This window comes from Carettochelys insculpta, chromosome 1 (genome assembly GCF_033958435.1).
Source record: "Carettochelys insculpta isolate YL-2023 chromosome 1, ASM3395843v1, whole genome shotgun sequence".
NCBI classification, from domain to species: domain Eukaryota; kingdom Metazoa; phylum Chordata; order Testudines; family Carettochelyidae; genus Carettochelys; species Carettochelys insculpta.
In genome coordinates this window covers 95990094-96134272 of record NC_134137.1, presented here as the reverse complement: position 1 = coordinate 96134272, position 144179 = coordinate 95990094, and positions in this window count along the sequence as shown.

Below are 144179 nucleotides of genomic sequence, written 5' to 3'. Positions count from 1 at the left end.
AGAGATGACATGTATACTCGTCCCAGTAGAGTTTTCTAAAAGTAACAGCTTGCAGCTGTATAAAGGGCAATTACATATTAAAACATATGGGGTAGATTCAGGTCCTTTTAACACTTTATGAGGAAAATGACACCATTGACTCAGTGTTTAACGGCTAAATTGTTGAGATCTGAAAGCCAACTACTGTTTTTACTTATTTAAAAAGAATGTGCTGCTTTTCTCATTATTATATAAAAAGATTTATTAACTGGTGAATGAAATGCTGAATTTACCTACTTAACTACACACAAGTATTGCAAAGATTAATAGGTTATTGTTCGTACAGCCCTGTGAATCTAAAATGCTGTGTAAGTGCTAAGTTCTGTTAAAGAGCTAGGACGATTTCAATCTATAGATAGACCTAAAATGTTGCTTTAAATTGAACAGAAAAGATATACAAATAGGGAATTTATGCCACCTCCTTTGTAAGGATTTTTTTTTTAGTTCAATTTAAGATCCCAGTCAATGCCGCAAATGAGGAGTCCAGCTCTACTTATTAGCACAAAAAGTAGATTTTATATCTCCAAATACAGGGTGGATATGTTAAGCTGTAATGGCCCTTAAGATCTCCCAAAGCCTATCATACTTTCCCTACATAATGTTTAATTGAATGAAGTATTGTAACATTTGGTAAGGGTAAGCCCCAATGACTTGATTGCACTTCTGTCTTATCTGAAGTTTATCCAAACTGACTAAAATTTGAGATTTCCCATAACTGCCTGTCTGCAAGCCAAGATCACAGTCCCTCATCAAGCCTATCACATTGTATTTGTTCATATATATGAATAAGGCCGTACCCCCAGGATTGCAGAATCACAACAAATGGATGGGGCAGCAATGTGTGACAGCTCTGGCTGCTAAACTTTTGTAATCAACTGGAGGGTTACAGTAACACACCACATTAGAGTGTTCAGTTGGACATCAATAAGTCAAGTGTGTCTACTTCTGGTGCATCAAGGCACAGGACTCATCTATGGAGTATACAAGGACCATAAATGATATTGATACTCTACATATTATGCTTAACAGTTTTTGGACCAGGTTGACTCTTGTCTGTTTCTTTGGCTGTCTGTTTGTTTGTCTTGTGTCAGGTGGTCATGGAAGGTCAGTTTGTGATCCAGCTTCATTCCAAGGAACTCTGGAGTGAATTCATTCTGCATGGTGTTGAAGCAAATCATTTTCAGGGTGTGATTAGTGTTCCTATGGTCAAAGTGGAATGCAGAGACTTATTATTGAGGTTTGCTTGAATCTCCATTTCCAGAAATATTCCTTCATTGTGTTTAGGTCCCTATTCAAGGTAACCTTTATGTCATAGAGGATAGCTGTTTGCATTGCCTTGGCAAGGTCACCCACCTATGCAAATTTGGAGTCTTCATTGGTGGCGTGTTGCTCAGATGGCCATTGAAGAGATTTGGCATAGGTATTGATACTTGTGGTAATTTGTTGTGGAGGAACTGGGCCATCCTGACTGTATAGCTCAAGTGAAACCCCACCAGAAATTCTAGCTCAGGGGTGGTGAACCTCCAGCTTGAAGGCCACACATGGTTCAATGGGGCTAGTCACTGCTGGGCTGCCACACAAATTATTTATTTGAGCATCCACTAGCACAACCTCCCATTCATAGTTTCCGGAGTGTGTAGTGTACTATTCCCAACCAATGGGAGCTAAGGGAAGGGGGTGTGGACTGGGCAACCATTTAATGAAGCTCCTATTGGCTGGTAACAGTGAAACACAACTTATGGGACCTCCATAGCTGCAGATACTTAGGTAAACAACCCCTCTGGTGGCCCACCAGCAGCTAACCCTGACAAAATGTGTGGCTGATGTTGAGGTTCTCCATCCCTGGTTTAGTAAACAGAAGATAGCAAACATCTCCCCATCTACCATATCCTTAACAACACCCCACATCACAGCTTCTAGTCTAGTAAGCCTGGACCTATACTACTGCAACTTCAAGCCTGATGAAGCTTGGAAATTTAAATGGATTTCAAAAATTCAAATACACTTCATGAAACACTCTGTGCAGAAGATCGCTGTCTGTGATTTACTGCCAAGCTTATGGGCAATCTTAAACTGCATCCATACACACCATGATGTCTGGGTCTACATGGAGCCACACTCCCAGAAGCTTCATGCTAATAAGCATGCTCTAAATTGCAAATGGCTGCTCATTAGCATGCTCCCACAACTCAATAGCATATCTGCATGAGATCTTGCTCTCGGCAGAGGGGGGCTGCTGAAAGAAAAGAGGCTGTGTGGACATGCCCCTGCCAGCAAAAAGCCCCTCTGTTAGCAGCCCCTTATGCTATCAGGTTGCTCATTAGCATGGAGCTGCCATGAGAGTGGTTCCATCTAGCCCCAGATGACAGGTGCAGATACTTGCTGGACAAACTGAAAAGTAAATTCTCTTCTGTGCGTGACTTTGGTAAATCACAATAGATCATGGAACATATAATAACTCAATACCTAATTCAAAAATATGAAGGCAGCTTTACAGAAATATAGTCCTCTACTCCTGACACAATTATAGGGCTTTACCATTTGAAGGCAAAACTATAGTTATTTCTATAAATTTATATATGCGATACAAAGAAGAAGAAGAATTACCCAAGTGTTGCCAATGATTCATGTTAGACATATCAAATATAGTACAGTGTATTCAAATCACATTACTTCTGCACAGGGGTTGTGATAGGACACGGAACTCACCCAGCTTCCAGTCTTCCATATATCCAGGAGTTAAACACTGTGGGTATACTTAGTTGTCTCTCAGAGTCTACAGAATTTTATCCCCTTCAACAGCTGTTAAAGTTGAAAAGGACTCTTAAACCCAAATGAAATCACTTGAGGTTGTATCTCTAAAGGGTCACATTCAGGGTTCACAGGCAACTTTCCATTATTGATGTCTAATGACAGTTGGCCTTGGGACTCTCCTTGACCTCAGAAGGGCCGTGTCTACACTAGCCCCAAACTTTGAAATGGCCATGTAAATAGCCATTTCGAAGTTTACTAATGAAGCACTGAAATACATATTCAGTGCCTCATTAGCATGCGGGTGGCCGCGGCACTTCAAAATTGACGTGGCTCGCTGCCATGCAGCTCATCCCGACAGGGTTCCTTTTCGAAAGGACCCTGCCTACTTCAAAGTCCCCTTATTCCCATCTGCTCACAGGAATAAGGGGACTTTGAAGTAGGCTGGGTCCTTTTGAAAAGGAGCCCTGTCGGGACGAGCTGCACGGTGGCAAGCTGTGTCAATTTCAAAGCGCCGCGGCCACCCACATGCTAATGAAGCGCTGAATATGCATTTCAGCGCTTTATTAGTAAACTTTGAAATGGCCGTTTATGTGGCCATTTCGAAGTTTGGGGCTAGTGTAGACATAGCCTGAAGGTCTGCTTCCTCCTCGCCACCTTAACAGGGTTGCTGCCTTTCACGGCCTCCCTCCAGTCTTGATGTGCCCTGTGGATGTGGCAGAAGTGGCTGCAAACCGAAGCAGATCTTGTCTGAGCAGTATGAGGTTTGTACACTCCATCTCATGCATATTGAGTATCCTTGTAGCTAGGCCACAAAGAAATTGATTCATTTTTTCATGAGTGGAAACCTGAAGGAAGATAGCCAAAGGACTCCAATATGAAGGGTCAGGAGCCTCAGCCAGTCTTTTTGAGGTGTGTACAAAGTTAACAAGCCAACTCTTCCTGTTAATACTTCAGCTTATATGGCTCAACAGGACTTGACACCTTTAAAATATTTATGACTTAAACAGTATTTTATTTTACTTCTTTTTTACAGGGAAGTGAGTTAATATAGACATTGAGACTTAGGTTTATGACTCTTTTTATTTTTTTTCGTAGTACTGAGTATAGTTCAACCAGGTAGAGTGTTATTGAAATCCCTTGTGACCACCTCAGACCTGTGGCAGGTTGCTATGGGGACTGGCTGTGGGTGAAGAGGCTGTACAAAGGATTCTTCTCACCACAGTGATCTGCAGGAAAGGTCTCTTCTTTACCCCCAACTACACCCCTGCAGGGTGACCATTTGGAGACAGCCCAGGGGAAGGCCTATGGATAATGAACATGGAGGGTCTGTGGCGCATCCTTGCAAGATACACATTGGTTGTGTGTATGTTAATTTCATGTAGAACTCTGCAGAACTCGTACTGAGACACAAGGTAAATGAGATTTGTGCAAAGAAGAATGATTTAAACTCCAATAATCCTAGATAACACGTATGTCCTTGTCCTATGCCATGGGCTTCGGAACAGTGCAAGAACTTGTATATCATACTGTATGTGCCAACAACATCACTGGACTGGTCACATGGTTTGGATGTCTGATCAGCACCTCCCAAAACAAATCCTGGTTTTGGAGTTAAACGGAGGACGGAGGAGCACTGGGGACCAGAGGAAGTGTTATAAGGACATGCTGAAGACACATATGAAAAAGTGTAGTATTAGTGTCAACACTTGGGAGAACCTTGCCTAGGACTGTCCCCAGTGGAGAGCGGTAATCCATGAGAGGTAGGCCCAATTTGAGAGGTCCCACTGTAGTGCAAACAAGGAGAGGCTGAGAAGAAGAAAAGAGCAGCAAAAACTGCCCCACGCCCCTCCAACAACTACAAATACCTGCTGCTTCTGTGGTAAGATCAGTGGTTTCAGAGTCAGGCTGATCAGCCATCAATGGATTCACAAACAGGAGCATGACATGAAGATGTTCTACTCATTACCAAATGACCACCAAGACTGCAGTGCATTCGAACAGTAGAAAGAATAGATGATGGAATTCAATTCTGATTTCTGGGTTTACTAGCTTTAGTCAATTTAAGACAGATGTTCCTTAAATTTACCTGACATAGAAAATAAGATTATTCCCAGCTCCATCATAAAACTGTGTTTAAGTAGATTTCCATTTCTGTTTCAAAGACAGTGGTGAAATTGTTCATGCTGAGTTCTGGTGCTGCCTCAGAAACATGTGCTAGTCCTCAAGGCACAGTTAAGTGAACAAAAGTATTCCTGTCACTGCTGGGGGAATATACAAAAACACTGCTGAAAGAGAATAAGGATGTAAGGTTGTTAGCTGATGGTCTGGTGAGATACCACGTGTGCCCTTACTTCATCCGAGTCTTTAACTGCTAGGACAGACAGTCCCTTTGCAGCGGGCAGCCACGGGTGGCTGATGGATGCCCCAAGAATTTACCACTTGAGTCTTTAACTGCTAGGACGGAAAGTCCCTTCACAGTGGGCAGCTGGGGAGGCTGACAGGTGCCCCAGAGGTTGTACTGACAGCCTCCTTCACCTGAGTCTTTGACTGCTAAGACAGACAGTCCCTTCACGGTGGGCAGCCAGGCAGGCTGACGGGTGCCCCAAGAGTCTGCCCCGTGGAGGTGGCACGACTCAGAGCTCAGCTCTCAGTACTCCTCAGCAGTGACTATGCTAATACAACCGAAAACCAGCTGGGGTTCTTTATTTGTGTTCGGTTTGCACAGTAACAGGAGGAGTCAAGCTAAAACTTAAACAGTTACGATTTATTTGATAAGAAAGCTTAACTCTTATGGGTACAAGGCTTATATTTCACTACTTAGTTACAAGCAGCTAGCATATAACAAAGTACTTTAATTCATAGATCTATTATTAAATGCACACAAAAGCAAAACACATAGCAGGTCTTACTCTCACCCCTGTATTACCCGGGTTGGCGTGGCCAGCGTCTGTCACTCAATCCCTTGGGAAGAAGAGTACTAGAAGGGTGTCCCCTGGGACTTCAGGAGGCAAGGACCTTTCTGACCGGCAGGTATAGGTAATTGGAACTCAATTAGAGGGGGCTGCCGGACCCTTCTTTATACCCCTTGGATCACATACACTCTTCTGTATCTTAAAGATGCCAATTGTGTTAGATCGTCTCATGATGCTAGTTCTAACAGGGAATTTCAGGGACTTAAGTCACACCTGTGAGGTGGAGATAATTTAGACATTCTTTTCTTATGGGCGTGAGATTCCTCTCCTGGGACGATATGTAGGCGTGTCAATCACCGGCACTAGCCAAGGCAGCCTGAGGCCCTGGTTGTCTGCTAGCCCATTTGTCTTTTGTTGTCTGGTTTCAGCCCGTTCATGGTCATGATGAGGCAGTCCATCTGCGCTCTGAGGCATCAAAGACTGTGCTTGAGATTAGTGCATCTGTGCTCTCAGGCATTCCAAGACTGGGCTGTTTCTTTTGGTCCTTTGTGCTCTGAAGCACCTAAGAGGGACAAGATGGAGTAGAGCAGGGGGATCCTGTCTGGCTACAAAGGTTATTAAAGCACAGGTAGGGATATATTAATCCGTAACCATACACCTGTTTATTACTATATTCTCCATAAGTAAAAGTAACCTTATAGTTTAATGAACTAAAATGACCCAATAGACTGAAATGCATTCTACCACTTTTATCACACTGAACAGAACATTACCTCACAAATAGATTAAGATCAATGAGTGTACTCAGAGAATAATATGCTACAGAGTGGAGTTTCTCATGCTATACGCAAATGAGAAGAGAATCAGATCCATTGCACAGTGGAATCCTTTCCATTGCAATGGATGATAGATGGAATAGGCAGGAGAAAAAAATGCTGTTTAAAAAAGAAAACCAAAAGAGCACATCATGTTGACTTAAATAGATAGAGTATTAAAACTAGAACATCTGTAGCACAATTTTTTTTCTGTTTAGGTGCCAAACCATTCTGTTCCACTTGGGGCATACTTAAAAAAATAGTAAAAGGCAAACTGCAGAGAACAAAGCAACAAAATTTAGCAAAAGATTACAAAAACGCACCTTTGGAAGAAATACTAAAAGCAGTGGCCACATTCACTCAGCGAAAAGGAGAGAGGAAAATTTGCTTCAAATGCATAAAGGGGAATCATAGAGAAGATCTCAATCAGTTATTTTCCATGATCAGACAGGAGAGAGCAGTAAAAAATGTGTCTGAGAGGCAACAGAAAACACTGGCATTATGTATTCATTGGCTAGGGTTACACTTGAGAGTTTTGTCGACAAAACGTGCTGCACATTTATACACAAAATGGTTTCTGTCAACAGTGTTGACAAAACTCAGCACTTTCTTTGGCAGAATTCTGTCTCAAAAAATTGAGGAATAATGCCTTTCTTGACCATTTTCTGTTGACAAAACAGCTGTGTGAACATTCCCAGACAGACTCTCTCAACAGACAGGGCATTCACAACAAGGGGCAGCACTGTCTGCTGTGCTTCCAGGTACCTGTTCTTCAAGACAGCAGCCAAGCAGTCCGACTTCTCTATCAAGAGAGCAGAGCACTCTTCTGATTCACTTTTGTGTGTGGCCACAGCCTGTTAACAGAAGTTTTGTTGGGAAATCTCTTCTCACAGTGACTTCTGTTGACAGAGTGCTGTAGTGTAACTGTAGCTATTAATGTATAGGCCTGACTGGAAAATCAGAATTCCATTTCAAGGAAAAGGTCAAGGTTTCAACGTCTGTTTTAATAGCACATTGATATAAGGGGAAACGTGTGGAAATTTCTCATGAGGACGCCTAGGAAAGAAGAAAAGAGTGAGAGTTCAATGCCAGAAATGTGAATAGCTGAATGGTTAGGAAACTGGGAAAGTGGAAACCCACGTCAAGGTCTTACTCTGCATGATTTTTCAACCCGAAGTTCCCACACATCGGGGACAGCTCTAACCATTGAAGTGCTGGTTATTCTGCTGTTATTCTGTGCCAAATATTCTCTCTCTCCATTTACCTGCCCCTCCAGCTCCTCAAACATTTATACTAGACATAAGAAAATTTCCCACTGAAACTGCTGCAAAATATTACATTTCTAATAACATTTTCTGAAGACAAAATGATCTACCAAAATTTTCCCAACCAGCTCTAATAAGAAAACAACACCCCCTCCTGCCCTCCGAGAACAGTTTACTAAAGTAGTAAGCTGCTAAGGGAAAGTGTGGAATTACAATTCAAGGCTTATCTCCTCTAAGAGGTATGCTTCAAAATCATTTAATCAGTCTTATCCTAATGAATAGGCAGTTTCTTGAATTTTCAGTTCCATCTAAGGTATCTATCATCATGGAATAAAGTATCAGAGAGGTAGCAGTGTTAGTTTGTATCTTCAAAAACAACAAGAAGTCCTGTGGCACCTTACAGACAAACAGATGCATCTGACAAAGCGGGTCTTTGCCCGTGAAAGCTTATGCTCCAAAATATCTGTTTGTCTGTAAGGTGCCACAGGACTTCTTGTTGTCGTGGAATGAAGACATCTGTTTCTGTTAGAAGCTTATTTGCATAAAGTGATGTTAACTTCATTTCCATTTCCAGTGGTTAAATAGGATATGCTACTTTAGTTATGTTATAGGCCCCAGTTCAGCTAAACAGTTAAGCACATCTTTAACCTCCAGAAAATGCTTATAATCCATTGAAGAAAATGGAGATTTCGCACACGTGAAATGCTTCATTGACTAAGAAAGTGAATCTTAGTCATAAACAGTAGGCTACGTCTACACGAGCCCTAAACTTCGAAATGGCCACGCAAATGGCCATTTCGAAGTTTACCAATGAAGCGCTGAAATGCATATTCATGCATAATCAGCTCATGGGAATAAGGGGACTTCTAAGTAGGCAGGGTCCTTTCAAAAAGGAGACCCATCGGGACGAGCTGCGCAGCGGCGAGGCGCATCAATTTCGAAGTGCCACAGCCGCCCGCATGCTAATGAAGTGCTGACTATGCATTTCAGAGCTTCATTAGTAAACTTCAAAATGGCCATTTGCGTGGCCATTTCGAAGTTCAGGGCTCGTGTAGACACGGCCTAGATGTGTAAAACGGCGTAATATTCACTTATCAACCTCATAAATGTGCTATGGGATTAGCTAATGTACTTAGAAAATTTTGAGAGTGGAAAGCTAAGCGCTAGATAGTAGCATTAGTTATGTTTATTGTATATATATCACACATATACACAACTGTAGACATATGATGTATTCACATTTGCATAATAAATTAATGAGACCTAATCCCATGGGCTAGAGCTACACCACAATACATTTTCAAAAGGACATCATTCGAAAGTACATTTTAAAAGACAGCCTTTCAAAAGTGAACGTCCGCACAGCCAAACGCAGATCAAAGGAACGACCCAACCTTTTGAAATGTCCATCCTCCCTTCCAAGAGACCAGCCGTACGTCCCAGGACACCCTTTTGAAAATAAAAAGGGCCAGAAAATGCCACAGGCAGGTTTACATGGTGGAAAAGCCCTTCCAGTGTTATCACCAACCCCTCCTTTAAAGGGCCCCTCAGCAAGACCTTTGCACTGCACACACTTGAGGACTGGTTAGCTTTCCACAAGCAAGCACAGGGAAAACATATAGAAGAGGCACTGCAAAGTGCAACATGGAACCGAAGCAGCCCTCCTGCCCCCCGCCCCACTGCCTCCCATCCAGGCTGTGGCCAATGCACTGGCTGTGGTGCTGGCTGCACTCTTCCAATGGCTTTGGGTGGCCACCCTTCTAGCCACCATCCTACAGACTGTCCTCTGGGAGTGAAGACTTTGTCCAGTCCTCTGGGCCATCTGCCACTTTTGAGGGTATCCCACAAGCATGGACTGGTGGGACTGGCTGGTGTTGGAGGACTGGGACATTGACTGGTGGCTGCAAAACTTCAGGATGACCAAGGGAACATTCCTGGAGTTGGACCACTGACTTGCCCCAACCCTTCAGCACCACAACACCTGGATGAGGCCCATGCTTCCCCTGAAGAAAAGGGTGGCTGTTGCCTTATGGAAACTGGCCACCTTGGGCAGCCACCGATCCATCGGCCACCCACTGGGGGTGGGCAAGGCCAAAGTCAGGGCCACCATTACTGAGGTAAGCCATGCTTGTATCTTACTCCCACCAATGGATGGGGGAGACATGGGGGCCCCCAACAAAGGGCACCATAGGGGATCGGGGAGTTGGCTCCCATCAAGGATTGGGAAGGGGACAGGGATGGAGCACCTGCAGAGGGCAAGGGCAAGGTATTCCAGGAAGGAATGATCTTTAGGTGATTGGGGTGGGGACAGCGGAAGGGACAGGGGTGGGTGGGCACAGATTTCTCCAATCCATACTAATGAGCATGTTCTCCCTTCACACCCTGCAGGTCTTCTGTGCCATCAGCAATGCCCTACTCTGCCAGCTCATCTGCATCGAGGACCTTGACATTTCCTTCGTGGGATTCGAGGAGTTGGGCTTCCCCAACTGCTTCAGGGCACTGGATGGCACCCACATCACCATCTGGGCTCTGGAGCACAGTGGCGCGGCCTACATAAACCACAAGGGCTACCACTCAGTGGTGCTACAGGTTCTTGTTGACGCCAAAAGCTGGTTCATGGACATACATGTGGGCAGCTCCAGCTGCACCCATGATTCCCAGGTGTTCCAGAACTCCTAGCTAGGCTGCTGGATGGGCAAGGGGACTTACATCCAATGGCAGGAGCTCCCTGTCAGGGTCAACAGCCACCTTGCACTGTGGCTGATTCACCCTAACTCAGCAACCCTGGCTCATGCAGCCATACACTGGACAAACACAGCCTACCCAGGATGTTTTTAATGAGCAGCTCAACTGGGCACATAATAGTGTTGAGCAGTCATTCAGCTGTCTCAAGCGGTGCTTCTTCTGCCTCCTAACAAGGCTGGAGGTGGGCCTCCCCAATGTCCCAGAAGGTGGGGCCTGCTGCACCTTGTGGAGGTGAAGCACAAGCGCTTTGTGCAGCAGTAGGTCGCTGATGCCGGAAGTGGTTATGAGCAGTTGGTCTCCATCCTGTGCTGCCAGGCCCAGCTGAATGGGGTGTGTGTAAGGGAAACCCTGTGTGAGTCATTTGCCCAGGAGCCACAATGACCCCCCCCACACGCTCCACCCCTCACCACCCCATGCACACATCCCCATCATCACCCCCACACATACACAGGGGACACAGGGGTAACCACAAATAACCATTTTACTGGGCACATAACACAATGGCTGCATCTTCATAACATCATCAACTATTTACACGGGGGGTGGAAGGAAGCATGTAAAAGGGGGGCCTGGATCCAGGGCAGGGTGGACACCAATGCACTGGGAGGGCTGGGTATGGTTGGCCTTAACCCTTGTCAAAGTTTGACTCAGACTCACAATTTATCAGACCACTCTGTTTTATTAGCAAAGCCGCTCTGCTAATACATTTAGAAGTGAGCCCCCCGAGTGGGGCTTGTGTCTCTTAATTTATACAGTTTTTTTGGAGAACAAGTTACAGACAAGTTACAGACAAAAGAAGAAAAAGATTTTAGTCACCACCCTTCGAGATCCCTGAGACCAGTCACATATCTTCAATTACCTGCCACCCTTAACAATCTCCTTTAACAGCTTCCAGTTAACTTACCAATTGCCCTTCACACCTTCCATTCTGATGCCTGCTTCTTAGACGTGCTGGCTCCATCTTAATTGCTTCTCCATTCAAAAGCTAACTGTCCCTACGTGTGCTCCCTCAGATACTTTGTAACATGTTTTGGCATGCCCTCTCATATACAATGTATCCAGCATGTCCCCTTATACAACGTTATACTTATACAATGTTATACTTCCACAGGGGTTGAGGAATGGGATCCCTGTTGGCTGCATAAGCCCTTAACTCTCCATGCCCAGGGTCTCTGTCAGGGCTGGGCTGGGGCCAGGAGCACAGGGAGCTAGGGATGTTGCTTGCCAGAGTCCATGGGGGGGAGGGGAGGTGGGGGGAGCTGCCACCACACAGCCTTGACCATTATCATGTTTGCCAGGTGGAGGAGTCCATCCGGGGGTAGGGTGGTTGGAATCAGGGCAGTGAGGTTGGGGTCACAGAGAGGGGGGCTGGTGCACAGAGGGAGGTCGCAGGGGAAAACTGGTGTGCGGGGAAGTTTGGAAGGGGGAGGTTTGAGGGAGTCAGGTGAAGGGGGGCTGGGTGTGGGAGGGGTGCAGGGGAGATGTTACAGGAGGGGCTTGTGAGGGAGTGGCAGGTGGGGTCTGATGGGCAGTCACAGCCTGAGTCAGCACATCCAGGTTGGCTGTCACCCTATTCCAGGCCCACTGCTCCATCGTGAGCCACTCCCACAGCATGCCGGGGCGGTCCTGTAGGGTAGCAGTGTGCATGGGTTCCCCTGTATTGGAGGTGCCGGTGTACAGCACCGCAGCCACCTTCTGCCATCTCTGGATAGGGTAAGGGCTGCTCCCCCTCACCCTTCATGGTGGGGCTCCCTGGCCCATGCACAGGGCTCAGCAGGCTCCTGGGTGCTGGAGCTGTGGAGACAAAAGGGGACAGATGAATGGGCCATTAATACCATGTGATGGCTCCTGTGTCACCACACCTCCCTCCACTGTCCTGGGAGCCCTGTGACTTCCAGATTCTGGGGTTCCCCACATAGGTGAAGCGAGCACGGGCTTCTGTCTGACCCCCGAGTCCCTCCACAGCCATGAGGCCCATGGTGTTGTCCAGAATGGTTGCTGTTGTGTGCTGCATGCAGCCCCCTTATGGGGACCTGGGAGTGTGGCCATCCAGGTTGCATCTGGACTGGGGCCGGTGGAATTATGGGTGGGCTATGGCCACCCCAGGCAGGATCAAGTGCCCCCTCCCTGGGTCCCAGGGCTACTGGGATGCAAGCCACATACATGAGGGTCCCTCCAGGAACTTGAGCAAGGCATAGGTGGAGGAGGCCCAGCTGGATGGACGAGATGGGATGTCGATGATGAGGGCCCCCTTATTTGAGCCCTCATCATTGCTGGTGGCCACCAGGTGCCAGACCATCTACCGAGGCCAGTAGGTGGCTGGCAGTTCTGGGCAGTCCTTGGTGTCCTTCCCTGTCTCTGTCTCTGTCTTCATCTCCAGCTTGGCCATGTCCAGGACCACAGCCAGGGTGCAACCTCCTTGGGGTCGAGGCAGTGGTCCAGCTCTTTAAAGTAAGGGTAGCTGGTGGGCACTGCCCCCAAATGTCTGGCAGCATCCCTAGCCTTTCACTACCCCTGCTGGAGTACTTTTACGCTCACCACCCTGGTCCGAAGTGTGGGAGGTGTGGCCCCAGCCAGTGAGTCCCTTCGAGGGCCATTCAAAGGCAGCCACATTCCTGCACCGGACCCCTGTCTGGTGCAGGACCTCCTCATCCTCCCAGAAGGAAAGTAGGTCCCAGCGTACAGCCTCCATCCAGGAGGGGGCCCTTTTCTGAGGGCCTGGCTCAGCTCCTGGGGGGGTCCCTGCTGTCTTGTGGTGGCCCTAGGGTAAGCAGAGGTTCAGGGTGCTGGTCATGGGTTTGGGGAGTACGATGGTTTGCCTGAAGTGTCGTTGGATGCAGCGTGTGGCTCAGCAGTGTGGGATCCCTGCTACCAGTATGCTCTCAGCTTGCTGCCTAGGGGTTTGCGGGAGCCTGCATGGGTAAACGTGGCCAGACAGAGGAGCCATAGATCTCTGCTTGTGCCATGACTGTCATGTCCACCCTCCAGCTGATTGGCACCATGGAGGACTCCATCTTTCAAAATAGCCGTTCGCAGAGCTCTCACACATCTACACATGCTCTCTTTTGAAAGAGACTTGCAAACTGGGGCACTCTTCCCGTCACGGGAATGGAGGACCAGCTTCAAAGGAACATCCCTGTCCTTTCAAAGTTGATTTGGAAAGGCCTTGGTTTATGTGTAGACAGTCCACGGGGAATTTCAAAAGAGTCCCTTTATTCACCGTTCCTTTCGAAAGTACTTGCTAGTGTAGACGCGGCCATGGTGTTTCCATGCCTACCATGGACTGGATTTGTTTAGCAGTACAACGTATTGTAGTTATTAATTATGCTTTCAGATAACTGTGGAGACCAGAGGTGCACAAACTGTGGGGCACACCCCCGGGGGGTACAAAATTTCAAAATGGGGCACAGCACTATCAACTCCCTCCACCTCCTGAAGGGGCCTGCTGCTGCCTCCCTTAGCTTCTGAGCACCACTGTGCTCTGCTCGTGTATTTCTTGCCTTCCTGCCAGAAGAGGGCCAGCTTTGTGTCCGGTCCCCTTCTCCCCCTGCAGGGGCTGTCGATTCCCTCTCTACAGCCTCTCTTGGCTCAGCTTCCCACCTCCCTGCACCCTCCAACCCTGCAGTTTCTGCTGTTGTTCTGGTTCCTTCTCACATTTTGCAGAGGCAGCTGAATTGGGGTAGACTTTTACCAGCACAGTCCCTGGTTTCAGTCTCCCTAAGAGAGTCCAGGCCTTTTTTTTTTTTAAATGCACTTACAGTATGTTGATGTTTTGTTTACTCTAGAAGGCTGCCTGGGAGGGCTAGAAAAGTGGGAGGGGGAGTCTTTAAACAGCAGGGAGCTGTTGTTTTCTGTTGATGAGTACCTGGGACTGCTGAAGGTGGGAGGAGGGCTATTTAAACAGTGATTTTTTTCATTGCAATATCTGCCCAGGAGAGCTGGGGAAAGTGACTCTTCAAACATGCTTTGTCTCCATCTGTGAGTGAGTATTCTCTCTCCAACTGCGCCATTGCAAGTTAAGTTGCTGCCTCACATAGACCGGCACAGCCAAAGGGACTATTTTGTTTGTTTCATATGAGCATAACGGACATTTCCTTTGGTTTGGATTTTATTAGGTTTGGGGGGCTTCCGCTAATTTCAAGGATGAAGGCAGGGGTGATGTAAAAAGTTTGCTCACCACTGATGTAAACAATTCTCTTTTCATGTAATCCATTCAAATTCTTATGGTTTTTCTCTTAAATAGTCTCTGAACAAACTGAATTTGTAAATAGTTTTAAGTGAGCGATATAGGCCAGAAGGCCAGCAAGAGCCCCATCCATAACTTAAGACCTTTTAAGGTTTAAATCAGTTGATAATTACCTGTTCTGTTTGTTTCCTGTGAATAATCTGGCATTGGCTGCAGTTGGGAGACAGGATTCTGGGCTAGAGGAACAGTAGAGTAATAGAATTGCAAAAGATTAGAGTTGGAAGAGGTCTCTGGAGGCCAGCTAATGTGATCTCCTGCACAAAGTAGGAACAACCTCAACTAAATCATCCCACCTTAGGTTTTGTTCAGCCTGATCTTAAAAAAAACAAGCAAAGAAACAAAAATACCTTTAAGATTGGAGTTTTCACGCCTCCCTAAGCACTCCATTACGTTGCTTCACGACTTTACCAGTGAAATAGACTTTCCTAATATCCATCTTAGACCTATGCAATATGAGAACACTGAGAACAGTTTAGCTCCATCCTCTTTGAAACCCCACTTGAGGTAGTTGAAGGCTGCTATCCAAACCTCCATCACTCTTCTTCAGACTAAATAAGATCAGTTTCCTCAACTTCCCCTCATAAATCATGAGTCCCCGTCTCCCAATCATTTTTGTTTCAATACTTTATGTCTGGCCTCACCAGTGCTGAATAAAGGGGAATAATCAACTTCTCTCAATTTGCTGGCAATGCTCCTACTAGTGTAGCCCAATATGCCATTAGTCTTCTCTACAACAAGAGCACACTCTTGACTACTATCCAGCTTCTCAAACACTGTAATCCCTAGGGCATTTTTTGCGGCACTGCCTGTTAGCCAGGTGGTCCCTAGCTGTAGCCATGTTTGGGATTCTGACTAACAAAGTGCAGGACTCCGCATTTGTCCTCGTGGAACCACATCCGATTTCTTTTGGTCCAATCCTCCAATTTCTCTAGGTCATACCTGGTGCTATCCGTACCCTCCAGCAGATCTACCTCTGCCACCATCTTAGTGTCATCCATGAACACATCATAAATGAACAAAACCATCTCCAAGACCAACCCCTGGAGCACTCCACTTGATACTGGATGACAGCTAGACAGCGAGCCATTAACCACTATCTGTTGCCTGACCATCTATCCAGCTTTTTATTTACCATATGTTCTATATGTCAAATCCATGCTTCTTTAATTTGCTGACAAGAATACTGTGATGCACAGTGTGGCTATACTAAAGCTCTTACAGTATTTAGGACTTCAACTGGCTTTCTGGAAAGGTGTGAATTGCAGCTATTATGTGATGTTTTGCTGAGTTCTGGAATTGTATCCCCTTTTAAAGTGATAATAAAAGCCACTTATAAGAACCTTTTAACTCTATTGATTTTTAAGTGATGAAAATACTAAATACAGGAATAATATGACAAGCAAGTAAAATTTAGCAATTACTTGGTCCTATCAAGGCATTTACTTTGATCTTCATTTCTTAATTTAACTTTATGTTAAAAGTCAGAGTAATAAACAGCTTTTTAAAAAATGTCTTATGTGTCTTTCTTTTTAAAAATATGATAGAAATTTTAATGTTTTGATTTTTCATGATTTTTATGTTAAAAACCAAGGGCTCCACATCTAGCCATTATTGAACGCTTGTGTAGGGCTTTCTGCCTTGAAATAAAAATGTCCATCAGTTTCAATGGGGAATTCTGCCTCAAACTGTTTTCCTGCCCCCTACAGCCTAGTCCAGTGAAAACAATAGAAAGAATCCAATAGTCTTCCGTGGATTTGTATCAAGCAGTTAAAAGGAAAAAAAAAAAAGATCTAAAGACAAATTTCTTTCCACCTCTTAACTTCTGTGATTATTGTATAGGCCCTGGCTTTAAAATAATACTCTGGCTTTCAGTGTCTGCTAGGTCATGTGGCTGGTGATATGAAGGCAACTGGGAGTGAAAATGAATTAGCCAGTTGAGTTTTGTTTCTTTACTTTGCATGTACTCAATCAGGAAGACTCCACCCTGGGAGAAAACTAGCTTGTCAGCAACACCAGAGTTAGTTCCTCCTCTGACGGAACTTGTGGGAGTCCCAGCTGGGCAACAGGGCCTTCGAGGCTTCCTAAACTTGCTTGAAATGTGGTCAGCACATTTCTGTCAAAGAAAGACAAGCAACAGGGACTAGCAGGTGTGCAAGGTGTCTGCTGACATAGTCCTTTGGGAAGCAAACAAAAAAGCTGCAGGAGGAAGTGGTATCTGAACATCATTCAGGAGCACCAGGACTGCCAAGAGGAAGTGAGGAGCAGATAGCAGTAGCTGAAGAGGAGAAAGCATTCATCCCCCAAGGCTGGGAAACTTACTGCCATGGCACATGAGAGAAGGAAGCATAGGGTGTTGGTGGTCAGGGACTCCCTTTCGAAATTAATGGCTATATTCTTTGTGGACCTGACATGATATCCTGAGGTGTGCACTGCTTAGTTGGTGTCTGCATCCAAGATATTGCATGAAGGTTGCCAGTGCACATCCAGTCCTCTGATCTCTACCCGGTGCTGCATATGAACCCTAATAATACTGTCTGGTCTGACCCTGAGCAGATCAGCAGTGACTACCAGGATCTGGGAGCCATGGTGAAGCAGTCAGAAGGGTACAGATAGTGTTATTTTCCATCCTCCAGGTTGAGGGTCAGAGTCATGTATATATGTGAGGTGAATGATTGAATGTGTAGATGGTGTCACCACTAGGGTTTTAGCTTTTATGAGTATGGAATGCTGTTTTGGGATAAAGTTCATCTGGAAAAGGGATGGACTCCACAAGACCAAGAAGAAAAACAGAATCTTTTTGCACTGTCTTAACAAGTTAACAAGAAGAGCTTTAAACAAGGTTAAATGGAGGCAGGTGACCAAAGGTCACAGATAAATATAAAAACCCTGAACAGAGGCATAGATATGGGAGACATGGAAAATGTCAATATGGTCAAAGGAGGAAATCAGTGTGGAAATCTGATCAGCCTTCCAAATGGTTGTACACAGATGCAAGAAGCATGGAGAACAGACAGGAAGATCTGGAAGAATTATACAGAAGCTAAATTCTGATTTAATTGAAATCACAATTAAATGACTGCAATATTGTTACAGAGGTGCACAACTTGTTCAGAAAGCAGAGGTGGGGAAAAAGCAGGTGGGGTTGCATTATACAGAAAGGATTGTCCCAGTTGTTTCCTGGGACCGAAAACAGAGCTCGATTGTGTTCAGCTGATATCCTACTGCAGCTGCATTTTTTGTTTATTTATTTGGTTTTTGTTTTGTTTTGTTTTGTTTTGTTTTTATGGCTTGCAGCAAAATTGGCATATTCTGTATAGGAGCTCTGTTCTCACTGCTGGAAATACTGCAGGAGGAAGCACAGTGTTTGTAATGCTCACAAGAAAAATGCACGGCTGAATGGGTCAATGATTCTCAGGTTGTGGCATACTCACAGCTAAACCAGAGTTTTAGGAAAAAAAGGTGTAGAGAAAACCTGGACTGTCTGTTGGCGTAGTTCCCCAGGAAGCAGGTAAGAGAGAAGGTATCAAATCTTGGGGTCTTTAGCTCCCTTTACTAGCAATGACAATATGTTGGTTTGAAGGGGCATTGCAAGCCCTACTCAAAATCCTATCCAGCTAGTAGTACTGTAGGACAGCTACCCACAATGAAGTCCACTAAGGGCAGTGCAGCTAGTAAGGACACATTTCATCAGTACAATAGCATGGTGGGGAAACACAAGATTAATTTGCTCAGGGCAAGCTTATACTTCCAGGAAGAAAGCCCTCATCAGGATCAATCTTCCGGAGATCGATTTCAGGTGTGTGGTAGAGACGTGTGGAATCATTTTCCCTGGGGTTGGCAGATGACCCCTGTACTCCTCGCTATTGTGAGGAATAAGGGAGGCGGATAGGAGAAATGCTCTCCTTGACCTCCCTCGGTGAAGATAGTTAGGTAAGTCCATTTCAGATAGGTTGATTCTAGCTACACAACTGCCAGAGCTAGAACAGCACATCTGAAATCGATTTACCTGGCTAGTGTAGACCAGGCCTTAATACGGAAGCTCATTATGAATTTACATAAAATCAATTTAATTTTATAGTGCTGACATGTTCCTAGATTTGGTGGTGTGAAAGGGCACAATCTCAGTATATCATTTCCTGAAGTGGTGACTCATTTTCGCTTAATGCATCAACTTAAGATGTTGAAAAAGACAAATTAAAAATGAGAAGACTTTGTGTTAGTTGAAAGATAAAAAGTGCAGCTGAATATACAACAGTAGATGCAACTTGGAACTTCAAGCATTTGCGAACAGCACCGGCTGTAAGCCTTAATGTCACATTTGCTGTTTATTTCATTTACATTTTAACCTGAAAAATATTGGTTTATTTGAGGCCAATATGAGCAAATACCATTCATCAAGCACATAACATGACAGAATATGCAATATACAGCTCACAGAATACTTAATACCCTTCCTTATTTTGGACATTTAAAAATGATCTGCTGCATCTGTAAAGTCTCATGACATTGCAGTGTTTACTGAAGATGCTACTTCAAAATTAAACATCTGAGAACAGGCACCACAGTTTGTGATGGAGAACAGAATTTCCCAACATTTCTGTCTCCCATATGGAGAGGGTAGTTTTGCTCTTGTTTAACAAACACAAAGCCTTATTTTGCTCCTAATGAAGTCAGTAAAATGATTTAAAAGAGAAAAGTCAGGGCCATAGTAATTTATTCTTTAAATATTTAATCCTTTCTGCTATTTCAGGCTCAAAATCAAAAACTCTTAATGTCATGAGTTTGCACTCTCAAAACTGAAGAATAATGAGCTAAATTTAATTCTACTTTACATGGATACATTGTATACTGACTAGAAAATGAGTGTACTAACTTGTGGCATGGAGTAGAGAGTTCAGTGAAAGATTTAGTGCAGAATAATTTTCCTCATAAGCAAGCATTAAGAGTTTCTTAGTGAAGTTGTTTTAATTTTAGGATAAGAAAGACTCATGAAGGGTAAATGGCTTTATGAGCAAGTCATCAAAGGGAAAATTCTGTCATGTGGAACAAGATGTAGTATTTCTATAAGTCTTGTGGGAGCAAACATTTAATATGCTATTTGTCTGGAAGTTAGAGCCACAGCCCAACACTAAGTAGGAAATGCTCCAGTGAATCTAATTCCTGTTTAATTTCTTTCAGTTCCACTCATGAATCCAGGGAACATGGTCCAGAGAGCAAACCTAGGGTCCTGACATCATCATTCCATCCAATGGGGAAATCCTCCATTTCCTGGCCACAACCAGTGAGAATCTGGGAACCATACTAATAAGAACATAAGAACATAAGAATGGCCATACTGGGTCAGACCAAAGGTCCATCCAGCCCAGCATCCCATCTGCCGACGGTGGCCAATGCCAGGTGCCCCAGAGAAGGAGAACAGAAGACAATGATCAAGTGATTTATCTCCTGCCATCCATCTCTTGCCCTTGTTCTGAAGGCTAGGGGCACCATACTTTATCCCTGGCTAATAGCCATTTATGGACCTAACCTGCAAAAATTTATCAAGCTCTTTTTTAAACCCTAACAGAGTCCTGGCCTTCACAGCCTCCTCGGGAAAGGAGTTCCACAGGTTGACTGTGCGCTGTGTGAAGAAAAATTTCCTTTTATTAGTTTTGAACCTACTACCCATCAATTTCATTTGGTGTCCCCTAGTTCTTGTATTATGGGAAAAGGTAAATAATTTTTCTATATTCACTTTCTCCACACCAGTCATGATTTTATATACCTCTATCATATCGCCCCTCAATCGCCTCTTTTCCAAACTGAAAAGTCCCAGTCTCTCTAACCTCTCCCCATATGGGACCCGTTCCAAGCCCCTAATCATCTTAGTTGCCCTTTTCTGAACCTTTTCTAATGCCAATATATCTTTTCTGAGGTGAGGAGACCACATCTGCACGCAGTACTCAAGATGTGGGCGTACCACAGTTTTATATAGGGGAAGTATGATATCTTTTGTCTTATTATCGATCCCTTTTTTAATAATTCCTAACATCCTATTTGCCTTACTAACTGCCGCTGCACACTGCGTGGATGTCTTCAGAGAACTATCCACTATAACTCCAAGATCCCTTTCCTGATCTGTCGTAGCTAAATTTGACCCCATCATGTAGTACATGTAATTTGGGTTATTTTTTCCAACATGCATTACCTTACACTTACCCACATTAAATTTCATTTGCCATTTTGCTGCCCAATCACTCAGTTTGCGGAGATCTTTTTGTAGTTCTTCACAATCCCTTTTGGTTTTGACTGTTCTGAACAACTTGGTGTCATCTGCAAACTTGGCCACCTCACTGCTTACCTCATTTTCTAGATCATTGATGAACAAGTTGAACAGGATCGGTCCCAGGACTGACCCCTGGGGAACACCACTAGTTACCCTCCTCCATTGTGAAAATTTACCATTTATTCCCACCCTTTGTTTTCTGTCTTTTAACCAATTCCCGATCCATGAAAGGATCTTTCCTCCTATCCCATGACCGCCGAATTTACATAAAAGCCTTTGGTGTGGGACCGTGTCAAAGGCTTTCTGGAAATCTAGGTATATTATGTCCACTGGGTGCCCCTTGTCCGCATGTTTATTAACCCCTTCAAAGAATTCTAATAGATTAGTTAGACACGACTTCCCTCTGCAGAAACCATGCTGACTTTTGCCCAACAATTCGTGCTCTTCTACGTGCCTTGCAATTTTATTCTTTACTAGTGTTTCTACTAATTTGCCTGGTACTGATGTTAAACTTATCGGTCTATAATTGCCAGGGTCTCCTCTAGAGCCTTTTTTAAATATTGGCGTTATATTGGCCGTCTTCCAGTCATTTGGTACCAAAGTGGATTTAAAGGATAGGTTACAAACCACTATTAATAACTCCGCAATTTCACATTTGAGTTCTTTCAGAACCCTTGGGTGAATGCCGTCTGGTCCTGGAGACTTGTTACTATTCAGCTTATCAATTAACTCCAAAACCTCCTCTAATGTCACTTCAATCTGAGTGAGTTCCTCAGATTTGTCACCTAAAAAGGCTGGCTCAGATTTAGGAACCTCTGTAAGATCCTCAGCCGTGAAGACTGAAGCAAAGAAATCATTTAATCGCTCCGCAATGGCACTGTCTTCCTTGATCGCTCCTTTTATATCTTTATCGTCCAAGGGCCCCACTGCTTTTTTAGCGGGCTTCCTGCTTCTAATGTATTTAAAAAACATTTTACTATCATTTTTTGAATTTTTGGCTAGCTGTTCCTCAAAATCTTTTTTGGCTTTTCTTACTACATTATGACAGTTAATTTGGGAGTGTTTATGTTCCTTTCTATTTTCCTCACTAGGATTTGACTTCCACTTTTTAAAAGCTGCCCTTTTCTCTCTCACTGCCTTTTTAACATGGCTGTTTAGCCATGGTGGTTCTTTGTTAGGTCTCTTACTATGTTTTTTTATTTGGGGTATACATTTAAGTTGGGCCTCTAGTATGGTGTCTTTAAACAGTTTCCATGCAGCTTCCAGGGATTTTAGTTTAATTACTCTACCTTTTAGTTTCTGTTTAACTAGCTTCCTCATTTTAGTGTAATTCCCCTTTTTGAAATTAAATGCCAGAGTGTTTGACCGCTGCGGTGTTCTTCCCAACACAGGAATATTAAAAGTTATTATATTGTGGTCACTATTTCCAAGCGGTCCAGTAACAGTTACCTCTTGGACCAGATCCTGCGTTCCAGTCAAGACTAGATCTTGACTAATGGTGCTTCTGGTTGTGACTTTCCAGTATCAGTGCTGTCATACTGAGGAAAAATCAAATGGAAGTAAGAAGAGATTTGATGGGAAACAAACCCATGAATTAAGCTGCATGAGGTTTTCTACAATGTTTAGTTTAAGCCTCTTTTTTGTTGACTATTATGTCAGCCACAACAAGGATTAGTGGTTTTTCTCAGTACTCAAAGTAGATTCTATAAAACAGAATTCATTTCCTGAGTTAAACCACCATGTTTCATATATACAGTATATAAACACACACACAAAATTTATGGTTTGTTTCTCCTCAATTTTTATCTTATTCCAAATATGCTAGAATACCAGTTATGCAGTTTGGGGTAGCATTGCTATGCTGTTCAGGACAGCAAGCTAGCCTTGAAGAAGAATTTCTTCTTTGTGATAGGAAAATGCTATTTGATATCTGGAAAGCTGTTTGAAAGCTACTGAAGATATGGCGTAGATAATAGTGATTCCACCATTGACTATATCACTGGCAGATCACAATTCAGAGAGTTCTTGGGGGGACAGGGGAAGAAGGCTGTTGCCCCCACTTTACTAGCTAATCAGGTGCTTAAAGTTACCCATTAATGAAGTGAATGGAGTCAATCAAGTCAATCACAGCAGTGTTTATAATAACCTCTGGTAAATGATGAACATGGCAATTTTACTTAGTACTGGTAGGCTTTCTCTCTCCCCTAGTTTTCCACAGAACTTTCATAACCACCAATGTTAAATCATGTTTGACATGAGGATCAGAAAGAGAACAGTGAAAGGACAGTACAAATCCCAAAAGCAAAAAGAGAATTATTTGTAAACAGGGAATGGCATATGGCTCACATGGTTTATGGTTGATGAAAATAGAGAGACTGACCCGTTAATTGTTCTGACTGTGTTTTATTCTTCCTTATGCATTCCAAAAATCAATAACTTTGTGAGAAATACTTAATATTTTCCTCAGTATTTTTATTTTCCCATGATAGAGGAAACAATCTTTCTAAGCTGTGTTCAGAATGAAGAACACTAATATTTCCTCAAGATCAACTTTAAGCATTACTAAACTAAAGTAGCAGCTTTCTGAATTTTTACAAAAGTAAGTGCATTTCATTCATGGTCTGTTACAGATGTATTTTTAGGAGTTAGTTTATGGCACTAATACTTATAGGCCGTATCTGCACTACAAAAATAACTTCAAAGTTGCTTACTTCAAAGGAAAACTTCCAAGTAACAGACTTCGAAGTTGAGCATCTACACACTCACTACTTCGAACTTAAACTTTGAAGTAGGGCACTACTCCATTCCCAGGGATGGAGTAAAGACTTCAAATTTGGGCTCCGTTACTTTGAACGTAACTTCAAAATAAGGGAAAATGTGTAGACACTCTGCAGGCTACTTTGAAGTAGTGCCTAACTTTGAAGTTAACTTCAAAGTTAGTTCCTGGTGTAGGCACATCTTTTGGTGAAGAGTATCTTACTCTCCCAGCAGCATCAATGAAGTGAATGGCACTAATCACTGAGTAAGTTACTACAACATGTAATTAAGGAGCCCTAATGAATTGCACATCCTGTAATGGAAAATCTTTGGGAAACTCTGTGAAATACAATAGCCTATAATTTTATATCCATATCTAAAATATAACACAGCTCATGTGGTAATGACTTCTTCATGCTGTTAATTTTTTTTCCTTCTAACCAGTTTTGACTGTGGAAATGAACTGTTAATGATGATTATGACATATTGCTAAATGTTAGTGTTTTCATTTATGAAGGATTGTATAAAAATAAAAAAACTCATACAGCAGAAAAAATAGACATCATGATTTAAAGCAATTAACATGCCTTAGACTCCTGAGAAATTGGTTCAATCTGTTTTAAATTACAAGTGAAACTGACTTGATTTTGGCTGTGGTCACCAGTGGAAATTTATTTTCATCACCAAACTGAACAGCCAGTTGCTGATAAAAATTCTAGCACCAGAACAATAGCAGTGGAGGGTTATAGGAGTGGAATATGTTGCCAAGACTAGAGCTAAAGGCAGTTACAAGCAATCTGTCTTTCACAGGAAGTGTTTAGCAAATTGCACGTCCAGCCCCCTGATCCCCAGTGTTTTTAAAAATGTGCTTACTTCTACTTCTTTAATTCAGCGGTCTCAAGTTTATTAGATCCCTAGAAATGGACAGAAGGGAGACCCCTGCCATGGAAATTACAATTATACTCTGGGCTCCCATTGTCATTACTAAGGACTAGTAGAACCTTATGTAAATGAACTCCTACTTTTGGTTAAGTCAGTTAAACTAGTCACAGAATCAGGTACTTTTCAATCAAAAGACGACTGGACAATCTGGTCTGAAACAAGTAACTTGATAGACAAAGGAAGATAAAACATATAACAAGAAGGAGGAGGAAGGAGGAAGAACATGAGTTATGGAAATACATCTACGCAGGTACTCACATCAGATATGCACACATCTAAACTATTGAATTTTTAATGTAATTGAAGTCTGAACACTCTCTTGTTTCAGAAGTATTTTAGAACTATTTTTAAAGATTAGCTATAGATCAGAAGAGAAGGTATAGCCAGTGATATCTCTTTCCAACTGCAATCCACAAATATTTTAAAATAATTTCAAAGAATAACATGAAGAAATTGTAAGGATTTTTTTCTGTAAGGGTTTCCTGCATTAGTTTGTTGCCTGTAAAATACACAAACAGATCACAGCAATAATCATCGTTGATTTAGCTTGATATGTTGCCAGCATCTCCGAATTTTTCATAAGTTTCAGAATAAAAGTAATAAAAAAAATCTTACACCTTCAAGAGGTTGTTTGCCCCTGTTCCATGCCAAAACTCTGCACAGCATTTTAACATATCAGGAATTGAACAGGCCAAGACCTTTTATTAACTTATGTTCAGATTTCTGTGCAGAACATTTCTGCTGACCTCTACAAGGTCAGTCTTGCTGAGGGAATTTCAGTTCAGAGAATCAAAAGTTTAAGTGTCTACTGAGCTAAAACTTCTTTGAGAAGAGGTCAGTGAAGATATTCTGAAGAGAGAAATTGCAGGGGGGAAAACAAAAGCAAACAAACAAACAAAAAAACAGTCTGCTGTGTGTTTGATGACAGGATGATCCAACCTCTATATAGGATTATCCTCTTACATCCCTATCTTTCAGTCCGGCCTAGCTGAGGATAACTCTTTCCCACTTGGAGACTGATTAAATTCAGTGGAGTTCCATATAAGCATAAATCCCCTGGCATTGAGGAGCTTGCAGTGTCATGTCTTGAGAATCTTAGGATCATCTTCCTTGTGTTTCTTCCTAGTGTTCCGTTCATAATTTAGAGAATGGTTCTAAAATCTCTACTGAAAAGCAAGTATAGGTAGACGTATAATGAAGCATTAACATCAGGTATACAGCTGGTTGATTTACTTGGCATTAACTGTAGCCAGGTTTGCTCAAGTCCCATAATAATGAAGGCACATACAGTGCATCTGCGTTGTATTTGGTTAACAGCTTTCACTTTGTATTTAGAAGATTTAGTTCACAACATCAGGGGTTACAAACAGAAGTGGTCCCAGACTTTTTGGTGTCTTAGTTTGTGTGCCCAACTTGAGATAAGGTGTCTTAAGTTGGATACCAAAGATCAGTGGCCACTTTGAATATGTTTCCCCTTATCCATGGTATAGACAGACAAATTCCAAAGCACAATTCTGCAGTAGTGCATGGACTCTAGAGAAAATCCCATTGCTGCAAAATCATCAAAAATCTAAGCCCTGCATATGAGAACACAGTGAGCTTAATATTATGATCCTGAAGAACTTTCAAATGCATAATTCTACCCAAAAAGCCTTTCTTCAGCCACACTCCATACACTGCATACTTGAACTAGGATGGTCATAATATGGTCTGAAGTATTTATTCTGTCCTCCAATTACTGGTGCATTTCATCGTAAATACATACAATAAAACTGGCTTTTGATGGTATTTTAAAGAATAAGATAAAATAGCAATTGATGACAATGGCAGTATAAAAATAACTATAGGAAAAAAGAAACATACAGGAAATATGTGTGCAGCCTCAGAAATAAGGCTAGAAAAATGTTGTGAAAAATTAGGCCTGTTTCTTTAAATATCCATTTGCTATTGCATATAGACGAGACCTTTATCTTTTTAATTATATTTTGCAAACTGAATAAAAATGGTTTTAGTGTAGATCCAGGGGAAGTTTAAACTCTTGAAATAGTTGATAATGCTATGAAAGGAATCACTGCTAGTAATTAACAAACACCCCTGAAAATAAACCTTAAAAAGTGCTTTTGTATGCAAAATGTTTTGCACTATCCCACTGCTTCACCATTAACTAATCTGTTTCAGAATTATAAATATTTTTTTCAACCTTTGTACTCTAATGTTGGTTCATACTGGAGTATATGATAACAAAGTTCAAACTAGTATAATATGCTGCCATTCCACTTTAGTTAATCACTATTTTATCATTGACTTTAATGGATCCCAAAAGTCACCTAGATTTTTTCTGCCCATGTACCTTCTCAGGTGAAGTAACTCCTGACAATACTTTCTGCTTCAAAAGTAAAAGATTGACTAGGCACATGATAAAATTAGAGTTTACCTGTTTTAGCCATACACATTTGCCTCCTCTAAATTCTGCCTTCAGATTTATACATGGGGCAGTTCTTTTAAGACATAAAACACTACCAATGTATCACCACAAATGAAAAAAATAGTCTTTTATTCCAAACTCAGCTGAATTCAGCTATCTTTTATTTCTTTATCATCTGCCAATGTTCACAATCCATTTTTTTCCAGTTTTTACATGAACCATAGAACGGAAAACTGACAAAATTTTACAAGGACTTGTAGCCCAGGAAACTCAGTCTCGGGAACTGTGCAAATTAAATTGGGATGCCAGCCAACAAAATCCTTCAGCTCTGTAAAGTCTCTAGACCAGCAATTTTGGTTCATACTTTAAATTTTGCTGTGTTCTGCAAACTAAATGTATACTAAGCAATTGTAGGTAGTCTCGCTGTGAAAATAGTTTTAACACAGTATATCAATGCACTGAAGATTTTTTCTTTTTTTCACAAATTCTAGTTCCAGCCACAGAGTAGCAACGTCATACTAACAGTTGTGCACCTTACTTAGTCATCATATTTGGCTTTGCAGTAGTTTTGTCCAATTAAATGATTACCATCTTATGGCAATTTGTCCAAACGTGAAAGAGCCAACTTTAGCCACTGAAAGTTATTTGGAAGACATCTCCATTGAGTTTGCTTAATCACAAACTAGTCTGAACACTTTCAATATTTTAGGTTACAAAGTCCACAGTGCTAGTAAAGAATTTCATACGTAGAGATTTTTTACCCTCCGGGTGATTGCTGTTAATTAACATTGAACTCCTTTCAAAAACGCACTGATTCCATATCCCCAAAAGTACTGAAATTCATTTGAGCTAGGGACCTAAATAACTGCGATGATCTGGGCCTGAATTCCTGCTGGGACAGATGCAAATGTAAGCATCTAGAAGTTGAGTGGAATTTGGATGCCTTAGGTGTTGCGCTATGTTTCTCAAATATTTAAACATTATTGGGTGTTTGTTGTTGTTGCTGCTGTTCAAAAATAAGTTTGTCTATTTAAGTTGATATATTCCTCTCCATTTTGTGTATTAAGACAGTGAAGAGTTACAGTGCCATGGGTAGTAGGAGGGATTATGATGCAGAAGAAATGCTCTGTTACCTTATTTTCACTAGAGACCACCCCAAGCTTAAGATGCTTTAGGTTGAACAGAAAGCTAATTATTTTCTTTTTCAGGAAGAGACAACTTCAGGGTTAAAAGTGTTAAAATACCTGTTCAGCAGCCTGGTGCAATCTGCTCTGCAAACAAAGTAAGGACATCAGCATAAAAAGAGATGAACAGAAGGGCAGAATAGTACGAAACATAATCTCAGAAAGACATTGGAGTAGCAGTGAGGCTTCTGCTTAAACAACAAAATGGAAGGAGCATGTATACAGTATAAGAAAATAGCTATTACTTCAGAACATTTGCAAACAGAATTGCACCACCACTAAAAATAGAAATATGTTTTCTATCTGTGAAGGGTGGAGGGACCTAACCCTTAGGAAATCCCCAGGCCTAGGAGGAAGAGAGCAGACTGTGGATAATGGCTAATAGTGCAAAGTGCTAAGCTGTCTCTTTCACTCTCTTTCCTTCTCTTTGTTCTGACTGCTCTTCAGGCTAAAGGCAGGTTGAATGGTTGATTACATGTTCACAGTACTACTGTCCTTTCTGCTTCTAAAGGCAATTAAAATGTATACCTATTAGCTACATACACTTCTTTCCTGTGTCAAAATAAGAAGGCTCTTCCATTTCCCAAATTCCATCCACTGGAGAACATTGTAATGACAGAAAATAAATAGTTTGTGAACCTCTGAATAGGTGGTTCTCAAACTCTTTGGTCCATGGACCACCCTGCTCAACAGAAACCTTTCCATGGATCATTAGCCATGATGACAAAATGCATTCACTTATCTCTAAGTACCTGAAATACTAAATTATTCATATTAGTCTAATGGAGCATAAAAAAATAGATATGTAGCTGTAACAAAATTATGGGGGGAGGGGTGGCATGGGTCTGGAAATCCAGGACTGGCTTCCTACACCAGGAGGGAGGCAAGGAAGAGGAGTCCCAAGCCTTTGGTCCACCTGTAAGATAGCTGCAGATCATTAGTGGTCCATGGACCACACTTTGAGTACCACTGCTCTAAACCTTACACCTCTTCCTCCTCTTCCCCTCACAATGTTGTTGTCTAAGACAATAATTTGTTTGTTATGGTTCAGTGGAGATGAAATTATACCCTGGAAGGATGAAATCTTTGCTTGTCAAGTGAACTTTTGCAACAACAATAACAGGAACATACTACATGTGGCAAATTATTGTCTAGAAGCATATTACTTTTATGCGGTATTAGCCAGAAAAGCTCTCCAAATCCCCATAGTAAGAAGCCTATCATCCCTCTTCCAGAGGCTTATAACTGTTTAGATCTGACAATAATAATTAAATATACATAAGATGCATGAGAAATTAATAATGGGAAACAAATATAATATGTAGTTATCATATTCAGGCCTCTCAACCATCTTTGAAAATCCAGAAATTCAGAGATTTTCCATGGGTTCCTTCCTGCTTCTCCTGACAGAGTCGCTCATTTTCACTTAAGGCCTCTGAGTCTGTAGAAACCCGCACCTACCAAGTACTGGGGTATTGTACTGGAAAACATCAACCCTATGTCTACATGTGTCCCTTCCTTTCAAAATGGGCATATTAATGAGCAGGTTTGAAAGATGCTAATGAGGTGCTGCAATGAATATGCAGCACCTCGTTAGCATAATGGCGGCCGTGGCGATTTGAAAGTGTGGCTTTTTGAATTGCGCACTGCCCGTGGAGACGGGACCTTCCAAAAGGCCCCCCCAGTTTTCAAAAGCCCTTCTTCCTATCTGGTGGTCAGAAGAATGTCTTTCAAAAACTGGAGGGGGTCCTTTCGGAAGGTCCCATCTCCACAGGCGGTGCGATATTCCAAAAGCCTCACTTTTGAATTTCTGTGACTGCCATTATGCTAATGAGGCACTGCATATTCATTGCAGTGCCTCATTAGCATGTTTCAAACCCACTCATTAACATGCCCCTTTCGAAAGGAAGGGGCACGTGTAGACCCAGCCCAAGTGTTTTCTCATATCTATAAATTGCACCCTGAGGAAACCAGTGGATTGCAATAGGAGCAAGGCTGGAGATAAAAGGTTAACTCAGTCAGGGAGGATGAGGCCTACTACCAGCAGTTGATCTGGAGGTATGAAGACCAAGAGAGGATAAACTGCATTTGTATTTAGCTAGCCATTCACAGTCTTTGTTTAATCCTGAGCTGAGTGTGTCAAATTTGCAGATGAAATGTACACATTAGGAAATGTACACATTATTGACACTTTTTGAATGTCAGGACTACTTGGAACGCAGAGATAATGAATGTAACTTTTCCTTACTCAATGTTGTTCTTAAAATAATTAAGTGCAAAAACATCAAGGTTGAAAGAGAAGAAGTGGGGAAAAATCTTCCCCCTTCTGCTTCTGCATTATTGTACAACAGATAATGTTTCTTAAATACCAAAATGAGATGTAACACAATTGAAAACTTTTTTCTTTAACATAATTTATTTTTAGTATTCCCCGTGGAGATGGTGTCAAAAAAATCCAGATGTTTATCAATAACTGCCTTTGTAAAATAATCTGGATCCACTGAACATGCACCATTCAGAATCTAGACATATGGCAACTGACTCACCAACTTCCTGCCAAAGAACAAATCAGGAAGAGAATATGGTGATGGATTGGACATACCCTTAGAAAACCAACTGCTAACAGCACAAGAAAAGCCTTAATTTGGAATCCACGAGGAAAAAGGGTGCCCAAGAAACACCTGATGTACAGCTCTGACAGCAGCCACTTAAAAGGCAGGATACACTTTACCAGAAGTGAAAAACATTGCTCAACAGGAAATGTTGGTGAATGGTTGTCAAAGGTCTATACTCCAAGCTGTAGGAATGGAAGGCTACGTCTACACTAGCCCCAAACTTCGAAATGGCCACGCAAATGGCCATTTCGAAGTTTACTAATGAAGCGCTGAAATGCATATTTAGCACTTCATTAGCATGCGGGCAGCCGCGGCACTTTGAAATTGACGTGCCTCACCGCCGCGCGGCTCGTCCCAACGGGGCTCCTTTTCGAAAGGACCCCGCCTACTTCGAAGTCCCCTTATTCCTGTGAGCTGATGGGAATAAAGGGACTTCGAAGTAGGCAGGGTCTTTTTGAAAAGGAGCCCCGTCGGGACGAGCCGCGCTGCAGCGAGGAGCGTCAATTTCGAAGAGCTGCGGCCGCCCGTATGCTAATGAAGCGCTGGATATGCATTTCAGTGCTTCATTAGTAAACTTCGAAATGGCCATTTGTGTGGCCATTTCGAAGTTTGGGCCTAGTGTAGACATGGTCGAAAAGGCTTACTACTACTACTAAATTGAGATTGTGGGAGTTTTGCCTTTGACATCAATGGAAACAGAATATGACAAACATTGTTAAAGACTTTCAAACAAGCACACAGTCAGACATATGTAACAAATGTAGCAAATCATATCTAAGTGGATTCTGCACCCATATCCTCTCCTAGATCAAGCTCCCCAGACCTCTACCCCAGGTTACAACCCCCTCATGCCTTAGGTAACAACCCAGACTCCTGCACCACAGTGCTCTAACCCAGATCACAATTGCCTCCTCCACCCAAACACCAGACCCGATACTCCCTCCTACACTCCAATCTGTTAACTCCCTTCTGCACCCAGCTTCCATCCCAAGCCCCTCCATTAATACCAAAGAAGAGTGTGGCTACTGACTACTTGGCATGACCCCTCACCTAGAATAATGGCAAACACTTGCTAGCATGTCATTTAGGTACAGTGTGAAGTTTCTGTATCATAATTGTACACAAGGGAAGCCATGATATTGACTGAAGATAGTGCAGGAGTGGCCAATCTTATTGACTCTTCAAGCTGCAGATGGCAGTCTTCAAAAGTTTGAGAGCCAAGGCACAATTGCCAGGGCTTAGGCTTCAGTACTGCAGGAGGCACCTGCTAGGCTTGAGGTTTTAGCTCTGTTCTTGCTGAAGCAGTGAGGCATGGGATGTGTACCCACAGGACTGAAGCCCAGAGACGCTATCCCCCCTTAGCAGAAACCTCAACCCCTGATGCAAGGCAGAGTTCAGAAATACACTCCTTTTCCCAGGCTATGTCTACACTATGAGTTAATATTGATTTTAAGTCATTTAGCCTGATTTTAGAAAGTGCCTGTCTTCACCGTAAATTCCATTACTTCAATTTATGGTTCACTGAAATCAACATAGTACTGATATCATAATATCTTAGTAACCTGATGGGTGTAGCATTCAGTTTGAATGTAAAATTCTGAATGAGGGTAGTGGGGGAGTGCTATGTCTTTAAATCGAATTCATTAGCCTCCAGAGATATCCCATATGTGCCCCCACAATTCTCCACTCTGGCCTCTTCCATCGCCACTGCTCTCAGGTGTGGAGGAATTAAGCAACAGGAAGACTGTTACCATTTGGCACCTGGAAGCCCGTAGCTGTAGGGTCATGGGAAGAGGAAAAATCTTCTTTTTTTTCTTTGTTATTAGCATGGATGTGGAGTCTGTGGTTCTGTGTCTACCTCTGCTACCTCACTTTATTTTTCTGTGCTGCTTGGTTCCACCCATGGCCCTCCTGCACAATGTGGCAGTTAGGCTGTGTGTAGCGGTCATGATTGTATGACAGGATGAGAAACTTCTTTTCAGCCATTTACATGTTGTCCCGCCCCCCACATCCTCTCCCTCCCGTCCCCAAGAGGCATCACGCATTCTGGAGCTTTCTCTTGCCTGCATCACATGGCAGCTAATCTGTGTGTGGGGGGTCATGCTTGGATGAGGAACTTCTTTTCAGCTGCTTACATTGTGTCCTGACCCCTACATCTCTTCCCTTACCTCACCTGAGATGCTTCATGCAGTCTGGAAATTTCCCCACCCAGCTGCCTCATGTAGCTTGACCCCAAACCAATAAAAGGATGTGCTACGCAAGGTGGCAAGCTGTTTGCACATGGTGAGGGTCCTGTATCTGGCTAGGAAGTCGCCCTCGGTGGCTTAGATACTGCAGGGCTGTTTGCTATTCAGGGGTCTTTTAGCCAACCTGAGGAAGTCTCCCTCGGGAGTCATGATTTTCAGAGCTGGCTACAGGGGATCTTTTAACTGCCCCAAGCTGTAATTGTTTCAATGATTCATTGCAGTTTCAGTGTAACACATATCTACTTAAACAAATTCTTGTTCTGAGGGTCTTCTTTTCTAGGAGGTCTAAATCCATATGCAGGTGGTGGGTCCTACTCCAGAGCATGTATAGGCTTTATCCAAAGGTCAGAGGGCTGGCTGCACTAGGGGCTATTTTAGCCACTCTGTGGAAGTCTCACTGGGTGTTCACAATTTTGGAGGGGTGGCAGCTGCCCAGGGAAAGTCTCCAGTGACTTATATAGTTGGAAGTCAGGGGCAGCAGAACATCAAGTGCCCAAAGTCAGGGGCTGGGACCAGACTTGTCCTCCAATGGATCATCATTAAAGGATTTAAACTGTAGTCATTCTAATATGGAAGCTGTTTCTCAGGCTCCCTCTCTGGAATGAACCTCTAGATCCCTGTCACCCACAGGCACAGAAAGTGCCATCAAAAGTTGGGTGGACATTCAGCATAACACTTGTAGGTACTTAGATGCACATTTCTATATTATGGCATGGATCCAAGGGCAGAAATTATTGCTTCGAGGATCTTCTTTGCCAGGAGGTCTAAATACAGATCCAAGACTTTCATCTGGGCATGCTGGGCAGAGGGACCTGTGATGGGTCCTGCCACACGGTTTACTACCTATCCTCTCCCCTCAATTATAAAAAGCACATCTCTTATACAGACAAGCCATACCCCATCTGGAAAAAGAGACATTTGGTTAACATGGCAGGGGAGTGAGGGAAATTAAATGTAGGAAATGAAATGTGGGAAGATGTCATCAAATACCCACAGCCACTTACAGGGCATTTTTTTCCCCATCATACACCGATGAAAATAGCCTAAATGCTATAGGGATCAGGAACCTGTGGGATAGGTTCCCACAATACACTGCTTCTGCAGTCAATTTTAGTTACTTGTGCGTGGCAGCAATAAGTTGATTTTGTGGAGAGGATGTGGGAATGTGAGGATGCTCAAAATCGAATTGATAAAACCCAGCATTAATAAATTTATTAAAAAAATTCGATTTTAGCTCATAGTGTAGACACAGCCTCAGTCCAATAGGTGAGAAGTGGGTAGTGTTTAGGGGGGCCCACAAACTTATTAATAGTAAAAGACCTGCATGTGTATGCAAACCAAAATTGTTCTATTCCTGTGTTACTGTCTGGGTGCTGGCAAAAAGTTGCAACACAGAGAGAAAATAACTTATTCAAGACATGTAAGCCAAAAATAATATGGATCATTGCCCTGGACACCAAAGAATGTGGTTACATGGGCTTCAGTCAGAGTCCTACCCTTTTAACCTGGTCTCAGGATGATTACTGGTCTCTCATTGCTCTGCCCTCATACAATTAAGGGGTTTGGCAAAGTGGGTTGCCACCAGCAGCCACAATCCCACCACCACTTTCTTGAGCACTTACCTTCTCCTAATCTGTTTTCAGTTCCAGCTAATCAGAGCCTCGATACCAACTGAAAAAAAACCAAACAAGCAAGCACACAAAAAATAACCACTGCCAAGTTGTGATAAAACGAATTTAGCAATTTAACATAAGCACTGCTTCTCAAAACAACCAATCCACCCAAATAAATCTGGTAGTGAGGGACATTTCTTTTACCAGCAAAGGGTACTTGAACTACTTTTCAGTGGGATGCTGACATCATTTGAACCAAACTATTAAAATTGTTATATGATGGAAACCACTTCAAGCCAGAAGTGAGAAACTATGTCCCTCCCCTAGACTGATAAGTGGCGAATGCATAGGGTGGGATGCAGAGGACTCTGCAAATATTTTAATGGTAAAAGAGCTGCATGTGGTTCACAAACACCCAGCATGAACCTAGTTCGTATGAACCTAGTTCATGCACCTTTAGTTGCTGAACCTATGTTCCTAGCACCAAAAATTGACTGACATGTTTCTGGCTCATATCAAGACCCTAGAAAAACCAGTCCTACTGTAGATAGAAGTCCTAGATAGGAGGGGAAGGAGGGGAAAAAAAGGAGCTTTATTTCCTGGACCAGAAAGACATGCTTGGCTCAGGAGAGGGGCTTTTAAGCTCTTCTCCTATTTGCCCAGAAGCCTGAAAGTGTATTGTGCTTCTGTTCAACCAAACAGCCATAGAGTCTTACTCAAACACATGGAGTGGAAGGTTGAATATAATCCTTAAAAGAGTCAAGGATTTTCTTTAACCCGCTGGTCCAGACAAAGCCTCCTTGTTTGACTGTGGTGGGAAAAGGAGGTATTGTAACCATAGGATTAGTTTAAGTGTAAATGCATTCTAATTTGGTATACTTTTATTTTTACACAGCAGCAGAGCTGTTTAAGCGTTTGTCACAAGGAACATACACAGGTCCAAACCTTAATTCAGTATTTCCTGAAGCTGCAGTGCTGAACTGTGCAACTTGAATATTCTCTTACTGTAGGGGTTTTAATGCAATTATTCTGCATTATATAGATACATACTGATGTGACTCAGAAACACTTATTAGTTTAAGTGGGTTTCCTTGTATATGCTTCTAAAAACTGGGATAGTGTTAGATCAGAGGAAGATTCATGCTGTTCAGGGAGGCACCTTAATTCAGCTCAACAAGAATGAACCTAATTAAGGTACCTTTCACCACTTTCACATAGGCACTGTTAAGGATTAATTTTATGCAGCTGCTTTAATAATAAGTGGCCAAAGTGATTTAGAACTAATTTCTATTAAAGGCCCCCTGTGGCTACACAGATCACTGAGTGTTTTACCTTGATCGTCCCACATTGCTAATTTATTAGTTCATTCATTGTGTGTGGGTTCCCGGGGTGTCATTTCAGGTTTTGGTGAGGGTGGAGGACAATGGGGCTGACAGTCACGCCAGGCCCTAGGGCAAGATGGGAGTGGGCCTGGCTCCATGCCCCCCTAATCCCCGCCTGGCCACTTTGCAGTCTGGCAGAGTGGACATTATAAAAGAAGTGTCTCACAAAGAAATGGAAGAATAAATGTCCTATGTGGGGTCCTGTCATTTCCCCCAAAATTGGAGAGTTGAAAAAATAGGAAAATATTAAGTGTAATTAAGTGTGTTTGTTTCTTGACAACAGGGAAAGATCCCAGTAGGTGGTCATTCTCTGGCTCTGCTGCTTTTACAGTGAAGCATTCCAAATGGATAGAGCAAAGAATAGCCCACCTGGGGAGACAGGGAGGAGACAGAAGAGTGAACTACCTTTTCAATAAGTGTGGCTGGGGGCAGGTACAGGTTAGAGTGGGGAAGGAGCTCAGAAAAACAGCAAACCCAGAGATGCATAAGTAAAGAAAGTGTCTTACATTGCTCACACTCCTGGGTAGAGGGCAGGCTGAAGTCAATGTCTTGGAGTGGCAAGGTTCTTGGTTGGAAGAGTTACTGCCCTCTTGCCCCCCTGCCTCCCACATTATGACCCGGGTGGGTTCAAAGGTAGATTTTTACTTTTATGCTATCCAACTCACTTCAGTGAAATGCAAGGCACAATTATTATTTTTTGTATTTCCTTAGATTTTTCTTTTATACAAATGGAAAATAAACCTGACTTTGAAAGGGAGTCAGGCACACAAAAAAACAGAAATTGAAGGAAAACTTAAAAAAAATACTCAAGAGGTATTAATGCTTGTCTTTGCCAATGAATGTTTATCTTCTCAGTGGTATGCAGTTACAATATTTGACATATGATGCACTTCTGAAGTCTTTTAAACAATTTCTAAGTCTTTTGTTGAGATGAACACAAGCAAAACACCTGAGCCGTGTCTACACGTGCACGCTACTTCGAAGTAGCGGCACTAACTTCGAAATAGTGCCCGTCACGGCTACACGTGGCGAGCGCTATTTCGAAGTTGAAATCGACGTTAGGCAGCGAGACGTCGAAGCCGCTAACCCCATGAGGGGATGGGAATAGCGCCCTACTTCGACGTTCAACGTCGAAGTAAGGCACATGTAGACGATCCGCGTCCTGCAACATCGAAAGAGTGGGGTCCACCATGGCGGCCATCAGCTGAGGGGTTGAGAGACGCTCTCCCTCCAGCCCCTGCAGGGCTCTATGGTCACCGTGTGCAGCAGCCCTTAGCCCAGGGCTTCTGGCTGCTGCTGCGGCAGCTGGGGATCCATGCTGCATGCACATGGTCTGCAATCAGTTGTCAGCTCTGTGGATCTTGTGTTGTTTAGTGCAACTGTGTCTGGGAGGGGACCTTTAAGGGAGCGGCTTGCTGTTGAGTCCGCCCTGTGACCCTGTCTGTAGCTGTTCCTGGCACCCTTATTTTGATGTCTGTTACTTTGACGTGTAGACGTTCCCTCGCAGCGCCTATTTCGATGTGGTGCTGCCCAATGTTGAAGTTGAACATCGACGTTGCCAGCCCTGGAGGATGTGTAGATGTTATTCATCGAAATAGACTATTTCGATGTAGCGTGCACGTGTAGACGTAGCCCTGGTAACTGTGCTTCCAGCCAATATACCACAGGATAAGCAGACTTGCCTGATATGCAAATCAGCTGATAACCATTCTTAGAATTCAGAAATGAGCTTGGTGATGGTGTATTTTCAAGCTCATTGTAGGAGCTACTTGAATCTTAAAGAGCCTACGACATCACATGCTTGCTCCTATACCATTAAGGTTAGTGGTAGTGCTTCCCACTGAATTAAATGGGAACAGAATCATTCTCACTGAGTACTTCTATTATACTTAGGCTGCTACAAAGTCTCTTTGACTGATGCACTCTGATTTTGAAAGAAATGTATTCTGTCCTGTGCTTAGATTCAGACCACAGGCTAAAACATTGCTCTGTTCATTAAAATCAAATGTGTAACCTAGGCTACGTCTACACGTGCACGCTACATCAAAATAGCTTATTTCGATGTAGCGACATCGAAATAGTCTATTTCGATGAATAACTTCTACACATCCTCCAGGGCTGGCAACGTCGACGTTCAACTTCGACGTTGGGCAGCACCACATCGATATAGGCGCTGTGAGGGAACGTCTACATGCCAAAGTAACAGACATCAAAATAAGGGTGCCAGGAACAGCTGGCGGACTCAACAGCAAGCCTTTCTTCCAGGGGCCCCTTCTTCCCAAAAATTTTTGGGAACAAGGGGTCTCCGGAAGGAGGACTTCCTTCAGGAAGTCCCCCCGGGGTCATGCTTCTACATGGCATTTTGGAATCTGGAAGAATGTTTTTCCAGACTCCAAATCACGTGACATTATGCTAATGAGGCATGGGGAATTTGCATCTGCGCCTCATTAGCATCTTTCGCTCCGTGTATCAGCATGCCACTTTCAAAGGAAGTAGCCTGTGAAGAAATGGCTCCTGAGGGGCCTTTTTTGAAAGAGAAGTCTTCATGGTGCTGGACTTTTCGACCCCTAGCCCCTTTTTTCAAAATACCTGGGGATCTGCGAGCACTCTGTATAGAAAGAGCAGACCTATTTTTTGATCCCCTTTTTTGTGTATGGATGCATACTTTAGAAATAACTTTTTTCAGAAGACATATTCCAGAAGAACTTCTTTCAAAGAATTGCCCTAATGTAGACTTAGCCAGTAACTTTCCGAGCTACAAAGTTTTAAACATATATTTTGTTGTTTTTACCCAAATAAATATTTTACTAGGCTATGCTACAGTTCAGTTCAAGCAAAACAAGAGGTTTCAAATGTGAATTCCAGTTTATACCTATGTAAACTATTTACTTGAAAGGCATGTACTCATTTATTTCTTGTATTATTCATGCTACGAAAAGACTGTCTTAGCTAATGTGTTTCCTGTCATGCATGGATGGGGTTGTGAATGTTTTCAAGCATGGACCGATCACACAATGATTTGTATTCCCAGTAAACCTTCTGTATTCATAGAAAGGTGTTCATAAGAGTCTGTAAAAAATGTTTGTGACACATGCACATTGACTTTAATTCAGTACACAAAAAAGAAATTACCTTTGATTTTAAGAACAGATAACTCTCTTTGACTGGAATAAAGACAGGTTTTTGTCCTTGGACATTTCTTCTCTTAGGGCTCTCAGCATCTTTCCTATGTGTGAATTGCTAGTTAGGGGACCTACTCCTCTGAAGAAAAAAATAAATTAGATTCCAAAGAATAGAGGCCTAAGGATAGCATCTACCTTGCCTACATATTCATGAAGATTTCTGAACTAGGAAACCAAGTGCCAACACACTGGAACTTCCTGATTCAGTTATTTCAGCCAGTTGCTGTTTAAATTTATATACACATAAGTAATACTACATAGAACATAAGTTTTATGGAGCATAGGAACTAAAATATAACTCCATGATGAGTACAGTAATGTACAAGCATAGCAGTTGATGGCCTTGGCTGCAACATGCAGAGGTGCACCCTTTTTTGATCATTTGTGACAGCATTGGCAAACCTGTTGTCATTGCATTTTATTCAGGTTACCAACAGTTTTCCAACAATTCTTTTTGTCAAAAGCGCCTCACTGAAACCACTGCAACACATCATTAAAGACCTTCATCCTATCCTTAATCAGGATGCCACACTCCAGAAGGCCCTAAGTGACAGGCCTGTTCTCTCCTACAGAAAACCTCCCAACCTTATGAGGATTCTCACCAACAGCCACAGGGTTTACCATAATAATTCCAATCCTGGAACTTTTCCTTGTAACAAGCCCCATTGCCAACTCTGTCCACAAAGCTATTTTGGAAAGAACATTACTGGACCTAAACAGGTTACTCACAGAATCATGGGCACATTCTCATGTTCCTCAACTAACATCATATATGCCATCATGTGCCAATAATGCCCACATACTATGTGCATAGGACAAACGGTAAACACTCTTTGACAAAGAATAAATGGACACAAAACAGACATCAGAAAGCTCTTAATTCACAAGCTTGTCAGCCAGCACTTTAATGGAGTGGGCCATTCTGTTAATCACCTGAAAGTCTGTGTTTTACTGAAAGGGAACTTTAATGACCACCTGCAGCGAGAAAGTGTGGAACTCTCTTTTATATTCAAATTCAACACATTAACATTACCCGGCCCATTATAAGGACTCTTTTACATTTTTTGCTTTTCCTTACTCTTGACTCCCCCCCGCCCCTCCTACTGCCTGTCTGCTTTTCTGATTTGCCGACCTTGATTACACATTTTCTGATTTGTCTTCCTTGATAACAACTTTTGGTTCTCTGTGCCTTAAATATTGAGTCTGTTCTGGTATGGTTATGGTCTGAAGAAGTGTGTCTGTCCCACAAAAGCTCACCACCTAATAAATTATTTTGTTAGTCTTTAAAGTGTTAGTGGACTGCCTTTTAGTTTTGATAGAATATAGAATAACACAGCTATCTCTCTGTTATAATTCTTGATGAAGTATAGAAATGTACACAGCACTTTGTCCAACAGCTTAGAATAAATTCTGCCTCAAGGAATTTCAATATGCTGTAAAGTACTAGTTGTGGAAACAGAAGCAGTTAAAAAAAGAAAGGATGAGGTCATAGATGAGAAACCAGGGACTGAATAAAAGGTAAATAGGTTTCAAGGACACAGCAAGAAGGCAGGCACCACCCACTCAATGTCTAATCTGCCATTAAAACTAAACTGCAGAAGCACTGTGCTGGCAACATCCACGGGGCAAGACACAGTGAAGCGAGTCACCCACTTCAGTCCCAATCTCCATTACTGCTCAGATAGTGAGGGCAGGCACTTAAGTAGCTCATCTCACATCCACGTATCTCCTGTGCACCTATCTGCTGGACTTTGGGGAAGCAGCCCCTGGGACCAAGCTAGTGAAGCTTCTGAATCAAGGAGCAGGGTGAGAGGATCTTCACCTACTGCTGTGGGGAGGCACAATTTAAAGGTTCACCCCTAAAAACTTGAGTCAGTGTCTTTCCAAGTAGCTTCCCCCTTCCCTTGGTTCCTCAAAATTTTGAGGAGTAAAATGACTTCAAAGTACCCTAGGCACTTTGAAGTACCGGAAGATGAGCCGCAGCTAGATGCAAGCTGGCACTTCGAAGCTGCTGCGGAGGGGAATTTGCTTAATGAAGTGATGGGCATATGCACCGCAGCACATCATTAATAAACTCCCAACACCCTACTTACCACCCTCCCTTCGAAGTAGGGAGGTAGTGTAGACCCAGCCATCATCTTTTATTTTTAAGCTGTGTCTACACTTGCATTCATCTTTCAAAACAGGCAAGTAAATGAGGGAAATCAAAAATGAAAATGAAACGCATATTTACATATCTGGTGCTTCATTTGCATATTCTTGTTTTGAAAGAGCTTATTTCAAAAGAAGAAGAGCAGTGTAGACGTGGCTCTTTCAAAAATAAACCCCATCTTCGAAAGAACCCTTTGAAAGAACCATTTTTTATTGGAAGAAGGGTTCTTTTGAAGATGGGTTTTATTTTTGAAAGAGCCACGTCTACACTGCTCTTCTTCTTTTGAAATAAGCTCTTTCAAAAGAAGAACATGCAAATGAGGTGCCAGAGAGGTAAATCTGCACCTCATTTGCATTTTCAAGTTCCCTAATTTGCATGTCTCTTTTGAAAGAGGAATGCAATTGTAGACACAGCCTTACATTTGTATGTATAAGAGATAAAGGAGACATACAAATGAAGCTACTGTAAATTAGGTGCATAACCCCGGTTTTGTCAACAAAACTCTAATACAACAAGAAGTCCTGTGGCACCTTATAGGCTAACAGATATTTGTCATGCATCTGATGAAGTGGGTTTTTGTCTGTGAAAGCTTATGCTTCAAAATATCTGTTAACCTATAAGGTGTCAGAGGACTTTTTATTGTTTTGGAAGATACAGACTAACTCAGCTAGCCTGTAAAATATCTAGTGTAGACATAGACATAAAGTTTGAAGATTATACCAAGCTAAAAGGGGATGTATAGTGTTATCCTCCAGTGCTTTGGAGGATAACATTAAAATTCAAAATGATCTGGAGAAACTGGAGAAAGGAATTAAGGTAAATAGGATGAAATTTAATATAGACAAATGCTAAGTATGTGACTTAGGAAGGAGCTATCATTTGTGTCCATACAGAAAAGGAAATGACTGCTTAAGAAGGAGTCGCATGGAAAAGAATCTGGTAGTCATAGCAGATCACATAATAAATATGAATCAACAGTGAAACTGTTATACAAAGAGAAAAAAAAGCAAAAAAGTAAACATCATTCTGGAACATATTAGCAGCACATTTTAAGCAAGACTTGAGAAGTAATTCTTCCACTGTACTCCATGCTGATTAGACTTCAGTTCTGGGAGCCACATTTCAGGAAAGATGTGGACAAGTTGGAGAAAGTCCAGGGGAGTACAACAAAAATTATTAAAGTTGTAAGGAAAAAAATGATGTATGAGCGAAGACTGAAAAAAATGGTTTTGTTTAGTTTGGAAAAAGAGAAGGTAGAGAGAGAACATAACAGTTTTCATGTACATAAAATGTTGTTACAGAGAGGAAGGATAAAAATTGTTTTCCTTAACCTCTGAATGTAGGATAAGAAACACTGGGCTTACATTTCAGCAAGACTGGTGTGGGTAGGACTTTAGAAATATCTTCCTGTAGGGATGGCTGAGGACTCAAATAAATTGCCTGGGAGACAGTGAAATCTTCATTGAAGATTTTTAAGACAAGGTTAGATAAAAACCTGTCAGGTGTGGTCTAGATAATTCTTCGTTCTGACATGAGTGCAGGAGACTGTACAAGATCAAGTATCAGAGAGGTAGCAGAGTTAGTGTGTATCTTCAAAAACAACAAGAAGTCCTGTGGCACCCTATAGACTACCAGATATTTTGGAGCATAAGCTTTCATGGGCAAAGACCCACTTCATCAGATGCATGCAAGATCAAGGGCTCTCAATTAAGAATACTCAGTATTCTTCCAGAGGTACATCAATTCATCAAGATAGTTACCTAGTTTTACAAAAGGCAAAACAAAAAGCACTAGCAGGTCAATACAAATTAAAATCTCATACAGTGACTTGTTTCTACAAATCTATGTACTATAAACTGGAATTTAAATACCATATTTATATTCTGATTTATTTGTAATTATACCGTAAAAATGAAAAATTAGCAATGTTTTGCTGTTTCACTTATTTTTATGTCTGCTTGGATAAGTTGGCTTCTGTAGTTTGTAAGTGAGGTCAAACTTGGGCATACACAAGACATATCAGACTTCTGAAAGAGTAGTCGGTAAAGGTTGAGAAGAAACTGTACTAGATGACCTCTTGAGGTTCCCTCCAGTCCTATGATTTTATAGAGGGAACTCTTCAAGGGCTAGAGAGTTGTACCATTTTGTGATCAAACCATCAGTTACACTTTCTTCCGAGATCAAAGTACCTGAAAGAGTTTGGTGTGCCAAACCAATTGTAACAGAAGTAAGGATAAAGCATAGAAGTGGGTTGGTTATAGTACATATCTGTTGTGTAATGCATACAGAAATGTTAGCCATTGTGCTAAGACTACCATACACAGGTTCTTGTGTTCAGAGGAAAGATACTAAGCTAAAGATAACTGCCAAGAAGGCTTGTAAGTTTTTAAAGCTCTCTGAAGGTTTGGAGACCTATTACAATGAATAAGAATTTGTTTCCAGAAGAAAAATTTCCCAAGGATTTTGAAAATCCCAGCCTCCTGCACATTAAGGGTATGATTTAGTAGGATATTTCCATAACTCAGTACATATATCAATCATACGAAAAATGAAAAGTAAACCAAGCCCAAAGAGCTTGGCTACAGAAATCTTTATGTGAACAGAGAATCTGCTACCTCAGTTGTCAGCACATAAATCTTAATATTCCACCAGCTGTTGATTAACTGTGAGGTCTCAGATTCTTACGGGAAAAAATAGACACCTAATTTCTATGCATTAGGTCTCCATTAACACTGGACATTTATTTTTCCATCAAAGAAATTTAATAACAGAAAAATGTCTTTCCATTATAATTAACGTGGATGTGTTTGCATTCTGTTTCTGTCACATTGTTTTTTTTCTTTAAAAACCTTGAAAATTCAAATAAAAAAATCTTGAAAAACAAAAAAAGTCCTTTGTAATTTTCACAAGAAAAAATTCTTAATAAGGTTTTATATTTATAGTTAAACATTCAAATAAATGTCTCTAAGATATGACTTATAATTATGTAGCTCTTTATTGTAGTGCTTAACCAAAAGGAAAACCACTAACTTTCAAGAACAGTAAATTATTTTTCAAGAACTTGTCACTTTCTACCAGGCTGACTTTGGTTCTGTATGGTAAAAACATTAAAGAAACTAATAATATTTGAAACTACAGTACTATAGAATACAATTTCAAATTTAAGAATCACAAATGTACTTTTTGCTACAACCCCATTTTTATTCAGGTTTCTTGGCTTTTACTCACAGCTGTCTCATGATTTTGTGTGTGTCTTCACGGGCACAAATCTTCGAAATGGCCATGATAATGGCCATTTCGAAGATTACTAATAGGGTGCCGAATTGAATATTCAGCGCCTCATTAGCATTAGGATGCTTCCGGCCGTGGCGGTTCGAAAGCACCATTTTCGAAATTGAGTGTCTCGGCGTGGCTATGCAGGGGTCCTTTTCGAAAGGACCCTGCACCTTTCAAAATCCCCTTATCCTGCTCACTGATCAGAATAAGGGGATTTCAAAGTTGCGGGTCCTTTCAAAAAGGACCCCCAGTGTAGCCGCATCAAGCTGCATGCTTTTGAAAGCAGTGCTTTCAAACCGCCGCAGCCAGAAGTGTCCAAATGCTAATAAGGTGCTGAATATGTAGTTCAGTGCCTCATTAGTAATCTTCGAAATATAGCTATTTCGAAGATTTGTGCCCGTGTAGATGCAGCCTTTGTGATGCAAAAGGCTAGCTACCTGGACATTAGGTATTCTTTTTATTCTTTTGGAATCTGTATTTCTTTCAAATTCATACCTGTGGAGATTTCTTAATCTTCACTCTGGATTTCCCTTTTTTTGCCCCTCATTAGCCATTAGCAGATTAACATAATCTTTCTAAAACTAAAACTCTCTAGCTTACATGCAGTGTAAGCCAACAAGAGTTTGTTTGTTTATTTGTTTGTTTTTTTCTGGAACACCTCCACACACAGCACTACCCATGCTGGTCTAACTGAATCTATAGGGTTTTTTTTTATTGGCATAGTTATGCCACTGAGGGTTGTGTTTTTCATATCTGTGATCAACATAGCTACTTTGTTGGAGTACAGACTAACATGACTACCTCTCTGTTGTATTGGTGAGTGAAACAAGTGTTCAAACGTTAACAGAGCTCTTCTTTGGATTCTCTCTCTTTCACCAGCATGAGTTGATCCAATAAAAGGTCACTCACCTTGCTCCTATCATACCCTGGAACCCATGGGTCTACCTCAGGGCAAGCAATGGAGATATTTATGTCAGTTATTTGTTGTAAAATCACATGTGATTTCCAGTAAATTCTGACATTGGGTCCCATTTTTAACAATTGCTTCAAGAATAGCTGGAGCTATTTTCATCATGCCCTGGAGAGGTGATAATGCCAGTGCTTATCACTCAGTTACAAACAAATTAATTCATTTTGTTTTGTTATTTGCTTAAAGCTCAAACTTTCCGTGCACTCTGATAGACTTTTATTTATCCGCTCCTTTTATTATATAATCAGTCAGATTTTGGACACTTTAGATTATTTCTACTTACATTCACTGATATTTTCGTATATAAAATCAAATAGTTTTTAAATTCTTCTATTGCAATATGAATCCGTTCCCCATTTGCTTCCCTATTTCTTGGAAACACTGTATATGAAGTAATGAAAGATGAGATGGTTTAGCACGTAAGATTAAACTATGATTTGGGATAAATCAGCAAGCTAGTTACGACTCAATACAAGTTGCACCTTCCTGGTCCAGCACTGTGGGGACCTGACTTGTCCTGAATGAGAGAATTTTCTGGACCAAGGGAAGTCCCCAGTGCCTGGTACAGGCACCTTGCTTTGGTTTCCCCACTCCCTCTGTTGGGTTACTTGTCCAGCTGCTGCTTTTCCTGGGCAGCCCAGAGTCTGGCTGCCTACCTGGGCCTCCAGCTCTGTTTCTAGCCCCAAACTGCTATAGGGGACTCCAGGCCTAGCTCCATTCAGCCATGGGGCTGCCATGGGGTTTTGACCATGCCTTTGCAGTGTCAGGGGCTCTAGCCCTGGCCCCATGCAGCCATGAAGTTGCTGTGGGGCTCCTGTCACAGCACTGCACTGATGCGGCACTCCATCTCCAGCCCCACATAGCTAGAAGGCTGCCACAGCTCCAGCTCTGAGCCCAGCCCCAAGCTGCTGCGGGGCTTCCATTCTGGCCCCACACTGCCCTGAAACTCTGCCTCTGGCCCCAGACCCATGCTGCTCCAAGGTGGGCTGCCCGCCTTTTTATGCCTGGCCTTCCTGCCTTTAGGTTCCTGGTCTCTCTGGTCAAGGAGCATCCATGGTCCTGCCAGATGATGGATGTTGCTGGAGCAGAGAATACCAGTTTTTAGAGGTGTAACCTGTACATACCTAGGTTTTATTCACATTAATATGTACGGCTTGTCTACACTTGAAATGATAGCTTGGCAAACAGCACAGATGCTGAAGCTTTTCAGTGTAGGTGGTATCTGAGCTGGAGGGAGAGGATCTCCCAGTGGTATGGGTAACTCCCCTGTCCAAAATGTGGTAGCTAGGTCAACAAAAGAGTTCTTCCTCCGTAGTAAAATCGGGGCTAATTTAACTATGTTGCTCAAGGGTGTGTAGATTTTTTCACACCCCTGCATGACATATGTGACTTGACTTTTTGTTTGTTTGTTTGTTTTTAAGGCATAAATCAGGCCTATAGCTTGTTAAATAGACTATGTATTAATTAGGTTGACTATCTAAGATTTTCCCATTACCAGTTTGCGGGTTGACAGATTATTAACATATTCAGCAGAGTCACAGACACTAACTCAGTAAGAAAAAATGGAGAGACCATAGAATGTACATCTGCATGTCTATATACTCATACCATCTCTGCAAGATGACTTGAAATGTTAGCCATTGTTGTCTTCATCACTGTCACTTTCCCCCTCATCACAACAGGCCACTGATTTGGCCCATCAAAGGGTTATATCCCTTTCCTGTCTGGGATACAACTTTTATGTTATGCCGTCACCATTACATCTAATGCATATTTTGAGTAGGAATGTTTATTCTTTTCCTTTTTTGCATTTCCTCATCCTGCTAATGTAGAGGTGTCTGTCCATGGATTAGCATATTGACAGGTGCAACTCCTATTTCAACTCATAATTACATTTCTCACCCCTTACTTATGTGGATTTGTAGTCATTACTTCCATGTTCCTTGGGTATCTCTTACTGTAACATTCTACCTCCTGCCATTCAGCAAGTGCTCCTCAGTTCCTAAAATATAAAGACAACCATTGATCTGTATCAAGGCTTACGGCTTTCTCACCACACTTATGCTATGTCCACTAATGTCTTACAGGATATAGGATAGTACAGATTTATTGTGTTAGACAGCTGAATATAATGAAAGAACAGAGTATAATGAAGAGGTGGCAGTGACTGTAGTAAAGGAAAGCTAGCTCTATAGGTGACAAGCTTCAGTTTGCAGGAAGCTTGGCTGTAATCTACCTCACACTAGTGTGTCCAGGACTAACTGTGCATGTAGATCCTTGTGTGACACATTAGCAGCTTGCAAATGCACTTTGATCCACTTCTCTTTGAAATGGGATTAGATAGAAGCGTGTTAACAAGCTGTTAATGCTTGTCAGAAGGTCCTACACCACAGGCTTGCCAGGAACTAACAGTGAAGTTCTAATAATAACAGAGAAGAAGCCGTGCTAGTCTATATACTATCAAAACAAAAAAGCAGTCAAGTAGCACTTTAAAGACTAACAAAATAATTTATCAGGTGAGCTTTTGTGGAACAGACCCACTTCTTCAGCCCATAGTCAGACCAGAACAGACTCAGTATTTAAGCACAGAGAACCAAAACCAGTAATCAAGGTGGACAAATCAGAAAAAAAATTATCAAGGTGAGCAAATCAGAGAGTAGAGGGGCAGAAGGGGGCGGGGGGGTCAAGAATTAGATTAAGCCAAGTATGCAAATTAGCCCCTATAGTGACCCAGAAAATTCCAGTCTTGGTTCAAACCATGTGTTAATGTGTCAAATTTGAATATGAAAGAGAGTTCAGCAGCCTCTCTTTGAAGGGTGTTGTGAAAATTTCTCCTCAGTAACAAGCAGACTCTTAAGTCATTAACAGAATGGCTCACTCCATTAAAATGCCGACTAACAGATTTGTGATCAGGAGTGTCTTTATGTCTGTTTTGTGCCCATTAACTCTTTGTCTAAGAGAGTCTGAAGTCTGTCCAATATACAAAGCATCTGGGCATTGTTGGCACATGACAGCATATATGATGTTAGTTGAGGAACATGAGAATGTACCTGTGATTCTGTGAATAACCTGATTAGGTCCAGTAATGATATCTCCAGAAAAGATATGTGGACAAAGCTGGCAGCGGGCTTTGTTGAAAGGAAAAGTCCCATGACTGGTGTTCCTGCGGTATAGACTGTGACAGTTGGTGAGAGTCCTCATAAGGTTGGGAAGCTCTCTGTAGGAGAGAACAGGCCTGTCACCTAGGGCCTTCTGGAGTGTGGCATCCTGATTAAGGATAGGTTGTAGGTCTTTAATAATGCATTGCAGTGGTTTGAATTGGGGGCTGTAGGTAATGACCAGTGGTGTTCTGTTCTTGGCTTTTTTGGGCCTATCTTGGAGTAGCTGGTCTCTGGGTATTCATCTGACCCTGTCAATTTGTTTTTTTATTTCTCATGGTGGGTAATTCAGGTTTATGGACATTTGGTAAGTATCCTGTAGTTTTTGGTCTCTATCAGTAGGATCAGAGCAAATATGACTGTACCTAAGGGCTTGAGTGTGAACAATGGATCTGGTTATGTGTGCAGGATGGAAGTTAGAAGGGTATAGGTAAGTATAGCAATCAGTGGGTTTAGGGTACAGTGTGGTATCGATCAGGCCATCCTTGATTTGTACTGTAGTGTCCAGGAAATGTATCTCTTGCGTGGAGTAATTGAGGCATAAATTGATGGTGGGGTGTAGATTGTTAAACTCTCTGTGGAATTCTTCTAGAGTCGCTATACCATGGGTCCAAATCATAAAGATGTCATCGATGTGTCATAAGTAAAGGAGGGGTAATAGGAGACGAGAGCTGAGGAATCATTGTTCCAGGTCAGCCATAAATATATTAGCATATTGTGGGGCCATGCGGGTGCCCAAGCAGTTCCACTAATCTGGAGGTATAAATTGTCCCCAAATCGGAAATAATTGTGAGTGAGAACAAAGTTACAGAGGTCAGATACCAGACTGGCTGTAGTGATATCAGGGATGGTATTCCTGACAGCTTGTAATCTGTCTTCATGTGGAATATTAGTGTGCAGAGGCTCTACATCCATTGTGGCAAGGATGGTGTTGTCAGGAACTTTTCCGATGTTTTGAAATTTCCTCAGGAAGTCGGTGGTATCTCGGAGGTACCTGGGAGTGTTGGTGGCATAGGGTTTAAGGAGAGAGTCTATGTAACTGGATAGTCCGGTGGTAAGGGTGACAATACGTGAAATGCTAGGGTGTCCGGGGTTTCCAGGTTTGTGGATTTTGGGAAGTAAATAAAATAATCCAGGCTGGGTCTCAGACGGTGTGTCTGAGTGAATGAGATCCTGAGTAGCAGCAGGGAGTTCCATAAGTAGTTTTTGTAATTTCCTTTGGAATGCCAAAGTGGGATCAGCGGAGAGAGGTCTGTAAAATGTGGTGTTGGAGAGTTGTCTGGCTTCCTCCTGTTCATAGTCTGACTTATTCATGATGAGAACAGCACCCCCTCTGTCAGCTGGTTTGATTATAATGTCTGGGTTGTTTTTGAGACTCTGGACAGTATAGCGTTCAGCATAGTTGATATTGTCTCATTTGGCATTGTTTGCGAATAATGTCAGTCTGAGCATGGTTGCAGAAGTATTGTACATAGAAATCTAGACTCTCACTACTACTGTAATGGGGAGTCCACATAGAATTCTTCTTTTGTTGTTGGTGAGGGGGGTTGAGAAAGTCAGATTGTTGTTCATAGATGTGTTGGAAGAATTCCTTTAGACAGAGGTGGCAAAAGAAGGCTTCAACGTCACCACAGAATTGGATTAAGTTCATGGAGGAAGTAGGGCAGAAGGAAAGACCCCGGGATAAGAGACACTCTTCTGCTGGGCTGAGTTGGCAGCTGGAAAGGTTAACAATATTGTTAGTTGAGCTGTTTTTATTGTAGTTGATGTATCCTGAGGAATGAATGAAGTAATGTAGAAAATTTATTCTCTTTTCTCTTTTGTAGGTAGTGGAAGTGTGCTTTATAAATGTTTTGTCTGGTACAGGTAAAGTCTCCTTCTGTGGGGTCTTGAGTGGATGCCTGATTGTTGATGATAATTTCAAGTTTAGAGAGTTCATTTTTAATCATCTTTTGTTTATTGTAAAGGATTTTGATCCAGTGGTTCCTCAGTTTCTCGGAGAGTATGTCTCAGGGTGTTCTAGCCCTATGAGAAATACATTTTGTATTCACCATGTAGGAAACATTTTGCATACAATTACACTGAAGTATTGTTTTTTTTCCTCCATTTCATACTCCCCACCCCCACCTTCCCATTGTGGGTATATTAAAGAATCAGTCTGTACCTGGGAGGAAGAGTGAAATGATTTTGCATCTCCCAAGGCTGATATTTAATCTGCTTCTTTACCAAATTGCAGAGGAATTATGCAAACTGTAAGTGATTCAAAGGTCACCTCTGCAGTGCTTCCTGTTTATGTTAGTCCACTGAGCAGTAAACCCAAGGCTAAGTAAACAGAAACACATGTCCCTACCAAAATAGCTATTAATCCTAACAAATGAGCCACCACTCACTATTTCTAACTGCCTGCTTTGTGAATCACCTTAACATAATATTGTGGCAGACACCATCATTTTTATTTGTGACCAGTACAGACACATTTCCCTTTCCTCCTGCTTTTACATTCCAGAATCTCAGACCAGGGCCACAGGACACCTGGTGACAATGGAGTTGAGTACCATGTAGCCTGTAAAAAAGCAAAACAAAACAAAACAAAAACAAAAACAAAAAGCAAGCAGTCCTGTAGTACCCAAAAGACTTACATTTTTATTTATTAGGCAAAGCCTGTGTTGATTTTGGTCTGATAAATGCACACATCCTCAGAGGTCAGCCAAACTTGCCAGTGTAGTTGTAGCCTAGGACTTTTTACCATACATCTGTAAGCAGTATTCAAGTTGTCACAGCAAAGCAAATGGTGTTCGACAAACAGGTCTCTTGCATGAAGCCCATGTCAAACTTGTAACTACACAACGTCTTTGCGCTGATACAAAGTTTGCAGTCTACTACCTGGCTACAAAGGGTCAGAGCCATGGGCTCTCTTAGAGGCAGACATGGAGTGGCTAGAAGGATTCCAAATGCACTGTTACTGCCAAATCCTGAGCATAAAGTAGTTTGAGCTTGTGTGGGATGTCACAGGCTCCTTGCTGGGGGGACCCTTACCCAACCCACTTCAACTGGGGCATGGGGGGTGTTTGGGTGCCAGACACAGCACCTTTCCCTGGCTCTGGTGAGAGTGGCAGGGAAGAGCTGGGACTCTTTTGCTTTCTCTAGCCCCAGTGAGAATGGCTGCATGGGGCAGGGTGCCCACAGCTCAATTCCCTGCCTCTGGCAGAGCAGCAGTGGGGGTAGGGATCCAGGCAGTGGCTGTGGCATTTTTCCCCAGATCCAGCACAGCTGCAGTGGGGGAAGGGGATAGAGCCAGGGCTGCTACTCTTTTCACTAGCTCTGGCCAGTGGCAGTAGGTGGGCAAGGACCAGGGCTGTTTTTTTTCCAGTCCTGGGGAGAGCAGCCAGGGGCAGGGACTGGCCTGGGGTTGGGCTTGGGGCTACTAAAGCTTTCCCAGCTTCAGCATGAGCTTGTGGGAGCAGGGCCAGGTCATGGCCACAGTGCCTCAACAAGGAGCTGACTGGGGGAGTTGTGAGGGGTAGCTAGGCTTCCCCTACATGGCAGCGTGGCCAAGCACTGGGAGGAGTAATAGAGGGGCACTTACCTCTCTGGGAAGGATTGAGAGCCCTATCTCCAAGTGGCCAGTGTTTTCCTGCTGTAGCTGCCCCACTGGTCACTCTGCAGTATCACTATTCCTGGTATTCACTGCTCCCAGTGGTTAGCCGGAAGTATGTAGTCCCTCCTGTCAGTGCCCCTCCCTTTTCATGTTCTGGGAAATCCTGTCAAAAGAAAAAAGCAGTCCAGTAGCACTTTAAGGACTAACAAAATAATTTATTAGAAATCCTGGGAATTCAAGCACTTCTGACTATCCAGGTACAACCAAACCCTGACCTTGGTTCCAGTTAGGGCCAGAGGAAGCTTCATAACAATTTTTATGGTTGTGGCCTGACTGAGATTGTGTGGCACTACTGTAATAAAAAAATATAGTTATAGTAATTAGTAGTAGCTAATTTTGTTGTAAGAGTGAAAATTTCCCCTTTTCACACCAGAAGCATGTGCATCTTTTCCCAAAATAGTTTATAATTTCTCATGGGCCTATTAAGTAATATATTTAAATTGTAATAGCATCTTCCATCAGAGGACAACAAAGTGTTTTATAAACACATATGGAGGTTAAATTAAAAATACCCATATTAGACACATATCACAATCAGTTATAGAATGCAAACAGAACCAGTGGGATGTACATGACTTGCCCATGGTCAAGCAGGAAGTCTGCAACAGCACCAGATATGGGGCTCACATATTCTAATTCCTTTCCTTTTGAATCACAAAGCTGTCTCCTTCTTCTTTTTTTTTCTTAACAGCTGTGAGACAAAAAAAAAAAGTTCCTATTGGACTCCTGTGGTGACGTCAAAAAAGGATGATGAGTAACCCCTTTCCACAGATATTGTACTACTTGATCTCATCAATACTTATACATAATACCTGGCTAGTTCATGTTAGTCTACGGCAGTACACATTCTGCACTTCAGCAATTTTTCAGTCTTCAAACATAACAGCTTCCCTTTCATACTATTTTTTCTTATCCATTCTATTTTGTAACTAAAAACACCCCCCAACACATTTAGCAATCAAGCAGTTGGATTTATCAGTTATTTCTTTTCATACAAAAGAGTCTTATCAGTCCTGTGAAGACAGGAGCTAAAGAAAAAGAAAGCTCTGATTGGAAATGGCAGATTTGGTTCATTAAGGATTTATTCATTCTCCAAAAAACAATGCTCTACAACTTCTTCACCATATGTGCTTTCTTTTTATGTCTAATCTCATAATATTTTTCTATCCCCATTGAAGAACAAACAGAATGTTTGACTTAAAAAAAGCCTTGTCTATCTTTCGTTTCTCTTGCCTTTTTACTGGTAGAAGTTTGTTAAAATCCACAATTTTGGGATAAAAGATAAATACTTTTTTGTTACTTTAATGCTTCCGATAGCACCAAAGTGAGAGCTTTGTAAAATGAAAGCCACTATTTATCCACAAAATTGGTAAACAGAAACTAGAGTACAGTCTCTATTGTAGTAGGTTAAAATTTTATGTTACATTTTGATCTAGTGGCAATATATCATATCATAAACCCTTTAAACCCAAATCCAAGCAAAACACTTTGGCATATAACGAGCCCCACTGATTTCAGTTCCTTCAGCAAAGAGGTCAGATATTACTTGTGTTTTCTATGAAAACTGTAGAAGAATATATATTGCACATATAGGCTACGTCTATACGTGAACGCTACATCGAAATAGCTTATTTCGATGTAGTGACATCGAAATAGGCTATTTCGATGAATAACGTCTACACGTCCTCCAGGGCTGGCAACGTCGACGTTCAACATCGATGTTGCGCAGCACCACATCAAAATAGGCGCTGCGAGGGAACGTCTACACGTCACAGTAGCACACATCAAAATAAGGGTGCCAGGAACAGCTGCAGACAGGGTCACAAGGCGGACTCAACAGCAAGCCGCTCCCTTAAAGGGCCCCTCCCAGACACAGTTGCACTAAACAACACAAGATCCACAGAGCCAACAACTGGTTTCAGACCCTGTGCCTGCAGCATGGATCCCCAGCTGCAGCAGCAGCAGCCAGAAGCCCTAGGCTAAGGGCTGCTGCACATGGTGACCATAGAGCCCCGCAGGGGCTGGAGAGAGAGCGTCTCTCAGCCCCTCAGCTGATGGCCGCCACAGAGGACCCCGCAATTTCGATGTTGCGGGACGCGCAACGACTACACGGTCCCTACTTCGACGTTGAACGTCAAAGTAGGGCGCTATTCCTATCCCCCCATTGGGTTTAGCGGCTTCGACGTCTCGCCGCTTAACGTCGATGTTTACATCGAAATAGCGCCCAACACGTGTAGCCGTAACGGGCGCTATTTCGAAGTTAGTGCCGCTACTTCGAAGTAGTGTGCACGTGTAGACACGGCTATAAATCCCTAGCTCCTCAAGATTAGCTGAAGAAAACATTGCACTGTTTTTATATAATCTTAACACACTGTAGCCACGTCTACATGTGCCAGCTACTTTGAAGTAGCCGCGCCAACTTCGAAATAGCACCCGTCTAAGTAGGGAACGTGTAGCCTTTGCGCGTCCCACAACATCGAAATAGCGGGGTCCACCATGGCAGCCATCAGCTGAGGGGTTGACAGACACTCTGTCCAGCCCCTGAGCTCGATGGTCGCCGCGTGCTGTGGCCCCTTAAAGGTCCCCACCCCCTGCCTTCCTGTACAGGAAGCTGAGAGAGCGTGCAGGCAGCAGCATGCACGCTCCTCCACAGCCACAACAACCCCCCACTGCTGTGATGGCCACCCCCCAGCCCCCTAAGTGCCCCCAGGGCACCCCCCAAGGGGAGCCAGGGCTCCCAGACCGGCAGTCAGGCTGGGAAGTGGCAGCAGGGCACCTCCTGGATGGAGGCCGAGATTCGGGACCTGCTGGGGCTCTGGAGCAAGGAGGAGGTGTTCCAGGTAATGGGGAGCAAGAGGCGGAACGTGGATGCATTCGCTCGGCTGGCCGAGGGCCTGGATGCCCGGGGTCACCCTGCCCGCACTCCTGACCACTTCAGGAGTAAGGTGAAGGAGATGTGGCAGGGTTATGCCAAGGCCTGGGGTGCGGCCAGCCGATCTGGGACCAACCCCATCACTTGCTCCTTTTACAGGGAGCTCAGGGCCATCCTGGACCCCCGGCACACCTCCTCCCCTCCAGCCACTCTTGATACCTCGGCCAACGAGCCCCAGCAGGCCCCGGAGGCGGAGTCCATCCTGGCGGTACGTCCTGCACCCCAGGGCTCCCCCCAGAAGCCCACCCCTGGGGCACCGGAGGAGGAGGAGGAGGAGGGGGAGTCCTCCTCCAGCGATGGGGGGCTCCAGATAATCCTGACCGTGGGAGTAGACCATCAGGTATGTACCCCCCCCGGTGCACACCCCCGGGGTTATGGGGCAGGGATAACAGATATGACCAGGGCCCTCCCCATGCCCAGATGATCATGGCCCCAAGGACAGCAGTGGCGTGTCCCTCAGAAGAGTGCATCAGCCCCTGCCCCCCCAGTATGACAGTGCCATGCCCCATCCCTGGGGATGGGAGGAGCGGAACCTAGGGTCCCCCGGGGAGAGAGGGTAGGACACCCATGAGCAGCAGCAGCATCATCTCCCGGGGACAGGGATGGGGAACCAGCAGCAGAGGGGTGGGGGGACAAGGGCCACAGCTCGGGGGCCACCCTAACGGCTGTCTCCACTCTTCTTCCCCCCCGTGTTCCGCAGCTGCACCATCGGAAGGACTGGAGAGTGCCGGCGAGGTGTCAGTGGTCCCGGAGAGCCCACTGGGGCCATCACTCCAGGCCAGCCCCTCGGCGGAGCACCGCCTGGCCCCATGGCGGGGACGACGGCGGAGCCAGCACCACCCCCGGATGGCGACGGACCCCCATCTGCTGGCCATTCTTCGTGGGCAGCTGGAGGTCTCCAAGCAGCATCTGCGGGTGGAGGAGCGGTGCCTCCAGCTCCAAGAGCGGGTGCTGGCCTGGTGCCAGGAGGCATGGGGGGCCTTTATGTACACTTTTGAGCACATAGCAGACTACCTGGTCCCCCATGCTGTGCCGGCCACCGCTCTGCCCGCCCTGCCTGCTCCACCCCCTGCTCCACCTGCCGTCACACCGCCGTCCACCACGGAGGGCCTATCCACCAAGGGGGACCTGGGGCCAGCTGACACCCACCGGTCTTATCTCCCGGTCCACCTGGCCCCCAGCCAGCCCCGGCGTGGGCTGCGGCCAAGGTGTGGGTCGCGGCCGCCCACCCCCAGCGCTGGACATTAGGGGCTGTGGGGCCCAGGAGGTGGCCCTCCTCCCCCTTTGTATACATCCCCCTCACCTATGTTTTGTAAATAGTTTGTATTAGACCCCTGTTCTGTTATGTTATGATACCTGCCCGCCCATGTAAATAGTTCTCCCCTTCCTTGTCTTCCGCTTTTATTTTCCTTTCATCTTATAATATGTGTATATATAACATTCATTTTGGCTGTACATGGTTATAATATAAGAGGAAGAGTTCAACATATATATTCTGGTTTGACGAAAAACATGTCTGTTTTTATTTACAAGAAAAGTGTGGGGGGCGTGCTCTTGGGTGCTCTGTGGTGTGGGCATAGGGGCAGGGAGTGTTGTGGATGATGGGGGGGTGCAGTGGGGGGCCCGCCAGTGTTCACCCCATGGCCTCGTCGAACTGGGCCCACAGGGCCTCCCGGACCCGGGTCCCTTTGGGGTCCACCTGGCGACTGGGGGCAGCGGGTGGCTGCACATCGGCCCTGCCGGCCTCCACAGCCCAGCCCTGAAAGAAGGCCTCCCCCTTGCTCTCGACAAGGTTGTGGAGGGCGCTGCACGCGCCAACAATCTGGGGGATGTTGGTGCGGCCCGCATCAAGGCGGGTGAGGAGACACCTCCAGCACCCCTTGAGGCGGCGAAATGTGCACTCCACCACCTGGCGCGTGGTTCAGGCACATGTTGAAGAGCTCCTGGCTGGCTGACAGATGGCCCGTGTAAGGGTGTATGAGCGAGGGCCGGAGGGGGTATGCCGCGTCTGCGATGACACAGAGGGGCATGGTGGTGTTCCCCACAGGGATCTCCCGCTGGGGGATGTAGGTCCCCGCCTCCAGCCAGCGGCACAGGCCAAATTTCTGGAATACCCGAGTGTTGTGGGTGCTGCCAGGCCAGCCCACATATATGTCCAGGAAGCGGCCCCGGCTGTCCACCAAGGCCTGGAGGACTACTGAGTGGTAGCCTTTCTGGTTTAGGTAGCATCCTCCACTGTGCTCCAGGGCATGGATTGGGATGTGGGTCCCATCCACAGCCCCGAAGCAATTGGGGAAGCCCAGGGTGGCAAAGCCCAGGATGGTGGCATCCGGGTCCCCAAGCCTCATGAGCTTGTGGAGGAGCAGGGCGTTGATGGCGCGGATGACCTGCAGGGGAAGCACATGGGAGAGCACCAGTGAGGGCTGTGCAGGATGTGTGTGGCCCTCCCCTGCCAGGCCTCCCCTCCCCTGCCAGGGCTCCTCTCCCCTGCCAGGGCTGCCTCCCCCTCCCCCTGTGGGTCCTCTTACCTCCATGAGGACAGCCCCGATGTTGGCCTTGCCGATGCCAAACTGCTGGCCCATGGATTGGTAGCTGTCTGGAGTGGCCAGCTTCCAGACAGCGATGCCGACCCGTTTCTCCACACTGAGGGCACGCCGCATGAAGGTGTCCTGGTGCCTCAGTGTGGCAGCGAGCCACTGGCATAGTTCCAGAAATGTCTGGTGGCTCATGCGAAAGTTCCTGAGCCAGTGGTCGTCATCCCACTCTCTGAGCACCAGCCGCTCCCACCAGTCGGTGTTCGTGGGGTAGCTCCACAGCTGGCGGTGTGTGAGGTGGGGGGGGCGGGGTGCTGCAGGGTTGGGGGTTGCTTCCTCCTCCCCTGCGGGAAGCTCCTTCTCTGTGGCTAGGATGTGATCAGCTGCTTCCTGCATGGCATTGAGCAGGGCAAGCACGGCTCCTGCAGTGGTGGCTGTGTGGACCTCTGGCTGCTGCTGCTGCTGCTGGTGCTGCTGCTGGTGCTGGGGGTCCCTGACTGCGTCGCTCAAGGTGTGTGTGCCTGTGGCTCTGCAGACCACGTGCTGTGCAGGCTGTGTGTGTCTGGGAGGGGCCCTTTCAGGGAGCAGCTAGCTGTTGCCCCAGAAGTGCTAGTCCGCCCTGTGACCCTGTCTGCAGCTGTTCCTGGCACCCTTATTTTGATGTGTGCTATTTGGTGCGTAGATGTTCCCTCGCAGCGCCTACTTCAATGTGGTGTTGCCCAATGTCGACGTTGAACATCGACGGCACCAGCCCTGGAGGACGTGTAGACGTTATTCTTCGAAATAGCCTATTTCAATGTCGCTACATCGAAATAAGCTATTTCGATGTAGCATACACGTGTAGACGTAGCCTGTTAGATTCAACTGTGTACCAGGTGGACAAAAGTAACTGGTTGTTTTTGTTGTTGTTTTTATTATTGTTTTAATGAGTTCAGCTCCAAGTAACAGCCTACATTTGAAAAAAAAAAATTGTGCGTTGTCTTTGCTGAGTTATGCAGACAACAAAAAATCTGATTGCATTGTATCAGGGTTTTTGTTGTTGTTTTTACTTTAGAAACATGTAACAATTGGATTTTTCTCTTCTTTTAAAAAGAATAAAATCAGCTCAAAGCAATTTTCAGAGGAAAGTAATGAACCACACAAATGATCAATTGTAAATTTAGTTGCATTTCAACCTCAACTGTACATTAGCTGTTACTGCTCACATAAGCTATATATATCTGGACTTCATATAAGCTTTTATTGGATGTGCTTACGTAGTTTTTTACGCACATACAAAAATTCACTTCAAAATAATAACTAATAATAATAATAACTAATAATGTTTGCACCTCAATGGATATTTACAGGAGACTTAATGTGGATAAGCAGTCAAGAATTCAGATATACAAATGTAACTTTTCTTTGAAAATGCTATAAGAACAGATTTGCACAGGAAATTTCAGTGGTTTGTGGTTTTAGGTGGATGGAACATGCAATAAGAATTCTCTCAATTCTACATCAATGCCATCTGAAACCAGGAAATGTACAGATGTGAAATATGCAATCAGAAAAATAAACAAACAAAAAACTCAAGCAAACCAGTGCCATATTTTAAAACAGCAAAAAATATTTGTATTTAATTCAGATATGGAACAAATCTTCTAGTCACTATTTATTTGATTAAAGCTATTTTTCTCTCTTAATACCCCCTAGTTATGCAGATGTTTCAAAGGGAAAGTTGCATAGCAACAACATTATTTCACCTGCACTCAGCAAGAAATTCCATCCACAAATAACTGAAATCTATTAAATCATCAATCAGCTGTAATTAGAAACTAGTTGTTACATAAACTACCTTTTCCTTAATTTTAACAGTGATTAACAATTCATAACAAATATTTCAGAGACCTTATATAAAAATAGATTGAAACAGGGACGTTCCAAAGTCCATTAAATCCATAGAACGTTTTCATGGAAGTTCATAGGATTTGTGTCTGACCCACAATGCTTTTGTAATGAAAAATACATAACACAATGAATCTATAAGGCTAATTGCAAATGAATAATAAGCTAGAATGATACATTGCATGTTTGTATACTTAAAACAGATCATATAATTCATATCTTCTAAGTAGAATGTATTCTCTTCCCCTAGAATGTGTGTAAACAAACTGCAAAATTCTTGAAATTAAATTGTACATGCATATTAATGAATTTTCTCACCAGATAGTTCTTCATGTGATAGCCTTACAAACACTTGTTTGTGAATTATTATATTTTAAAATAGGTGCTTTGGTGGTTTAGTTGCAGAAATCACATTGTGATGTTCTGACTGGATGACTTACCCATATGTAGTCTCCTGTAAAAAATTTAAAACTGCATATTTGATTGTAAAACCTGGGAGTTAATTTAGAATCCACATACCTGGGTTTAGAGTTTCAACAAAAATGAGTAGCAAAGCTAACATGGTTATTCAAACATATTCTTAGTTGTCAAGCTTGTTTACTAAAATACTATAGAAATAGAGCATCAACCTCACAAAAAAAGTAAATTAAATTCAAACCAGAGAAAAAACAGATTTACGGTGTTCATGTGAGACAGAGGCCATTAGGGGGCCTGTCCATGACTGCCCAATAACATTGAGGGATTTTGTGCTTTTCAGCTATGGCTCATTTCCCTGACATCACTAGGCTGCCCACAAGCATAAGATGTCATCCGTGCACACGCTACCCCTGTAAGGAAAACACCAACAACCCTTTCAGCCCAGGGCTTTCCATATGCCCTCCATAAGTTCTTATTTATCAGACTACTGGACTATCTCCTTTTTGGTTCATCATCCCATAGGAATGAAGCTAGTTCCTCAGTTATCAACTCATTCTGGCATAAATTCCCCATATGCACTGCACGTCAGAAAATGACTGGTAGGAACATATTTAAAGGAAAGATTTATTTGTCAGAAAAACCATGGATTCCGAAACAAAATATGGGAAAGCAAACATATACAAGTTACACAGGAAAAAAAAGTGCATACACAAGAACTCAGGCTTTGAAATTTCAAACTAGATAGACTTTCTTTTCTAATAATTGTTAGCTATTGTCTTAGAAGAGTTTTCCAGTGTACCCCTCCTAGCTACCTAAGTGGCATCCAGTATTCATGTACAGACATCACCCTTCATTTTCTAAATGCTCTTCAGTTTGAATTTCATACATTCAAAAAGTGTTTGGAGGGCTCGGGGTTGTGATATCATGGGCTGATGGCTCTTGCATAGGATACTAAGGCTACGTCTACACGTGCACGCTACATCGAAATAGCTTATTTCGATGTAGTGACATCGAAATAGGCTATTTCGATGAATAACGTCTACACGTCCTCCAGGGCTGGCAACATCGACGTTCAACTTCGACGTTGGGCAGCACCACATCAAAATAGGCGTTGCGAGGGAACGTCTACAAGCCAAAGTAGCACACATCGAAATAAGGGTGCCAGGAACAGCTGCACACAGGGTCACAGGGCGGACTCAACAGCAAGCCGCTCCCTTAAAGGGCCCCTCCCAGACACAGTTGCACTAAACAACACATGATCCACAGAGCCGACAACTGGTTGCAGACCCTGTGCACGCAGCATGGATCCCCAGCTTCAGCAGCAGCAGCCAGAAGCCCTGGGCTAAGGGCTGCTGCACACAGTGACCATAGAGCCCCGCAGGGGCTGGAGAGAGAGCGTCTCTCAACCCCTCAGCTGATGGCTTCCATGGCGGACCCCGCTATTTCAATGTGGCGGGATGCGGATTGGCTACACGTGCCTTACTTCGACGTTCAACTTCGAAGTAGGGCTCTATTCCCATCCCTTCATGGGGTTAGCGACTTTGACGTCTCGTCGCCTAACGTCGATTTCAACTTCGAAATAGCGTCCAACACATGTAGCCATGTAGATGCAGCCTAACAGAGAGGTGGCTGCATTAGTCTGTACTACAACAACACAAAGCAGCAGAAATGTAGACTAACAAAATGATTTATTTGGTGATGAGTTTTTGTGGGACAGACTCGCAAAATTTATCTGAAGAAGTGGGTCTGCCCCGCAAAACCTCATCACCAAATAAATCATTTTGTTAGTCTTTGAAGTGTTACATTCTTGTATAGGATGTAAACCTCTTTTTGCTTTCCCTCTATTTTTCCCCTGCTTCATTCCTTCACTTATCTTTCTTTAAATAATTATTTATCTTTCCAAATAAGCATTGTACTATAAGGGAACTACAGTTCCATGTTTGACATACTTTGTACATGTATCACACAAAGATTACAGGGACCAATGTGCTATCAATTTGCATAAGACAATTAACACACAATCTTTTAAATATAGTGTGTTGGAGCAATAAGTGGATGAAATTAAATGGCAATGCAATTTACACATATAAAAGGCAACCCTTTTTATGCAGTATAGTTACCTAAATAACTCAATGCCACAGGACATTATTCAGTGAAGTGGCTCATTATATTCACTTTCAGAAAGCATAATCATTATGTGAAATAATAAGGAAAGAGGCTTCAGGTATATTAATGAGGATGTCATTAAAGGAGCTTTTTATCCTGACACTTCCAAATGCTTACAACTGGGATCACAAAAATTTATTTACCCACGCAATAATATTGAGTAAATAGGAGCATTATGATCTTCTTACAAAGGCTCTTGAAGTATTCATCATTAGCCAGAGTATTAAACAGGACATTGTTCTAAATCATGCATACATATCAAGGAGACAAAAAGACGAGCAATAACATGGACAGGTGGATGAACCATGGATCTGAAGCAGTGATTTCCTTATTACTTTGTAAGTAAATTGTTTCTAAATTCAGATTCCTGTGTTTTTCTTGCTTTCATCAGAATTCATTTAAAAACAAAAAATCCTATAATAACATAAGATAAAAACATTACACAAACATATACACACATATGCCCAGGAGGCACATACAAGCTGTCAATGTCTCCCTCATTTTTCTTGACCACACTTTTCAGTTGTTTATTGCCTCTCTCTTTCAGTGCTATGTTTCTTTGAGTGACTGGAATAACATCACAGGCTCTTTTTGTTGTTTTAAAAAATAAAACGTCTTCCTGCCTGTGTGTGCATTTCTTAAAGTGTCCCTGTTTTTCTCTCAGTTATCCTCAGCTTCCACTAATTGAACCCAGCTGCTTTGTATCTTTGGAGTTTGCTGAATTATTTGAGCTTAAACCCTCTTTGTTTTTCTCAGAGAAAATGCTTTATTCTAGCTACAGATATGTCCATTTTTCATATAAAACTAGTAAAAATATTAATGCTAAACTACACAACTTTTCAGTTTTCATTAAACTATGAATATCACTAGACAAAAGTGCAACACAAACATGTCCATGCCCCAGGCTGGTCTGTGTTAGAATGTCATTAATACGTCACTTAAAAGGGCCACATGGGGACTCTGTTAAAAGCTAAGAAATAGCTGATTGTCACAGTCATTGTGAGGGTTTTTCATGGGAAATAATAGTAGAGTTTTGTGACACATTATTGTGCCCGTTACATAACTATTGGAAGTCAAACTTGTCCCTTATGTAGAGAATCCCAGAAGTGACTCAGTCAAAAGTGTGACCAATGACCATTTGTGGAGCCACTCTCAGTTTTACTGTCTGGATCAGGGGCAGGCTCAAGCATTTACAAAGCTAAAAGAATCCCAAAACAACTCTCTGAATCTAGGATCCTTCCATTACAAAGGAAGAAGAATATGTTACCAGTGATGGAGGGAGAGACAACTACCAAAGTTGTCTCAGGACAGATGGATCCCAGTTGGATGTGGACAAGTGCCATAAGGACTGATAATTTGGTGAGAAATACCTACCTTATTAGAGAGGAATACAAGGACAGGCTATAGACAGCATTGTACATTCTTCTTTTACATGTAACCTTATGATTCTAAATCCTTGTTTTTATTTGAGTCTTTGTCTCAAGCTTGGCTAAATACACTTCATTTTGTTTTTATTATAAACAGGTCTATCTGCTTTGTGTTAAGGAAACTGCTGAACTGAGGTGATGTTGGTAAACTACTCAATACTGCTTCCATGGTGGGAGAGATTTGGTATAAATTGCAAGTGCTCAGAGGATAAGAAACCAGGTACTAAGATGCCACAAAATTAGGTGTGTACATTGCTAGTCCATAGCCGCGTCGACACGTGCCAGCTACTTCCAAGCAGCCGCGCCAACTTCGAAATAGCGCCCGCCATGTCTACACGTGGCGGGCGCTATTTCGAAGTTGACATCGATGTAAGGTGGCGAGACGTCGAAGTCGCTATCCTCGTGAGGAGATGGGAATAGCGCCCTACTTCAACATTGAACATCGAAGTAGGGCACGTGTAGCCGATCCACGTCCCACAACATCGAAATAGCGGGGTCCGCCATGGCGGCCATCAGCTGAGGGGTTTAGAGACGCTCTCTCCAGCCCCTGAGCTCGATGGTCGCCGTGTGCAGTGGCCCCTTAAAGCTCCCCACCCCCTGCCATCCTGTGCAGGAAGCTGAGAGAGTGTGCAGGCGGCAGCACAGCCACACGGCCCGCCTGCACGCCTCCCTGCAGCCCAAAGACACCACCCCCCACTGCGATGGCTGCCCACCAGCCCCCCAAGCACCCCCAGGGGACCCCCCCCAAGGGAAGCCAAGGCTCCCAGGCTGGCAGCCAGCCAGGGAAGAGGCAGCGGGGCCCCTCCTGGATGGAGGCCGAGCTCTGGGATCTTCTGGGGCTCTAGAGCGAGGAAGAGGTGCTCCAGGTAATGGGGAGCAAGAGGCAGAATGAGGATGCGTTCGCTCGGCTGGCCGAGGGCCTGGCTGCCCGGGGTCACCCTGCCCACACTCCTAACCATGTCAGGAGTAAGGTCAAGGAGCTGCGGCAGGGTTATGCCCAGGCCCGGGATGCGGCCTGCCAATCTGAGGCCGCACCCGTCACTTGCCCCTTTTACAGGGAGTTCAGGGAAATCCTGGGCCCCCGGCACACCTCCTCCCCGCCGGCCACTCTTGACACCTCAGCCGACGAGCCCCAGCAGGCCCCGGAGGTGGAGTCTGCCCTGGAGGCAAGCCCTGCACTCCAGGGCCCCCCCCAGGAGCCCACCCCGGGATGTCGGAGGAGGAGGAGGAGGGGGAATCCTCCTCCAGCGACGGGGGGGCTCTGGATCACCATCCTGTCCCAGAGCTTCAGCAGGGCGTCCACCCACAGGGTGTCCCCCGACTGTGGGAGTGGACCGTCAGGTATGTACCCCCCCTGTGCACACCCCTGGGGTTGAAGGGCAGGGGCAAAAGACATGACAAGGGCCCTCCCCATGCCCAGATGACCATGGCCCCAAGGACAGCAGTGGCATGTCCCTCAGAAGAGTGCATCAGCCCCTGCCCCCCCAGCACGACAGTGCCATGCCCCATCCCTGGGAATGGGGGGAGTGGAACCTAGGGTCCTCTGCGGGGAGGGGGTGGGACACCCATGAGCAGCAGCAGCAGCATCTCCCGGGGACAGGGATGGGGAACCAGCAGCAGAGGGGTGGGGGACAAGGGCCACAGCTCAGGGCCCACACTAACAGATATCTCCACTCTTCTTCCCCCCTGTGTTCTGCAGCTGCACCATCGGAGGGACCGGAGAGCGCTGGCAAGGTGTCAGTGGTCCTGGAGAGCCCACCGGGGCCATCACTGCAGGCCAGCCCCTTGGCAGAACACCGACCAGCCCCAGGGTGGGGACGACAGCGGACCCAGCACCACCCCGGGCAGCGATGGACCCCCAGCTGCTGGCAATCCTCCGGCGGCAGCTGGAGGTCTCGGAGCAGCGCCTGCGGGTGGATGAGCAGAGCCTCCATCTGCAGGAGTGGGTGCTGGCCTGGTGCCAGGAGGCATGGGGGGGCCTTTATGCGCATGTTTGAGAGCATCGTGGACTACCTGGCCCCCCATGCTGCGCCGGCCGCCGCTCTGCCCGCCCTGCCTGCTCCACCCACCGTCCCATTGCCGTCCGCCACCAAGGGGCCTTCCGCCGAGGGGGACCTGGGGCCTGCTGACACCCGCCGGTCGTATCTGCCGGTCCGCCCGGCCCCCAGCCAGCCGCGGCCAGGGCTGAGGCCGAGGCGAGGGTTACGGCCGCCAACCCCCAGCGCTGGACATTAGGGGGTGCGGGGCCCAGGATGTGGCCCCCCCACCCCCTTTGTACATATCCCCTTTTATTTGTGTTGTAAATAGTTTGTATTAGACCCCTGTTATTTTATGATACCTGCCCCCCCATGTAAATAGTTCTCCCCTTCCTTGTGTTCCACTGTTTTTTGGTTATCATATAATATATAATATTTATATTTGTTGTAATAATATAATAATAAGAATTCAACGTTTTGTGGTTTCACGAACAACAGGTCTATTTTTATTTGCAAGAAAAGGGGGGGTGTGCTCTTGGGCGCTCTGTGGTGTGGGCGTAGGGGCAGGGAGTGTTGTGGTGGATGAGGGGGGTGCAGTGGGGGGCCTGCCAGCGTTCACCCTGCAGCCTGGTGGAAATGGGCCCGCAGGGCCTCCCGGACCCGGATCCCCTTGGGGTCCACCTGGAGACTGGTGGCAGCGGGTGGCTGCACGTTGGCCCTGCCAGCCTCCACAGCCCAGCCCTGAAAGAAGGCCTCCCCCTTGCTCTCCACCAGGTTGTGGAGGGCGCTGCATGTGCCCACAGTCTGGGGGATGTTGGTGGGGCCCGCATCAAGGCAGGTGAGGAGACACGTCCAGCACCCTTTGAGGTGGCCAAATGTGCACTCAATCACCTGGCGCACGTGGTTCAGGCACGTGTTGAAGCGCTCCTGGCTGGCTGTGAGATGGCCTGTGTAAGGGTGCATGAGCCAGGGCCGGAGGGGTTATGCTGTGTCTGCGATGATGCAGAGGGGCATTGTGATGTCACCCACAGGGATCTCCTGCTGGGGGATGTAGGTCCCTGCCTCCAGCCGGCGGCACAGGCCCAAATTCCGGAATACCCAGGCGTCGTGGATGCTGCCAGGCCACCCAACATAAATGTCCAGGAAGTGGCCCCGGCTGTCCACCAAGGCCTGGAGGACCATCGAATGGTAGCCCTTCCTGTTCAGGAAGCATCCTCCGCTGTGCTCCGGAGCTTGGATGGGGATATGGGTCCCATCTAGAGCCCCGAAGCAATTTGGGAAGCCCAGGGTGGCAAACCCCGCGATGGTGGCATCCGGGTCCCCAAGCCGCACGAGCATGTGGAGGAGCAGGACGTTGATGGCGTGGACAACCTGCAGGGGAAGGACATGGGAGAGCACCAATGAAGGGGGTGCAGGGTGTGTGTGGCCCTCCCCCCAGGGCTCCCCTCCCCATCCCCCCAGGGCTTCCCTCCCCTCCCCTCCCCTCCCCTCCCAGGGCTGCCTCCCCCTCCCCTAGGGTCCTCTTACCTCCATGAGGACAGCCCCGACAGTGGCTTTGCCAACACCAAACTGCTGCCCCATGGATCGGTAGCTGTCTGGAGTGGCCAGCTTCCAGACAGCGATGCCGACCCATTTCTCCATGCTGAGGGCACACTGCATGGTGGTGTCCTGGTGCCTCAGTGTGGGGGTGAGCCACTGGCAGAGCTCCAGAAATGTCTGCTGGGTCATACGAAAGTTCTGGAGCCAGCGGTCATCGTCCCACTCGCCGAGCACCAGCCGCTCCCACCAGTTGGTGCTCGTGGGGTAGCTCCACAGCTGGCGGGATGTGCAGTGGGGGTGCGGGGGGCAGCAGGGTCTCAGGTTGCTTCCTCCTCCCCTGGGGGCAGCTCCTCTTCCACGAAAAAAAGGTGATCAGCTGCCTCCTGTATGGCATTGAGCAGGGCGAGCACTGCTCCTGCAGGGCAGCTGGGTGGACCTCTGGCTGCTGCTGCTGCTGCTGCTGCTGCTGCTGCTGCTGCTGGGGGTCCATAACTGCTTCGCCGAGGTGTGCATGCCTATGGCTCTGCGGACCATGTGCTGTGCAGGCTGAGTGTGTCTGGGAGGGGCCCTTTAAGGGAGCGGCTAGCTGTTGCCCGGAAGTGCTAGTCCACTCTGTGTCCCTGTCTGCAGCTGTTCCTGGCACCCTTATTTTGATGTGTGCCACTTTGGCGTGTAGACGCTCCCCCGCAGTGCCTACTTCGATGTGGTGCTGCCCAACGTAAGCTATTTCGATGTAGCATACACGTGTAGACATAGCCCATGTGGGGAAAGATTAAGGTTAGTGGAGCCCACACCAGAAAAGGGTGTTTGTATTTCCTACAGCTAGTAACTGAAGAGGGGCTCCCTGGCAGGCACAGACAAGACTCTGTGATGCCGGTGATGGTAATTTACTCAGGATACCTTATGTAAACTTGAAGGCTGTCATAGTTCCAATAATGACTAGTGGCTTTGGGCATCAGTTATTGGGTGCTTGTAGCAGCACTGATCTCAGTTTCCCTTCCTCAGGTTCCTGTTAAGAGCTCAAAGTTTCCAGTGACCTTCTCAGTCCCAAATCCTTTAATTTGCTCTTCACCAGGCTTGCAACTGAGCTGGGTATTCAAGCAATCCTTCAGAGCTTCCACCTCAACACAGTCTCCTGTCCTGGACTCTTCTAACTTATTGCCAACCTCCTGACAATCACAAGTTCTTTCCTCAATAGCACTCCTTCCCTGCTGTTTCTTGCTGGCTTTTATATTAGCATTCTGACCCCTTTCAGGTGCCTTAGAGCTGGTCTATATAGCTCAAAGGAAAGGCTTTCCTATTACAGTGCCTAACATGGACAACTTAGAAGTGGTTGATTTTCCATAAGGTGAGTGCCTAATCCCTTGAGCAAATCAGATCCTGGCATCCAGAATTGAAATGCACAAAAAATAGTCATCAGTAAAAAAATCTTGCCCTTAATTTTACTTTCGCTATTTCATCAAATATTTGGACACATCAACCAGTATTTTATTAATGTATAAAATAAGGAAACTGAGCATGTAATAGTTTTCTCCACCATAAATTGCCAACCTTCATTAAGTGCTATGTTCACAGATTATTATGCCAGTTGCCATGGGAATCGAAAAGATTTAACTTGTTTTGTTTAGCTCTGATTTCAGATAACATTGTCTATCAGTATTTTGTATAGATGCCCATTCTTAATTGTGCTACCACAGTGAGTCTACTTTTGTCTCATCAGACGCTATATTGATGTTTTGGAAATATAGTTATGGTAATGGGCTTGGATCACTGCTAATTTCAAATCATGCTTTCATACAAGTACACAATTATCAAAAATAGAAAGTAAATACTACTTCAAATAGTTTGTCAGTTTAAAACCACTTGAAACAACAGTCCATAAAATATTTTCTCTTATATCCTAATCCATGCAAGTTCCTATTAAAGGTATCATTTTAATTTCAATTTCTCATCGGTGAGATATAGTGATCCTTTCTTTCTGCCTTTCCCATTTATTACATTAAGCAACATTTGCTAAAGCTATTTAAAAGATTCCAAAGACTATTTTTACTCTAAAACTATTTTAAAAAAGCTTGAAAACCCTGTTCCAATTAACTTAGGAAGTAAAAACAATGAACATATTGGGGATTTGTAAAAGAATACAGTGAACAATTATTTTGGGTCAGACCAACATATACTTATGCCAATATTGTTTGTTTTGATTTCTTATAATAATTTAACTGTTTTTTGGAATTAATGGTCTTCTTGGCTGTCATGTGCACTTATAATAAAGCTAAAAGAGATCAGCCAAATTTCTGGGAAATAGTAGGAGTATTTATTTTATTTTTAAATCAATGTGTTTTAAATTTGAGTCTGGAATGCTATTAATTTTCTAAATAATAAAGGAAACAGACTTAGAAAAGTGTTATTTGCTGTTTTACACATCTAAATATCAGCTACAGATCTCTACTCTGAATTGAAAATAAAAGAAGTGAGACTATCTGAGTAAGGTAATATCTTTTTTTTTGAATCAGCTCCTGTTAGTGAAAGAAACAAGCTTTGAATTTACCCTGAACTCTTCTTCAGATGCTTTCACTTCCATCAATAGATGTTGATCTGAGAAAAGTTGTTACCTCACCCACCTTGTCTCTCTAGTGTCTTAGGACCACCACAGCTACAACCATTTTGCATCCGAAGAAATGAAGAGTAGACTTCATGCTGCATGCCTTTAATCTTCAATCACTTCTTATGGGGGGGAAAACTGAGTTCTATAGTGATAGAGACAGCATAAATTTAAGCAACAACAAGCAGGTAAAGTTGAACCAGTTTTGACGTGAGTATTACACTGCAAATTTGAAACTTCAGTGTACCTTTCAGTTCCCTATGTCAGCCTAAAAGATACCCTGTAGAGGAGGAGTGAAGAGGGTGAATTCAGAGGGAGGTTGATTGGAGAGTCCTCAAGAAGAAAGAGTGCAAGACAAAACTCTTGGAAAGGAAGATTGAATCATTAAAATCTCACATAATCAAACTTTGCTAGACTCTGCAAGTGAGTTGGTCATTGGCAACAAAGACTGCACATGGATTCAAATCAATCAGCATGAGCACTTTTTGATGGAAAACAAAAGAAGAATAATTAACTTTGATCCTGCCCCCCACGAATCCAGTCTACTCTGAATCTTCAAGTGTGTTTAGCATCTGGTAAATTTCTTAAATGTCTTTCAAACTTCAGCAGCTGCACAATTTCCAAAACAAACCAATCTGTCTCTATTCCTCACATGGCTCATAGAGGAGTCCCATACCAAGTGGTGATTATATAATACCATTGTACATATAACTTGCAAGCCTCTGAGCTCAGCCTAGCAGTGTCTTCTTTGAGAGAGTCTATGCCTTTGGAGATAATGTACTAAATGACAGATTCCATTTGCTCCTCCAGAATGATACGAGTCTTGCTTATCCAAAAATGGAAAAGGACTTGCATTTTCAGTTTCAAACAGATTGCTTTCATTGGAATACATATACTCATGCACAGATTAAAACATCTCTAATAGGTGCCAATCTTTCCAAGTATCTACAATCTTTTCCTGAATGGGTATTGGGTCAGGCTGTATAGAATGAGTGTAATTTTGTTCATACAAGTACTCCCATTGATGTGGGTTTCTGGGATATACAAATTAACTTGATGTTTCTGCTACAGTCATTGGCAGTGAAATAGTTGACAATGTTGACTTTTAAAACTCAAATAGACCACACAGGAAAAAGATATACATGACTAAATCGTTTATCGTGCCTGACCCATAATGAATCTATCTTAACTAGAGGTTTTTTTGCAATTAGAGGAATCAAATGTGTGTATGCTATTGTAGTATTTTCTCAAAGCTTCTTAAACTTTTTTTTACCCTCCACCCCAAGTCTCAGCATGAGATGTATCAATGACAACATGGCTATTTTAAATAAAGAAATCAGTTGATTCTGTTACAGAAAAAAAGCAACCACAGAAAAGGTCAATTTATCACACAACAATGGAAATGGTTGTGTGGAATCTGCTACTTACTTAACCATAAGCAAATTAAATATATATTTATCTCTCTCTGAAGGTGCACACTCACAGACTACTTTTGCAGTAGGTACATATAAATGACTTTATTCCCTCAAGTGAAGGTTCCATTCACATACTTAAGCACATATTTAAATCTCTGTAGGATCATGATCATAATTTTAGGTCTTGTGATGATAATAGAAAAGAACAGACCAAGTGTTAGCCAATAGAATGATGTCTTCCAGTCCTTACATAGAGCCTGACATAACAGCTCTCATTCATCTCGAGAAACAGTTAACTCTGAAAATTAAATATGGAACATTAAGAATCAACATTGTTAATTATTTTTCTCTTGAAATGTCAGCAAAAAACATCCATCTACTGTACTTCTCCCACAGTTCCAAACTGCTTCTCTGTCTTTTCAGCCCCAAAAGTCCCACTAATACTTAACATTCCATTATGCAGTGCCATTATTCAAATAGGTTATTGATCAATAACTGAAAATGTGAAAATATTACACTGAGTTGATTAGAGAAGTAAACATAAGATTTGTCTACTGAAGAAGTTTAGTTTACACTGAGAAAATGAACAGTAATAGTGTGCAGTTTGTGCATCTTTTGCCAACATTTCCCCACAGTCTAGACACAGATTAAGAGTACATAGCACAGCTGAGCCTTCCTACAATTTGTAGAAGTACAAGCATAAGAACATAAGAATGGCCATATTGAGTCAGACCAATGGTCCATCCAGCCAGTATTCTGTCTGCCAACAGTGGCTACGGCCAGGTGTCCCAGAGCGAGTGAACCAAACAGGAAACGATCAAGCAATCTCTCTCCTGCCATCCTTCCCCAACCTCTGACAAACAGTGGCTAGGGACATCATTCCTTACACATCCTAGCTCATAGCCATTAATGGACATAACCTCCAGAAATATATCTAGTTCTTTTTTAAACCCTGTTATAGTCCTAGCTTTTACAACCACCTATGGCAAGGAGTTCTACAGGTTGATTATGCACTGTGTTAAGAAGAACTTCCTTTTATTTGTTTTAAATAAATAAAACGTCTGCCCATTAATTTCATTTGGTGTCCCTATTTCTTATGGGAACACATGAATAACTTTTCCTTATTCACCTCCTCCACACCACTCATGATTTTATATACCTCTGACACATCCCCTGTTAGTCTCCTCTCTTCTAAGCTGAAAAATGCTAATCTCTTTAATCTGTCTTCATATGGGACCCATTCCAAACCCCAAATAATTTTAGTTGCCCTATTCTGAACCTTTCCTAAATCCAATATATATTTTTTTGATGTGAGGTGACCGCATCTGTACACACAGTGTTCAAGATATGAGTATACCATGGTTTTATATAAAGGCAATAACAGAGTGAGGGTTATTCTTTATCCCTTTTGTAATGATTCCTAACATCCTGTCTGCTTCTGTTTCTGCAAACTGCGTGGATGTTTTCAGAGAACTATCCATGATGACTCCAAGAGCTCTTTACATATTAGTTTTAGCTAAGTTAGCCCCCATCACATTCTATGTATAGTTGGGGTTATTTTTTCCAATGTGGATTACTTTACATTGTTCCACATAAAGTTTCATTTGCCATTTTGTCGCCCAATCACTTACTTTTGTGAGATCTTTTAAAAGTTCTTCACAGTCTGCTTTGGGCTTAACTACCTTGAACAGTTTGTCAGAGGAGTAGCTGAGTTAGTCTGTATCTTCAGAAATGACAAGAAGTCCTGTGGCACCTTATAAACTATATATTTCAGAGCATAAGCTTTCATGGGCAAAGACCCACACCTGATCAAGTGGGTCTTTGCCACAAAAGCTTATGCTCCAAAATATCTCTTAGTCGATAAGGTGCCATGGGACTTCTTGTTGTTTTTGAGCAGTTTAGTTTTGTCTGCAGTCTTTCCCACCTCACTGTTTACTCCTTCCTCCAGATCATTTATGAATAAGTTTAATGGGACTGGTCTTGGGCTGACCCATGGGGAACACAATTAGCTAGCCTTCTGTATTCTAAACATTTACCATTTATTCCTACCCTTTGTTTCCTGTCTTTTAACCAGATCTCAACCCATGAAAGGATCATTCCTCTTTTCCCATGACAACTTGATTTATGTAAGAGCCTTTGGTGAGGGGCCTTGATAAAGGGTTTCTGGAAATCTAAGTATACTATATCTACATGTCCACATTTTTGTTGACCTTTTCAAAGAACTCTCAGATTCATAAAACAAGATTTTCTATTACAGAAGCCAAATTGGGTTTTGCCTAATAAATTATATTCTTCAACATCTCTGATAATTTTATTCTTTAATACTTTTTCAACTTATTTGCCCAGTACCAATGTTGGACTTACTGGTCTGTAATTGCCAGAATTGCCTCTAGAGCCCTTTTTAAGTATTAACATTACATTAGCTATCATCTAGTCATTGGGTACAGAAGCTGATTTAAAGGATAAGTTACAAACCACGGTTAATAGTTTTGCAATTTCACATATGAGTTCTTTCAGACCTTGTAGATGATTAACATCTGTTCCTGGTGACTTGTTACTGTTAATTTTATCAATCACTTCCAAAAGCTTCTCTAAACCTCAAAATTGACATGGCTCACCACCATATGGCTCGTGAAAGGACCCCAGCAACTTTGAAATCCCCTTATTCCTATCAGCTGTTAGATAAAAGGGGATTCTGAAGTTGCCGGGGTCCTTTCGAAAAGGAGCCCCATCTGGGTGAGCTGCGTGGTGGCGAGCCGTGTCAATTTTGAAGTGCCATGGCTGCCAGCATTTTAATAAGATGATGAATAAGTATCTCAGCACTTCGTTAGTAAACTTCGAAATGGCCATTTGCATGATCATTTCAACTTTTTGGGCTAGCGTAGACATAGCCATAGGGAGTTTGTCTCCAGGATCCTTATGGTCATTAATGTTGCAGAGTTAGGTCTGGATATTTCAGCTGACATATCCTATCATCTGTCTCCCTATCTATCAAGCCATTTACAGGACAATTAGAAAGAGAGAGAAAAAAAAAAAGATTGTTCAAGTATTGCTTCAGTAGATGCTGAATGACAGAGGAATGTTCATTAGACTGTCTCAAAGAAAGATGGAACTTTCTTGTAACTAGGTTTGAACCTTCAGAGAAAACTATCCCTAGGATTTCAGCTTTGTGTTGTGTTTTATACAGTATTCGTGAGAGTAAGTGTAGCCTCTAAGGCTAGTTTAGCCTTCAAAGACATTAGTTTGGTATAAGTATTGTAGGCCTGTAATCTTTGGCACAGATAAATGCTTCTGACCGTTGCCTTCAGATTTTGGGGAACTTGAGCTAGATTGCTCAATGATAGAAGTTGGAATTTAACAATAAACAAGAAGCACAAGAACATAGAAGTAATAACAGTAAATTGACTTAAACAAGAAGTAATTAGAATGATAATGAACTAAAATGGCATTAATTTGTAGTAACAAATATTTAGTAATAAGCTGTCTTTTTAGATTTTAGCTGCTTTTCATCATAGTTAGTTTTTCATTATTTGATCTTTCAACTCATTGAGGAATTTGGACCATCAGACTTATCTGGAATACCAGAAATCGGCCTGGTCCTTTGACTCTTACCACTTTGCCCTCAAGAAAGTATGTAGGTATGGAAATTGAAAAACTCGTGAAAATAATGACACCACAGATGTCCCCAATAGCATATTATTCTTATTTGTTCCTGTAGCTTGGAACTTTTCCAGCTTTTTCATTGATTGCAAGGAAAGTCTCTGATGTTTTACTTTGTCCTCACTGCGAGTGCCCTGGTCAAACACCCCGAGGCTCCGAACAAGTTATTGAACTCCTTAATTTTAGTTCCATGCAGCCTGATTCTGGGACAAGAACCTTATTAACTTCTGATACACTGGCAATTGGTACAAATAACATTAACTTTGAAAAGGGGCAGGAAACATAAGGAAAAAAGCCTTAATAAGGGGTAGAAAACTGAGGTGCAAAGATTTGTTAAGAAGATGAGCAGCCTCCAAATCTGAAATGTGCTAACCACTAAGACAGTGACATTGGGGATGCATTTGTTCTTTCTTGAATCTGGGGCCTGAAAATGTGTATTTACAGCACTGATTTCAGTATTTGATTTTAATTTATTTGAAACCATTTAGACCTGGTCCTCAGCTTATATAAATGAAGCTGGCAGACTGATTATAATTCAATTTATTTTAACTTAATTTAATTTAATAATCCTAAAGAATAGAGACGCTTTCTCATATAATTTAGATACAGCCAGCCAAAAATATTGGGCCCTTGACTGTAGCAGCATGAATTGTTCAAATGTAATGTGTGTGTGTGTGTGTGTGTGTGTGCGCCTTTTTCTGAATTGCCTACTCATTGTACATAAGAACATAAGAACATAAGAATGGCCATACTGGGTCAGACCAAAGGTCCATCCAGCCCAGCATCCCATCTGCCGACGGTGGCCAATGCCAGGTGCCCCAGAGAAGGAGAACAGAAGACAATGATCAAGTGATTTATCTCCTGCCATCCATCTCCTGCCCTTGTTCTGAAGGCTAGGGCACCATACTTTATCCCTGGCTAATAGCCATTTATGGACCTAACCTGCAAAAATTTATCAAGCTCTTTTTTAAACCCTAATAGAGTCCTGGCCTTCACAGCCTCCTCGGGCAAGAAGTTCCACAGGTTGACTGTGCGTTGTGTGAAGAAAAATTTCCTTTTATTAGTTTTGAACCTACTACCCATCAATTTCATTTGGTGTCCCCTAGTTCTTGTATTATGGGAAAAGGTAAATAATTTTTCTATATTCACTTTCTCCACACCATTCATGATTTTATATACCTCTATCATATCGCCCCTCAATCGCCTCTTTTCCAAACTGAAAAGTCCCAGTCTCTCTAACCTCTCCCCATATGGGACCCGTTCCAAGCCCCTAATCATCTTAGTCGCCCTTTTCTGAACCTTTTCTAATGCCAATATATCTTTTTTGAGGTGAGGAGACCACATCTGCATGCAGTACTCAAGATGTGGGCGTACCATAGTTTTATATAGGGGAAGTATGATATCTTTTGTCTTATTATCGATCCCTTTTTTAATAATCCCTAACATCCTATTTGCCTTACTAACTGCCGTGCACACTGCATGGATGTCTTCAGAGAACTATCCACTATAACTCCAAGATCCCTTTCCTGATCTGTCGTAGCTAAATTTGACCCCATCATGTAGTACGTGTAATTTGGGTTATTTTTTCCAATGTGCATTACCTCACACTTACCCACATTAAATTTCATTTGCCATTTTGCTGCCCAATCACTCAGTTTGCTGAGATCTTTTTGTAGTTCTTCACAATCTGTTTTGGTTTTGACTGTCCTGAACAACTTGGTGTCATCTGCAAACTTTGCCACCTCACTGTTTACCTCATTTTCTAGATCATTGATGAACAAGTTGAACAGGATCGGTCCCAGGACTGACCCCTGGGGAACACCACTAGTTACCCTCCTCCATTGTGAAAATTTACCATTTATTCCCACCCTTTGTTTTCTGTCTTTTAACCAATTCCCGATCCATGAAAGGATCTTTCCTCCTATCCCATGACCGCCTAATTTACATAAAAGCCTTTGGTGTGGGACTGTGTCAAAGGCTTTCTGGAAATCTAGGTATATTATGTCCACTGGGTGCCCCTTGTCCGCATGTTTATTAACCCCTTCAAAGAATTCTAATAGATTAGTTAGACACGACTTCCCTCTGCAGAAACCATGCTGACTTTTGCCCAACAATTCGTGCTCTTCTACGTGCCTTGCAATTTTATTCTTTACTAGTGTTTCTACTAATTTGTATTCTAAGGAATTGTTGCAGTTCTGATTTAATAAATCCTGAAATCCCAACTCTGGATAATGGCTACCATCCTTATTCTGCCAGGTAGATACATTTACTTCTCAGCTACCTCATAATCAAAATACTAAAACCACAATCACAGCAGCTTTTTATGTTTTCATGCGTTAAACAAACATTTCTGAAGCTTTTGCCACATTTAGCAAAATTACAAGGTGATTCTATACTAAGTTATGTATAAACAGACATAGATAAAATTATAATTTGTGTTCTTAAGGGCCATGTCAAGATTTGAAACACAGCATGTTATCACATTCTAGGCAGTTCACTCATAAAGAATTTCTGCCAATTTTCAGGATGTAGAATGCTGTCAAGCATACCACTGAAGGAAGAGCCTGACTTAATTAATTTGAACAATAATAAACACAATGAAGCAGGGACTGACTGGACTACTTTATGATTTTATTTTCAACTATCATTTGAAAGTCCAGATATTATATTTTTTTAGTATAGGGTACCTACATAACCTCACAGAGCCTACTACTCCATAAGTAACACTCTCATACTTCACATATCTCACACTACAAATATAGAAGACATTAACTAATCATGATCTTTTCTTCTGGTGGGGGGGGCGGGGACAGGAAATACAATTGAAACAAATAAACCTCCTCTTTCCAATCTTTCAAATCTTAATATGAAACAAGAAATAAAGTTTTCTGCTAAATTGCATGTGACATACATTTGTAATGTGAATTCCACGTTTTTCTCTAATCATGTGCTGAAGCACAGTAGATGTCACCTGTCTTTTCCGTTCTTAAATGGCTGATTCTGCCCCCATTCAATTGGCATGGGCAGTTAATGACACTTGTCAATTTCCCACAAGAAGAGACTACGTTTAAATGACATCTATCATTTCTCTATCAATAGGTATGACAAAAATAAAATCTCTGTGGCAGCAGTCAGGCAAAGACAAGCTCTTAGCTTCCATTTTATTTTCACCTCCCCCCCAAAAAATAAAATTCAATGTGAACCCCTGAAAATTTGTAGCAGGATCATTGTGGACAAAAAGGTTAAGGATAAAAGAAGTTAAGGATAAAATGTCCCCACCTAAATCTGTATCTGTGCACATGAATTAATGATGTGCATCTTCATAATTCATTTCCTTTCCATGCACACAACTAAGAATGTTGCCTTCATGATTTTGCATAGTGCAACATCTTTCTCTCTGACTTTGACCTAAGTAATATTGCTCTATTATAGCTATTCAAATGCTTGTATACAGAAAAAGTTCCTGGTTCAGCACTTTCATCATGTCACCCTCTCTTCAAATCCCTCAACTAGCTTCTCTTTCTCCATAACACTGAACACAAGCTACATTCAGGGCCTTTCCTGGACTATCAAATGCCTTATCTATTATTTCATCTACGCTGTCAAGATATCAACTCCCTCACCTATACTCTGCTTCATCACCCATGAGTTAAGTTTTAAACCTTTGGCTTTCTTCTGTAATGCCTCTCAGGCATCAGAGCTCCATGTAAAAATCTGCAAAGGCAATTCATTGCTCTCTTTTGAATCCTTCTTTAAATGTCTATCATACTATCATGCAGTTGAAAAGGATTTTGATCAAGTGGCTAACATGAAGTTGGTGTGCCTTTTTGTATTGGCTATTATTTCACTGTTGCCTTGTGCTCTTCTGGTTTGTCTGCTTGCTGTCTCTTGTCTTTGAAAATTGAAAATATTCTCAGGGAAGGGCCAGTCATGTTTCTCTGTGTTTACACAGGGTCTAGCACAATGAGGCCCTGTTTTGTGACTTGGGTTTATACGCACTACACAGTACACGTATAATATGTCTGCATCTCCCAATGAAGTTATTGAAAGTTAAGTTACTTGGACACTTCTGAAAAAAGCAACTTGTTCAGTGAGTAAATATGGGCCTCAAGTTTCAGTGTTTCAGCATGAATTACTGGGAGGCCTTGACCCATGTAAACAATGTAAACCTCATCAATTTCATTATTTCTGCATGGCTATATTGTTTTTAATCCATCTATGTCTATAAAATGGGGCAAACAGCCAGGAACTGCAGAAACTGAGATGGCTGATCATGAAAAAGGATTTCAAAGAATTCTTGAGAAAGATGTAGCATTTTGAGAAATTCCTGAAAGACAGTTCAAGGCAGCTAGGAAAACAGAGATCATTCAATTTTAGCATTGATGTTTTTTTCCAAACCATGGAACTAAATTTCTGATCACTACAGAAGTGTCAGACAGCTGAAACTGTCCAAATTCATGTTAATTTGTTCCATAATAGGAACAAAGGATACATCCAGCATGAGCCATGAATCAATGCAGTTTTGTGGCACAGAAATATAATAGCAGTGCTGATTCTGGTCATGATGATAGTTGTGTCACATAGGACTGTTCAGCTCTTATGCAATGTTGTGCAAAAAATAACCCTGGTTTAAAGCATTGTAAGGGAGAAAGGGAGGGATATGGGCCCTGCCTAAACCTTGGCCATATAGTTAGAAGCCTGGTTTCACTAGTTCACCTTACCTGTTAAAAGATAGAGCTGGATACTAGTGTTTGTATCTTGTAGGAGAATCTACTTTGGTAGCTGCTGCAAGCTGAAATCACAGGGAAGCCACTAAGAACTAAAATCATGCAATTTGCCTCAGGCCAAACTCCCAGCAGCCAGTGCAACAGATGGACAGCATGACGGGCGGATGTTTGGTAGGAAGAGCAGTGGACGGACGTCGCAAATAGTTGGTAGGAGCAGGGGACGGATGGACAGTGCGAACAGCGGCCATCTGGTAGGAGCAGAGGTGGGTGGACAGACAGCGTGACCGACGGCCAGCCAGTAGGAGCAGCAAATGGACAGACGGCATGATTGGTGGATGGCCAGTAGGAGCAGGCAGAATGCAAGCAGAAGCAGGACCAGCACAAAGGTGGCATTGTCTCAGGTACCATGAGGGAATGCATCAGCGTGAGGTGTCAGTGCCTACATGGACTGGACCGAGTTGTTAGTGGGGCATTTGAATTGGGGGTGTGGAGAGAGTTGGGTGTATGGTTTGGCTGTTTACACTATTGGACTGGTGAGCCTGAGAGGCCAAGGACATTGCTTAATGCAGTTGAGCTGGGACAATTACGTGAGGGTTGGTTATGAACTCTGGGTGTAATATTTCCCCAATCTTATGCTAATTGACCTTCCTGCCTCTTTTATTAAAAGTTCTTTTCTACACTCAGACTCTGTGCTTGCGAATGGAGAATCATTGCCTCTCCAAGGCGCCCAGGGGTATGTGAATTTCCCAGGCTACTGGGTGGGGGCTTGAGCCGGTTCTGTGTGACATGGATGAAAAGGAACCACTAGATGTTGAACCCAGCCCTGGTGGCTGCCAGCTCCTTTTGGCAGAAGGGCTACACTTTCTTTTGGCTTTCAGTGGGACTTGTGCTCTTAAATCTGGTTAACCATTTTGAAAAATTTCCTGGAGATGCAGAATAATATTGTTCATGTATTCTTTAAAATGTCAGTAAAAGATAGCAAATATTCAAACCTGATAAAAATAAAACCTAAAATTAGTAGTTAGAAATATTTGTCTTACAAAGGTTTAAAATATCTAGCCCAAGAATTTTCTTTGTACTATCATCTAAATGTGTTCCTTTCTTTGCTATAAGTGATACAAATGTAAGTCTTTGACCCTCCTTTGTTCATTTTTGTGCTCAAAGCAGAGGAAGAAGAAACAAGGTTCCCTTTGTCTTCAATGCAGCATAGTTGTAGTTGTAATTCTGGAAGGAAATTGATCATCAGTTAAAGGGAAAGAGTTGTAAAGGCTTTTGCATATATGTGGTTAAATTTATACCCCAGTTGGAACTATGACATTATGTCTTTTCGATTTACAATAGAGAAAAAAGGAAAGATTGGGACAAATAGTTCAGTCAGCAGCCTCAGATGACCAAATCAGACTTTTTTACATTCAGTTTTCAGCAGACACCTGGGCTACGTCTACATTGCCATGTTCTTTCAAAAAAGGCCTGGCAGAGTATCTACGCACAAAATGTGCTCTTTCAATCTGAAATCTAAAGAATGCAGCTCTTCTTCTGGAGGCCATCTTTCACTCCTGGATCAGGAAGATTGACTATTTTTGAAAGAATCTTAAAAACAAAAAAAGTTTGTAGATGCTCTGTGGGCCCTTCTTTTGAAAGAGGCGTCCTCCATGGTGCTGGCCAGCTGGAGTGCAGAGATGCCTTGACCAGTGGTAGTGGAGCTCTGTGCTCCCTGCATCTGGCCAACACAGGGAGCCCCGCAGACGCTGTGGCAGGAAGGTGATCAGGTGGACTCACCAAGGATATGAGCCCACACCACACCCTCACAGCCACCCTCTGCAGTGACCAGAGTGACCCTATGCAAGATCCAGCCACTGTGTGACACCCATGGCCCCCCAGAGAGCCAGCTGAGGGATTCCAGGAGCCTTCTCTGGCCACAAAGTGGAGGGCCCCTTCATGGACTGAGGCTGAACTCTGAGATCTCCTAGGCCTCTGGGAGAATGAGGAGGTCCTGATGGAGACCATCAGTAAGAGGAGGAACACCCAAATTTATGTCTAGCTGGCCACTGAACTGGCAGCCCAAGGACACCCCACATAGACCTTGAAGAAGCTGAGCTCCAAGGTCAAGGAGTTGCCCCAGGGCTATGTCTAGGCCAGAGACGCAGCGAGGTGCTTGTGGGCAGGACTGGCCACCTGCCCCTTTTACAAGGAGCTGCATGGTCTCCTTGAGGGAGAGGATATCTCCCCCTCCCCTGCTTTCCTCAACCTGGTGGCAGAGGAGTCAGGGCCAGCCACAGATCAGCCAGAAACCTTGACCTAGACAAGATATCTGGAGCCACTGACTGAAGGCCCATTGGACAACGACTCAACTGATGGGTCATTGGTTATTGCCATCCCCTCAGGGTTGTAAAGCTGGGCAACCTCCAGCAGGATATCCTTGGACATCCTCCAGGGGCCCTCCAGTAAGGGCCCAGTACATCACATACACAGGGACATGGGGGGTGCCTACCCATCCCATGGCCCTAGGCAGGCCAGCCACACAGGAAACAGCCTAAGCCTAGACACCCTCTGAGGAGTGCAACCCCAGCACATGGGCACATCTGCAGGCAACACTCATCACCCACATCCGTGAACAGCACCATGGGCTGCATACATGGGGGATGTTGAGAAGGGTCAGGCTGTGCCTGGCTCACCCACAACCCATGTGGGGACCCCCTGTGACTGGAAACCCCCCTTTGCCTGCTAGCCCATTTCCTGGGGTCGTGTGGGGGGAGGTTTGAATCAGTCAGCCCAGTCCTCAAGGCAATGCAGAGTTCTTGTGTGGCAGGACACAGTGTGTAGACACTCTACTTCAAAGTTGCTTACTTCCAAGTTGTACTTCAAAGTGAGCAACTGCAAAGTTATTTTTGTAGAGTAGACACAGCCATAAAGTAAAGAACATTACTGAAGCACAGATTACCAATGCCTGTACTGCACCTCTGCAGTTCACTGTATTAAACATTCTCTATCATCAATCCAACTACTTTAATGATCAGTATATATATATATATATAATAAAAATCTTATACAGGTTGAACCTCTCTCATTTGGCCCCCTTAGGGCCTAATTGGTGCTGGACAAGAGAATTTTCCAGATGATGGGAGGTCAATATTTTCTTGCACATTATGAACACTTGTACTGTTTACTGGCCACTTAGAAGACATTTAGGGGTAAATTACATCCAAATAACAACACAGAATACTGACAGCCAGGATTGGTGGCTGTAAGTAAACTTTGTGGGAGCATGGGACACTTGGCCACACCCATGATAAGTGGTCTTCCTGCTAACTAAAATCATGCCAGATTATGGAGTTTGCCAAATGAAAGAGTTCTGGATTAGAGAGGTTCAACCTGTATTTTTAGAAAAAAAAATCACATCCGCTCAAACACTGTGATTTCTATGGAATTTAACTTCCCTTAACTGAATTTAACTTCCCTGTATGACAACATCATATAGAAATATTCCCCTGGCAACCTGGGACCAAAGTTTCCTGTTTATTATTACTCATAAATAGGATTTTAATGATCAAAATGTAGCAAAATAGGGCATATGAATGATAGAAACCACATTTAACCAGCTGAGAATTTGACAGGAGTCACAACTAGAGTACAGATTCACACCTATATGACGTCAAGTAAAATGCCTCCTTGTTTTCTTTCTCACACCCACCCAAACATTTCCAACCTGATTAACCTGATAGAAGATCTGTGTTACAGTGTATTTGAACCTCTGGATCCACTAAAAAGTTCATGAGCTAGTGTATAGACATTAATGTTAGTTGACAGGTTTTCCAAGCTAGTGTTTCAAAATTCCTTACTTTTCCATCATATTTACTGGCACTGGGAGACCAAAATATTGAAGAACTCCCTATACACACCCTAACTTCCATTTAATACCTCAACTAGGCTGTTCCAACAAGACAGGGAAGCATGCTGAATATCAAGCATCATCCACTGTCTGCTCAATTTTCAGCTCTGTTTTCCAGTGGCAGAATTCACTCTTAATCTCTAAAATGTTTGTGCTCAGAAAGATTGTACCTATCAAACACTGACAAGGAATAATGGATCAACAGCACTTATTCAGTAGAATCATCATGAGCACTTGAGTAAGACTAGCATTGAAAGATTCCTTTACTAGCCTATCTCCTTTGGAATCATCAATCCACAGACATGCATTTTTACACAGGGGTGTGTCTGTGCACATCAACACTGAAATCTTGTTTTCCAAGCCACATATTTCACAATCAAAACAGGTCTGGTACTTTCATAATGATGCTAGGCTGTGAGCTGAGCGTAATGATCAGCACTCATCTAGTCCTTTCCTTCAATGGGCCAACAGAGATGAATACCAGTTTATTCTGCACTTAGTCACATTGACTTGCAATCATGAAACTACTTTCTCTCACGTGAAGGCTAGCAGATTTTTTCTGTACAGTTTGTCATGGTGTAAAATTCAACAGCCATTTTCAACACTGCAGCTGGAAACTGTGCTCCAAAGGATGCTGACTTAAACTGAAAATGTGAGGTGCCAGAGCTTCTTTAGTAGTCATTTTTTACACTGCAATTTGCCTAAAGTTATAAAAGTTCCATAGCTCTATGTTTATGAGTTACAAAGTCCAAATTAAAATACCAAGATTAGTGACTTTGGGCGCCTTGATTTTGGAGTGCTCAGTTTGAGACACCTTATTATGGCTTGATTTTCAGGGGTATATGCTCATCACTCTGAAAAATCTGTCTGCTTTACAGTGCTTCAGAAAGCTCATCACTGCATAAATAATTGTGTTAGTCTTTAAAGTGCTACATTACTGCTGTTTTGTTAGTTGTCAGATGGTGAACCATTCGCTTCTCCAGTTTAGACAGTCTCTTAATCCTGGAGACTTTACAATGAATTATTGTGTGAAATTCCGCAGTCCTTACCATCTTGATTTCAGTGGGAGTTCTGCTTCAGTGATGGGTGCAGAATTTAGCTCATTATTTCTTAATGTTTACATCTTTAAGAGTCTCATTTTAAAATCAATGATTCATTGTGACAAAACACCCTAATATCATCCTAATGAAAAATTACTATACTTTATTGTTTCAAAATTATTTAGATTGCTTTAGAAGCATCTCAGACCAGTCCACTGGGAAGTCTTTAACCTTTGTGCAGGGTTAATTTAATAGTGGGTATATTGGCTGGATGCAATCCAGCCAGACCATTAACAAGGAAACAGATGCGGCTGTGAACCAGAAAGTATGTGTAAGACTTGGGGATTTCAGCATTTCTATTCTTTAAAGCCTTTTGTCTGCTTTTGTTTTTCAAGTTTCAGCTACTGTTCTTGATCCAGCCTCAAAAGCAGGCTTGATAAAGCTTCCCTGGCCTCAAGCGTAAAAGATTACTAGTAGAATTGTATCTCTACACTGGAATGCAGGACTTTTTTGAATATGTGGATGTAAACTGACCCCAAAAAAAGATCAAGCAGACATTATAATGAAGGTTTTCTTTCCCCCTTTGGCAAAAAGAGTAACTAAAAAGTTTAATATTATTAATGCTTTTAATTAAACATTTTTATAAAATAGTCTGAAAATGACTTCCAGTTAGTTTCATATGTATACTTAGTATCTTCATGAAAGCAACTATTAGTCTGGCATTTAGTCTGGTATTTTTTCAGTCCATATATAGTATTCATGACCACTGATTCATATTTAAAAAAAAACCACTATTTTTAATTATTCGGGCTGTGTCTACCCGTGCCACTTTTTCCGTAAGCAGAACTGTAATGAGCTATCTGGAAGATGCTAATGAGATGTGGATGCAAATTGTCCATGCCTCATTAGCATATTAGCATGTGGTTTGGAGTCCAGAAGACGCTCTTCTGGACTCCAAAGTACACTTTCAGATGTGCGGCCTGTGGGGATCTTCCCGAAGGAGACCCTCCTTTCGGAAGCCCCCTCTTCCCCCAAAATTTTGAGGAGTAAAGGGACGTTCAAGTTGCCCAAGCACTTCAAAGTACCGGTGGGTACCCACAGCTAGAGGTGAGCCAGCACTTCAAAGTTTAACACTTCGAAGTTGTCGCAGCGGGGAATTTGCTTAATGAAGTTCTGCATATGCACTGCAGCACTTCATTAATAGACTCCCAACACACTACTTACCATCCTCCCTTTGAAGTAAAGAGGTAGTGTGGACAAGCCCTGAAAGTATCAAATTACATCTATGACCGTTTGGACCAGAAGTTGCAGAGCACACATATTGGCTATATTTTTCTACTTATCTACTCTGTGCTTGTTGCATGAGAGTCAGATTGTCATGATCAGTTATTAAGGGAACTTCAAGCAAAAAACAAATGTGATATAGAGAACACATTCACTGAGTCGCCACACCTAAAACGAACTTGGACAAACATCCCATCTGAGCCTCCCTAGCTAAACAATGGTGCTAATCTCATATGCTGGAATAACTTCTGGTGAGACCCACTGAATGAACTGGACTGGCTACATGAGCAGAGTATCTGACTTGTGACAAGTGTTTTCAAAATATGTGTCATAGTTCAAATATCAGATATGGCAATGAAGTGCCATATAACATATAACAAATCCAGCCACTAGATAGGGGCCTCTATTAATTTATGTTCACTGTAGCATCTGGCCACCAGCTGGTAGACACAGCGATCTTTGCTTTCAGCCTGTCGCTTCCCAATAAACCTATATTCACAAAATATTAAAAAATAAAGGCAGTCTGGTAATACTGACTTGGAAAGAATTAACTTCAATACCCCTCCTCTCTCTTCCTCCTAGGCTAGATGAGCTAAGGAGAAAGCAGTTCAGTGTCAGCACCTCGCCTTCTGTACCCTAATGATTTTCTTGCCTCCAAATGAATGTCAATAAATTCCAAAAATATAACCTCTGTTTAATCCCCATGGCTGATAAGATTGAGACAGGAACCAAGGAATTTAATATGTTCCCTCCAAAATATAAAAAATGAAAAAAACAGTCCAGAAGTCAAAGCACTATATTTATTTTAATGACAAAAATCTATTCCCCATTTTATGGTGGGTCTCATTTTATTTGATTGTTTTGTCCAAGTCTCAGATCCCGTAATTATATGTTTATAACAATCTCCAAGGTGTGACACTGTGGGTAAAAGTGAAAATCTTAGCTATCACTTCACAGAAAGAAGTCTCATTATCTACTAGGAGCAACAACAGCAAACTGGACCACAAAATATTCTTCCTAAAATTCTTAATGTTAGTTGTAAATATTTAACCAAATTTTATTACCTTGGACCAGTTGCCAACACACGCTTGTAATAATTAACACTGAAATTCTTTGTCAAACCTCTCCCAATGCATTCTGCTCTTTGAGTGAGAATTAGTCACAGTAGTTGTAAGGGTTTGCAATTTTTCCTCTCGTTTTAATGTCTTAAATAGGATTTCTTGCCTAAGGACATTTTATGCAACTTCCTTCTGAGATCTTGCCTGTACCTGTAATTGATTGAGAATGATACAGTATGTCCTTTGCATAAATACAGTCTGTGAACTTCATAATGTATACTAAATGAATCAGTGTATTTTCCTCATTTTTGTAAGGGAGAAAAGGTGGGTTTCCCCTCATTATTTTAAAAGCAAATGGCAAAATTCAGCATATCTTAATTTTAGTAAATCTTTTGACACAGTCCCACATGACATTCCCATAAACAAGTGAGGGAAGGTGTCTGGTGTGCTGTTGCACAGGACTCATCAGGGCTTGCTGCTGGAGGGCAGCCAGATAGTTTGTTAACTTGAGTGCCCTCATGTATGGTTGCCCACAGGTCTCACTGGCTGTGGTTTGCTGCTCCCGGCCAATGGAAGCTGCAGGAAGTGGTGGTGAGTCACATGCCACTTCTACAACACTTTGGCTATGGCCACACTTGGCCAAAACCTCTGAATGACCAGGTAGATGGACATTTTGAAGATTACAAATCAGGTGCTGAATTAGCATTAGGATGCTTCTGGCTGCAGCACTTCAATAGCTCCACTTTCGAACGTGCGTGACTCAGTGCAGCTACCCACACATTTCGAAATCCCCTTATTCCTCTCAGCAGACCCCCATGTAGCCACACCAAACCGTGCACGTTCAAAAGTGGCGCTTTTGAAGCACCGCAGCTGGAAACTTCCTAATGCTAATTTGCATGACCATTTCAAAGTTTTGGCCAAGTGCGTCCACAGCCCTATTGTCTGACAACTGTGAACTGAAGCCACTGGAAGCTGTAGAATTAGAGGTTCCCCATCCCCAAACTAGGAAATATATAATTACCAGAAGGTGAGCATACAAATGATTGAAATACCCTGTTCAAAGAGTGGTTGTCAGTGGCCTGCTGTCAATGTGGGAGGTGGGTATCTATTGCAGCCCTGTGGGAGTCAGTTCTAAGTCTGATACAATTCAATATTTTCATTAATGGCTTGCATGATGGAGTGGAAAGTGGAAAGGGTTCCAAGCTCTTTGGAGGACAGGATAAGAATTAAAAACACCTTTGACAGATTGGGAAAGTGATCTGAAGTCAAGGCAATGAAGTCCAATAAAGACAAGTGCAAAGCACTTCATTGAGGAAGGAAACTCAAAATGCATAACTTCAAAATGAGGGATACTAGCTAGGTGGAAGTACTAAGGAAAATATCTGGAGGGTTATAGTGAATTACAATTTAAATGTATGTCTGGAATGTTATACAGTTTAATATTATGAGGTGTTGCACATAAGACATGCTAGACAATTACCCTACTCTAGTCAACACTGATGAGACTTAAGATAAAGTGCCAATTCTGGGTGCCACACAATAGGAAGGAAGGATATGGAAGGAAAATTGTAAAGATACCAGAGGCAAACGACATAAATGATAGAAAAGATTTTACAAACCTTAACTGAAAAGGAATTATTAAGATTTGAAAAAACCTGGGACTATATAGTCATAAGAAAAAGGAGGCTGGGAGACTAATGGAAACATGCCAACAGTTTTCCAATACCTTAACAGCTGTTATAGAGATAACTGTGACCTATTGTGCTTGGCCTACCTTCAGTGGGAATGGAAATGTTATGTGCTTAATCTACAGCAAGAGAGATTTACAGAGATATTAGCAACCACTTTCTATAGGATTCCAAGGCAGGCTGTGAAATATCCATTATTAGATGTTTGTAAGAACAAGCTGAGTAAATACCTGGCCAGAAAGGTCTAGGTTTACTTGGATCTGTCTCAGAGGAGGGAGCAGAATGTGATGACTTCTTGAGGTCCCATCTAACCTTGCGCTTTTTCTGATTACAAAAATGTATTTTAACATACTATTGAGTTAAAGTGGAAAATTTAAACAAATGTTAGAAATTCCAAAATTAATGTCCCAAGAGCAACATAAAATGGTATGCATAGAATAGATTGATATAATCACTGATTAATTGTTAAGGCATGACAGAATTTGGGGTAGATCTTGGCAAATTCTATGATAAAAAAACTGAAAGGTTTTGTTCTTGTGAACAAAAGGGCTGCATCTACATGGGCACAAATCTTCAAGTGCCTCATTAGCATTAGGATGCTTCCAGCCGTGGTGCTTCCAAAGCATCGCTTTTGAAAGCGTGTGGCTCAGTGCAGCTACAGGGGGCTCCTCTTCAAAAGGACTCTCACCTTTTGAAATCCCCTTATTCCGATCAGTCATGGACTTCTCTAATTTGCTAATGAGTTCCAAATGTTCCCCCTAATTTCTTGTTTTGCTTCCTACATCTTGTGTGCAGTACGGAATTTGAAATCATGTTGCTTGGGTGATTTCCCCACAGTAATTGAATGTATGAGGAACTATGGCTACGTCTGCACGTGCACGCTACATCAAAATAGCTTATTTCGATGTAGCGACATCAAAATAAGCTATTTCGATGAATAGCGTCTACACGTCCTCCAGGGCTGGCAACGTCAACGTTCAAAGTTGACGTTGGGCAGCACCACATCGAAATAGGTGCTGCGAGGGAACGTCTACACGCCAAAGTAGCACACATCGAAATAAGGGTGCCAGGAACAGCTGCAGACAGGGTCACAGGGTGGACTCAACAGCAAGCCGCTCCCTTAAAGGGCCCCTCCCAGACACATTTGCACTAAACAGCACAAGATACACAGAGCCAACAACTAGTTGCAGACCCTGTGCATGCAGCATGGATCCCCAGCTGCAGCAGCAGCAGCCAGAAGCCCTGGGCTAAGGGCTGCTGCACACGCTGACCATAGAGCCCCGCAGGGGCTGGAGAGAGAGCATCTCTCAACCCCTCAGCTGATGGCCGCCATGGAGGACCCCGCTATTTTGATGTTGCGGGACACGGATTGTCTACACGTGCCCTACTTCGACATTGAATATCGAAGTAGGGCACTATTCCCATCCCCTCATGGGGTTAGTGACTTCGATGTCTCGCCGCCTAACGTTGAAGTTAACTTCGAAATAGCGCCCAACACGTGTAGCCGTGAGGGGCGCTATTTCGAAGTTGGCACTGCTACTTCGAAGTAGCGTGCACATGTAGACGCGGCTTATGAGGGTCAACCACACTAAACAAGACAACATCACTTTAGGGGGAGAGACCCTTAAAGACGTCGAACAATTTACTTATCTAGGTAGCGTTGTGAATAAAGATGGTGATACTGACTTAGACATCAAATCCAGGATTGGCAAAGCCACAGCAGCATTTCAAACTCTGTGGCCAGTATGGAGATCACACAACATCTCTGTTGAAACAAAGCTGAGAATCTTCAATTCAAATGTAAAGTCCATCCTGTTGTATGCCTGTGAATCATGGCACACTGCAAAGTCCTCAACACACAAACTGCAGACGTTTTTTAATAGAGGCCTGAGGTACATATTGCAAATACGATGGCAAGACAAAGTCATGAATAAACATCTGTGGACATGAACAGGCCAAGAACCAGTGGGGATCCAAATAAAAAGGAGAAATTGGGGATGGCTGGGACATACTCTGGGGAAACCCCCATCCAGCACTGTTCAACATGCCCTAAAATGGAATCCTCAGGGGAAACGCAGCTGAGGAAGACCCCGAATAACATGGAGGAGATCTACAGTCACAGAAGCACAAGAACTGGGATATTCATGGGGCCAGATTGAAGCCATTCCCCAAGACAGAACCAAGTGGAAGAGCCTTGTGGATGACCTATGCCCCACTTGGGGTTCAGGGGTTTAACGTAACATTAAGTTGAATGTATCACTTTAGTATCCATAACCTCTGTGTTAGTACCTAGAATCTCTTCCCCCTCCCCACAACTGAATGGAAGGGAAACAATAAAACAAATCATTTATTTTTTACTGCATTAGCACCTAAGAATACCAGTAAGGATCACAAGTCCATTGAGCCGGACATGAAACAAAATTATTGGGGGCCATATGATTTGTTCTGAAGGGTTCACTGTCCAAGGCCCTAGTTATACAGTAAACTGAGTGCAAGCTCTTTTAAGCCATATTTATTAGAATTCTTCTTTTCCATTTTAAAAGTGGTCTGAAATTAAGGATTATGAAAATTTCTTATTTAAAATAAAATGACTAGCCTTAGTAGTTAGTACATAGTTGTCAGTATGTTAAATAAGTGTCTCCATTTCTTCCACAAATTACAAGGGATAATTTATTCATAATTTCCTAGAGGGAAGTCTTTCCCTATCAATTTTAAATTATATTGCTCTTTCAGTCATAATAAGGAACATATTATTTTTATCTACAGCTCATATAACTATAGGGGTTTTTACCTATTTTTTCTGTTATCAGCTTTTGTAGTTATGAGGAAAACCAGTTATCCTATTCTCCCCGTTTCAATCAACATCTAAATCTAAGTAATGCTTTCACTTTCCAAATTTTCCTCTAGAGTGCTTTTAGTAGAGAAATAATTTCCCTTTTCCCAAGGCAGTCTATAATACAGTTTGATTTAAAGTGGATATGTCCTGGGTAAAAGAACTTTGTAGCAAGTTTGCACCCTGATCCTGAAAAAGACTACAGCGCATTTGTAACTACACACTTGGACTTCAGCAGAGCTATTCACATGCATAAAAATAAATCAGAGCCTTAAGCATGTAGGTGACAGAGTACTGAGGACAGTTCTGGCTTTCAGCATGTAGATACCCGAACTAAAGTCAATCAAACTACTCCTTTACTTAGATATGTGCCTAAATATTTTGGTGAACAAGAGAGACAGCATGAAGAGGTAGATTATCAGAGAGCTTGCTTAGTTGATGCCTAGGGCACCAAAATATACTGGGTGAAATCCATTAAAGTTAACGAGAGTTTTGGAATTGACTGTGTGCTTATGGTAAGGGGCCTTTTTCATCATGCTTAACTAGATTTGTTAGTATACGCAACATGGTTATTTCCCTTTATTTATTTAGGACTTCATGCAGAGTGAGGGCTTAAATGTGAGTAAATGTGAGGGAAAATATCAGGCTGTAAAAAGCAATATCAGCTTTGTGCAAAAGGATGCAATTTTCCAGGTACAGGGTTAACTCCTCTAATTTGGAACTCTCTCATCTGGCAATATCCATAATCTGGCATGATTTTAGTTAGTTGGACAACCACTTATCATCGAAGTGACACAGTTTCCCATGGTCCCATAAAATTTTTTTACAGCCACCAGTCCTGGATCTCAATGTGCTGTTATTTAGCTGTAATTTACCCCTAAATTTCTTCTAAGAGTCCAGTAAGCAGTGGAATTGTTGGTAATGTTCTAGATTATATTGATTTCTTTTGCTTTGGTGAATTTTCTCATTCAATGCTGGTCAGGTTCAGAGGATGCCAGATGAGAGAGGTTCAACCTGAACTGTGTTTTATACAGTGCAAAATTCTATTATTACAACACTGTATAGGAAGCAAAACACATTTGTAAAGATGGTGAATGTGTCATTGCTTTTGTTATGACGGATAACTTACTTCATATGTACTCTTTCTTTTTTTTACATCCCAAAAGATTTCCGTAATAGGGATAAGTAAATCAGTGCACTTACTTGGGTCTCAAAATATTAGTCAATGAACACATAGGTATCATACTCTGGCCCAACAGCTAATTCGAAGATACTGTACAAGAGGGAAAGAGGTAGCAGCGTGATTTGTACCCATTCATTAAAGCCTGCATGTGTGCAAATACTCCACATTTATTTCCTAAAAACCATTACTTGTGTGACTAGCAAGATAAATGTATTCATATATCTGTGGACAGTCATATCAACAGGAGGCCTCCTTTAAAAAAACAGCATTGTGAAGGTTAGAGGAAATAATTTTTGCAACAAATGAAGCTGGGCTTGTGAACAGGTTATGTAGTTGGAAGCCTTAAATATTCCACTTTATCCTGTATGTGGTTTCCTGCCCTGCAGTGTTAATTCCTTGAAAAAGCAACATTTTCCTGTGATAAAGGCAACCTTTTCCCATGGGTGTGATAAAATCTCAAGGCTCTAGTATAGTACATTCCTCTCTTTAATGTAAAGCAGGATTGCAACATATGGAAATAACTGTGAGGATGGAAAGAGAAGACTAGTTTATGTTATGAAATACAGCTTTATTAAAAAATGGCAAAAGGCAAAGGTACTCCAAAGAGTGGCTGGAAGTATTTTCCTTTTGGGACTAAATGAATCACCAATTACTGTCAATAGAAGACTCACCTTTGACATCATATTGCAATCTAGGTCATTAATATTTAACTAAATACACCTTCGATGAAAGTAAAGACTATTTAACTTATGAAAATAAAACATAAACCTCTTGATGCTACTGCCACCATTAAAACAACTTTGAAATTGTTAATCATCAGAGACTGACAAAGATCCTAGGGGGTTTATGCCTCCCTCTGTGTGGGGGAGGAGGCACGAGTCACTTGCAGGTTTATATTAGTGTAAATGGTGAATTCTTTGTAACACTGAAATCTTTAAATCATTATGGCAATGTCTACACTACCCCTCCCTTTTGAAGGGGGGATGCTAATGAGACACTTTGGGATATGCTAATGTACATCATCCACAGCCCCTTTCTCAAGCCACTCCACACCCATAACCCAGACTCCTGCACCTACCCACAGACACAGCCCTCTGCTCTGAACCCCCATGTCTCCCAAGCCCCTGCCGTGATTCCTGCACCCCACATCACCGCTCCCTGCCCAAAACACCTATACGCCCCCAACCCTCCCCAATCCCTTGCCTTAACCACCACACTCCACCCTGACCTTAAAATTTCTCATGGCTACTGTTGTGTCACACCCAGACCCTCTGTCCTGAGATCCACATCAATACCTGTAAGAAATTTGTTACTTTCATGCCTAGACTGAACCAAGATGAACCAGAAAAGTAGGCTGAACCTGGATTACTTCTCAATAAGCCTTACAGAAAAGAGATAAAATGGAGAAAATTGGAACAGAGCTTTGTTTTGACACCTCTAAAATGTGTAAGTACTTAAGGTGTCCAATGCTTAAGGTGTAAGTAGTAGAAAAAAATATGAATGGAAACCAAATTGTCTATAGCCTTCCCCTGCTTATTTTTAAACAACATACTGAATGATAAAAGCATATAGGGATGAAGGAAAAAAAATAGACTTGATGGAATTCCCATTTCCAAAAAATTACCTCAAAAAATTGAACAGAAAAAAGATAACAATCCCTTTTTAAGACATCCAAAGTAAAATGGAATGCCATAAAAATAGCACTTTATTTTTTTGAAAAATGCAATCATTTAAATAAACCATGCCTATTTTCTTTTTGTTTAAAACCAAAACAACAGTAAAAATAATTAAGTTAAGGACCTGAGCAGCAAGAAGCACATTTGCTAGTGTTCTATATTTATCTGCTAGGTCTCAAAATTTAACAGTAAACTAGGAATCATCATTGAACTGATTTGTTTCTGGTGAGGTTCCACAAGGATCAATATTTGTCTCTACGTTGTTTAGTTTCTCTATTAGAGACCTAGAAGAAAACATAAAATCAGCAAGAATACATCTAAAGAAGGTTGGCCAGACATACCTGATGGAGGATTCTGTCTTGGGAAGCAGTAACTCTGAAATGGATTTGGGGATCAAGGTGGATATTCAGTCAAACAGGACCTCCTAGTATAAAGGCATACAAGGGCTAATGTAATTCTTGGAGATAGATAGATAGATAGATAGATAGATAGATAGACACACACACAGAAGAATCTTAACCAGGAGGAAAAAAATATTTTAATATGATATTTGGCTCTCATGTGACTGTTGATGGAGTGCTGCATCCTCCTCTGATATCCACAATTTGAGAAAGACTGATTAACTGAAGATACTCTATGGTCCTATATTATCTGGCATCTCTGTATTGTATATTTGAAGCTTTCATATTTTCAGGGACTAGCTCAAACCTATAGATAAATGCAATGATCTCAGGATAAGCCTGTGTGCTTTCTATTTGCCACATATAGGTCTCCCAAATCCCCATTCCTACACCACATACCCATTCCCACTGTGTCCTGATATACTTCATGACTCAAAGACAGCACTGGTAAAATACCATAAAAACAACAGCCCCTGTTTAAAAATCAGTGTGGCACTATAAGCAGTCAATGTAAAAAGGATGCAGTTATGAGTACTATGTAACATTCAACCAATGATCTGCATAAGAATCTGAAGGGAGAATTTGTCCAATTAACACACCCACTTCTGCAGGGCACACCACTGTTAAATGCAACTCCTTTAAGGAATGCAAATAAATGGTTCTGTGAGGGCAATGGTCTGGAAACCCATATAATGATAGGATTGTTTCCATGCATGTAAGAAGGAAATAGAAACAGGATGTCTGTACCTCTGTCTCTACTTTGAAAACCACAGATGAAAAAAAAAAGCAAAAACCTAAAACAAGCTGCAAAATTGGTGGCAGAAAAAGCAGACTTGCAAAGAGAAGTCATTTTTCGCTGTCCAATGTGTTTTTAAAAACAAAGCAAACTTTAAAAAAAGGGAAAGTAAAGGAGAGGAAAACATGTTAAGGTTAACACTGTCCCTCAAAGCAAGAAGTGCCCTCAATCTAAAACATCTAAGCTCAGCCATCAAAACACAGTATTTCAAAAATTCTGCACAGAAAAATTATTTGTCAGTTTTTGCAAAACTGTCAACCTGATGAGAGTATTTTTTTGTTTTCCAAAAAATAGTCAGACAGCATTATTCAAGTTCTTTAAGACACGAGTATTGTCCAAACTTAAACAGCATGAAAAGAATCTCTTTTAAAAGTACAAGTCATCCAAACTACTAAATGAGTTTTCTCTCTTTGTTGTTTATTCTGAGTAGCAAAGTATAATTATACAGACATGCAACCAAAAGAGAAAAGTGCATCCATATCCCTTAGCCTTCCCATCTTCTCTTTAACCTCTTTCTGTACCACAAGCACATTATTGCACGTCATATTCTCTGAGCCGTGCATTTTGAAGGTCTTCCAATAGTTGTTCCAGTGAGAATGATAATGAAGACTGATAGGTTGTGTCATCCTTGTGCCCTGGTACTTAAGCACTTTTAGGTCTGTGGTTTGTCTTACATTACAAGACAAGGAGAGAGCTACACTACTTACTGCTGCAAAATCTTTACAATAATGTTTTACCTATGACAAAAAGTTTCTTGCTTCTTAGTTTTTGGTTTCTCTGAATATTTCCTATTCCAATTTATAGATCAATAGGATTTATAGGAAAAATGGCCAAGATGGACTATTTGTTTTGATTCTGTCTGAGAGCAATGCATCACTTTCCCATCACTGTTACATCTTTTCTCTTCACGTCAATCTGTTATACTTCTGAATAAGACCCACTTGCACTGTAAACATAGAAATAGTCATCATTGTAGTACTTTGCAGTGAAATTGTTATCTGCAGGCATGCAGTCAGACATCACAGAATATACTTCAAGGAAAAAGGTCAATATACACACCTTAAATACTATTATAACCACCTTCACCAAACAAGGGCACTCCATCAGAAAAGTAGATTACACCATGGAATGGGACTTCTAGATACCCGCTGAAAACTTGCTTCAATAGAGGATAAAAATCAACAATAATAGTCCACGTACCACTAGTTGTTATCTACCACTCTATAGTGGAACCTAAAATGGGTATCGAATGATTAAACCCATTTTGGATGGAGATCTTATTCTTAAATATTGTTCCTCAAAGCCTCCTTCTGGTCTTCAACCCCTACCAAATTTACCAAGCTCATCCCCAGAAGCAATGTCCTCTTAGAACAAAACATATAAACAAAAAGTGGCTGCCAGTTAGGGTATGTTTCCTCTGTTTCCTCTGTTAGGATGATCAATAATTCCCACAACACAAGATTGAGGAGTCCAACACATTTCTATCATGGTGCCGTATCTACCCAGGCAGCTTCTGTTGACAAAACTGTGCTTTGTTGACAAAACTTGCTGAGCATCTTCATGGTTAAAGTTCTCTGTCGAGAGTTTCTTGACAAAGCTCTGTTCAGCCAGCAGTGTTACACCTTTCCTCAATGAGGTATAATGTGTCTGTAGATGGTGTTTTTTCGTCAGAGACTGCCCATGTAGACGTAGCCAATATGTGGTGTACTTCACCGCTGCAAACCTCATCAAGTATGTGGTTGAAACTAGACAGTCTGTGAGTCCTCAAATGAATTCACACAGACAAATGACAAAGATAAAATATACCCTAGCACCAGCACGCGAACACTTTTCACAAAGTGAGCATGTTGTATTGGGCCTATCAGTCCTTGCAAAGGAAATCTGCAAGACACCCTCAAAAATGAATAAGGTCATTAAAATTTATAGCTCTGCTTAACACTAAAAATCATGATGTCAAGAATGATGCTGGTTTTAGAGTTCATTACAATGTATAACTTACCAAGCCTTCTCTGTCCAATGACTAGAGAGAAGTTAAATTCACTCAGCCCCTTGGTCTTGACCACCTGTCCCATCTTGTAATCAGCTACTGGACTCTAGTTTCCTTTTCCACATCTGAAGAAGACATCTGTGAAGTTGGAAAGCTGGTCTCTTCCACCAACTGCAGTTGATCAATTAAAAGGTGTTATCCCACCCACCTTGTGTCTCATTAAACAAAGAGAATGTTATCTGTAGGTAGTAAATTGAAGTGATTATTTCTGGTCACTCTGCACAACAAGATATTAGAATTAGAAGATCTCAGCCTTTCAGCCCTCAAGTTTATACAAATTTTGGAACAGAAAAATAAGTTTTACAGCTTTTTCAACCCCCAATGTTTTGTTTTTGTTTTGTTTTGTTTTGTTTTGATTTTTAACTTTCAGTGACCTGGTCATTTGACAAAGTAGACTACTAATCTGACATAAAGGTAGTATTTCTCTGTATCCCTGAAAAAGTCTGCTAATGCAGAAAGTTGGTTTTGTACTTCAGGAACCTCTGATTGAAGCTACTTGTCAGTACTAATGCTTATTACTTCTTTAAGTTAATTTAAATTATTTTAATTAGGCCTTAACATAGGTGTGGTTAAAACATATTAACTATAAACACAACAGTTCTCTTTGAAAATTAAAACAAAGATGCTTTTTATCAGATGGGTGTTACCTTGGGTACATGAACCACAAAGACATGTAAAATCACTGATTTTCAAATTAAACAATATAATATTCTGTGGCATTTAAAGGAATGGGGGAACACATGAAGAATTTGATCAAATAGTCTTTAAAATCTCTGCTGCTCATTTTTTTATCATTTAACCTGCCTCTCTTCAGTTCTGTAGAAGAGCTAATACATACACATATAATCCAATGTCAGAATTCACTTCCTTTGCTCAAATTTCCTGAAAATCCCCATGTTGGAATAAATACACAACAGATCCACTGCCAGGATTTGGTGCTTAAATTAAATCTGAGGACACAGTGGATAGAACTGTGTATTAGCCTTCTGATTTGTATGTAAATTTGTAAGATGCGCTTTGTTTAGCTGGTCACACTTCCATTTGATTATTGCAGATAAAGATGCCAATGTAAAAAAAAATGATTGTATCTGATTTTACACTAAGGGCTCGATTGTGACCCCCTCTTACTTGTTTATTCAGGGAAGTAAGCTGCTACACTGTTATTTATTCTGTTGTTTAGCTTACTAAACAGTAATTCTGACTGGAAAGGGTGGAGGTGAAACAAAGGCTCTTCTTACAGTATTCAAGCAAGTAAGGGATGAAGATGGACAAATATTGGGAGGGGGTCATGGATCCTTTCACTGCACTTTTTACTGGCTGGTTGGAGCTGGAATGGGGGATCAAAGTAAGCTGTCCCACAATAAGGGGTGGAAAACTTTGTTTCCTCTTGTCCCTCCGACCAACAGACCGTTACCAAGACACATTTAGTTCTCTGCTCCTGGGATTATGCAAATGCACATTACCCCCTACTTTCTTCACATTGTCATTTTACAGTCTAGTCCTAAGCAACCCCACATCATGTGTTTTTGATAATCAGTTTTCATATGGTCAAACCTGCTCTAACTTCTGGAGCTAATAAAGTAGTTATTTCAACTTACCAAATAATTGATCTCTCTCCAATTCTGTTGTTAAATATATGTTATGTTGAAAATGCCCACAGTTCAGCCCATCTCTTGTAGAAATCCCTTAGAACTACTTCCTTCAATCATGATTGTGTTCTGATTATATAAGTTGAAAAATCTGATACTTTAAATTTACCCAGTTAAGAAATAAATTGTTGGATTGCCAGGCAAGGTCTATTTTAAATACACTGTGGGGGGTGTGAGGGAAATCAAGGCTCTATTTGATGTTAAAAATGCATGTTCTCTATGTGGTAAAATCACAGTGAAACTAGTTAGCAGGTTTTTCTCTGAAAACCCTGCTGAGAAATGAGGAAATGCATTGTCTGCAGGACTAGAAATAATAAGAGGTGAGAAAACATGAGTCTCTCTTCCTATTAAACTTCACTGAAAATGCACACAAGACCATTTTTTTTCTGAATGTCATGAATTATTTTAAATTACAGCCCTTCTATTTTTTCATGCTTTTGAGAGCAGCAGCACATGACCAAACTGAAGGTATTTTTAATATAATAAAAAGAAATGAAAGAGTTCCCAAAACCGCATCTGAGCTTTGATTCTGCTGATCAAAGAGAAAGTTAAATGGCCTGGTGTGAGATATGAAATACCAAAAAGAAATAGTTGATTCAAAACTTATAAGTGTCAACTCAGCCTTTCATTATTTTGTGGTTGAAGAATTAATTTCCACACAGTTTATTGCATATGTTTTTTCTCTGATAAAAATCTTTAGAATCCATTGTTCTGAAGTTCCTGTCTGCAGCTCCTATTCCTCACCATGCGGCATTGTATAAGGGCTGCGTCTACACGTGCACGCTACTTCGAAGTAGCGGCAGTAACTTCGAAATAGCGCCCGTCACGTCTACACGTGTTGGGCGCTATTTCGAAGTTGAAATCGACGTTAGGCGGCGAGATGTCGAAGTCGCTAACCCCATGAGTGGATGGGAATAGCGCCCTACTTCGACGTTCAACATCGAAGTAGGGACGTGTAGACGATCTGCGTCCCGCAACATCGAAATAGCGGGGTCCTCCATGGCGGCCATCAGCTGGGGGGTTGAGAGATACTCTCTCTCCAGCCCTTGCGGGGCTCTGTGGTCACCGTGGGCAGCAGCCCTTAGCCCAGGGCTTCTGGCTGCTGCTGCTGCAGCTGGGGGTCCATGCTGCATATACAGGGTCTGCAACTAGTTGTTGGCTCTGTGTATCTTGCACTGTTTAATGAAAGTGTGTCTGGGAGGGGCCCTTTAAGGGAGCGACTTGCTGTTGAGTCCGCCCCGTGACCCTGTCTGCAGCTGTGCCTGGCTCCCTTATTTTGATGTGTGCTACTTTGGCGTGTAGACGTTCCCTCGCTGTGCCTATTTCGATGTTGGGCTGAGCAACGTCGAAGTTGAACATCGACGTTGCCAGCCCTGGAGGACGTGTAGATGTTATTCATCGAAATAGCCTATTTCGATGTCGCAACATCGAAATAAGCTATTTCGAAGTTGGGTGCACGTGTAGACGTAGCCAAGATGTGCTCCTCCCAGCATCTGCCTGACTGCTGCCCTTCCCTTCAGAAACATGGTCCTGTGTGAATTACTACTATTGTAGTGAAGGTTGAAATATGACCATTTGCCTCCGTTTGTTATATTTAATAAAAATAATCAGCACAACAGCTTTCTTTTTAATGCCATGCGTATGTGCTGACTCAAGATTCACTGTGGAAAAGACAATCCGTTTCACAACCTGTTGACCTGTCAGACAAAGAACACTCTCTAGATCTGTAAAGTGCACAGCTCCACTGAGTTCAGTCTGGCCCTATATGAGTAAATGAACTTCAGGGAGAAATGAGATTAGCATTGTGGCAGCACCAAGGAGAATTGCACTGTATACATGAAGGCTCCGGTTACACTACAGTGCTCTGTCAACAGTAGTCATTGTCAGAAGAGATTTTTCCGACACAACTTCTGTCGAGAGAGCATGTGCACACACCAGCCAATTGGAAGAGTGCTCTGCTCTGTCGACAGAGCAACTGGACTGCCCAGCTGCTCTCTCAACAAAACAGGCATCCAGAACCACAGCAGATAGGGCCATCCATTGTTCTGGATACCCTGTCTGTCAAGAGAAGGCCTCCCAGAGCATCCACACAGCTTTTTTGTCAACAGAATCTATTGACAGCAACATTATGCCTCATGGCTCAGAAGCAGAATGCTATCAGCAAAAGTACTAAGCTTTGTCAACAAACTGATATCAAAGCACATTTTGTGCGTGGCTGTTCCACCAGTTTTATTGACAAAACTGGGGTTTTGTTGGCAAAACTCACTGGTGGAACCTTAGCCATATTGTCTCCAAAAGTCACATACTACACCTAACTAATTCCTAGTATGATTCGAACTGTGCAATAACACCAGCAGAAAAATTGCCTACTTTGTGTCATCTGACGTTAAAGGAATGACTGCCCAGCTCCCTTGGGATTATAAACTCAGATGATGGGCTAATGAAGGACATGATGTATAAGGTTGCCATGGGGTGTTCAACACAACTATTAAGTGATTGGCCAAGAATCCTGTTATAGTGAACTAGATATGGGTGTCCTTTCCGGAGCTGTGGGTTATAATTTCTGTCTCTGATGGCTTGCTGGGTGAACTGGGGTCAGTCACGAACATTTATTTCCTCATCTATACATTGTGGGTAACAATTCTTAAGTAAAAAAGTTGAAAGTTGTAGATTTAATTAGTAATTTATGTACAATAAGTTGAAAAATAAGTACTTTTATTGGTACCCACTATAGTTTGGAGGGCCATAAAGAAACAGAGTTGAAAGATGAACAAGTTGTCTTTTCTGTGTCTTAGTGTTATTGCCTTCCTCAGAGCTCAGAAAGGCATTGAACATACCAAGTTACATGGACTCAAAGGGAAAGAAGGGCAGAGGTTAAGAAAAGGAAAACTTTTAGCTAAACTGTTTTCATCAGATAAAGAAGCAAATTTTTAAAAAATGTCTCTAAGAAGTGGTAATGGAATGTTTAAACACTATATACAACTTTCCGCTTCTATCTAATGTGTCCTCAGGACACCCCATTTCTTCCATCATGCAAAAGCTGGAAATTCAATAGAGTTGTGTGCATGTACAATGTCTAAATTACTACAGAGTTTAAGTTAAGCTCCATTGACTTCCACTGCAATCTAAGTACAGTGCATTCGCAGCTTTTGGAATTTTGACCAATAAAAATTTGTGAAGTGCTTTGGAAAGAAATGTCTTTTATAAAGCATTGATTTACTTGAAAAAAAATAGTCTGGGGTCAGAGTCATAAATCCACTTCAAGAAATTTTTCAACAGTTTTATCATTCACCTGTATTCTAGTTCATCTTCTGACTGCAATATGCACTGTGATAGCCTGATATCACTCTCTTTCTCAAACTTGCATACTTCTACCCACCTATATCCCCTGATTATTTTTCTTGTTCAGATTTTATATCCTTTCAATTTTTTTACATTATTATCATCACCTACTTTCCATCTATTTCACACAGCTTAGAGTTATATATATAAGACTTTAATTGAAGCCACCTGTTCTTTTTCACCAGCTTTCTCTCTTGCTTTCTCTTTTTCTTATTCACTGTTGAAAGAGTATAAAACCTTGAAAGGAATGAAAATAGACACTGTTCACATTATTTCTTTTGAATGTAGGCTAACATTAAAATTATATAAACTGCTGAGTTCCACAACAGTACCTGTTAACTCCGATTGATGGATTCTTTTTACCCTACATAAAAATCTCACTGTTGGTACCCACTGAATGAACATTAATTCATTCGTGCATAAATGCTTAAATTATATTGAAAAGGTCACTTAAAAATGTTCAACCGTAAAGATCACAGAAAATGAAAATCCAAATTAGGCTGAGAGAGCTAGCATTTTTTCTTGTGTGAGACTGAAAACCTCAGTCTGGAGTAATGGTCAACAACTCTAAAAATGACCCCATGGAGTTTATTCTTTCATTGATGGAGGGCATGACTTTAGTTTGTGTGAGATGGTATTATTTGGACTTTTCAACACAAAAAAGGTCTTCTTTGTCCAGGGAGTTATACCAGGGAGGGCAACTTTAAAGTGTGGCTGGTTGAGGTTAATATAGGGATAATCTTAAGCAGTGACTGAATGCTGTTATCCTACCCTGACCACATTCCCTCCCTTGCCGTCACCACCCAATATTTGGGCTTCATTAGCTCTGTATCAATCAGGCAGTATTGTTGCTTTGTGTCATTGCACATACTCCGTGGATAGACTTTCCATCACAGTAGGCTCCATGTTTTGATCTCACCAGTATAAAATAGGGATGAATCTCTCTTGTAGTCTGTAAAGCTTCACCTTGGCCGTGTCTACACTACCCCAAAATTTCAAAATGGCCATGAAAATGGCCATTTTGAAGTTTACTAAGGAAGTGCTGAAATACATATTCAGCGCCTCATTAGAATGCCGGCAGCCACAGCACTTTGAAATTGATGCAGCTCGCCGCTGTGTGGCTCATCCAGATGGGGCTCCTTTTTGAAAGGACCCTGGCAACTTCAAAATCCCCCTATTCTTATCTGCTATTAGGAATAAGGGGATTTTGAAGTTGCCGGGGTCCTTTTGAAAAGAAGGCCCGTCTGGACGAGCCGCGCAGTGGAGAGCTGCATCAATTTCAAAGTGCTGTGGCTGCCAGCATTCTAATGAGGCGCTGAATATGTATTTCAGCGCTTCATTAATAAACTTCGAAATGGCCATTTGCATGGCCATTTCAAAATTTTGGGCTAGTTTAGACGTACTCCTTGACTGGGAAAAGCTGTAAGAGTCTATGTCAGATTAGCTGCTCTTATTAGCTGACTGTGACCTAAATACGACCACTTTTCCCACTCAGAATGAAACCATAGGATGAAAAAGTCCTTCCTAAGTTCCTTCTGCATTGATGGTAGCATTTTGCCTCCACAGATCTCAAAACTGCTTACAAGGATGGGTTAACCATCATTATTCACATTTTACAGATAGAAAGATTGAACCACATGAGGATACAGCAAGTCAGTAGCAGAACTGGAAATGGAACCAACACTTATTTATCTTTGTTTGTCCTGTTCTCTATCCACTGGACCACAGTGTTATATTCTGGGAATTAAATGACACAGAAAAGTCTTGTGTAGGCCCTCTGCACAGGGATAAATTTCTCCCTTGATCACTTCATCAAGTTAGCACTGGTTACAAAACAAAAGAGTGTTCAAATTTCCAGAATTGCAAATCTGATTTGTGGTATGCCAAAGCAAAATGAGTTTGTTTTGCCTCTTACATCTTTAGTATTGATGCTGCTTTGATACTGTCATTACTCAGCATCAGGAGTATAAGCAGGCGTGAAAGTAATTTAAATTCAAATATTGCAGCTCTCCTGGGGGAACTGAGGGCAGGAGATTGGGAATATTGCAATACCACAATATCTGTAAAAAAATTAAGTGTGTGATGGAGTGCAGGGGGAGGCTCAGGGCAAGAAATTGTGGAGTATAGCTGAAGGGAAAAACTCAAGGAAGTGTTTTAGAAGGTCGAGGGTGGGAGTCCAAGCAACCACAGAATCACAGAATCATAGGGCTGGAAGGGACCTCAGGAGGTCATCTAGTCCATCCCCTTCCTTCAAGCAGGATCAACCCCCACTAACTCATCCCAGCCAGGAACTTGTGCAGCCGGAACTTAAAAACCTCGAGGGATGGAGAATCCACCACCTACCTCTCTAGGCAACATATTCCAATGCTTTACCACCCTTATATCTAACCTACATCTCTCCCTCTTCAACTTCAGACCATTAATCCTTGTTCTGCCACTGAGAACAGTTTCTCACCCTCCTCTCTAGAGCTCCCTTTCAGGAAGTTGAAGGCTGCTATTAAATCACCCCTAAGTCTTCTCTTCTGTAAACTAAACAAGCCCAAATCCCTCAACCTATCCTCATAGGTCTTGTGCTCCAAACCCTTAATCATTTTGTAGCCCTCTGCTGACCCTGCTCCACCAAATCCATACCCTTTTTATACTGGGGGGCCCAAAACTGGACACAATATTCAAGATGTGGCCTCACCAATGCTGAATAGAGGGGAATAACTACTTCTCTAGATCTGCTCAAAATGCTCCTCGTAATGCACCCTAGTATGCCGTTAGCCTTCTTGGCTACAAGGGCACACTGTTTACTCATATCTGTCCTTTCATCCACCATAACCCCTACATCCCTTTCCATTGTACTGCTGCTGAGCCAGTCGGTCCCTAGTTTGTAACAACGCTTGGGATTCTTCCACCCCAGGTGCAGTACTCTACGCTTCTCCTTGTTGAACCACATCAGATTTCTTTTGGCCCAGTCCTCCAATTTATCCAGGTTACTCTGGATTCTCCATCTACCCTCCAACATATCTACCTCTCCCCCTTGTTTTGTGCCATCTGCAAACTTGCTGAGGGTGCAACCCAGTCCCTCATCCAGGACATTAATAAAGATGTTGAATAACACTGGCCCCAGAACTGAGCCTTGAGGCACTCTGCTTGAAACTGACCACCATCCAGATAATGAGCCGTTGACCACTACCCATTGGGCCTGACCATCAAGCCAGCTTTCTATCTATCTTATAGTCCAAGGATCCAATCCATACTTCCTTAAGTTATGGACAAGAATGTTGTGGGAAACTGTTTCAAAAGCCTTGCTGGAGTCAAGGTATATCACATCCACTGACTTCCCCATGTCTACTGAGCTTGTTATCTCATCATAGAAGTTAATCAGATTGGCCAGGCAGGACTTGCCCCTGGTGAATCCATGTTGGTTACTTTTGATCACTTTCCCCTCTTCCAAGTGCCCCAAAATGGATTCCTTGAGGATTCCCTCCATTATTTTCCCAGGGACTGAGGTAAGGCTGACCGGGCTATAGTTCCCTGGATTGTCCTTCTTTCCTTTTTTATAAATGGGTACTATGTTTGCCTTCTTCCAGTCATCCAGTATCTCCCTTGATCTCCAAGTGTCTTCAAGGATACTGGCCAAAGTTTCAGCAATGACCTCTGCCAATTCCCTCTGCACCCTCATGTGCATTAAATCCAGACCAATGGATTTGTGTGCATCTAGTTTTTCTAGATAGCTCAGAACTTGTTCCTTCCCCACAGATGGCTGACCTCGACCTTCCCATACTGCATCATCTAGGACTGTCATGTGGAAGTTGACTTTGTCTGTGAAGATTGAGGCAAAAAAAGCATTGAGTACTTCAGCTTTTCCTACATCATCTGTCACTAGGTTACCTCCCTCATCCAATAATAGCCCCACACCTTCTCTGATAACCCGTTTATTGTTAACATGCCTGTAGAAACCCTTCTTGTTACTCTTCACATCCCTTGCCAGCTGCAGTTCCAATTGTGCTTTCATTTCCTGATTACTGCCCGGCATTCTCCAGCTGTACGTTTATACTCATTCTTCATCAACTGCCCACATTTCCATTTCTTGTATGCATCCTTTTTGAAGTTAAGCTGACTAAGGATTTCCCCATTAAGCCAAGCTGGTTGCCTACCATGTTTGCATTTCTTACTATGCAGCGGGATTGTTTGTTCCTGTGCCTTCAGTAAGACTTCTTTAAAATACTGCCATTTCTCTTGAACTCTTTTCCCCTTCATCTTCATTTCCCAAGGGACCATGCTCATCCATTCTCTCAGAGAGTCGAAGTCTGCTCTCTTGAAATCAAGGGTCTGTATGTTACTGATCCCCTTTCTTCCTTTCGTCCAGATCCTGAAATCTACAATCTCATGGTTGCTGCAGCCCAGGTTTCCTCCCACTTCTGTTTCTTCTACTAGTTCTTCCCTGTTTGTGAGCAGCAGGTCAAGTTTCGCATGGTCCCTGGTCAGTTCCTTCAGCTCTTGTACCAAGAAGTTATCCCCAACATTCTCCATAAATTTCCTGGATTGTCTGTGTGCTGATGTATTGGTCTCTCATCAAATGTCCGGATGATTAAAGTCTCCCATGAGAACCAGGGCCTGTGATTTGGAAGCTTGACTTAGCTGCCCAAAGAAAGCCTCATCTATCTCATCTCCCTGATCTGGCAGTCTATAGCAAACACCAACTACAAAATCACCTCTGTTACTTCTGCCTCTAAGCTTAACCCAAAGACATTCATCTGGTTTTCCTCCTTCCTTCTACTGGAGCTCTGAGCAATCATACTGCTCCCTGACATAGAGCGCAACTCCTCCTCCTTTTCTCCCTATCTGTCCTTTCTAAACAATTTATAACCTTCCATTACCATGCTCCAGTTATGCAAATCATCCCACCAAGTCTCTGTTATTCCAGCCACCTCATACTTCTCTGACTGTACCAGGGCCTCAAATTCTTTCAGTATCTTAGAGAAGGGACCGATTGGCCCACTTTCTTCTCTTCACCCAGGAAACCAACTTGATTGTTCCTGCCTCCTTCCTCACTTACCTCAGGGCTTGTGTCACCTTCCCCTGATGAACTTAGTTTAAAGCCCTCCTCTCTAGGTTTGCAAGCCTGCCCACAAAGATGCACGTTCCTCTCTTTATCAGGTGGATCTCATCTCTTCCCAGCAATCCCTGTTCACGCAAAAGAATCCCATGGTCAAAGAAACCAAATCCTTCCCTGCTACTCCACCTACGCAACCTCTGCGATTCGACAATCCCTATGTGGACCCCTTCCTTCCACAGGGAGGATAGATGAGAATGCTACTTGTGCAACACATTCATTGAGCTTCCTTCTTAGGGTTATGTAATCCTCCATGATCTCGTCAAAGTTGCTCTTAGCTGTATCATTGGTTCCTTCATGGAGAAGTAGGAAAGGGTAATGGTCTACAGGTATAACAATTTTTGGCAGGGACTCTGTAATACCCTGGATTCTAGCTCCAGGTAAGCAGCAAACTTGCTGGGATTCTAGGTCTGGGCTGCAGATGGATAACTCCGTCCCTCTTAGGAGGGAATCCTTGACCACCACCACCCATCTTTTTCTCTTAGGGGTGGTTGTCATAGAACTCCCATCCCTAGGACTGCACATCCCATGCCTTAGAAACCATGGGGACTCTCAGATACAATCCCTGTGAGGTATCAACCCCAATTATCTCCGCCGTATCACCTGTGGAGAGGCTGAAAGTGGTTACTTAACTCCATTGGAAATGGAAAGACCTGAACTGGTTTTCTCCTCCTGGAGGTAACATGCTTCCAGTTCTCCTCCTTGTTTTGGGCAGCCTGTTGTTCCTGCAGTATTATCTGTTGGCTTCTATCCAGAAAGTCTTCACCCTCTCTGATGGACCTGAGGGTTGATATTTGCACCTTTAGTCCCTTAATTTTCTCTTCTAAAATGGCAACCAGCTTGCACTTGGTACATAGAAAATCCTTTCTATTGTTCGGGAGGAAGACAAACATGGCACATAATATACAGGTCACGACAACAGACCTCTCACCAGCCATACCACTCTCCATGTTTTCCTTTTTTAGAGATCCCTTTTTTGTTTCTAGTTCTGCCTTGAAAGGAGCAAGAGAAACTCTATATATGAAAGGGAAGACACGTATGGGGCTCCTCCCGAAGGCGAAGTCCCAGGTAAACTTCCTGTTAGCTGCTCCTGTTTGCTGCTCACAGGGTTCGCTGGGGCTGCCTTCTTATAGAGCTGCTAGCTGGTTAGGCCCGGCTCAGAGCCTTTGCCACCAATCTAATCAGACCTTGAAGGCCCACCTGGAAGGAAGCTCTCCCAATTGACACCTTGCAAACTTGCCATACTGTCAAACATGCTTTCCAACTGCTCCTCTCTGCAAAACAGATGCTCAGGCACACAGGCAACTATTCACACTGCCCATCTCTACAAAATCAAACAAATGCACAGACAAGAAATTTAGCCCACCAGCCACAACACAGCCTCCCAACTGCCACACTCACCTGAGCTCCTCGAGGATGCTTTCCCAAGCAAACTCCCTGTTAGCTGCTCCTGTTTGCTGCAAGGGCGATGTGTAGGGTTGGGGGCTCAGAGCAGGTGTATTGGAGGGTTCAGGAGATAGGACAGGCTGGGTGGTAGGATATGCACTGCCTACCTGCTGGATACATTGAGGCTGAAAAAGGTGGCGGGGACCATGCTGCCTGGATGCCCAAGCATAGGCCCAGACAAATATTTAGTGGTGTCCAGGGTGGCATGCTGACAATGGGCCTAAGCTCAATTGGAGCCTGGGGTCCTGAAGGCACTGGGAGCCAAGGCAACCACCTTGTTCATCTTGCCCTTTGGCTAAGTTTGCCCAAGTGCCAGGTCTAGAGCTTGGCTGTTCTTGGACTGTGCTGGGGCTGTTGGCATTGGCTAATTCCCATCAGGGCATGGTGGCTGGCAGCCACCATATCCCCACCCCCAGCCAGCCATTCTCTTTTCTGTGAGGCTCAGCAGGGCTCACTGGCTTATTTTCCTCTTTGAGAATGAGGAAGGGAGTTGTTGTGGGTTCATTCCCTGTCTGAATTTTCAGAAGCTGTGAACAGAGGACATGTCTTAAAACCAGGCAACAACTTTGGTAGCTGTAGTGTAATTTAGTCAGAAAAATGACCACGGCTCATGATAGTGTTGATTTCTTTTCCTCACCACTGGGACTAAGTGATACATGATCACCCTAAACTATTTGTCACCAAAAGTCACAACTCCCAGAGAAATTTAAAGGTGTGTATTTTTAGATGGGTCATAGCCTTTTCAGCTCTGGGAATTATTTGAGCTTCTGGAGCACAAACAGAGCCTAATCCCTACAAATCTTTTTGTGAATCTTGGAGATGTCCAGAACTATCGTTCACTGTGTTACTCCCCTTGCCTCAGAGACAGAGAGAGACTTGCATGCTCTAATCTGCATGCCAGATTACTGTTAACAACCTCAAACAACAACTCAGTCCTTACTCTGCCTTGAAGGTTAACCGTTAAGGTATTGGGCAGGGCAGTCCCCAACACCCCTTTAAAGACAATAGCTGCGTCTACACGTGCACGCTACTTCGAAGTAGCAGCACCAACTTCAAAATAGCGCCCGTCGCGTCTACACACGTCGGGCGCTATTTCGAAGTTAACTTCGACGTTAGGCGGCGAGACGTCAAAGTCGCTAACCTCATGAGGAGATAGGAATAGCGCCCTACTTCGATATTCAACGTCAAAGTAGGGACCGTGTAGACGATCCGCGTCCCGCAACGTCGAAATTGCTGGGTCCTCCATGGCGGCCATCAGCTGGGGGGTTGAGAGATGCTCTCTCTCCAGCCCCTGCGGGGCTCTATGGTCACCGTGGGCAGCAGCCCTTAGCCCAGGGCTTCTGGCTGCTTCTGCGGCAGCTGGGGATCTATGCTGCAGGCACAGGGTCTGCAACCAGTTGTCAGCTCTGTGTATCTTGTGTTGTTTAGTGCAACTGTGTCTGGGAGGGGCCCTTTAAGGGAGCGGCTTGCTGTTGAGTCCGCCCTGTGACCCTGTCTGCAGCTGTGCCTGGCATCCCTATTTCGATGTGTGCTACTTTGACGTGTAGACGTTCCCTCGCTGCGCCTATTTCGATGTTGGGCTGAGCAACGTCGAAGTTGAACATCGACGTTGCTGGCCCTGGAGGACGTGTAGACGTTATTCATCGAAATAGACTATTCGATGTTGAAACATCGAAATAAGCTATTTCGATGTTGGCTGCACGTGTAGACGTAGCCAATAAGTCCTGTGGCATCTTATAGATGAACAAATATTTTGGAGCATAAGCTTTCATGGACAACGACCCGTGTCATCAGATGCATGAGACTCCCACAGTGGGTCTTTGCACATGAAAGCTTATGCTCCAAAATATCTGTCAGTCTATAAGGTGTCACAGGACTTCTTGTTGTTTTTGAAGATACAGACTAACTTGGCTACCCCTCTGACACTTGTCATCCATTTAAAGAATGTTCTCCTGTAGCATTGATTCTTTGTCATTGGAAACTTGCTGTAACTGGCTATGTCTACACTAGCCAAAAACTTCGAAATTGCCATGCAAATGGCCATTTTAAAGTTTACTAATGAAGTGCTGAAATACATATTCAGCGCTTCATTAGCATGGGGGTGGTCGCGGTACTTCAAAATTGACGCGGCTCGCCGCCGCGCAGCTCGTCCAGACGGGGCTCCTTTTCGAAAGGACCCCAGCTACTTCGAAGTCCCATTATTCCTATGAGCAGATGGGAATAAGGGGACTTTGAAGTAGCCGGGGTCCTTTCCAAAAAGAGCCCCATCAGGACGAGCCACGTGGCGCCGAGCTGCATCAATTTCAAAGTGCCATGGCTGCCTGCAAGCCAATTAAACGCTGAATATGTATTTCAGCACTTCATTAGTAAACTTCTAAATGGCCATTTTCATGGCCATTTCGAAGTTTTTGGCTAGTGTAGACACGGCCATTGTGAGGTAAGCTATCCTCAAACAAAGTGTATACACTGCTGGAAAAAAAAAACTTAGGATCACATTCTTCATACGCAGTACTGTGAGTATTTATGATGAAAACTAATATTAGTTGTTAAGAAAGAAAGATTACAGATTCAAATATCAATTAAAAATATGGACACAGAAATTGTTACAAATAAAATGCAAGAATAAAATACTTCACAGAAAATAAACTTAACGTGCTATAATTCTTATCAAAAGCAGTTTCTCACTCTTAAGCTGTGTCTACACGTGCACGCTACTTCGAAGTAGTGGCACTAACTTCGAAATAGCGCCCGTCGCGGCTACACGCGTCGGGCGCTACTTCGAAGTTAACTTCGACGTTAGGCGGCGAGACGTTGAAGTCCCTAACCTCATGAGGGGATCGGAATAGCACCCTACTTCGACGTTCAACGTCGAACTAGGGACCGTGTAGACGATCCGCGTCCCGCAACGTCAAAATTGCTGGGTCCTCTATGGCGGCCATCAGCTGGGAGGGTTGAGAGTCGCTCTCTCCCTCCCCTCAGCTCACTGGTGGCCATGTGGAGCGGCCCCTTAAAGGTCCCCTCCCCCTCCCTTCCTCTGCAGGAAGCTGAGGGAACATGCAGGCTGCAGCCTGCACACGCGGCCAGCCTGCACCACCCTCAGCCCCAGAGACCTGCGATGGCTGCCCGGCAGCCCCCCCAGCGCCCCCAGGGGACCCCCCCCAAGGGGAGCCAGGGCAGCCAGCCCAGCCAGAGGGCCAGCCAGGCTGGCAAGCGGCAGCGGGGCCCCTCCTGGACGGAGGCCGAGCTGCGGGACCTGCTGGGGCTCTGGAGCGAGGAGGACGTGCTCCAGGTAATGGGAAGCAAGAGGCGGAACGCGGATGCATTCGCTCAGCTGGCCGACGGCCTGCCTGTCCGGGGTCACCCTGCCCGCACTCCTGACCACGTCAGGAGTAAGGTGAAGGAGCTGCGGCAGGGTTACTCCCGGGCCCGGGATGCAGCCAGCCGATCTGGGGCCGCCCCCGTCACTTGCCCCTTTTACAGGGAGCTCAGGGACATCCTGGGCTCCCGGCACACCTCCTCCCCTCCGGCCACCCTTGATACCTCGGCTGATGAGCCCCAGCAGGCCCTGCAGCCGGAGTCCACCCCGGAGGCAAGCCCTGCACCCCAGGGGCCCCCCCCGGAGGCCACCCCCGGGACATCGCGTCAGGAGGAGGAGGAGGAAGAGGAGGGGGGCTCCTCCTCCACACAATCCAGCCTGCAGATCCTCCTCCTGCCATCCCGGAGCAGCAGCAGGGCCTCCGCCCCCCAGGGATCTCCAGACCGTGGGAGCGGACCCACAGGTAGGTACCCCTCTCTGGTGGACACCCCTGGGCTTGAGGGGCGGGGGTAAGAGATATGTGTCCAGGGCCCCCCACATGCTCACATGGCCATGGCCTCAAGGACAGCAGGGCCATGGCCCTCACAGCACTGCATCCATCAGCCCCTTCCCCCCCCACCCCGCATAACAGTGCCATGCCCCATCCCCAGGCCAGGGGGGAGCGGAACCTCGAGGGGCCCCCGGGAGGAGCGGGTGGGACACCCCACAGCAGCAGCATGTGATGGAGTGGGGGGAGTGCCAAAGGGAGACTCAGGCTACATATGAGCAACAGGAGCCGAATAGCTCCCAGGGGCAAAGGAGGATCCTGGGGCTACAGCTGGCAGGTGACACCTCTGCCCTGAACAAACAGGAGGGAGGAGCCGAGCTGGCTTGGACTTGGGGGGCGAGGGCGGGGGCCACAGGTAGAGGCTAGGGGAAGGGAGAGCTGGAAGGCAGCCAGCCTGAGGAGGGGGAAAGCTGCATCCCCGAGGGGCACCCCTTGGGGTCTTCTCCCCACGACGGGTTGGAAGGACTGTCTCTTTCGACAGCTGGTGCTGTCACTCCTGGCAGAAAGTGGGCATCTGTGGCCTAAGAAACCTCTCCTGCTCTCAGACCCTGCAGGGTGAAGTGAGAGTCGCTCCCACCAGGGGACGGGGTGCAGGGCAGGGGGACCCCTGAACCCCATCCATCACAGCAGCATCTCCCGGGGATGGGGATGGGGAACCTGCAGCACAGGGCTGGGGGGACAAAGGCCACGGCTTGGGGCCCACACTAATGCCTGTCTCCATTCTTCTTCCCCCGCTCCTCTCCTGTGTCCTGCACCTGCACCATCAGAAGGACCGGAAGAGAGCGCCGGCGAGGCGTCAGTCATCCCGGAGAGCCCTCCGGGACCATCGCTCCAGGGCAGCCCCTCGGCCGAGGACTGACCGGCCCCACGGCGGGCTGGACAGCGGACCCCGCGCCTCCAACCGCCGACGGCGACGGACCCCCAGCTGCTGGCCATCCTCCGTCAGCAGCTGGAGGTCGCGGAGCAGCACCTCCAGCTGCAGGAGCGGGCGCTGGCCTGGCGCCAGGAGGCATGGGGGGCCTACATGGACACATTTAATTGCCTGGTGGACTACCTGGCCCCCCATGCCGCGCCGGCCGAAACATCATCCGCCCTGCCTGCTCCTGCAGCTCCACCACCAGCTGCTCCGCCCGTCGCCGGCCCGTCTGCTGTCGCCCCGCCACCCACCTGCGAGGGCCGGAGCGCCGAGGGACCCCTGGAGCCACCTGACACTCGCCGGCCACCATACCTTCCGGTCCAGCCCGCTCCCACCCAGCCACGGACAAGGCTGTGAGCGCGGCGGGGCTCCCAGCCGGCCACGCCCAGTGCCGGGCTACAGAGGCGAGGGGCCCGGGACGTGGCCCCCCCCTTGTATATAGTTGGACCCTGTTTTTTTCGGCCCCCCGTTTGCCCCGTCCCCCCCATGTGCATAGTTCTCCCCTTTATCCTCCCTGGTTTTCTTTTTATTATGGCAGACAGTTGTTTCTTTGTATTGTTTTATTTTTGTACATATTGCTTTTATTGAACGTTTGTACATAGTTTTCTGTTTGTGGTTCACATATTTATTTACATCAAAAAAAAAAAGTTTCGGAAAGAAAAAAAAAAGTTTACGTTCAGCCTCAAGTGCGTGCTGTCATTTGTCCAGGACAAGTGGCGGGGGGGGCGGTGGGGTGCTCCATGGTGTGGGCGAGGAAGGGGCGGGCAGTAGGGGGCCTGGGGAGAGTTCACCCCGCTGCCTTATCATTGAAGTGGGCCCGCAGGGCCTCCCGGACCTGGGTCCCCTCGGGGTCCACCTGCCGACTGGGGGCAGCAGGTGGCTGGACGTGTGCCCTGGCGGCCTCCGCAGCCCAGCCCTGAAAAAAGGCTCCCCCTTGCTCTCGACCAAATTGTGCAGAGCGCAGCAGGCACCCACAATCTGGGGGATGTTGTTGGGGCCCGCATCCAGGCGGGTCAGGATACATCTCCAGCGTCCCTTCAGGCGGCCAAATGAGCGCTCCACAACCTGGTGGTTCAGGCGCTCGTTGAAGCGCTCCTGGCTAGCGGAGAGATGGCCCGTGTAGGGGTGCATGAGCCACGGCCGGAGGGGGTAGGCCGCATCTGCGATGACGCAGAAGGGCATGGTGGTGTCCCCCAGAGGGATCTCCCGCTGGGGGATGTAGGTCCCCGCCTCCAGCCGGCGGCACAGGCCCGAGTTGCGGAAAACCCGGGTGTCGTGGGTGCTGCCAGGCCAGCCCACGTAAATGTCCTGGAAATGTCCCCGGCTGTCCACCAAGGCCTGGAGGACGACAGAATGGTAGCCCTTTCGATTGAGGTATCGTCCTCCACTGTGATGCGGGGCGCGGATGGGGATGTGAGTCCCATCCAGAGCCCCGAAGCAGTTGGGGAAGCCCAGGTTGGCAAAGGCCGCGATGGTGGCATCTGGGTCGCCCAGCCTCACGAGCCTATGCAGGAGCATGGCCTTGATGGCACACACAACCTGCAGAGAAAGCACATGGGACAGCACCAATGAGGGGTGAGCAGGGTGTGAGTGGCCCTGCCCTGCCCTGCCCTGCCCTGCCCTGTCCTGCCCTGCTCTGGCCCCCCTGCCCTGGCCCCCCTGCCCTGCCCTGGCCTCCCCTCCCCTCCCCTGCCCTCCCCCCGTGGGTTCGCTTACCTCCATGAAGACAGCCCCAACGGTGGGCTTGCCGACACCAAACTGCTGGCCCATGGATCAGTAGCTGTCCGGAGTGGCCAGCTTCCAGACAGCGATGCCGACCCGTTTCTGCACTGTGAGGGCACGCCGCATGTCAGTGTCCTGGTGCCTGAGTGTGGGGGTGAGCCACTGGCACAGCTCCAGGAATGTCTGCCGGGTCATCCTGAAGTTCCTGAGCCAGTGGTCGTCGTCCCACTCCCCAAGCACCAGCCGCTCCCACCAGTCAGTGCTGGTGGGGTAGCTCCACAGCCGCCGGCATGTGAGGCGGGGGGTGGGGCGGGGTGCTGCAGGGGTAGGGGTTGAGCCCTGCTGCCCTGGGGGCATCTCCTCCCCTGGGGCAAGGAGGTGCTCAGCTGCCTCCTGCATGGCATGGAGCAGGGCAAGCCCTGCTCCTGCCGGGAGGGCTGGGTAGACCTCTAGCTGCTGCTGCTGCTGCTGCTGCTGCTGCTGCTGCTGCTGGGGGTCCATGACTGCGTCGCCCGGGGTCTGTGTGCCTATGGCTCCTCAGACCGCGTGCTGTGCAGGCTGAGTGTGTCTGGGAGGGGCCCTTTAAGGGAGCGGCTAGCTGTTGCCCCGGAAGCGCTAGTCCGCCCTGTGACCCTGTCTGCAGCTGTGCCTGGCATCCCTATTTCGATGTGTGCTACTTGGGTGTGTAGACGTTCCCTTTCTGCGCCTATTTCGATGTTGGGCCGCGCAACGTCGAAGTTGAACATCGACGTTGCCGGCCCTGGAGGACGTGTAGACGCTATTCATCGAAATACCCTATTTTGATGTCGCCACATCGAAATAGGCTACTTCGATGTAGGCTTCACGTGTAGACGTAGCCTTACTGTCTTTCTGTAATATTTACTGGTTTTCAGTCATTCCAGGACACATTCCTTCATTAATCATCCACCTCCATCAAAGGGGTAAAATATAAAACAGGGAATTACTGTGGGAAATAGCTTTCTTCCAGGTACAATGTATCCCCTTGTGGTCTCTCAGAACACTATGTTTTCCCTACTCAGAGGCCATTCTCTTTGTGACTCAGCCCTTTGGCTGTCACTATGTGTTTTTCTCATTCTAAGGTATATTGAGAGAACACTGGATGAGATATAACTGCAGCCATTTTGAGTACCAGACGCCATTATTTGAAACAATAACACCATGTAGCCAGGGATAATTTTGCCTTTGACAGAGTAGACAAATCTGCCACATAACTGTAGTGTAGCTAATAACAATACATAAAGTAGTAGATTCATGAGAATGGGAAGAAATGTGAATAGCTGACCTTGGATCTGTGTGTCTATGACCATGAGACTCCTGCTGAGAGTTGCTTTTTTGCTGACAACTAAAATTCTTCCCTGTTCCTAGGGAAATTGTTAGCTCAGTGGGGTTACTATAAATTATCTGCTTTCTTCTGAGCAATTTATAAAATAGTTAGTATGTTGAATTTGGATAAACTCAGAGAGGTTTTCTGATAAGCTTGGAGATAGACATCCAATTCCCAAAATCAGGGGTGGGGAACCTCCAACCCATAGGCCTCACACAGTTCACCAGGGTTAGCCACTGGCAATTTGCCAGACTGTTGTTTACCTGAGCATCCGTGAGTACAGAGTCCCCAGTAGTCACAGTTCACCATTCCTAGACAATGGGAAATGGGGAAGCACTGTCCCAGCCTGTGCAATGATTTTTTTCCCTACTGTCCCAGCGACAAGGAAGGATGGTCATCTCTATTTCAGTTAATCACGAACAGTGTCTTATTTAAAGACAAATAATTTTCTGATATTTTTTATGTTCCCAACGATCCACCTGCATGCACATTGTTGATGGAAGTGGTTTTGTTTTACCTTTAAATTTTCTTTTAACTTTAGAAGAAAACCATGCAAATTCTTTTTTCATGGTGAACTAGTTCTAAGAGTGTATCACTGATTAAGTTGCATATGTTATTAGGTATTTTGTAGAAGCTGATGAATGACCTGCACTTTAATAGCTCAGGTTTGTTATACTTCAGTTTTTGAATTTTTTCCTACAATATTTTGATAAAGCTTCACATTTAGAGGCACAATCATCATTAAAAAGTTGAATGTAATATTAACAAAACTATAGACCCTGATTTGGTAACTCTTACACAAAAATTAATATCACTTAGGTAAGTTAAATTAGGTTATTTGCAGCAATATTGTGCAACATAACTAGATGTAGCAGAACTGGGGCATTAATCGTGTATTAAAATGTTATGTTTCATATTCTGTTACAAATTTAAACTTGTTTTCTTTCTTGGGTTTGTATTAGTACAGTGAAGCACGACCATTCACCATAATAAATATGTTATTTTCCTTACCCCAAAAGGTCATTTTTCTAATCTATTACATCTTCCTCAAACTGCATAGATGTTGCAAGATAATGATGGATTATGAAAGAATACTTCACAGGAAATAAATGATTTGATTTCAGGGAAAATAGGGGTGGCATAATACCTTCTATTGAATATAATTGCAGTTTATTTTTGTTATTGTATATCTGCCTAGACACCCTCTAAAGTATCAATTTCTTCCCATGTACAAGTGAAAAGAACACTCAGAATCACTGACGTGAAATCATTGTGAAGGGGAGGAATGTGCTGTCTTTTATAACTTGCACTGGCTTACCTTGAATTCATGGAAATCTACCATTAGAGGCACTTATTAGAAGGATATATGATTCTATGATTAACCGAGAGTATTAGAATTAGTTAATAAATAATTTAGAACATGTGGCAGGTTTAATATTTCAGTTATGAGAGGGTTTATTTTTAAGATTAAACTGGATTCAAAAGTCTGATTATTAGGCAAATGGTTGATCCGGCATAAATTTGCTACTTTAAAGAGAAGGAAACTTTTTTACAAAACAGAACATATAGGTATTGGAACTTAACTCTCATTAGGGTCATCCCTACACATACGCATCATATAGGCTACGTCTACACGTGCAGCCAACATCGAAATAGCTTATTTCGATGTTGCGACATCGAAATAGTCTATTTCGATGAATAACGTCTACACGTCCTCCAGGGCCAGCAACGTCGATGTTCAACTTCGACGTTGCTCAGCCCAACATTGAAATAGGCGCAGCGAGGGAACGTCTACACGTCAAAGTAGCACACATCGAAATAGGGATGCCAGGCACAGCTGCAGACAGGGTCACAGGGCGGACTCAACAGCCAGCCGCTCCCTTAAAGGGCCCCTCCCAGACACAGTTGCACTAAACAACACAAGATCCACAGAGCTGACAACTGGTTGCAGACCCTGTGCCTGCAGCATAGATCCCCAGCTGCCGCAGAAGCAGCCAGAAGCCCTGGGCTAAGGGCTGCTGCCCACGGTGACCATAGAGCCCCGCAGGGGCTGGAGAGAGAGCATCTCTCAACCCCCCAGCTGATGGCCGCCATGGAGGACCCAGCAATTTCGACGTTGCGGGACGCGGATCGTCTACACGGTCCCTACTTCGTCGTTGAACGTCGAAGTAGGGCGTTATTCCTATCTCCTCATGGGGTTAGCGACTTCGACGTCTCGCCGCCTAACGTCGAAGTTAACTTTGAAATAGCGCCCGACGCGTGTAGACGTGACGGGCGCTATTTCGAAGTTGGTGCCGCTACTTCGAAGTAGCGTGCACGTGTAGACGCAGCTATAGCGATGAACTGAGTTCCAGCCCACAAAAGCTTAGGCTCTAATGAATTTGTTAGTCTTTAAGGTGCAGCAGGACTCCTCATCATTTTTAATTAATTTCATACATTCCTAGAACTTTACACATTTTTTTAATTTCTAAGTTACTATACACAGTAATTAACATAACCAGTGTGAAAATAAAAAATTCAGATTGTGAACTGATTAAAGAGGGACAACATCTTCAGAAGGTTTTGCAAGAACATAAGAATCACCATATTGGAGCAGACCAATGATCCATCCAGTCCAGTATTGTGTATTTCAACAGCAGCTGACACCAGATGCTTCACAGGGAGTGAACAGTTTCTTGTGTGATCCATTCCCCTGGTCTGCTTCTGTGTTCTGGCAGCAAGACCATTTGCCATTGTAAAAACGCTAGTTGCCTTACCTTAACAGGCCATTTTTCTAATCCATTACAGTTTCCTCAAAGTGCATATATAAAGTAAGAAAATGATGGATTATGAGGTGATAAATTATATGATTTCAGGAAAAAAGGGGGAGGCAACTTGAGAGTAGTCTGTCCATCAAACGTCATTTTCTGCTTCATTTCTATGCATACTATTTAGCACAACTTCAGAATTCAATTATTAAAACATAAAAAACATGCACCCCACAAAAGACTTCCAAGATGATACCTGAATCCTTAAAACAACAAACACACATAAACTCTTTTGGATTTTTTATCTGAACTGATTTTATTAAAGATTTTGTCTCAACAAGCTGAGCTGGGAATAAACTTGATTCCAATGGCCAATTCATAGAAAGCCCTTGCTAGGTCAATGCAAATCCATATCACCTCCATGAACAGAATTATTTCAAGTGCTTCCCAGCATGAACAAGAATGGTGGAAAATGTGAAGAGGTTGAGATAGAGTAGTCAGGCCATACTTTCCACCCCTTGGATTACTTTTTGCTTCCTGTGATTCAGGTAGGGAGGAATATCTGTGATCTTCAAGAAGAAGATTGAGCAGTGACTTAATTTTAGTGTGTAAGTACCTTCCTGTTGGGAAACTAGAATGTGTTATCAATAAAACCTTTACTCCAGTGGAGAAAGGCAGAACAAGAACCAAGGCTAGATGCTGAAACCACACTAGTTTAAATTATTAATAAACCCATACTTTTAATATCAGAGAAGTGGCCATGTTTATCTGTATCTTCAAGAACAAGAAGTCCTGTAGCACCTTATAGACTAACAATTGCTCCAAAATATCTGTTAGTCTATAAGATGCCACAGAACTTCTTTTTATACTTTTAATGGTGATTGTGATAAATCACTAGACGGTATTACCAAGGAAAGGGGTGAATTCTAAATGTCTTGATATGTTCAGATCAAGACTGGAATCCTTTCTGCAAGACATGTTTTCACCAAGCAAATCAGGAATCTCAAGATGACTATGTCTAGACTACAGGGGAATGTCAGGAAAAGATATGAAAATGGTTCACCGCAACTTACATATCTTTTCTTGCTTTCCTGTTGGGAAGGGCTTTTCTGAAATTTGTCCCATCTACATGGTGCCAACTTTCAGAAACAAACCCTCTGTTGAACCATCCCTTCTTCTTCTTCACAGAATGAAGTTTACTGGGAGGGCAACAGAACACTCTCAATGGGGCAGACCTCTTCCAAGAGACCTCCTGTCTCCTGGAAAAAATCTGCAGTCTAGACATAGCCTAAGAGAGTAGCTAGATAAAATTTAATGGCCTATTTTGTAAAGGAAGCCTGACTAGATGACTTAATCATCCCTTCTAAATTTAAAATTTATGACTTTTATTAGAATGGATGATTCCAGTTTGACTTTGCTACAGCAGAGAAGCAAAAGAGTTTGTGATTTCTACCTGTAAAGAAATCTCTGACTACCCACTACAGTGTAAAAAGTGAAACAAAGCTAAATTAGCTTTGCTTTTATTTATCTGTACTTTATCCAGTCTTGATGCACATTAATTCTTTTCATGAAAAAATGTTCTAGACTATGACACTAAGTCCTTAGCTCTAACAATCAGTGCCCTCACTTGTGTTCTTTGTAATCTCCAATGTACTCTATATCTACTGTCAAGCTCCCATTGACTTCATTAAATAGTTAAATTAGAATGTCTTAGTTTCAGGGGAACTTCACGTGTATTTCTTCTTCCACAGTTACTAAAGAATATGCACTTTAAGGTTTCCGGCTCCCCACCATCAACTCTTCAAATGAAACCCACACCTCACTTCCTTCTGACTGGGATTTTGAAGGCCACACCCCTGAACTCCCTAAGCTATACTGTAACGTCTCTGGCAAGTCAATCTGCCATACAGGATGGCATTTCTTCTTTGGTTTCCCTCCGAGGGCTATAACCAGTGAACTGTCATCAGTTTCAAGCATCGAGCCTGACAGCCACTTTAGGCTTAGAGTGAGGTGGAAGTGGGGCCCAGCTCAGAAGGGACAGGCACCAAAGGTGGAAGTGGTATGGCCTAGCACAGTCAGCCCATAGCACCACTCAGACAGTGGAGCTGGGTCTCCACTCCCTCCCTCAGAGCCACTGGAGTGATGGATCTCCAGGCCCCAGGGCAACTGACTCTTACTTCCCACCCCACCATCTGCAGGCCTGGTTACAAGACACTGAACAACTTCTTCAAAGTAAACACATATATTCTTAAGGAAACACATCACAGAGAAGCCATATACAACCTCACATGCCCACGCCAAAAAAACTTACCAGATGCTACCTCCAACTGCAAGATAGGATTCTAGTATATGTCTGTCTTTCAAACTTCATAAAGTCAGGACTTCCTTGTGGTTACAAATTCATATCAGTCTTTAGATGAGGAAACAGAACAAAGACCCCAACTCAATGAAAGCTTGGCTATTTATCCAGCAGTCTTAATCTCCAAAGAAACCCATTTGTACCAGAATAGTCAATCCTCCCACGAAGGAAGTACTTCTTTGAAGGTATGATCACCTGAGTAATTTCCCTTAATAATCTCTCATTGTTTTCATTTCCTGCAAGAGCTGTGATAATCCTTTCCTCCCCTTGGAATACATACAATCCCTGGCCTACAACAGTACATAAAACATTGAAACACTTAAGCTGTGTCTACGCTACAGAGTTCTGTCAACAGAAGTCACTGTTTTCCTGACAAAACCTCTGTCTACAGAATACCTCTACATCTAATACAGGCTCCACCACCAACACCCTCTGTCAACAGACAGTGGCCAGAATGCCTGCCTTCTGTCGACAGAACAGCCAGCTGGAAGCTCTGAAGACAGGGCAGCTCAGTGAACTAGAATCCCTCTTTGTTGACAGAGGGCCCCCTGGAGTGTCTACACTATTTTTTGTTGATAGAATCTGCCAACAGAGGTGCTATGCTTCCTATGATCAAGCTCCCTAGTTTTGCCTACAGAAGGCCTCTTCCTTTAACAGAAATCTCTAGTGCAGACCCAGCTTTAATGACATTGTAATCCAGTTATAATCATCTCATAGAAAAATGAATGCAAATTATAAAATCATGAAATAATTATACTTTATTGAAAATCTTCTGAAATAAAAGATTTTAACCAAATTTTATAAGGACCCTACTCAAAGCTCCTACTGATATCAGAAAAAAAAGAGCCTGAGTTAAAGACCATTGTAGTTTATCATATTCTCTCCACTGACATGTGGGTTAAAGATCAGTTCTCAAATACACTCCCATGGACCCTGAGCTGGAGAGAAAAAAGTATGATACCGTTTTATCTTTGTGAGTTCAGATTAAAAAACAAAAAACAAAAAAACCTTCATACCCTAAAACCAGAGGTGAAAGGGATAGTACAAAGATAGCCAGAATTAAGTAAAAAGAATTTGAGTTGGAGTATTATTCAATTTATATAAATTGTAAATTCAAAATCTGCATTAACTTCTTTAATTTTTCCTTAAAAAAATCTCAGCATTTGTGTCCATAGAAAGCATCTGCAAAAAAATCATATAGTTCTCCTGTTCAGGTTGGAAAACTGCAACTAATTTAAAAGAATCCATGCTGTATTTCTACTGGCAGGCTCTTCAGTAGAAGTCCTTTTCATTGCTACTCTGCTAAGCTTCCCGTAGCTGAATTATTGCAACTAACATTGTTTTTCCAAGATACTAGTGCATCATAGCAGTCTGATAGCTAGCTAGCTATAGAGCATTCCAGCTTAAAATTAGCAAAATAACCATTTATTTTGGCAATTGATATCAGTGCATGAACTTTAAAATGAAATTGATACTTATCACAGACATTGCCAAACACAAGATCTATCAAGATGAGTATTAATTGGATAGAATTGCTGTAGGCATCTTAAGGAGTTATATATAGTAAAGTGGTCTTGCTAGTCTCTTGAAAGGTTTTCAAAGGGCACATTTTGTAGTGCATGACAAATCTGAAGCAAAGTCCTTGATGCATCAGTTAAACACAGATTTCTTTACTGCATAAATTCATTCCCACTGTGACATTCAGAGAAAGAAACACCTCTGCTGGCCTTTCTAGACCATTTACTTGGATCATGAAAGACCAGATAGGCAGTCACAAGTGGCCAACGGTCACAAAACAAGTAGCACACCTCTACTCAAATGAGTGTGGCAAAAGATCTTGCCTGTGTAATTCATTTAATTGACTTTACTGCCAAGGACATGAACAAAAAGTAAGAAACACGTAGAGGTGAGAAATACAGCCCTGAACCTGTTTTTCCCTTCTGAGGTGGAAGTCCCAGATGTTGTCTTGATGAAAATTCTCATTTTGTGAGCTAGTAGATGGGGGTGCCAGACAGAGACATCTCTGTTAAAACAATCTGGGGATACTGAACTGTGAAGCAGCACTAGTTTATAGCATAGAAAAGGGTAAGTGATAGCTTTTATTAGGCAAGACATTAAATCATGCTGGTAATCAAGAAACTGGGTTTAAAATTAAGAAGGTATGTGACCCTGTCAGGGAGTATTTCTTATTCTTCCTAATATATTAACACCTAGAGGCCCCCACCTTCTACCCTGGGCAGAGAATGAAGTAGATGTATTTTGGGGGGAAAATGTCTGAGACCATGTAATTAAAGATTGTATCATAATGCACATGAACAAATGATGCTGAATTAAGTTGGTATGGGTAAACTTAATTCTGTGACTTCTTATAGGATAAAAAGCTTTGTAAAATGGCATAATTTTAACATATTTATAGGTAGATAGAGGTAGTCTGTGTAATGAGATAAGTGACTAGAAGATGGGATGAATATTGAAACAATTAGCTTAGTAAGTCTAAGTTTCAGCACGTCCAATGCAAAAGAAAATTCTACTCTTTCTTTAGTAGGGCATGTCATTTCCTCAAGAAGGCAACATAGAACAAGGCACTGCATGAGAAGCATATATAGTTGCCTGGGTTACCTATACCACACATGTATGGCAAAATAGGGTTACTTAATTTTATAGTGACTTTCACCAAAGTGAAACAAAACAAGGTTGTTCTACAGAATCACTAGTTGCAAAGTTAAAGTAGAAATAGAGGGGAGAAAATACAAAGATAAGGAAGGCAGAAAAAACAAAAAACAAGAACAGACTTTCATATGAGATTTGGAAAGGAAGAGTTTTTGGCAACCAGAAAACTACAGAAAATGACTAGAGAAAAAAAGCTTTTTCATCAACAGTGATGAGATCATGTAAAGGGCCAAATGGGAAGCCCTGCTAGAAAATTGAAAGGCACAGGCAAAATCATAGGACCTGATCTAATTCTCATTGAGTTCAGCTGGAATTGAATTGGGATGAAAGCAAGAAATAGACTGAAGTTTATGTTTTAAAGATAAGAACTGGACAGTGACTTGAAGGGGAAGCACGTAGCCCAAGAAGAGTCTGTGATCTTGACTCTGTATACAGAAAAGGATGGACAGTGATACTTGGGAACTTGAGGAGTTTGAGGTAATAGGAGTTGCTGTTACTGAGAAAATGGGGAAGGATTTGACCAAATGTGGAGTCCAGGCTATTTCATGTGTTTCTTCCAAATGTTTATGGTGTAAATTTTGGCCCAGGTGCTCGGATACATCAGAGTTCAGCTCAGTGCAGAACAACACAACTGGTTTATAATCATCTTACTCTTTGTCCCAGGGAAAGCCAAAGGCCAATGTAATCCCCTCCTATAAGCTATGACTGCTTCAGATTTCCTCTAAATGATACTTTCCTTAAGGGCCTTTGTACCAGGAAGGATTGCAGCACATTCTTAGTCTATCCTCTTTTTTACCCATCATCACTCCCGTCATATTCCCTTTGCTGTGGGGAATGTACCTTAAATCCATCTGTGAAGTCCTTTTGCACCTCTCAGGGACCATAGAATCACAGAATCATAGAATGTGAGGACTGGAAGGGACCTTGAGAGGTCATCGAGTCCATCCCCTTGCCTTCAAGGCAGGACCAAGTATTGTCTAGACCATTCCTGATAGACATTTATCTAACCTTTTCTTAAATACCTCCAGAGATGGAGATTCCACAATCTCCCTAGGCAGTTCATTCCAGCATTGGACCACTCTGACAGGAACTTTTTCCTAATGTCCAACCTAAACCTCTCTTGCTGCAGTTTAAGCCCATGGCTTCTTGTTCTATACTCAGAGGACAAGAAGAACAAGTTTTCTCCCTCCTCCTTATGACACACTTTTAGATACCTGAAAACCGCTGTCATGTCCCCCCAGAATTGTCTTTTTTCCAAACTAAACTAGACCGATTCTTTCAGCCTTTCTTCATAGGTCTTGTTCTACAGACCTTTGATCATTCTTGTTGCTCTTTTCTGGACCCTTTCCAATTTCTCCACATCTTTCTTGAAATGCGGTGCCCAGAACTGGACACAATACTCCAACTGAGGCCTAACCAGCACAGAGTAGAGTGAAAGAATGACTTCTCATGTCTTCTTCTCTACACACCTGTTAATGCATCCCAGAATCATGTTTGCTCTTTTTGCAAGAGCATCACACTGTTGACTCATATTTAACTTGTGGTCCACTATAACCCTGATATCCCTTTCTGCCATACTGCTTCCTAGACAGTCGCTTCCAATTCTGTATGTGTGAAACTGATGGTTCCTTCCTAAGCAGAGCACTTTGCATTTGTCTTTACTAAACTTCATCCTGCTTACCTCAGACCATTTCTCCAATTTGTCCAGATCATTTTGAATTTTGACCCTATCCTCCAAAGTAGTTGCAACCCCTTCTAGCTTGGTATCATCTGCAAACTTTATTTGCCAAACTTTATATGCCAATATTTAAATTGTTGATGAAGATATTGAACAGAATCGGTCCCAATACAGACCCCTGCGGAACCTCACTTGTTATACCTTTCCAGCAGGATTGAGAACCATTAATAACTACTCTCTGAGTATGGTTATCCAGACAGTTTTGCACCTGCCTTACAGTAGACACCTCTAAGTTGTGTTTGCCTAGTTTATTCATAAGAATATCATGTGAGACCATATCAAATGCTTTACTAAATTCTAGGTATACCACATCTATCGCTTCTCCCTTATCCACAAGGCTTATTATCCTATCAAAAGCTATCAGATTGGTTTGACATGATTTGCTCTTTACATATCCTTGATGGCTGTTCCCCATCAGCTTACCACCTTCCAAGTGTTTGCAAATGATTTCCTTAATTACTGGTTCCGTAATCTTTCCTGACACAGAAGGTAAACTGATCGGTCTGTAGTTTCCTGCATTGTTCTTATTCCCCTTTTTATACATGGGCACTATATTTGCCCTTTTCCAGTCTTCTGGAATCTCTCCTATCTCCCATGATTTTCCAAAGATGATAGCTAATGGCTCAGATACTTCCTCCATCAGCTCATTGAGTATTCTAAGATGCATTTCATCAGGCCCTGGTGACTTGCAGACATCTAACCTTCCTAAATCATTTTTAACTTATTCTTTTTTTATTTTATCTTCCAAACCTACCCCTTTCCCACTAGCATTCACTATATTAGGCATTCCTTCTTCGGACTTCTCAGTGAAGATCGAAATAAAGAAGTCATTAAGCATCTCTGCCATTTCCAAGTTTCCTGTTACTGTTTCTCCCTCCTCACTGAGCAATGGGCCTACCCTATTCCTGGTCTTCCTCTTGTTTTCAATGTATTTATAAAAAGTCTTCTTGCTTCCCTTTATGCCTGTAGCTAATTTGAGCTCATTTTGTGCCTTTGCCTTTCTAATCTTGCCCCTGCATTCCTGTGTTGTTTGCCTATATTCATCCCTTGTAATTTGTAATTTGTCTCAGTTTCCATTTTTTATATGATTCTTTTTGCATTTTGAGATCATGCAATATCTCTTGGTTAAGCCAAAGTGGTCTTGGAAACAAATATAGAATTCAGTTAAAATAGTGAAAGTTTCGAAGCAAGAATAACTTATTATGTAATCCTCTAAATAGAGAAAAAGGATACATGTGCTCTGATTAAAGATGTGATCTAGTCACGGAAGTCACAGAATACATGACTTTCATAGACCTCCAGGACTTCAGCTAGCAATGGCTAGGAATTGCAGGGTTCTCCGCTGCCTATGGGTGGCAGGTGGAACCCCTGGATCTCCTGGCTGCCTTGAGTGGCAGTAACAGGTAGCAGGGAACCCTGAAATTCCCAGTTAGTGGTGATTGAAGTCACAGATGTCTCCAGAATTCATGGTTTCTGTTACTTCAGTGGCCTCAGAGACTAAATCACAGATACCCCCTGTAGCTTGGGTCTGTCAGTGAAGGGGAAAAACCATGATGTGATGAGCCCTCAGAAGTAGCAGAGGCATCTGGAGGTCCCAGCATGCCCCAGCTGTCCAGGCTCCCCATTTTGTCATGGATATTTTTGGTAAACTTTTTTTAGTCAAAGTAAATGTTTTCATGAATTTTTCATTATTTCTTATTTTTCATTTTTGTCCACATTATTGCCTGTGGCTTGCACTAAAAAAAACTATGACTCAATCTTAGCCTAAGCTATTATATATGTTTTCAGTAACTGTATGTCTGTCAATGTTTGTAAACCAAATTTGATTCTTCAAAATGGCTTGCAATAAAGAACCATTTTGCACTGAAAGATTTTAACTTTTCTGGCAGAATTCTCTTATACACTCATCCCTCGCTATACGAGCAATATTGGTTCCCAACTTTCTGCATGTAGGTGAAAACTTGTAAGAGGGACTCTAAATTACCATCAAATACACATTAAGGTGTCTGATTGGTTCCTAGTCCACATGGGGATCTGTGGGCTGGTGGAGTGTTGGGAGTGACCTGGGCTGGGCAGGCTGGGCTGGAGAGGACCTGCGAGCTGGGGGGGCATGGGAGTGTCCTGAGCCAGGCCGGAGGGTGCAGGTGGAGCTGCGGTGAGTGGCTGGAGGTGTCTGACTTCATGTCTGTGGGCACCCCGCCTCACAGTTGGAGCTGCTTTGAAATATGCAGCTGGAGGTATCGACAGCTCCTCTGGGCTGCATCAGCGGTAAGTAAGTTCTTAACTTACCTGAGTGGGTGGGTTAGGGGACTGGGCCTGGTGGGTGTTGTGGGGTGGGAGGACTGCAGGCAGGCAGGGGGTTCAGGCTGTGGCTGGTTGGGGCTGTGGAGCTGCCAGAGGGCATTAGGCTGCAGCAGGTGGGGGCTGCAGAGCAGGTGGGGGGGGTCAGGCTGTGGTGGGTTGGAGCCGTGGGGAGGAGTTCACTCGTATTAGCAGAGGGCGCTCACTCATTTAGTGAGCAAAAGTAAGTATATATGTCCCTCATTTTAGTGAGTACTCAAAAGTAAAGTACTCATTTAATGAGGGATGAGTGTACTGATTCTGAATACCACTGGAAAAGATATTTTTTTAAAGATTATAACATTCCGTAAATTGGCTCTTTCTAGAGAATAATAAAATAGTGCCAATACCATCTGTTTTGGCCAGTATAGGGATCTCATCTTCTCTGTGCTAATTTGAAATCCTTTCACTGCAATTATATCAAGTTTCAGGGAAAGGACCTCTTAGATCACTGAAATTATCGTGTGATAAAACCATTCCAGAAAAAAAAATAATACTAGAGTTTGGGCTGTATCTATAGTAAGTTCACATGAGACCACTGAAAAGAAATGGATTCCCACATCTAGAGAGCTGCACAATATTTCATCAGTCTTTCTGGTTACAATGAGACTAAAAGCCTGGAGTTGGTTCAGAGGAGAGACACAATTATTGTAACCTTGGGGTTGGTAGAACTGGTCTATGATTGGAGGAAAAATTGTAAGAGCTTAAATAAGGATAGTTTTGTAAGTAAGAAAGGTGGAAGTAAAGGGACAGTAATGTATACTAAACATCTATATAGGAAGTAAACAGAAAGAAATGAGGGGAATTATTAGTGATCCTTCTTGTCCCGGCATGGAGCAGCAGAAAAGTATACCACTGAACAATGAATATTAGGAAAATGTTCTGACTGCAACATCTATGAGGCTTTAAATTAGTCTCCCTAGGGAAATGGTAGAAAAACAATCTCTGAACTTTAGAGGAGTGTATGTACTTAAGCACTTAACATGCCATAAATAACAACACAAAAAATCATGCCTTGGAGGGAAGAGGTACTTGATGAACTGATAGAATATGAAAAAGGAAAAGGCTTATGGTCTTGAGAAGCCATTCCTAAGTTATACCAGCAAAGGACATGAGTCAGTGACCCATATCTCTCAGCACATACAATTCATATTTTGCTCTTTTTCCATGTTGTGCAAAGTAAGAGAGGGACAAAGAGAGAGTACGGAATAGCAATGCCAATACAAGTACATTGTTCCATTTTTTAACATTTGTAGACTGCGTCTACACCAGGTCCCTACTTCAAAGGGAAAATGGCAAGTAAGGAGTTGGGAGATTATTAATGAAGTGCAGCAGTGCCTATGAAGCACTTCATTAAGCTCATTTTCCTGTGTGGCAACTCTAAAGTGTTAAATTTCGAAGTGCCGGCTCGCATGTAGCTGCCGCTATCCCAACGGTACTTTAAAGTTCTTGGGCAAAATTTTGAGGAGTAAAGGGACTTCAAAGTTGCCCAGGCACTTCAAAGTCCCAGCGGGATAGTCGCAGCTACATACAAGCTGGCAATTAGGAGTTTAACACTTCAGAGTTGCCACAGGGGAAAATTAGCTTAATGAAGAGTTCAATATGCACCGCAGAACTTCATTAATAATCTCCTGACACCTTACTCTTACACCTTACTTCGAAGAAGGGAGCTAGTGTAGACACAGTCTTAGATAGTTAGATTACAGTGAAGTTCTGTATTAGTAAAAATATCTCTCATAAGCAAACTGCTATTTTGGGATCATAGTGTTAGAGACACCTTTTCCACCTTCTAGACAGGAAAGTGTTAAACAGAAATTTAAATGATCATATCAAACTATTCACCTAATTCATGTGTCATACTAAACTCACTATTCAATGGTTAGGCTGTAACTGCTGGCAAAGTCACCACCAGGTCAATTTTGTTTATGCATGTTTGATGATTACCTAGTTGAAACTGAAGCGGTTTGTGTCAGAAATTAAATAATTGGAGTTTTGTAAATATTTTTACATAAATCACGCTTGACCCCAAATTTGCTTGATCATATTATTGTGAAAATACTTCTGAAAAAATAAAGAATTAATCACTGTGTCATAAATAATTATTTTAAACACTTTCTTTTCAAGTGACAGAAATATTTGTTTACTTCGATGATTCAGTACCAGACATCTAGCAAACAAAAAGAACATATTTTCCCTCGTAAAACTCTGCTGACTCATTATTATCAATATATGAAAAACAAATACAAATGTTGACCTGTGGACTGAAAGATGTGGAAAAAATAAATCATTGCAAGGTTTAACTCTAGAAGAAAGGAGTATAATTTCCAAAAGTCCCTGATTTCCTTGTGACAAAGAGAAACAAGGAATCTGCAATGTGTGGCACACAAACTAAGATATGGGGTTGCACATTGCAACCTACACCCTATCCCTGCAAGCTTATCCTATTTTCAAAGGAAAGAACTGGGATGCAATTCTCAAGGGTGAGACAGGGAAGTGTTTTTGTGGGAGTCAGACAAGGCTGTTAATTTTGTTTGGACGTATTCCTGGAGACTTCATCACACGACATATTCTTTAATGCCTGGGGATTCCCAGAGAGTCCTAAAGGATTGGCAGTTCTAGGAGTTGATGAATAGGAGAAGAAGGAGATTCACATTCTTGTCATTAAAGGTAAGATGTTTGTGCGTCAGTTTAACACATCACACTCTCTCCCTTGACTTACTGCTGTTCGCTCACTTCATAACTCTTACCAACAGCCTACCAATTACTTACTTATGACTTTCTTCAAAGCACATTTGAAACTGGATCAAAGCTTAGAAAGTGCTTTCTAACTTCAGAGGCTTTGTGCATCCAAAAATACACCCCATTTCCTGCTGCTCATTTGCTTTCTAAATGTTCATCAGAAAATATTCTAGTTATAGATCTGGATCTGTGAAAAGTCAAGACAAGCAACATCCATCTTTGGATATTGTTGCTCCTTAAAATGGGAAAGTAAATGAACAGTCTTAAGAGAAGACACAGCCACTGGTGAGGGGAAAATAAAGTCTTTGGAAAAAGTCATTTCATAGTTCATAATATTAAAAGTTGCAAGCGGAACTGCTTTAATCCTTTATTTTTTTAATACAGAGCAGACATTGCTTTCTGTATATTTTCTCTGTGGGAAGCAAAGTTACTTAAAGTCCAGTATGGCAATTGCACTGCAGTATGTAAATTATCATTACTGCCACAATAATAAAGAAGATGAAAACTGATTGGGTTTCCTACATTTGGATGAAATAAGGAGGAAGCTTCATTTTTCCACCCTCATTCCCACTTCCCTAACTTCCTGCAAGCCTTTCCACAGGAACCCAGTTAACCAGATAGGAAAAAGCTGAAGCCAGATAGCTGAAGGCAGGGTTTGCAATCAGGAGGTCTCTGCACTTTCCTGTCCCTCTACTTATAAGCCGCATCTACACGTGCCCCCTACTTCGAAGTAGTGGCGCCAACTTTGAAATAGCGCCCGTCACGGCTACACTTGTTGGGCGCTATTTTGAAGTTAACATCGATGTTAGGCGGCAAGACGTCGAAGTTGCTAAACCCATGAGGGGATGGGAATAGCACCCTACTTCGACGTTCAACGTTGATGTAGGGAACGTGTAGTCATTGCACGTCCCACAACATCGAAATAGTGGGGTCCTCCATGGAGGCCATCAGCTGAGGGGTTGAGAGACGCTCTCTACAGCCCCTCAGCTCAATGGTGGCTGCGTGAAGCGGCCCCTTAAAGCTCCCCACCCCCTGCCTTCCTGTGCAGGAAACTGAGAGAACATGCAGGCGGCAGCCCAGACACGCGGCCAGCCTGCATGTCCCTCAGCAGCCCCACACACACCCCACTGCTGCAATGGCCGCCCGCCAGCCCCCCAAGCATCCCCAGGGGACCCCCCCCAAGGGAAGCCAGGGCTCACAGCCCAGCAGTCTGACGGGGAAGCGGCAGCGGGGCCCCTCCTGGAAGGAGGCCGAGCTTCGGGACCTGCTGGGGCTCTGGAGTGAGGATGAGGTGCTCCAGGTAATGGGGAACAAGAGGCGGAACGTGGATGCATTCGCTCGGCTGGCCGAGGGCCTGGCCTCCTGGGGTCACCCTGCCTGCGTTCCGGATCATGTCCGGAGTAAAGTGAAGGAGCTGCGGCAGGGTTACGCCTGGGCCCGGGATGCAGCTGGCCGATCTGGGGCCACCCCCGTCACTTGCCCCTTTTACAGGGAGCTCAGGGACACCCTGGGCCCCCGGCACACCTCCTCCCCTCTGGCCACTCTTGATACCTCAGCCGAGGAGCCCCAGCAGGCCCCGGAGGTGGAGTCCACCCCGGAGGCATGCCCCGCACCCCAGGGGACCCCCCAGGAGCCCACCCCTGGGGCACCGGAGGAGAAGGAGGAGGAGGAGGAAGGGGAGTCCTCCTCCAGCGACACCGGCCTCCAGATTGTCCTTCTATCCAGGAGCTCCAGCCGGGCATCCACCCCCCGGGTGTCCCCCGACCGTGGGAGTGGACTGTCAGGTATGTATCCCCCTGGTGCACACCCCCGGGGTTGAGGGGGGGCGTAATAGATATGACCAGGGCCCTCCACATGCCCAGATGACTATGGACCCAAGGACAGCAGTGGCATGTCCCTCAGAAGAGTGCATCAGCCCCTGCCCGCCCCCCAGCGTGACAGTGCCATGCCCCATCCCCGGGGCTGTGGGGAGCGGAACCTCTAGGATCCCCCGGGGGGAGGTGGTGGGGCACCCAGCAGCAGCAGCAGCAGCAGCATGTGATGGAGTGGGGGAAGTGCAAATGCGAGACTCAGGCTACATATAAGAAACAAGCAGAATAGCTCCCAGTGGCTAAGGATGATCCTGGGGCTACAACTGGCAGGTTACACATCTGCCCTGAACAAAGAGGAGGGAGGAGCCGAGCTGGGCTTGAATCAGGGGCAGCAGTTAGAGGCTAGGGGAAGGGAGAGCTAGAAGGCAGCCAACCTGAGGAGGGGGAAAGCTACACCCCAGAAGGGCACCCCTTGGGGTCTTCTCCCCAGGACGGGTTCGAAGGACCGTCTCTGACTGCTGTACTGTTACTTCTGTGAGAAACTGGGAATCTGTTGCCAAATAAACCTCCTGTTGTACCTGCTGAGTGAGTCACTCCTGCCAGCGGACGGGGTGCAGTGCAGGGGGACCCCTGAACCCCATCACAGCAGCATCTCCCGGGGACGGGGATGGTGAACCTGCAGCAGAGGGGTGGGGGGACAAGGGCCACGGCTCGGGGCCCACACTAACGGCTGTCTCCACTCTTCTTCCCCGCCTCCTGTGTTCCGCAGCTGCACCATCGGAAGGATCGGAGAGAGCTGGCAAGGCGTCAGTGGTCCCGAACAGCCCCCCGGGGCCATCACTCCAGGCCAGCCTCTCGGCGGAGGACCGACCAGCCCCACGGCGGGCAAGACGGCAGACCCAGCACCACCACCCGACGATGACGGACCCCCCAGCTGCTGGCCCTCCACCATCGGCAGCTGGAGGTCACCGAGCAGCGGCTGCGGGTGGAGGAGCGCTGCCTCCAGCTGCAGGAGTGGGCGCTGGCCTGGCGCCAGGAGGCATGGGGGGCCTTCATGCGGACCTTCAACCGTATCGCCGACTACCTGGCCCCCCAATGACGCGCCGTCCGCCGCTGCGCCCGCCCTGCCTGCTTCACCTGCTGCTCCACCCGCTGCTCCAGCCGCTGCGCCGTCCGCCGTTGCACCGTCACCCACCACCGAGGGCCCTTCCGCCGAGGGGGACCTGGGGCCAGCTGACACCTGCCGGGCATATCTCCCAGTCCGCCCGGCCACCAAGCTCCAGCCAGGGCTGAGGCCAAGGCGGGAATCCCGGCCACCCACCCGCAGTGCTGGACATTAGGGGGTGTGGGGCCCAGGACGTGGCCCCCCCTCCCCCTTTGTATATATTCCCCCCAGTTTTAGGTTATTTTGTAAATAGTTTGTATATTTGACCCCTGTTACTATGCTGATCCTTGCCCCCCCATGTACATAGTTCTCCCCTTCCTTGTCTTCCCCTATCATCTTATCCCTATTTATAATACATATATATATAAGTTAGATTTTGCCTGTAAATAGTTAGTCTTGTTGATAATAATAATAAGAGTTCTACAGATATTTGATTTGACGAAAAACTATCTGCTTTTATTTACAAGAAAAATGGGGGGGTGTGCTCGTGGGTGCTCTGTCATGTGGGCTTAGGGGCAGGGAGTGTTGTGGAGGAATGGGGGGGAGTGGGGGGCCTGCCAGCGTTCACCCCACGGCTTTATCGAACTGGGCCCGCAGGGCCTCCCGGACCCGGGTCCCTTCGGGGTCCACCTGGCGACTGGGGGCAGCGGGTGGCTGCACATCGGCCCTGCCAGCCTCCACAGCCCAGCCCTGAAAGAAGGCCTCCCCCTTGCTCTCCACGAGGTTGTGTAGGGAGCTGCATGCGCCCACAATCTGGGGGATGGTGGTGGGGCCCGTATCAAGGCGGGTGAGGAGACACCTCCAGCGCCCTTTGAGACACCCATATGTGCACTCCACCACATGGCGCACGTGGTTCAGGTGCTGGTTGAAACGCTCCTGGCTGGCAGACAGATGGCCCGTGTAAGGGTGCATGATCCAGGGCCAGAGGGGGTATGCCGCATCGGCGATGACGCAGAGGGGCATGGTGGTGTCCCCCACAGCGATCTCCCGCTGGGGGATGTAGGTCCCCACCTCAAGCCGGTGGCACAGGCCCGAGTTCCGGAATACCTGGGCGTCATGGGTGCTGCCAGGCCAGCCCACATAAATGTCCAGGAAATGGCCCCAGCTGTCCACCAAGGCCTGGAGGACCACTGAGTGGTAGCCCTTCCTGTTTAAGTAGCATCCTCCACTGTGTTCTGGGGCGCGGATGGGGATGTGAGTGCCATCCAGAGCCCCGAAGCAACTGGGGAAACCCAGGGTGGCAAAGCCCGCAATAGTGGCATCCGGGTCCCCAAGCCTCATGAGCCTGTGGAGGAGCAGGGCGTTGATGGCACGGACGACCTGCAGGGGAAACACATGGGAGAGCACCAATGAGGGGTGTGCAGGGTGTGTGTGGCTCTCCCCTGCCAGGCCCCCCTCCCCACCCCTCCCCTGCCAGGGCTGCCTCCCCCTCCCCCTGTGGGTCCTCTTACCTCCATGAGGACAGCCCTGACGGTGGCCTTGCCAACGCCAAACTGCTGCCCCACGGATTGGTAGCTGTCTGGAGTGGCCAGCTTCCAGACAGCGATGCCGATCCGTTTCTCGACGCTGAGGGCACGCCGCATGGCAGTGTCCTGGTGCCTCAGTGCGGGGGTGAGTCACTGGCATAGCTCCAGAAATGTCTGCCGGCTCATGCGAAAGTTCTGGAGCCAGAGGTCGTCGTCCCACTCTCCGAACACCAGCCACTCCCACCAGTCGGTGCTCGTGGGGTAGCTCCACAGCTGGCGGCGTGTGCGCCGGGGGGGCAGGGTGCTGCAGGGTTGGGGATTGTGTCCTCCTCCCCTGTGGGCAGCTCCTCCTCTGTGGCAAGGAGTTGCTCAGCTGCCTCCTTCATGGCATTGAGCAGGGTGAGCACTGCTCCTGCAGGGACAGCTGTGTGGACCTCTGGCTGCTGCTGCTGCTGCTGCTGCTGGGGGTCCATGACTGCGTCGCCCGAGGTCTGCGTGCCTATGGCTCTGCAGACCGCATGCTGTGCTGGCTGCGTGTGTCTGGGAGGGGGCCTTTAAGGGAGCTGCTAGCTGTTGCCCCGGAAGCGCTAGTCCGCCCTGTGACCCTGTCTGCAGCTGTTCCTGGCACCCTTATTTCGATGTGTGCTACTTTGGCGTGTAGACATTCCCTCGCAGCACCTATTTCGATGTGGTGCTACCCAACATCGACGTTCAATGTCAGCGTTGCCAGCCCTGGAGGATGTGTAGACGTTGTTCATTGAAATAGGCTATTTCAATGTAGCGTTCACATGTAGACGTAGCCATAAACAGTTAACAGCGATACCATCAACAGTTATTCATGTTTGTTCCTCTGAACTCCTTCATTGGAGGTCTTGATCATTTGGTTGCAGAAGCAGTTTGTCAACATGTCTCATAGGCCATTTCTAACATGGCCTGAAATATGCTAATGAGCTGTGGATGCAAATCCCCCACCCCTCATTAGCATACGGTCACGTGATTTGGAGTCCGAAAGACTGTTCTTCCAGACTCCAAAACGCTATGTAGAAGCACGACCCCGGGGGAGCTTCCGGAAGGACGTGCTTCTTCCGGAGGCCCCTTCTTCCCAAAAATATTGGGAATTCCTCTAGTCCTGACTTTGACCTCGGAATCCCTTCAGAAAGAATCAGATGAATTCAGAATTCAGTAAGCTACTGAAATATGAAATTTCTGGAGATTAAGAAAGCAAGAGAGAGACAGAGATAGAGAAAGACAGAAAATGGATTAGTCACTACATGGAGTTGTCCCTTTCTCCCATATTCAGTTCACTCCTTATGAAGGACAGAAGGAAGCTCCATGGACATCTCCATGAGACTGGGAAAAGGAGGCAAATAAACAATGAAGTGGAGGTAGATCACCCATTTTCCAGATTCCCATCTTAATGCACTACGTTCTATCTATATCATAGAACTGGAATGGACCTTTGGAGGTCATTAAGTCCAGTCCCCTGCCCTCAGAGCAGAGCCTATCACCACCCCTGACAATTTTTTAAAACAAAATCTATTTGCCTCTAATCCCTAAATGAACTTCTTGAGGATTGAACTCACACTCATGCATGTAGCAGGCTAATATTCACCTCACTGAGCTATCCCTCTCTGCTGCAGAAGGAATGTGGGGGCACCACATCCCCATCACCTTGTAGGAGTATGATAATATTGCTCTAAAATAGTAACAGCTAATATTTTGGCTCATAACCAAATCCCCCACAGTACAGAAAGAGTAATGGACTATGAAATGCATATGCAGTAGGATAGCAGAGGTTTACATTAATACAGAACGCTCTTTTGATTTATACCTTCTTGTGGATCAGGATACATTATTTCTCTGAAATCAGTATAAGTAGCCTCATTTCTCTAAGTGGAAGCAGATACATTGAACTTAATGTATTGTGTAAAGGGGGTCAGGCTAGTTTTCTAGTTTTGGTATCAGGAATTATTTTGTTGCTTTTTTTCCCTGTCAGACACTAAATGTGCATTATTTTCTCAGACCTATGTAGGTAAATCTCCTAACACTGAAACTATTTCTAAAAGAGTGCATCTGAGGAAAAAAGCTAAAAGATACTGTGACAATGTCTACATTTGCCCCCTTCTTCAAAGGGACCGCAGTAATCAGCCCGATCAAAGAATGCTAATGAAGTGCTCTGATGAATATGCAGCACTTCATTAGGCTAATTCTCCCTGTGGCAACTTCAAAGTTGCAAACTTCAAAGTGCCAGCTTTCTGTGTAGCTGCAGGCACTTTGACGTACCCACATAACTTTGAAGTGCCCTTACTCCTCTAAATTTTGGGGCATAACAACACTTCAAAGTTGTGTGGGTACTTTGAAGTACCCATGGCTATAAGGCATGCCAGTGCTTAAAAGTTTGCAACTTTGAAGTTACCACGGGGAGAATTAGCTTAATGAAATGCTGCATATTTATCACAACACTTCATTAGTATTCTCCACTCAGGCTGATTACCATGCTGCCTTAGAAGAAGGGGGCTACTGTAGACACAGCCTGATTGTTTCAATGGGATGGATTCCATATGGTTTGGCTAATAAACCAGCCATATTAAGACACATTTTCATTTAAAAATTGAACAGGAATTCAGTGTTTTGAAGACTTCTGCCATTTTATCTTTAAATATTGAAGTCCAGATTCTCAGTTGATTCAAGTAAAGTTATTAATATATGGCTGTTACGTTGATCCCATTACTTTAATAAATTACATTATGTTCATAATCTGTAATGTGTTTATTCTCCTGCCTTCTCTAGATGCCAGGAGAGAGAGTAAGCACTATTACACACACACCTGTATACCTTTGTAAAATGGGCAAAAGATACACAGGAAAGCTAAGTAGCTGCCCAAGACAAAGAGGAAGTTCATTACAAGGCTGTGAATTAAACTCTCTGATGAGTTCCAGGCTAACACCCTAGCACCAGGCCATCCTCCTGATTGACTTCAGGGGGAGTTATGTGACAGTTTACAAAAGCTAGGGCTGGGGCAAATGTTGCTCAAAAGAGAAATCATTTTGTTCACATACTATACAGTCAGACCCCGAGATACACCCATTTGGGTTATGACAATTCAAGTTTACAAGGAATTTGATTTAAAACCCCTACCTCATCTTACAAGGCATTTCTTTGAATTTACGAGGCCTGATTTCAATTTCGTGCACCTCAGCGGGACACGGATGCCCAGCTGCAGCTCCAGGCAATGACTGCCCACAGCTGCATCCCGCCCAGTGCGTCTCTCCGCAGCACCCGGTGGCGGTTTTGCAGAGCCCCCAGGCCAGTCTTTACCTGTGGTTGGTCTGGGTCTCCACCTCAGCTCTGCAGCATCCGTGCACCCCAGCCCATCTGGTGGCCACGGGATCCCAGGTGCTCCCGTGAGATGTGGATACTTGGTGTGCAGCCAATCCTGGCTCCACCCCTGCCGCTCGCTCCCCAGGTGGTTAGGGGGCTGCCGCTGCCCACCCTGCTCAGCTGTGCTTCGGGCACCACTTGCTGCCTGTGGCATTCTTTTGCATTTAGTGCCTCAGCCGCTGCTGGCAGGGCCTCTTTGCCACACAGCCCTGCACGAGCGAGGGATCACCTCTTGTCAACTGGGGGCTCCTGTGCCTGCCTAGCTCCCTGCGCGGCCAGCCCCTGACACTGCCCCCTCCCCACTTAACCTAAGCTGCGCTCAGGCCGGGCTGCCTCCCTGTGCCCTGCTCTCCCTCTTACACCGGCCCTGCTTCTCCAGTCGTGAGCAGCTATCTGGCCTTGCGCCCCCCCTCTCAGGCACCCTTCGATTTCCATTCCCCTGTCTCTGCAGGGAAACAGACATATTGTAGAGTAATTAATGAAGGGAAAATGCCTTGTTAGGTTGTGTTATGATAACTAATGTTAACTATTGAAGCAACTGTGTTCTTTTTAATGTGATTTGGTGTTGTTTTAGCATAAATAGGTGTAAATGTTGGGGCTCAGGAATGCATAACATTTTTCCCATTGAAATTAATCGTAATTACATTTTCGACTTACAAGAATTCACTCTAAGAGGAGTTTTTCCAGAACAAATTATTCTAAGAGGAGTTTTTCCAGAACAAATTACCCTCGTAAGGTGGGGGAAGACTGTATTCATAAAGAGGAAAATGATATCATTTCATCAGGATTTAGGTGTCTATCAGGAAAGCAGAGCTGTTTTTAAATAAAACATGAATCAAGGGCATTCTGAAGGTACTGTTTCAATCCTAGTAAGTCTGTGCCTGAATCAGAGATTCTTGCCACTGTATGGTGATCATTCCAAGATGAAGAAATGAAATCCTGGAAAGACCAGTTTAAATTCAGGACAAAAGTAGAATAAAACTATTACCAGGCAAAATCAAAATACAAGTTTCAGTACATGACCCATATCTTAGGGTGTTACCACAGCAAGCTCTTTTGGGATGGTTTGTTCATAAGTTGATCCTTCTGTGGAAGCAGCATAGCTAATTGATTTGTTGGTTATCTTACATTCTCATAGAAGTGTGCGTGTGTCTCAGGTTGCCATGAATGGAATTCTTTACTGAACTGAAGCCCAGGGAACAAATTATGCAGTTCTGTGTGTCAAAAAGACCACAGCCTTTTTCTAAACATCCCAAACTCCCAATGTCTTTAAAACGTGGCCACTTTTAAATTGTTGTTACTATTAAATAGAATAAAAATAGTAAGAATTAGAATAAAAATAGCAAGAATTTCATTTCCACAGCCCATACAGCTGCCTACCAGCACTGATAATTTCTATAATCTGATATTACTGTCACTTAAGTACCTAACGTAAATTTTACAGCCTGAATTCCAACATCTGCTATGATGAAGGCAATTAAAAGTGAGAATTATTCTGCATGTCAACATGAAGACACACAACAATTTTTTTTCAAAATCTCTTTGCTGTGACCTTTGACTTGCTTCATCAAAGTTTCATTTTATTGTGCCAAAAGCCAGTAGCTTTTTTCTTTTTATAAGATTGGCCCAGTCATATCCAGGGCCAAAGTGAACACTTTCCCTGACTAATTAATGACAGATTTTGCTTCTTGTCTATCTTTTTGTAAATTCTGTGAAGCATTTCCTAATGAAGAAACACAGTCCCCAGAAGGACGAGAAGAAAGAGAACTTTGCAATTTTACAAATTGTAGATAAAAATGTCATGTTTTTATGTTTCTTTAAATCCTGAAATACAATAAGACTTTCTTCAAGAGAGTTCACCTGGGCAGGCACCTTCACCATTAATTGTTAGGCACTTATAAAAATTTATCAAGTGTTTTAACAAGATTATGGACAGGTTTTGCTTTGTGTAGTATCATTTTCCACTTGCAAAGAGAATGATTAATCCAGAGGGCAGTAGAGTAGAAAATATTCAAAATAATTATTTGAACCAAAACACAGGAGATGTTTTTGCCAATGAATGGAGACCTTTCTACTTCATGAATTACAGTTTACCCAAGGGAAGGTGCAGATATTATCCTTCTTAGTGTCTCCTTAGGAACCAGTCTAACAAAAACCATTTTGGAAGGAAAAGTCTTCCTTTCTGCCCTAAAGGGTTACTGCAGTGTTATAGGTGTTTATATTAGTACTATAGGCGGAGACAGAATTATAAATAAGAAAGTGATTTCTAAGAAACCAGCAGGCAGAAATCTTGACAGCTAGAGGTGTCTACATATCAATCCATAGTGTTGTATAGTGGTCACATGCTATGGCATCTGAGCACCAGATAAGTATCCTGAGAAAAGATTGAACCTAGCACATAAACATGAATACCCCAGATGTTTAGGGCTAGATCTGCTACATTTAAATACATTAACCTAACCTAGGTTACTGGTAACTAGGTAACTAGGGCTAACCTAGTGAGGAGGGCTTTAAACTAGGTTTGACGGGGGGCAGGGGAGCAAAGCCTGCGGTAAGTGGACAGCATGAATACATGGGAGATGAATTTGAAATGGGAGGGAGTATGGGCTACACTGGGAGAGTAAAAAGAGGGCCAGGGCAAAACTGGGAGGCAAGACCAAATCAATGTCTGAGATGCCTATATACAAATGCAAGAAGTATGGGAAATAAGCAAGAAGAATTGGAAGTACTAATAAATGAATACAACTACGATATCGTTGGCATCACAGAAACTTGGTGGGATAATACTCATGATTGGAATGTTGGTATTGAAGGGTACAGCCTGCTTAGGAAGGACAGACAGGGAAAGAAGGGAGGAGGTGTTGCCTTGTATTTTAAAAATGTACACACTTGGACAGAGGTGGAGATGGATGAAGGAGATGGACGGGTTGAAAGTCTCTGGGTTAGACTCAGAGGAGTAAAAAACAAGGATGAGGTCCTGCTAGGAGTCTACTACAGGCCCCCTAGCCAGGTGGAAGAGGTGGATGAAGCTTTCTTTAAACAGCTAACAAAAGCATCCAGGGCCCAGAATTTGGTGGTGATGGGGGACTTCAACTATCCAGGTATATGTTGGGAAACTAATACAGCAGGGGACACACTGTCCAATAAATTCTTGGATTGCATTGCAGACAACTATTTAGTCCAAAAGGTTGAAAAAGCTACCAGAGGGGAAGCTGTTCTAGATTTAATTTTAACAAATAGGGAGGAAATTATTGAGAATTTGAAAGTGGAAGGATGCTTGGGTGAAAGTGATCATGAAATCGTAGAGTTCACAATTCTAAGGAAGGGTAGAAGGGAAAACAGTACAATAGAGATAATGGATTTCAGGAAGGCAGATTTTGGTAAGCTCAGACAGCTGGTAGGTAAGGTCCCATGGGAAGCTAAACTGAGGGGAAAAACGGCTGAGGAGAGTTGGCAGTTTTTCAAAGGTACATTATTAAGGGCCCAAAAGCAAGCTATCCCACTGTGTAGGAAAGATAGTAAACATGGCAAAAGACTGCCTTGGCTTAACCAGGAGATCTTGCATGATCTCAAAATAAAAAAGGAATCTTATAAGAAATGGAAACTAGGACAAATTACAAAGGATGAATATAGGCAAACAACACGAGTGTGCAGCAGCAAGATTAGAAAGGCTAAGGCACAAAATGAGCTCAAACTAGCTACAAGCATAAAGGGAAACAAGAAGGCTTTTTACAAATACATTGGTAACAAGAGGAAGACGAAGGAAAGGGTAGGGCCATTGGTCAGTGAGGAGGGAGGAACAGTAACAGGGAATTTGGAAATGGCAGAGATGTTTAATGATTTCTTTGTTTCGGTCTTCACTGAGAAATCTGAAGGAATACCTGACATAGAGAATGCGAGTGAAAAAGGGGTAGGATTTTAAGTTGAAATAAGAAAAGAACAAGTTAAAAATCACTTAGGAAAATTAGATGTCTGCAAATCACCAGGGCCTGATGAAATGCATCCTAGAATCCTCAAGGAGCTGATAGAAGAGGTATCTGAGCCTTTAGCAATCATTTTTGGTAAATCGTGGGAGACGGGAGAGATTCCGGAAGACTGGAAAAGGGCAAATATAGTACCCATTTATAAAAAGGGGAACAAGAATAACCCAGGAAACTACAGGCCAGTCAGCTTAACTTCTGTGCCAGGAAAGATAATGGAGCAGGTAATTAAAGAAATCATCTGCAAGCATTTGGAAGGTGGTAAGGTGCTAGGGAACAGCCAGCATGGTTTTGTTAAAAACAGATCATGTCAAACCAATCTAATAGCTTTCTTTGATAGAATAACGAGTCTTGTGGATAAGGGAGAGGTGGTGGATGTGGTATACCTAGACTTCAGTGAAGCATTTGACACGGTCTCACATAATATACCTATCAATAAACTATGCAAATACAACTTAGACGGGGCTACTATAAGGTGGGTGAACAACTGGCTGGATAACCGTACCCAGAGAGTAGTTATTAATGGTTTTCAATCCGGCTGGAAAAGTATAACTAGTGGGGTTCCGCAGGGGTCTGTTTTAGGACCAGTTCTGTTCAATATCTTCATTAACGATTTAG